This window comes from Gymnogyps californianus, chromosome 4, assembly GCF_018139145.2.
Source record: "Gymnogyps californianus isolate 813 chromosome 4, ASM1813914v2, whole genome shotgun sequence".
Taxonomy (NCBI): Eukaryota; Metazoa; Chordata; class Aves; order Accipitriformes; family Cathartidae; genus Gymnogyps; species Gymnogyps californianus.
This window is the reverse complement of record NC_059474.1, coordinates 55,728,894-55,833,390: the sequence shown is the minus strand read 5'-3', so window position 1 is coordinate 55,833,390 and position 104,497 is coordinate 55,728,894. Positions and strand designations below refer to the sequence as shown.

Here is a 104,497-nt window from a genome sequence, read left to right as displayed (position 1 = left end):
TTCTGTTCACTCAAGGACAGTGGGTGCTTCATATGGCTCTACCTGTCTAGGTGCTGAGGACCTAGCTTTCCAGCTTGTCATCTTGCTGTGCAGAAGCCAAGCACCAAGCAATCTTTGCCACCCTGTGGTCTGTAAAGGAAATGAATGAAACGTGATCACATCCATGATCTAAAAGAGCAGTGAAAGGACATTTCTGTACAAAGACATATAAGCTTTTCTCATCAAAAACGTGGTGAAAGGTGGTCTGTCCTGTTACTTTCAGAGGACTTGTATGTGTTACATTATTCCCCAAACTGCCAGTGGTTTTGCAGCCATAATCTAGTCTTTCATTCTTTCTGCATGCATTTCACCATATTCAAAAATTATTTACAACATAGAGCTATAAGGATCATAAATGTCTCTACCTCATAGCTGCAGAAACTCAATACTTCTAAATGCACTTGGATGTGAACAACGCTGTACAGTAGGCACTAAATGTTATTATAGTAGCATTTACTCAGCTAGGCTGGCCTGTTGAACAACGAGGGGCATGTTAAGAAATATATTGGTACTATGAGTTCCTTAGGAAAGGGAGTGGAAGGCAAGTCATGATGTGGCATGGTTTCCCAGGCTGTAGGGAGAAAAGCTGCATAAACTCCACGTGTTTGTGTGCCTGTCTGTGTGTGTCTGCATTGGCACTAAATTCAGGTTTTCCTATGAGGGAAGAGCACACGTGCAAGGGAGCAGGGTGTCGAGATACTAAAGCTAACACCAGATAAGCTAGCTGTGGAGTCAGAAGCGATACAGCCACCGCACCAAAGCACTGTGCTGGAGGTAACTGCCTCGGCTGAGATGTATGTGGTTGCAGTCTGCTATGGTCCTTGCCTCTGGGCTCTGTGCTGCTGTACAGCAAGGTTCTGAGGTGTAGGCATCTGTAAGGGTCGGGGGTGTCTCATCCCGCGCTGCCTTGCCCGGAGCGGGCATGTTCTGGGTGTCCTTGTGTACCTCTCGTTATGCACGCTGTTCCCGTGTCCAAAGCTGGAGCCTCTCAAATAGCTCCCTGAGAGCTGTACATGCACTCTGCGCTCCTGTACTGAGACAAGACAGCTGCAACTTGTCTCTCTTCCCCTTTGCCACCCATGGCAGCGAGGCATGGCTGGCAAGGGTTTAGCTCTCCTTAAAATTCCCAAATGTCTGCTGCCTTGAATGAACATGACCCATCTAGACCTCGATTAGATGTCTACCGCCCCCGATCCTCTTGTGCATGGCATTTCAATATGATTGACTTAAACTCTGAGGGCTTCGAACCTGCTCTTCCTGACATGGATTAGTGCTGCTAAAATATGGGCACAACAGATGTCTCTTCTGTCCCACAGGTGCCAATCTGCCCCTTAGGTGCCCCTAAGCGCATCTCCCTTGTTGCCATTTAGCAAGGGACTCTGCAAGGTCCCTGCAGACACTGGCCCCATCTCGGAGAACTGCTAAAACTCTGCGATTAAGTATTAGCTTGTTTAAAACATGGTTATAGCATGCAGTATTGCAAGAACTTGCCTGTAAAAGGCAAACAGCTAAACTGAACGTAAGGCGTAAGTTACAGCTGGGAGACAAGAAGGTGTTGGAGAAATCTGCAACAACCTGAATTTCTCTGGGAGTTCCCATGGGGCTATCAGACCGGTTTGAAAAAGTTCACATAGAGCAAGTTGCCATCCTCACTCAGCAAAAGCAAAAGGAGCCCGGCTTTGCCTCATTGTAGGCAAAAGTAGCCAAGCTTTTGGGCAGAGGTCACTTCTAATCCCTCAGTGGGAAAGGGTGCCTTCTGTCTCTTTGTACCATATGGAAAGTTTTAAAGCAACCAAGCAAAGGTCTCTAATTTAGGACCAGCACAGCAGAAGGATAGTGATCGGTTGACGAAGGCTACTGAAGCCTTGCTGGGACCTTCCAGTTAGAAATGTTTCATCTGCCCCTCCTCTGTGCCATTGCACAAGCAGACTACACGAAGGACCCAAGCAGAGCCTGGCCATGTTCAGGTGAGAGAACAAGACCAGCCACGCTCACAGTGTTCATCGAAATCCAGAACCACGGGTAATTGTGCTAATTGCCCCACTGCCAGGGTTGCATAGGCAACTCCCCTGCTCCTGTGCCTGCCCGTGTTCATATTGGAACAGGTCCTGCTACTGTTTATAGATGCAGATGGGTTTTTCTGGATGAAATTCTTGATCATGGAAATGTGCAGGAGGCTTCAGAATCTGAGAAAATTGTGTTTTGCCTGAACACGACATATGCTATTGTGGTCTGCTGTTCAAACCAGCAGAAAAGGCTTATTTTCTTCAAGTGGTTTAAACAAAACTGTGTTTCTTTTTTCTTACAGACTTAATTGAAAATTACAAAGGGAGGAACTGGGTCAGATAGATTAAAGCCAAATTTAAAATTAAATGTCCTCAGAGCTGCCTGTTCAATGCCTGCAGTCTAGCAGGACATGTGCCAGGTTTACTCGGATCACTTCACTTTCTCTCCTTGCCACCTCTGTTTCAGCCCCTCAAAACTTTTGCTGGAGTCTTCTGTGAGGTTTGGAGTCTGACTTTACAGCACCTAGCCCAGACTGAACAGAGCCTTCGGCAGGGACCATGGTATGGGCAAGGACAACTACAGCAGGGCACCTGTTCTGCTTAAAACAGCTAAGATGCTTGATTTTGGAGGTCTGCTAACTTGCCAATTGCTCATCTGATGTGCAGAGATACTACATGAGTTTGATGCGCTGCCATTCAGGTTAATAACCTGTAATAGGTGTGGACAAAAAGGAACAGAAAATCCTATGTAGTGTTTTGCAAAATGCCAAGTCTGCATTTCGGGCATCACAAAACTTGGAGCTATTTGGAGCCAGGATTTTAGTTGGGTGCCTTTAGTTTGGCAGTAAAATTCTTCTCAAATTCCACTCCTGACCTGGGTCCTAGGAGGTGTTTCAAATTAAATTTTGAAATTCTGAAATCAGGTATCTTGTTCTAGGCCGTCTTCAAGTGCAGGAGGTGAATTTTATCAGGATGCTGGTAAAGTTAGCTGCTTCTATCTCAGGGCTCTGTGCATGTCTAATGAAGGTCGCAATATTCTCCCTGATGGTTATCTGTGCTGCTCGTCGCATGTAATGAGAGATTAGCAAAAGCACAGGCTCTGTTCTGCTCCACATGCTAAACTGAGAGTAGGGAAGGTATTGTACCAGATATTTCCTCCCATCTGGCAGCTCTGAGAGCACGCTCTCTATGGAGAGCTCACTTTCCATATAGGAAGGTCACATGAACTTCACACTTGCTAGATTTTATTAGCCAATTTTTGACATCCTTCCTGATGGCTCTACCGCATGGCTAGCCTGAGCTCTTCATCCTTCATTAGCAGTGATAATGATGTTCATTTTCACTCTTTGCTCCCAGTTGCTACGAAAAAGCCTTGACCCTGTAGATGCCTGATGACTGCTCAGCCTGCGCTACTTAAGCTTTTGTGCAAACATGGTGCATGTACTTATCCTGCAGATTAAAGCACTCTGAAATAACTTACTGCTTAGACAGTTCACCCTGAAAATTAGGCAAGTGTCTTTAGCACCTGTAGGCACTAAACAGGACTGGGTAAAATAAACCCAACTTCAAAGATAAAACCAGTAATTATGCTTTTATACTGACTTAGCTGAAACTTGCCTTGGGAGTATTTTGCAGTCAGACCCTCACCAAATGTGCCTTATTTTGAAAGGGATACTTTGTTTTTGTACTTTGTACTTACTGTGCATTTTAGCAAAACCCCACAGCTGCATTGTAACTTTGCCGTGACAGCAGTAGAATCAGTGTTGTGTTTTGGTATATGGGTTATTTTTCAGTGTCAGCTTTTATTAAAAAATTACCTGTGACTTAATAGTAGAATTTGAGAGTGACCAATGGAGGGTCCAAACCAGTACATCTATCTACACTGTTTTAAAAAATCTGATGAATTTTGAATTTTAAATGTTTGGGATTGGCAATATGATTGACTTTTAATCTAGTGCCAAGAATTTAACATGTACCTTGTCTGAGGTGTTGCTGTGAATTATTGACAGCATCATAACCTTTGGCTTGCTTTTTCCACACTTCCACGTTTTAAATTTATGTTGATCAAAGACAGAAGCAGCCCGCAACAGTTGGCCTAGAACAGCAATTACCCTAACAACTGGTGGAACCTCTAGAAAACCTCAACAATTCAGGGCTTTTATTTTTGAGTTTCTGCATTATAGTTTTTTCTAACGCTCCGACTTCTCTAATGGAAATTTTTGCAAGTAACCATTGAAGTACATGGCTGTTCTGAAAACATCTGTTGATCTTTATACAGTGCCTCTATAAATAGCCAGTGCAGCTATTGCGTCCTCGTCTTAACACTTAAGTCAGCATTAATGTGACAAAAAAAAAAAAAAGTGTCTGTGGGATATACCAGGTTCTTAAGGCAAAAAATTTCGGATGTGTCACTTCGCCTTCCTGTCTTCTACTGAGACGTATTTTAGTCCTGTCCAGCTGACAAGGGATGATGGGGATTATTGCTATGGCACACTGCACTTAAAATTAGGCTGAGGAGAGCTGTTAAAATGCTGCCTGATCAATACAAATCCAGCGTGGTACATTGCCATGCTCTTTTGTTTAGAAACTTGAAATCCTCTTCTGTTTTAGGGAGGTCAGATAATGTCCAGCTGGGAGGAAATGTCCATCCTGTGCCTGGTGAAAATGCTGGAGCAGCGCTGCAGGTTGTTCAGCAGGTGGAGTGAGCCTTTGCTTCTGCTTTCATGCTGGTGTAAATCTGGAGATACGCTGTAAAGTCAACAGGCCAGCCACTCCTCTGGTCAAAATGGGAGAAGGTTCGCCTTGTACTGATGTCAGGGGCACCCGATCAATGGGAAATGCCCAGATATGACCTAGTTTTATTCCTCTAGTTTTGCAAATAAAAAATCAGACAAACTTTTTGTTAAAAGGACGTTGCCTTCTCTCTCTCTGTTTTACTTCTGTGTACGCAACCAATTGTATGTTATTTTAAACGTTATTTTTTATCAACAAGTCTGCTTTTTTGTTCTGCCTCGCTGACCATCCATTACAGCCATAAAGTACTGACAACCAATTTGCATTAAAGAAGATCAGATGATCCATATTCAGGTAGGTCAGCTGATCGGTCACGAAATGATAGCCTTATTCTCTCAGGGGTTATTGATATTCATATCCAGGGAAACACTCTGCACAGGAACAGCAGCAAGGTTATACAATTGCAGAAAACTTTGTAAAGCATTATCAGGAATATTAATAGCTCTGCTGACTTTTCTTATTGCTAATGGTGGGGGGCGTTTCTCCCTAAAACAAAGCCACGGTATTCGACTTAAGTCATATACTGTATCATCCTCTGATAAGCACAAAAGAAAAAGCTATTTCTTGAATTTTCAGTGTTTTCCTTTTTGAGATGCTCTTTTAACACAGGTGCATTTTTAATATGTTCTTAGTAAGTATTTGTTCACTCCTTCTAGTCCTTAAATTTATAAGCATGATATCTGAAAATAAAACCTGTGCAGAATATAGTAGAGGACAAACATGTCTTCATCTCTTGCAGCAGCGTACTGTGACAGTATTTAATTTTCAGCTACCCAATCATTTCCCGAGTAACAAAGCTTGGGAACCAAACTAATTTGTTAAAAAGGAGAATGTCATGAACTTCCTCCACACTCGTACCCAGAGACCTCTCTGCGAAAACCCGGTGTGACTTGTCTTCAGAGGGCATTAATGTACGCAGGGGTGAGAAAGCTTTTGTACGTGTATCTATGTCTTGTCTGTTTGGCTTTTGTGCCAACTTTAAAGCCATCTGCTCTGGGGTAGAAAAGCCTGCCTAACAGACGAAGGCAGCTGCCATGAAAGTTTTTGCATGCTGATCTCTCAGCTACTTCTCTTGTAACCTTGGATGACCATCTTTTCTAGGTAAAGAGAGAGAACATGAACCTCTGGGTTAGGATCTGATAAATCGTGCCTTTCACCTAAACATACATGATTAGTTATATCGCTTCTGGTAAGCAACAGACTAAATTGCGTAACTTGAGAGCCTGGCTGCGTACATTAGAGATTGGCATTGGTCTGCTCAGCTCTATCTATGGGCTATACTCTCTCCGTCGCTGCACAGCTCTTCTCCGGTTGCCATCATATCCCCGTAACTGCTTTTTGCTATATCTGATCACTAAAAACAACTGTGCAGCCCAAACAGGATGTTAACTAGGGTTTTATCGTCAAGTGGTGCTTGACTTTAGCCTGGATCACTTTAAGTGCCCACCCTCTTCAACATATTCACAGGAGGAGGTATGGAGGTTTCAGCTGAGAGCAGTGATTTGACCAAAAAGATCAGCGTGTGTTTCCTTTTATCAGCCAGTGATAGAAAATCATTACTCTGTGTTCTCTGCCTGCTTTATATTCACTTCATATGACTTACTGCATGGAAAGTCAACTGGCTTGGACTGCTAGTGTACCAGAATAAGACCTTCATCGACTCATCTTTTTCCAGCACGGAGGTGAACATGCATTAGTTGAATGCATTTGAACTAGGGCTCAGGAGTTCATTCAAGCTAAATGTATCATTGCAGTGCTGTTCGAGGTGTCAGGCACTAAGCTTATATATGACTACTTTTTTTCCATACAGCCCACTTGAATGGTTTGACACCATTCACAAAACTAGCCCAAAGCACAAACTGGTTTTCGTTTGCTTTCCCTTTAACTACATAGGCTGAGCGACACCACTGATCCCAGCTCAGATGGAGCTACCCATCTGGCAGATCTTTTTACTGAAACCCAGCAGTGGGTTTCTAGTACATCATGTACCTCTCTGAGTCCCTAAAAAAGACTCAGGGCAGCAGTCCCTCTGGAAACCCCATTTGCTTTTCCTTGTAAATGAGAAGCAAGGCAGTTATGGCTAGATGGGGAAGTTTGTGCTACATGCCTTTATGCACCCAAGTGACTCATCTGAAGTAAGAAGCTAATTACTGTAGGCTAATGACAGAGCAACTGGGACTTTAGGTGGGCTGAATTCCCCCTTTGCTGGCTATACAAGGAGCCTGCACTCCCAGTCTGAGCAGCTCGACCAAGTTCCTGGTGCAAAGTGGGATGAATTACGGATCGGTGAACCTCAACATTTGGCCAGAGAGGCATTAAAGTGAAGGAGTCTCCCTGGAGTCTTTTCAGCCTTAAAAATTAGCCTGGGAGATTTCTAAGGGCATGTTGCCTGTTTGTTTTGGATCAGATGATTTCGGGTTTAGGAGGTTGGAGAGGTTGCTGTTGTTTTTGGTTTTGTTTTCTGTTCTTTAAGGTTTGGGGAAGAGTCTTATTCTAGAAGCATTTTCCCCTATCTGTGCCTAGTCCTGGCAGTGTCAGGAAACAGGAATGAAAATATGTAAAGGAATTGTAAAGGCATAAAACTCAGTTAAAGTTTCAGTTTTCCAATCTTCTAAAGCATAGAGCAGCAGGTGAGAAACAGCTTTTATGAAAAAAATCTAGGCTCTTTTTTTTTTTTAATTTTTAATCTCTTTCACATTGCAAATGCTGAAACAAACAAATAAAATCTCTCTGATGAGGAGCACATTCTCAGGTTTGGCCCTTGAGGATCTTCACTGTTCCAGAGGGGACTGTGACGTGGTGATGAGACAAAAAGTGCTCACAGAAGGATGCCTAAAGGCGAGATATCCCAGCCCAACTTAACCTCTCTGCTTTTGCAGATGAACGAATGGCCAGCATCCCAGCTAGCCAATTTAAAGCTAGCTCAAGTATACCTGTGCTATGTGCTACCCTGCAGCCACAAGCTAATATAGTTGTTACTTGTGTCACTGCATAGCAATCTTTTGTGTCATTTAGGCTTGTAGTAACAGTATAGGAAAGAAAACAATTACTAGAGTGTGGCCAAATAAAACTCCCAGCTGGTCACTTATTTACTGAACACTTCAGACTTGTTTGTTAATTTGGGTTAAATTAAATAAAAAATTAATATTACTATTAAATATTAATGCTAATATAATATTAAATATTAATATTAAAGCAAATAGTTTAAGTTGGGCAAAGAGGACGAGGAAGAGTTGTTAGTGTTTAAATTTTCTGAAACAGAGGGGGGGTTTTGTTTCATTTTTTCAGTCTCGATTCACAGGGAGGCTTGGAAAGCATTCACAGACAGGAGGGCAAAGTCTTTCCCTCTGATTTCTCTCAACCTAGAGACTTACCCAAAGCAGAAGACGATCCACGCTTAGTTGCATGAGTCCCTGGCCATGGTGTGCTGGTGCGGGCAGAGGGATAGGAAGCCGCCTGGCAACTGCAAGAGCCTCTGAGCAGAAGAGGCTTGTTTGGAGGAAGACTGTTACCCTGTGGGGTCGGTTTGGCCCGGGGCTCTGAGGCTGAGGAAAGGGAAACACCCTGCGGCGTCCAGCTGGGCTGTTCGGGGAGCCCATCGCCCCAGCGGGTTTGCACGCCAGCCCTCTTTGCTGAGGAGCAATGTGCAAACATCCTCTGGTCAGAAAGTAGACAAATACATCAGCATTTTGGCAGAGTGGTCTCCACAGCAGCCGATACTTGCCCCAAATTCACCCTGCCTCATTGCCGGGATGAGCAATTTATTAATTGAGAACCTCCATGAAGACAACACTGGAGGACGAGGTTGGCGCATGCTGCGGAGGGGAGGATTCGCAGGAGGGTGTTGGTGGAGATGTGGTCACCGTCTGCCTGGCCTGGGGATCTGAATCGCATGGATTTCAGAGCTCATCGCTTCCTGGGAAGCACTCAACACCTTGCAGGCTCAGGCCTGCGTGCTCGGTGCAGAGCGCCCTACTAAACCCCATGCTCCCGGGTGCTGAACCACCACCTGCATTTTCAAAATACTGCGGTAAAGGGAAATAGTAGACCTAGTCAGAGAACCTTGGACTGCTTGGAGAAAAGCAAATAGACAATTTTTATGTTTAAAATATTCCTATTTTTCCTAAATCACTGTTGATTAAACGAACTGTGGGAAACACGGAACTATATAAGCAAAAACCTAGCACAGCTATAGATAGATATTATGCTATAGCATATCTATAGCTATGTTTTACATAGCTATAGATAGCTATTGTATGTTTTGAGGCTGAAGCTTGAAATTGCAGTTTAATGAAAATTACATTATGCTTCAGCATAACAAGAACTTCGCAGTTGATGAAGGATGTGTCCAGGGGCTTGCAGTCTTCTAGAGGGTGAATTAACTCATTGCACAAGGATTACGACAAAGTAAAAAAAAAAAAAAAAGACCAGGTGTTAACACTGCTTTTTGAAGAAACAGTATTAAGATGAGAGAGATTTTTACGTTGCAAATGAAAAAGTACTTTTGCTCTGGTTAGATACACAAGTGCCTATTCTTAGGGTGCACAGCTAAGGCTGTGCAGGCTATGCTTGTACGCATCTCTGTTAAAAGCGTACATTTGACTATAAGCTCTTCTGGACAGATTGTCCTCCTGTACTACAATAGAGAAATGCAGTTTCTCTAAGTTAAAACTGTGTTAAAGTTTGTGTAACAGCTCTTACTATTTCTGTTTCTGAGGCTAGCTATTAAGAATTGATGTTTTATATATTTTTTGCAAAGTATAGACATTAAAATTTGTATAATTTTCAATTATATACACTGCAGAAAAATATGTAAAACTTTTGGAAGATAAGATTACAGAATAATGTCTCACATAAATAACCTTTTCTTACCTCAGTTGTTCAGCTGAATGTAGGGGGCTACTTACACAAGTAAGGATTTCTCATCTCAGTGAGATTTGGCAGGATCAAGGACAAAATTCAAAATAAAAAAATAGTAGTCCAATTTAAATAAATCCCTTGCTCTAGTATTACTCAGCTTCAGCCAAGCTATCATTTTGCAGCCTCATAAAACTGTCATGTCATTAGCGTTTTGGGATGGTCTCCTTATAAACCTGACCTTTACAATGGATTTTACACCTGGGTTTAAAAATCTCATTCTTTCTTTCCCCCGCAGTTGCCTCGTGTACTGACTAAAGGGGTTTGTTGGATGGGAGCTAGTTGGATTTATAACTCCTCATTATGTAGTCAGCTTCTCACCTGTAATTCTTTAATTTGTAAGCTAAGCGAGCCAGTGGAGAAACATATACAAAAGTATGTATGTGACCTTAATTCCGGGCAGGCGGATCACATGCGGTTCATAATGGTGTTTATTGAGCTCCCCTATATATAGAAACTCCAGCCCAAGAGAAGCTTCGCTCTGAGGGCTGCTTGATCCTCCTTTTCATTGCCAGGAGGTGGGAGGCACTTTAGCTGGCTTTTACTGTAAGCCCGGTGAGAAATACTCCCAAGACGTTTGCTGCACGAACTTCAGCTCAGTGACCAAACATAGGCCCTGCGGCAGGGAGGTGTGCATGATGAACAGGGATCGCTTTTCACGTGGCCCTCCAAGCATTATTTATTGAACGCTGTGAGCAAATTAATCCCAATCCGATGCTGGCAGCTCTCCAAAGCATGGCAATTTCACGTTACAGTCTCACGATACCAGATTCGCAATTTACTGCTTGGGCGTGCATTCGCCTGTAGGAGCTCTTCTACATCAACAAATTGTTGCCAGAATTCAAAACCCCTCTGCGAAGCAGTTGATTGCATAAAGGGATGGTATTATCCAATACAAAATTCAGCCCAGCTGTTTGCGTTTCTAATTCTGAAGTAAGTGAAAAACAATGGTACTGCTTTATGTTTTCATGTGATGGCCCCTGGCCAGTTAAAAATAGATTAAAAAAAAAAAGATTAAAATAATAAAAATATATTTCATAAAATCTATTAATAAAAATAATAAACTAATAATCTAGGAGAAAAATAATAAAATTATTAAATATAAATAATAAAATATATTTTAAAATATAATACAAAACATAATGAAAATATAATAAAATATAATCCAGTTACATTCATGTTGGTTCAAGAAATCATTCCTTGTTTTCCCATGTCCAAACACTCTGAACTATGAAGAAGACAGATTTTGAGCCTGCACCTTTCAGCTCAAGTCTACCTCTATAATCAGTTTCGTGTAGTTTTAATGAATGGTCATAAATCAGCTTTCTTGACCCCCCACCAGCTTGGCTGATAACACCTCAAGGAAAGGTCACGGTTTCGGGTTTTGTGGCGATCGTCTCCACAGTTCCAATAATCAGATACATCTGCAGTTCTCAGGTTACCCGATAATACTGTACAAAGAATAGGGTCACTGTGGAAAGTTCATTTCCAAAGGCAGGCCTGTGATGGGAGACTTGAGTGGCCCCAGCGACCCAGGAGAGGTGGTCCTGTGGAAGAAGGACCTTGAGGGACCTGGGGGAAGGAGCTGCAAAGTTGAGATCAGTCAGTGTAACTTCAGTTCCTGGAGAAATACTGGCATAAACGTGCAATCTGTAGGCCTTTAAAAGATAACGAACAGATAAATAACAGCCAACATGAGTTTGACAGGGTTTGTTCTTGATGAATCCCTCTAACTTCCTTCTAAAATAGGGCAATGGCATTTGGCAGAAATGGCATTTGGCTTTGGTATGACATGATACTCTTCTTTTAGCCAGCTAGGGAAGCACTGTGCAGGTGAAATTATGAGGTGAGAAACGACTGCTTGGATCACACTCAAAGGTCAGTTACAAATACTGCATCATTTGTATTAGTAGTGAACTTACGGGGGGTCAACACGGTTGTGTTTGTTCAGTATTTTCATTAGTAACTGGAGGATGAATGGAAAACATGCTCACAGTAGGGCCTGAGCTGAAGGACACGGTCATGCCAACGTGAAAACGGCAGATGTTACTCAGGGGTGTATGAGCGGGACACAAAGTCATCCATCTCCTCTCCTCACCAGGGGTGAGGCTCCACCTTGCATCTTGTGGCCACTTCTTTGCACTGCACAGACAGATGTGCTAAAGAAAGTCCGAAGAGCAGTGACGGGAGATCTAGCAGGTATGTCCCACGGGTAAAGGTTAAGCGAATTAGGGCTGTTAGGCCTAGTAAAAAGATGGAAAGTGAAGGAAACACACTTGTCACCCTTAGATATGCAAAAAGCTGCAGCATAAAGAGTCGGAATCATCTCTTCTTCCATCCATGGCAGAAATAATGGCTTTACAGCAAGGAGGAGTCAGATAGACCTGAGGACCATCTTTCTGATGGTATATGGTTAATCAGGTACCAGGGGAGATGGTCTGGGGAAGCTGTGAAGTCTCTGCAAGCAGGAATTTGTCAGGACAGGCTGGACAGGCACCTGTCAGGATGTTCATGAAGGCAATAAAGTGTATATAAATAGTTTTATTAGACTATTATAGACATGTTCCCGCAGTTTGCATGTGCTATTTGCTGTCTACATGTAATAGCCACCAGAATATTCTCTTGTTTCAATGACATTGTAGATACTGTTTAACCTGACATATGCAAAATTCAGCAAGTATTTAATTTATTTCGTCCTAGTAGCAGACTCCCCATATAAATACATGAACTCATATTTAGGCTGTATTTGCAGCACGACTGAAAAGCACCGAAGAAATCTAAGCTCGTTCTGGGATTACATTCCTGCCTGTTTGTTTTGGCATGAGATTTTGGGGTCTGGAAGAGAAGGATGGGTACCGAGGGGGATGATCTGTTTTAAAAATATATGCATCTTCTGCAGACCTTGTAAGGCATCCAGCAGGAGCTGCTTATAGCAAGGGACGGAGAGAGCCACAGGGGCTTTTTGTTGTTGTTTAACAAGCACTTCAGCCACCGATTCTTGCAGGGGCTCAGTTACATGGGAGCGCACTGTGGAGTGTAAGGCAATGGCCAGAACACGATCCCGTCTCAACCTGGAAGGAAAAGTGGCCTCCCATTCAGAAGGCCACACCAAGGCTTTTGAATCCTGCAAGCTCAAGCACTCAGGTTAGGGTCTTGAAATCTACCCAGCTCCAGAGTTTCTTTCCTGTGAAAGGTCTGACTTTCACTAAAAGGGAGAGGTCTGCCAGGAAGGAGCCCACATATGGTTTACATTTGCAGACTGAGTGTTTAGAAGAGCCCTTCAATCTCTCCAACAGGCTCAGGATGGAAAAGGAAAGATCCCCTCAGCTGGCATAGTATTCTCTGTGCGGGAAGGGATTGACCCATCCAGGTGTTCGTTTTTACTTAGGACTCAGTACTTTGTCAGCCAGGCCCTTGCTAAATCCCAGAAGAGACACCATCTTAGTGCAGGCTACAAAAATCTCATTTTATTTCCACTTGGGTTTGTTAGAAAGTTTCCATACCAATGCGCATGTGTGGGTATTGTATTTCCTTTCAACATATCTGGTAGCACTTGGAGATTTATAATGTGTGCTGGGCTTCACTGTTTATTGCCAAACCACAAGTCCCCTTCTCCTTTCCCCAAGTGGCTTTTGCTCCCTCCTCGGGTACTAGTCCTGAGGGCAAATCAGGGTGCTGTTTTCATTTTTCCTTTCTCCTCAACACACACATCTAAACTCTAGCCAAACATTTGCTTTGATTTCAAGGACAATGTCTACCACAAAGCTCACTTTGACAATGCGCAATGTTATCAAAAAACTGCTGAGAGAAAAATTGAATCCAGCAGTATTCAAATGCTATTCAAAAGAGACTAATCAGCCAAAATTAAAGCTTCTTCCTACGACTGTATCATTCTTTATCTCTCTCTGAACCTATAGCGAAACGAAGTCTGTTGCTGTGTGCACAGAATGCAGCAGAATCCTTCTGCTGTTTCCTTATTTTCTGTGAAATCCATCATTTCTTTCCATGCAAGAAGCATAACCTCTCCTGCAGGCCATCTTCGCTACTGGAACCACATCTGCATTCTCTGTGCAAATAATATTTTGATCTTCCTTCTGTATCAGCCTGATTTTATTAGCTTCTTTGTGATTTTTATTCCTACTTCAGTTTTTAAAAACTGTGACTCGATGCTGTGAGAACTAAAATGTGTAACGCGGTATTAACGTTTCTTAATGTTAATTAACAAATTAATATTTTCCCTTTCCCTAGTCAGAGAAAGCTCAACTAAATCCTTCCCCTCCTGCTGGTCCTCCACCAGTTGCTCACTTTTCTGTCCATGTCTCAGTTAAAGGAAAACCCCTATGCCCTCTTCTGCATGGTCTCCTATGTAGAATATAGTTACAGTCTCCCTAACCTCATCCTTAATGTCTTTATTCTGCTTTTAAGTGCCTCTTCTCAAATCCCTTTTAAATCCCACTTCCCTGCTACTTCCATGAGTAGTGTACTTTAAGGTGCACAGATAATTCAGCCTATCTGAATTTTTCCCATCACCTTTACCTGTCTGATCTAACCTTATATTAGCAAAGGGCAGAATGTGGCTAAACAGTGTGTGTTGTTATTTTTAACAGTAAGAGCTTAAAATTAGAGTGCCTATTACGTTACGAAAGGCATTAAACATACAGATTTTGTGTGGTTATCAGGACAGCTTCAGTAACACTTCACAACAGATTTGGATGCAGAAATCTTAGATATTGGTAGCTTTAGTGAGCGAGAGAGATTTAAAGATGGAAAACACAAAAAGTAATTGGTGTTAATGAACGCCTCAACTGAGTATTGCTAGGATCACAAGGACGACGTGTTAGTTACTGATATCCAACATTGTTAGGTAAAATCACATTGATCTGATTATTAATCAATGGAGATGTCTCACTAGCGTAGCGCGAGAAATTGCTATTTGCAAGAAGGCATGATGGAGCCACAGTTTTCCTGCGTACTTTTGACTGGGAGCAAACAGGTCTATCACTTTACTTTTGCTTGCTGTAGGGTTTGTCTGGCAATGGTAATAGATATAGAAAAAGTTGGAAAAAAACCCCATCCACACCTTTGCAAAGCTGTTAAAGAACTTTGATCCTTTGTAAGGCAGCCCTAGAGGAGGAGCAGTCCTGGGGAGTCAGTCCCTGGCTTCAAGCCGTGCGCCCAAGCCTTGGATACGATGCATGGGGGTTATTAGGCACCTCCGAAACAGGCTCTACAAAAGCTGACACTAAGGTAGCTAAGAAGAAAGGCTGAGGAGAAGGAATTAAGCCTAAACCCCTGTGGAATTTTACACTTTGCTCAGGGCCAGACTCGCAGCAAATCATCTCTGAGGGGCTGGCACCGCATCAGTGCAGAAATTTCTGATACAAAAAAAAGAGGAGGAAATCCGTCTCATTTTTTCCTCCTCCTCTAACACGCATACAGTGATTAGAGCACTTAAGCTGGATGTTACAGATTCACTTTTTTCAAAGGGCATTAGGATTTGGGCGGCTCTGTACATCGTAGCAATCTCTCAGCGCCATGGGAAATACACTGATCTGACTGCCTAAGGCACGCAGGCCTCCGGCGCTAGCCATAACTGAAAGTGGAGAAGAACAGGTGTGGATTTTATGTATGTATTTTTGTCATCAAGGGCATAAATTCCCTGTGGTGGAGACACAGATATGTTATAAACATACATGTATGAGTGCTCCATTATGGCCTCAGCCTCAGTTGTGAGAGTAATCGCCTGGTTTTGTAAGATTGAGTAGATTCAGTTCAAGATACCACCAAAGGAAAACAGCAGAAAAAACATCTCTGGACCATGGCTGGAAACTAGACCGTGGAAATAGATAAAGAGTCAAGTTTCAATGCTCGTTTTGGTGGGGATCTTGTCTGGGGATCTTGGCAGGAGTATATGAACAACTGTTACAACTTAAAAAAAACCACCACCACTTTTAATTGTGCAGGTTTCGGGAGCAAAGATCTGATTTATTGGGTATTCTTAATGCAGGAAAACCAAATACTAGAGAGGAGAGTAAGGTGTGAGAGACTGACACCTGAGACCCTGGTTTGGGGGATCAGAACGTGGGGGCAGTGAGAATGTGGGGCAGAGACCTTGTTTGAGAGGACGCATCTGGTAGAAGAGAGGCAGAGCAGGAGGCAGGGATGCTACCACTGCCGGCACTCATCCAAGTACAATGAATGATCAGGGTTTAAAACCTAGTATCCCTCTGCATCCCAAGCGTTTGGAAAGGACTGTATTTGAGGATCTACTCTTGTCCCACTGCCAATTAAAACCAAGATGTCTCTTTAATCAGGTGCTAAAATATTGTCTTTCTCTAGTTATGTCATTTTTTTTGTTATGGCTGCTTGGGACAGAGGGGCAAGTCTAAAATGTGTGTGGAGGGGACACAAAACCTGGTGAAGTTGTGTTTAGGGAATGCTGATGCCATTGACTACAGCTCTGTGGAGGACTGCACAGTCGTTGTGTGTACAAGGGGAGTTGAAGCTACGTGAACCTGGGCTAAGGAAAGATTAAGGCTGGGTAAGCCTAATACGCCTGAGAGCTGGTGCCCAGCTTCTCATTAAAAGCACACTGGAGGCAGGACAGCCTCAGCAGGGATGGGAACCAGTTATCCCTGCTGCATGGGGAGAGCCTCACCACGCATGACCTGACTTGCTCCAAACCCTCTGAGTTTGGAGGATGTGTCTTTCTGTTAAAATATCACCTGGTGCTTCAGCAATAGTTTTCATGCTGTAGTCTGCAGCCTAAGAAACTACCATGTATCTATGTAGGGTAACAAGAGCTGGAGCCACCTCACTTGTTTTCCTCCAAGCAGCAGAGAGACCCTTATCCGAAACAGGGTATGAAATCTGCCATTGCTGTAGGGACCCTCACAAGCTGCCGCTTGGGTTCAGTAAAGGGAGAGAGGCCACTTTTCCTGGAGGCAGCAGGAACACTGCAACCCCACAGGGAGGACGGCAGCAGAGCAGCCTGGCTATGGGGTTGGGGTGAGGAGCTGGGAGCACTGGGAAACCCTTGTTCTAACGTGGACAGTGCTGGGGAGAGGTCTGGGATGGCATCTGCTTCGCCTCTTGGTCCCTGCATCCCTGCAGCATCCCTGGCAGAGCCACACACCATGCCCTTCATGCCAGTGCACGCAGCTGTACGGACACGGATCCTGGTACTTGCTTTGGGGGTTTCCACCACGCTCCTCTACCTAATGTTGGATGTTACCAGCCCAACACCAGCTTGCTCACCCAAGCGTGTGGGTGCTTATTTGTTTTTTAAGCTGTAAATTTAGGCTGTTATCTGCATTGTATACCTGAGGGCTGCTCCCAACATTGGTCGCTTTCCTCCATTTCTCCTCCTCAGTGTTTAACAGCTTGCCTTTTCCTTCCATGGCTCTGGAGTGATTTTGGTGTGTCATCTTGGGGACCGCTCAGTAAAGCCCTCAGCCACCAAAGGTCAGGCATGCCATAGAAATGCCTATTAATAGGTCTTAAGTGCTGGTTATGTCTAAACTGGCGTTTCCTGGAAAAAGGCAGCTTGGGTCCCTTGGCCGGTGGCTCTCTGGACCACGGACCCCTGCGAAGGCGCAGGGCCAGGCCGGCATCCATGGGGTGCTCCTCTGCAACATAACTCCTGCGAGTGGGGACACAGGGTGCAGGGGGGTAGTTTAAGGAAGAAAAAAGCTGTTTAGCCACTGCTGCGTGTGGGATGAGGGTGCATTTGGTGTAGGCAAGCCTGCATGCTCAGCCGGTGCCCTGGGAGCTGCCTCTTCCAGACCGGTGCCACCGGCTCCCCGGGTAGCTGGGCGGCAGCAGCAGCATCTCTGCAGGCAGGGGCGGCTCCCCCCTTCCAAGGGGTGTCCGGGCGCCTTTAGTCCGGCAAACACAGACGTTTAAAATAGGATTTTGTTCAACCGGCGTAAGTGACGCCGGCTCTATCTATAGTCCGCGCCTGGGACCGGCGAAGCGACGCCCATCCCGGAAAAACCCGGAGCGACCCGGGCCCGTCCCGCGATCCCCCGCAGGGCGTCCAGCCACCTCCCCCCGGTGACCAAGCGGGCCTCCGCTGTCCCGCGGCTGGCTGCGGTGCGGGGGGAGCCGGGCCCGGCCCGACCCCTCCGCCCCCCGGCGGTGATGCCCGCCCGGGCCGGGAGCCGGCGCGCCGGGCGGAGGAGGGGAGGGAAGGGAAGGGGAGGGCAGGGGGTGGGCGGCCCGCTGCCCCCCCCCGTCCCCGCAGCGCTGCCCGTCCCTGCCGGCACGTGCCTGCCCGCCCCCTCGGGCCACTGCCGCGCCCCGACGGCCCCGGCATGGACGCGCTCGGCCAGCCGCCCGCCGGCCCCGAGGGGGGCCCGAGCCCGGAGGCGGCCATCGAGGAGGAGGAGGAGGCGGCGGCGTACGTGGAGATCCGCGGCTCGCCGCGGGGGCCGGAGGAGAGCCGCCAGCCCCCCGAGTTGGCCCCGGCCGGCGGCGCGGAGCGAGCGGGCGGTGCCGCACCGGAAAGCGGAGCCGGCGGGACCGGGGATGTTGGCGGCTCGGCGAGCGGCGGGCCGCCGGGCGGGGCCGCGGGGCCAGCATCCTCGGACCGCGGGCGGGGTCGCCCGCCTTCCCCGGGCGCGGCGGCTCGGGCGGGATGCGGCGCTGACTCCGGCCCCGGTTCCGGGGGGGCGGCAGGGAGCGGCGGGCCGCCGGAGGCGGGGGGCTGCCCGGAGTCCTCTTCCTCCTCCTGCCCTTCGCCAGTAACCAAGGCGGGCGGCTTTCCCGCAATGGGCGACCCGGTGTCGACGGAAGGCAAAACCTCCTCGTCCTCCTTCGGCTACGAAAGCGAGGAGGACGAGGACGCGGGGCGCAAGGCGGCCCCCCCGGCGCCCCCCCGGGCATCCCCCCGGCGGCGGCCGCGACGAGGCGCACTACATCAGCACGCAGGAGATCCAGCTGAGCGAGGTGGACCACGACATGGACTTCGACGCGGGGCTGGCCGCCCGCTGGGACTTCGAGGACAACAACGTGATCTACTCCTTCGTGGACTACGCCTCCTTCGGGAGCGACGAGACCCCGGGGGACACGCCGACGGAGGAGGAGGAGAATAGCTGCTACCTCAGCACGACCACCAGCGACCCCAACAACCAGACAGACAGCATCGACAACACCAGCAGCACCGAGATCGTCAGCCTTACCTCTGAACACGACACCCCCGGCGGGGACAAGCGCGCCAGCTCGGGGGAAAGCCGGTCCAAGCAGCACGGCCGCCCCGCCGGCAGCCCGGCCGCCCAGCTTCTCCTATCAATCAAAGCCGCTTCCCGGGCTATAAATGAGTCTAGCAACGCGCGCGGAAAGCAAAACACTATTTACGCTGCCAAGCATGAAGGCGACATGAGCCTCCGCGTCCCCGCGGCTCCTGAACGCAATGCGGGTGTAAAACCGGACGCGGTCCGCGACCACGCGAAAAAATTCATCGCGGTCCCCGCGCGGCTGCAGACCCGGTGCGGGGCCGCCAGGGCGGGGGAGCACTCGAGCGGCGCCTCCAGCGCCGTCAGCGAGCTGGACGATGCCGACAAAGAAGTGCGAAACCTGACGGCCAGGGCTTTCCGCAGCCTGGCGTACCCCTACTTCGACACCCTGCGCCCCGGCTCCCGCGCCTCCTCCGCCTCCCTGCCCGACAATGCCCTGGGCATCAACCGCTGGTCCACCTACCTGGACCTCAAGTGCGGCAGCCTGGGGCCGAGAGCCGAGCCCAGCCTGCTGCGCTCCGGCCGGTCGCAGACCAAAGCCCTCGAGTTCGTGGTCAGCAAGCTCGACGGGGAGATCGCCCACGTCGAGGCACCGCGGCGGCTGGGAGCGGGCTCCCGGGTGGTGACCCTGCTGGACCTCGGCGATGCCCCCGAGGCCGGGCCGCCCCCCGAGCCGGGCGGCGGGGAGCCGCCGGCGGCGGAGGGCGCGGGGGGGCGTCCAGCAAGAAGTCCAAGTTCGCCTCCAGCCTCCTCAAAAACGTCATCTCCAAGAAGATGCAGCTGGAGCACGAGTTCAAGATGGAGCGGGGCGAGATCACCGACACCTCCTACACCGGGCTGACCGCCGGCCGGGAGCCGGAGCCCGCCGGCGGCGGCGGCCGGGAGCGGCAGCGGGAGGGCGGCGTGCAGCGGCAGAGCTCCCGGCACTCGGAGGGCGGCTCGGACTGCACCGCGGCGACGGCGGAGGAAGCGGGCGAGGGCGGCGGTGGCCGGTCGCCGGCCTCCAAGGCGTCGACGCCCCGCGAGGGGAGCCGCAGCCTGGACCGAGCGCTGTCGGAGGAGCTGTGCGAGGTGAAGCGCAGCGCCTCGGAGGCCATCAAGGCCACCTTCCTCCGCAGCCAAAACAGCGCCTTCAGGTCCTGGAAGGAGCGGGAGGCGGAAAGGAAGGAGGAGAGGGCGCCCGTCGGCAAGCTGAAGCTCTCCCCCAGGCACGACTGGCGGGCCGACCTGGGCGAGTTCTCCGCCGGCAAGTCCACCAAGATGTCCCGCCTGTTCGTCCCCGCCATCCAGCACACCCCCCGGGAGAAGGAGCCCGGCAAGCGGGCGACCAAGTGCTCCGCCGCCGCCGCCTCCTCGCCCCCCGCCGCCGCCAAGCCCAAAGCCCCCGAGATCAAGATCAGCCTGGGCAGCCTGCAGCAGCCCCGGGACGCCGCCTTCAGCATCGCCCAGCTGCTGACGCCGCAGATCGCGGGCCGGCCGCCGGAGGAGGGCAGGGGCCAGCAGCCCAAGCCGCCCAAGGCCGGCGACGGCCCCGACAAGGTGCCGCAGTTCCTGGTGCGCGACATGAGGGACGGCAAGCACAGAGCCCAGGGGCCCCTCCACCAGGTGCGGGACGTGCGGAAGCTCATCAAAAGCTCCTACAGCTGCGACTCGGGGGATAACAGCAGCGACAAGGGCAGCGTCGCCTCCGACCAGGGCGGCCCGGAGCAGAAGCCCCGGCAGCAGCTGGTCATCGCCGGCGTCCCCAGGTCCCTCTCCCCCGTGGTCATCACCTGCCAGGCGGTCGGCCACGCCAGCACCAAGCCCACCGAGGCGGGGGCCAAGGCGGCGGGCAGGGCGCCGGCCTGCCCCCCGGAGGGCACCGTCCTGGTGCACCGCACCTCGGGGAGGCTGCCGGTGGCCACCATCGCCCCCAACAAGAGCGACCCGCGCCAGCCGGCCGTGCTGAAGATCGTCTCCAAATCCGCCGCGCCCTGGCGGCACCAGCCCCCGCCGCCGCCCGCCGAGAGGGGCCGGGGGCCGGAGGAGGACCCGCGGGAGGAGGGCAAGGCGGCGCCGGTGCAAAACGCGCTGGAGAAGCTGACGGCGGCGGTGCGGAGCATGGAGGAGCTGTACAGCTTCAACAAGCGCGAGTGGAAGCGCAAGAGCGACCCGCTGCCCATCACCGACAGCCACGTTCTCTCCCTCATCGCCAGCCAGGAGCGGGGTGCCGGGCCCCGGCCGACCCCCCCCGCCGCCGCCGCCGCTCCTCCCCCGCCGCCGCCGGCGGATAAGGCGGAGGAGCCGTCGGGCAAGGGGCCGGGCAGCGAGCGGCTGCCCCGCCGCCCCTCCAACAACGCCGCCGACAAGGTCTCGGCCAAGGCGGCCGCTTTCGAGAGCCTGGCCCGGCAGCGGCAGCGCGGCGCGCCGCCCCCCCGCGCCGAGCCCCCCGCCGCCCCCCGCGCCCTCCTCACCTTCCGCGGAGCCGGAGGAGCCGGAGCCGGAGCCCCCGCGCCGGGCAAGCCCCCCTCCGAGGGCGGCCTGCGGGGCCAGGCGGCGCCGCGCTCCCCCCGGCTGCCGGCGGGCGGCGGCGATGCGGAACGGGGCCCGGACTGCGGGAACTACCTGGCCCTGCCGCTGAAGGCGGCAGCCGAACCCTGCTCCCCCCCCTCCCCGGTGCCGGTGTCGGGGGCGGGCGGCGGCGTCCGCCCCAGCCCGGTGTCGGCGGCGGCGGCGGCGGCGGCGCTGTGCAGCCTGCAGCCCTTCGGCACCGCCAAGCGCCCCGGCAGCCCCGGACCCCCGCCCGGACCCCCGCCCGCCGAGGAGCCCCCCGCCGCCGCCCCGCCGCCCGCCGAGGGTCCGCCCGCCGCCCTCTACCGCCCGGCGCTGCCCTTCGCCGCCCTGCCCGGCGCCGCGCCGCCGCCGCTGCTCTGCTTCTCGCCCTCCATGCCCGCCGCGGCGGCAGCGGCCGAGCCCTTCCCGCAGACGCAGCGCAAGGTGCTGCTGGACGTGAGCACCGGGCAGTACTACCTGGTGGACACGCCGGTGCAGCAGCCCCTCAAGCGGCGCCTCTTCGACCCCGAGACCGGGCAGTACGTGGAGGTGCCGGTGCCCCAGCAGCCGGCTGTCGCCCCCATCCCGCTGCCCCTCTCGCCCCTGGCCCTCAACGCCGGGGCCTATGGCACCACGTACATGCTCTACCCCGGCCTCCTGCCCGCTGCCACCATGCTGCCTGCGGGCGCCTTGCCGCGCCCGCTGTCCCACCCGGGCAGCGATGCCAGCGCCCCGGCCGAGCCCGGCAGCCCGGCGGCGGCAGAGGCGGCTTTCGCCGAGAGCCCCTACTACGTGGCTACCGGCAAGGGCCCGCCGCCGCCACGGCGTGGGGCAGCCGAGGCGAAGCCGGTCATCAGCATCACCGCGCCAGCCACCGGCCCACGGATCGTCGCGCCGCCCTCCTTTGACGGCACCACTATGCGCTTCGTGGTAGAGCACCGGTGAAGAGCGCAGGTGAGTGGATGCAGGCCGTTAGGCATGGCGGTCGCCAGTGATGGTTAAGGGCCGACTGGGTTACCTGCCAAATGAGAGCTGTGCCACAGCTTCTCCTCGAGGGGGGTAAGTAAGGGGCCCGGGGTCCACAGGCGGGCCCTCACCAGGACTTAAAATATAGGCGTAAGACAGAAACGCAAAGGTTACACGCTCCCATCAGTGCGGTTCAGTATTCCTTGGAGCAGGTAAATACCCCCTTTTTTTGGCCTGGAGGCAGTTTCAGTAGAAGCACACCATAGTTGCTTGTCACACAGCCTGTATTTGTGCAGCCCCATGGCTGGGGGTCCCTGTCTCAATGGGGTCCCCTTGCTCCCGGGGAGGGGAGTGTGGCTGGGCACCTCCTCTGGACCCACCTTGCAAGCCATGAAACGGCCCCGCCGCCTCGGCAGCACGTCTCCCCTTTCTCACCTCTCACCTCTTCCTCCCAAGGGGAGGCGAGCGCCCGTGTCTCTGCCCTGAGCCCCTGTTTCTCCTCATCCTCGGGAAAAGCGGGAGAGGGGTCTGATGGAGGCAAACCCTTATTTTGGGTCCTTCTTGTGAGCAGGATACGTGGTGTAGACCTTGGTGTCCTCCCACGGTGCCATGGGGCTGCCGGCAGGGGCAGGGGTGCCCGCAGCTGCCTGCGCTGCAGGAGGGCTCCAGCGGAGCCCACGGGCACCGCTGCAAATCACGATTTTGCACGGCTACTCCGAGCTTGGCCTGCCGCAGTCCCGCCAGTGTCCGGTTACCTAGGGCTGTAACTTGGGGCCAGCCTCTAAACTTGGGGATGCGCATGTGGGAGCATTGAGTGCCTGTTCTGGAGCAAGGACGAGGGCATGGGACTGGGCGTACAGCACGCATCAAAACCAGGGTGCAGGATGTCTTGCACAAAATAATCAAGGAACTATGACATTTCATTTTAAAATACCTGAAATATTAAGAAAGTGCCTTCAGGATGGGTGTCGCAGCTCCTTTTGCCTCTTACATTAGAACACACGGCTCATCTTTATCAAGTGCGGTGTTGGGCAGAGCTACCAAAGTCTTTCGTGGCTTACCGAAGACTCACGGAGTTTGTTCTTGGTGTTTATCAAAAGGCAAAGTGGAACAGCAGCAACAGTCAGAGGTTTGGATTTGTCACCAGTTTGCGCTGAGTTTTGTTCAGCCGCATGCTTGAGGGTAAATTTTTTCTTCCAGCATTTTGGGTTATCTTTTTTCGCTTCTGTAGTTCTTTTAGTTTGCATCATCTGCTACTGCATAGTAGATTATTTGTTATTATTATTTGAAACCTTACTGAAATGATTTATGCACTTACTTCTTCTCTGCTTGTAAAGATTTTATCTTGGAAGTGCCATTCTTTTATCCTGGATATAAATGAAATTGTTTTCATAGGCCCTTATGGGGTCACTCAGGACAGGCAAAGTACCAATTTAACTTGAGCTCTGCTGTGCTACTCGAGTTGATCTTGTCAGTAAAGTTTTGACCGAGTATCTAGATAAAATGGCAAAAGATATTTGATTTTTTCCATTTGGTCTGTAGGCTGAATTCGGACTGCTAGCACAAGGAATTTGTTAGATTTCAGTTTAGGGACTTGCTGTTTTTGAAAAGGTGTGGTATATAGTACATATATTTCTATCTTACAGCAGTTATTTAAATGAAAAGCTCTAGCTTTTCTTATATCACTCTTTAAAAGTGAAACCCATCGGATTTCCTGGTGTGATTTGCCCCTCGTTTCCCAGGGGGTTATCCTGCCACGTCATGCAGCTAGCTTGCCTGCAATGCCTGGTGTATCACTGAAGCGGTGATGCTCTCAGCAAATTGCTCTTTCTCACTGGTGCAGTTAATAACTGCATCGATGCTCTGCTTTTTTGTGTTATGTCGGAGCTCTACCGTTGTGAGACAGGTGGGCAAGCTGCCCCAAAAGACTGGTGGTGCAAAAACTTGCGTACTCATTACAGAAGGTCATTCAGCAGTTTGAAGACTTTCATCTTTTACCACTAATGATGCCAAGATGCATGTTGTCTAATACAGACAGGGATGCCCCCTCCCTGCCGTCTCAGACCTGCTGAGGTAGCTGTCCTGCTGGTGTATGATGGATACAGTGTGGGGTTTTTTTTCTCGACCTGTTCTGGAACTCAGTAAAACAAATGATTTTAATTGCATGCTGCAAGACGTGTTTAGCTTGTCATCAGACTTTGGTTATTCATAGAGCTCTCAGTGGAAAATAAGGTATATGCCAGAGGGGAATTGCATCTATAGCCTTCTTCCCGTTATTCTGTTCTGTCCTTGTATCTACTCAGCATTTTCATTCACCTGCATAGCTTTCATGTCCCTGTGGATAATTTTTTCTTTTCTTCTCTCTTTTATTATCTGCTTTTTTTGGTTTTCCCTTCTTTTCCTTTATCTCTTTTGTCTTTCTCTTCCTAATTAAACATGTGTGTTTGCTTGGCGTAGTGTTTTTCCCCTAACAAGAACAGGATTATAATTTCATATGAATCAGAGGGTGAACTGTTGATCATTTTTTCATTCCAATTGCTTTCACATCAGATCAGGGTTTTTTTGATTGCAGCAATGCTGTGCAGATCCTGAAATGGATTTTAAAACAGCCAAACTTCATTACATGAGCATGGAGTTTGAATAAAATACTGTCCTTTCAGGTCCCTTTTTTTAACTAGCCAAAAGCTGAATGAATGCTCTTTCTTTCCACTCCTGTATTTCTTTCTGCACTGCACATAATACCTTCCTCCCTTCTTTACTCTGTTTTTTTCACATCTTCATTCACAAACTGTGTCACCGTGTCAAGGACTGCTCCATCTTGGTCTCTGTCACCTCTTGGAGATCAGCATGATAGAGCTGACTTGAAGCTTTGGTGGTGGTGTGATGCCCGTGGCGCTGCTGGCACCAAATCCTCTGCACACCTGCTGCTCTTCCAGCACTTCTTTCTCTGGCTGGTGCTCTTTTCTGCATAATCAATGGGATAAAATGGATCCTATCAATTTGGATTCTGGCAAAATCTAAGATGCCATTTCTGAACAATTCTTAAATTTTTGATATACAGCAAATATTAGAGAATATGTACATGTTTCTGAGAGATACCAGGAGGTTGCTTGTCTCCCTCCGCTTCTTCCCTCACAGTAGTTGGTGAGCTTTTAGCAACATAGTTCTTGCCTGCTGCACTTCTTCCTTCTTACGGAAAAAAAATGATGCTAATTTCACTTCTAGTCAACTTGCCAATCTGCCTGCATCCAAACCTAGACAGCCCTGATCTGCAGTGAGCAGACTGCCTGAAGGGAGCTCATTCCCAGCCTGAAGGACTGAAAATGTGTTTTTAACTTTTGTATCTATTCCCACATTATATTCTGGGGAGTTTCTGCCTTGTGTTAGGTAAATAAATGAGAAAATAACATGTAGCAAAGTAGAAAGTAACTGTAGTAAATTGTACTGCCAATATTAGAAGGGTATTTTTCCTTGCTCTGTTCAAACATGTGCCTAAACTGAAGCCACCTTATAGTTACAGGAATACATGGGGCATTTATTTTTGTGGTGAAAGTAGGCTAAGTCAAATGTGAGCAGTTCTGTCACCGGAGTATGCAAATATACTTATTAGTTGTGTTTCTTCCTACCTGCCATCAGACAATCTATGTCTGCATTTAAAAATTAATTTTGTGTGGATAGCATAAAGAATGATTTTTCAAAGGCTCATAAATTGATATTTTTAAACTCTCTTTTAGTTGTGCCCTATTCAGCAGAACGTATGGTCTACATTAAGTCAAAAAGTCAACTTACAGTGAAATATGCAGTACGTAGGATTTACTTAAGCTGATGCCTTCGCTGAGAATTTAGTAAAGCATCCATCCAATTTTAGTGGGAAATACAAGAATATTCCAAGAACTAAAAGGGCTTCAGGATTTGATCTAGTAAATCAGTCTACGAATGGAAATAAGCGTGAGCTTGTGTTGAAAGCCATCGCTACTTAGGAAACGTTTAAATAGCACTTAACCTTGATACCAATAAAAGTTAACAGTGAGCTTAATGACTCTTCTTGCCTGGGATGCTTTCCTGAGCCAGTATTTAAGGCTTAGTTCCACAAATCTCGGAGCGCATGATTACGGGTTGTTTCACTTTTGTTTGCGTACGCCATGCTGGATGCTGTGTTGGTAAGTAAAGTGCTCAGGTCTTTAACTTAAGCAGATGGATCTCTTAAATCCCGAATGGATTGCTTTGCCCTCTTTCTACCTATATGCATGGGGTTCCCCAGGACCAGTCCGCGGGGAGCCGCGGGGTTGTAAGGCACTGCACGTTTCACACCTTGAGCAGCAAGGATTGCTTCTGCTCAAAAAATAAGGCTGCCCGACCACTGACTTGGTTTAAAAAGTCTGATTATTGGTAGTAGCTTAGGAAATTAGTAACAAGAATAGTGTGACAACGAAGGAGATACTATGCACTTCTCTGGAGCAGTAAAGATTGCTCAAATGGTTGTGGCAGCTCTCTAGCAATCTACTTTTTATTAATGATGCTTTTCTCTTTGTTTTCTTTTTTTACAGGGATAAGGAAGAAGAATCACGGTCCTTTAATCTGAAATACACTTGGTAACTAAACATTCGTCCTAAAAACTGCTTCTACAGTTTTCTCATTTTTTTGCTTCATCATACAAAACAAGTGTGTAAGTTTCTTGTTTTCTCCGAAATACCCCCCAGTTTTGGAGTACGCATACATTTAATTATGCGAGCAACACTAAATTACTGCATTATTTTCTGCAAAGTTGTTTTGATATTGAAGCCAGTCTGCAGGCTTTAGGCGTTGGCTCCGTGCTGGTGGCTAGCGGTAGTAGTGCCACTACAGCTGTTTGTAAAACGCAGGGTGTAAATGCAGCAGTGTTTCAGTGTGGATTGACACACAGCTTCGTCCAGGTCCCTGGAATGTGTTGTGATGATCCAGCGCAGCCCTGCAACTCTTTAAAAAAAATGAAGCCCTCAGCTCTCTCCCATTGCAGTAAATGAGGGTCTTCCCCATAGGTTTCACTGACAGTTTGCGATCAGATGTCTATTTTGTACTCTGTACTTCTGCACTTGGAATTGCAAACGGAGAGATCTGTAGTGTTAGGATTATCTTTAGTGTTTATTTTTTGGCATGGTTCAAACCAGATTGTGTCAATGTCAGAAAACACATTTGATTGATTGCTTTCGGTTTTTGTTTGTTCCTCTGTACTGTGTTGAACATCACAAGTTGCCTTAATTATGACAGTGTTTAAATACTGGAAAGCCAGAAATTGAATGTAATATTTTTAGATCCTGGTTCTAAAGGAGAGGACAGCATTTATTTTCCTTTAAGACTGCAGTCTATTCTTCCTTAAATTGCAACAATTCTGAAAACATAATCCTAATGATTCCCCTGTGAGAGGAGTTTTTTAATGTTACAGCCCCAATAATATGTAGTTGTTTCTTTAGCTGTTGTTTGGCAGGTTTATCTGAGGGCTATGTCCACGCTATCTGCATTTGCTAAGAAAATATTCCTCTTTTGAACAAGAAAATATAAAATAAGATTACTCAAAATGCGGTGATATATATGTCCATATGTTGAACTCTACTTAAACTGATTCTTTCGTTGCCAGCAACCAGTTTGTCTCAGCAAAAGAGAATTGTTATCATGACAGTAAAACTAAACTACAATAGTGTGTTCCCTGCCCAAAATTTCAGTTCAGTGAAGCACTTTGGGAAGCCAATAAATGTAAGATCAAGCCTAAATTATTTAGCATAAAGCTTTCTTGAGGTAACAGGTTGGAAATTTAAAATCTAAATGCAAAACCCAAAAGTCTGTACTTAAGCATTTGCCCGCAGGCAGGATTTTCCTGTACCTATTCTCAAGTTTTCCTGCTGCTAAGGAAGTTTCAGGGTTTTCCATTCTTAAAGAAAGTCCCAGGTTTACATTTTCCTGAGTAACTCACGAGATACAGAAAACTCAGCTACAACTGTCTTTAACCATACGTGTGAGATTGTATTTCAATGCAATTTATTTGTTTACAGGCACAAATTGAAAGTGCCCTCAGGATGAAATGCACTGCAAGTATACAGATAGTGAGTGATTTAACATATATCTTCTCATTTATCTTCATCGTTGTGGAAATCCAATGAAAAAATATTATTCTAACCCTTTTTAAAGAGCTTGGCATGCCCGGCTAGAGCATATAGCGTGTAAGCTTAATCCCTGTGCTCTTCAGTTGTACACTCTACTGTTACAAGCTTTAACTTCCTACTGGGATTTGGGCTGAATGCCTCTTAAAGAAAATGAATGCTTCTTCACTGTTTCATGACTGGTAAGTCCATAGATGTTACGACTAGAGTATCGGTGTTAAACGAAACAGTACTTCGGACTGCAGGACAGTGCAGGTACCAGAGTAGATCGTCCACTGCGACATACACGTGTATGGTATGTACATTATAATACTAGCATCCGTGTTTAAAAATGTTTCTGTCCTATCTTTTCCTATATCGGTGCTCTGAGCAAAGTTTCATGTTGCAGTTTACAAGATATAGGTTTGCACACACAAACTCAGGGTTTACAGTTTCACTCGGTGTACTTGAAAGGAAGAAAATGCGTAGAAAACAAGTGCCCAGGATTTCAACATGTATTTGTTGGAGGAAAATTTTGCAGGGTTTTTTTTAACTGCCTGTGGAGACGAAAGCAATGAAATGAGGCAATACCAACAGCTATTTATTTTCTCAGGGGAGATTTCTTCAGTGGAATGTGTCAATCCTAATGTCAAACAGTGTTTGCTTAATTTTGTCCATTACTAAAGAGACTCCATGTTTGCATCGAGGGGTCAGTTTTGCAAGGAGCTTCGCTTCACAGACCCAGTCCAGCAAAGCCTTCACATGCATCTCTAACTTCAAATATCTAAGCAGATTCCTGGGAACTTCAGTGGAAGCGCAATCATTGTTTTTTTCACCCATCAACGCAACTCTTTGCTGAACTTAGCCCAGAGCGCCAAGTGCCTTGCAGACCCGAGTCCCGGGTTCTTCACTTTATACGGATAAAACCAGAGCTCTAGGCTTGAGTCTAGCCGGACCCAGCAGATAACGCCACGAAACGTCGCCAGAAAAAAATCTGGTAATATGGTGCTCCTCCATGTATACCCAGTGGTGAATTTCTCCAGCCGATGGGGTGGTGTGTAACCATATATCTTGGATTAGAGTCAAGCCCTCCGTGTCAGGGTTCACAAGCTGCTAGTATTATATGTTTCATGGTGCAGTCATAGTATGTTACAGCTGAAATTCACCCCGTGTGCAAAGCAGGGCAAAATCCTGTGCACCACTCGAGTTCCCTCCCCGCCCTGCCGTCAGGGTTCGGGGTCTGCCACAGCCGGCCAGCCACTTCCACGCGTTTTAGGTCAGGATCCAATTAAAAGCTTGAGCAGGACTGGAGTGATGCGTGAATGATGTTCTGGTCTTTTGCAGCAGGGTTGGTTTCACTCAGTTAAATTTAATCCTCGGTGAATCACTTGGTGAATGATTTAAAATGTATTTATGGGTTGTGTGGTTTTTTTTCCCCCCCCTGTCTGCATTCAAAGCTAGCTTTACTCTCTAGTGTTGATGGCCAAAGTGTCATTCCTTATGCTTATAAATTACCATTAACTTGTGGCTACCTGAGAACACATACTTTAAAAATGCTTGTGTTTTTTTCCCCTTTTTCTGGTTTTTTTTCTTCATTTTTTTCTCTTTTCTTTTTCCTCCCTTTTTTAAGGGGGTGGGTTATCAGTGTGAAGATATTTAAAAGTGCAAATGTGAAGTAAGGATAATGATTGTTAAGAGGATGTGGGTGGTATGTCTGATGAGAGAGCGGTGGGCTATAAGGCAAAGGGGAAAATGCCGTGAACACATTGTGTTGATGATTGTTGCCTGTGGGGGGAAAAAATAAAAAAAGAAGATGTATAACTGGAGAAAAATGGACTCTTTGAGCTGCTCTCAATGTAGATGACACTGTGGCAAGTGCGTAGCCGAAGCCAAAGTGATCCCGCTGCAGGATGCCGTGAGCCTGGGATTGAAGGACAGCGGAGTCGCTCTGAGAATTGCACTAGCAGCGTGTTGCACGTCAGGAATGCTTCAGTATGTCACGACCACGCGAGAACAGACTGTCTGAAACCGCTGAGTACCAAAGTTTGTAACTGAATGAGTTAGCATTTGTATTATGTTGGGGTTTTTTTTGAATGTTATGATAAATAAAATGTATTTTTCAGTAAAAGACACATTCAAGTAAGCCTGCAGTTCCCTGCTTGGTCGTATGTTTGTGAAGTTACCTTTGCTGTTTTGCAGAACCAGTGATAACAGAGGCATTACTTGGTTCAACGTGTAAACAATAACAGAAGAAAAGATGTCACTGGAAAGCAGATCCAAAACCCTGCACTCAGAGTCTCCCCGAGTTTGTCCCAGTGTTGCAAGTCTCTTTCTGACCTGATCTCACTATTTATTCTTCCCTCTTAGGACAAAGGGGAAGCTGGGGGCATTGCTTCATTTGACTCTGTCTAATTATTTTTTTTTTCCCGCAGATATAACTTAGGTGAAAAAAGAACTCCCCAGTTTCAGTGGACTAACTTTGACTGGTATATGGGTTTGGGTTTCCAAAGAACTGCGTCTTTGTCTGTTGTAATGTGTTCAGAGAGAGCAATTGGTGGGGTGAATCAACTTTTTTCTGCTCATTCTCTATGCTATTTTCATTGTCTAATATTGTGATACGATCAAAAACAGGATCACTTTATTAGTGGATAGCAGTATTGCTTGAATTATTGCTAGGAAAAACCTTTTGCTGCTTTCATGTGCTCCTTCTACCCTAATGGAGATTGAGTAGCTTTCTGATGTTAAGTCAAGTCCAAATGTTTAAAAAAGCATGAGTCAAACACCGAAAAATCACAAAATGGACTTGAAAACTAAAAGATTAGTTTTGCAGTTTAAAAGAACACTTTAACTTCTCAGTTTTCAGTATGTAAGGGGCACATTATAATGATCTTTCGCTTAATCACGTGCCCTAGATGCTTAAAGGAAAAGAGATTCCCACCTCATTATTTATCTGTGAGTAATAAAATATGAAGACATCTACTGTGAATTTGCTGTATCATTCCAAGACATGGCTACACGGTCTTCCTACCTTGCTGGAAGCACAGGTTTACTGGTGAAACAGCAGTTTGGTGTTTGTGACATTCTCTCTCTCTCCGGATTTTTTGGAATTTGTTACCTTGGCATTGCATTTACGATAGATGTCATCAGTGACTTCACTGCCAGTTTATACTTAGTCATTCCTATACAGAGATACAAATGGATTAATTGGCAGACCCAAAAGACTTCAGAGAGGAATGAGAATAGATGTTGAAAAGAATTGGGAAAAGGGGGGAATGAACTGGGGAGAGCGCAGCCACACAGGCTTAGCTCAACAGGAGCAAGCTGGGTGACTCCAGGAGATCAAAGGATGACTAAAAGAGAACCAAATTAATAGTGGGTGTGTAGAGCAGAGAGAAAGGCCTTAGATCACTTTGTTCAAACTAGAGGAGTCTGAAATTGCAAAGGGACCTGGGGTTGCCAACAGGAAAGTTTGGGAACTGCTCCTTTACTTTTCTCCAAGAAGAGCTCCTGGAGCCTGATTTCAGTGGACCTGTGTAACGAGCTCTTCACAGCACTGCTGGGTTCTCATGATAGGTGGACGTTTTAAGCTGAAATCTCTACAAAAGAGAGGTCAAAAGCAAATACGCTGAAAGACATGAACTCTAACCTTTCCCTAAGGGGCCCAGTCTTGCAGCCAGTGTTTGTCCAACAGCAATGCGCCTCACGCTACAAGAATCCACTGAAATTAAAGTGAGAGGGTTTCTTATGATACCTTAAATTAAACTGCAAAGTCAGGTGAAATATGTCTGGGATTTTCAAAGATTGGTGGAGAAAATCTTATGAGTTTCTAAATAGCCTTTAAAACATCACTGGTAGGAATGACGAGACCAAAAGGTAGAAATGCAGCACTTCTTGTCAGAAGGAGTGGGAACAAAGCGAAATGAGAAGCAGATAATTCCCTGATGTCAGAGCTAAGCAAGTTATCCAGGATAAAACAAAGCACTTCAAAAAAAAAAAAAAAAGAAAAAGCACTTTTTTAGAATTGCTGTCATCTTGGATTGTCACTATCTATCCAGCTGTTTTATTTTTGAGGTACCTATCATCTAGTTACCAAATTTGAACCTGATGCTGCACAATAGTGCCTGCCAGCCCAGCTCTGCCACTGCCCTGCTTTCCATTGACCTCTGCTGGACAAGGCACACAGTTCAAGTTCAAAATGTGGTTAAAAACCTTGCTCAAACAGGACTTCTGCTTATTTTGCTATTTTTAACAAATCCTCCTGTGTTCTAAGATACAACTGCAGCATGCATTATATGGGCTTGTAACTCCTAAAATGTATCTGTACTTAAGGGCTGCAGTTCCTTTTACGCTGTGTAGCCAGACAAATTCTCTACCAGATGCTCTCAATAAGTCAGAGCTGACTTTATAAGCAACATGTATTCACTGGAAATCTGGGCTAAGTATTTTACAAGTTGTTGCATGTGTGTTAACCCTAGCACCTTTCACCAAGTAGCAATTAATTTTATTAAAAGTGAAATAATTAGAATTATGATCTTGTTCCCACTAACAAAGGGAAAGGAAGATGCTGTCAGCGTGATTGCAGGCTGTTCTGAGATCACGCTGATTTACACCCATGCAGCTCTGGTTAGTATCCATTATCGGTAGGAAAGAATGCATTTTACCAGCAGTAATTTATGGTCAAGTGTTACAAAAATAATGATGTTTAGTCGCGGTATCTGCTAACCTGTACTGCACTGATGGCTTAATTCATAGCCTCATGGGGAGGTCTGCCTTCCAAACCATTGATCTTTGTATTTCCCTGTGCTTTCTGCACCCAAATATGTTTAGGAGTGGAGTGAGAAACTGAATCCTGGAATTTGAATATTTTTTGAAGAGTATATGAAAAATACTCTTTAAAAATTAGCACTCCTTGAAAGTTTAGGGGGAAAGTTTCAAAATCTCTTTTGCAAGTGGGTTGCATTTTGGATTTAGCTGGATTCTCGTTGCATTGTTCTTTCTGTGGATTCCAATTAGAAAGGACTGAGCATTTGTTTGCTTCTCTAAACTTCATTTATGAATTATTGTTTAATTGCTACCATTGCTGATTAGTTCAAAGTACGCGTAATAGGCATTATTAAGGATGTATGTTGCATATTTGTGATTAATCCCCACTGATTTGATAAATGCTCATAGTGTTTGCTTTGGTTGTAACCCTAAGTGTGTTAGCACTTCAAATGCAGGCTTGAGCAATGTGTTAATTTCACCTTATTTTTAGAAGATTGTCAGTTTTGTTGTTTCTGTAGCTATGGAGCCCACGTAAGGAAGCCGTGGCCTTCCATTACCCAGCTGTTGGACTAAACCCCTTCTGGAATCCCCATTATGTCCAGCTGTTAGGCTCAGATAGCTTCAGAAGCAAGTGTATTGCTGCGATACCAGGGGTATCCACGAGGACACGTATCGCTTCTGAAAGAGCAACGTGGGCCTCAGAGGCTCTGATTTAGTTTCAAGGGATGTTGTCAAAGCTGTGGAAGCCCCAAAATTGCCCTTACAGGCTGGTTGTCCTGTTCTGGAAGACCGGTTTTCAATAGTGCAGGTGAGCACACGATTTTCCTCAACAAGCTGTACCAGGGCTCGATGAGTAAATAAAAAAGCAAAAGACACAGATCAGTGTTTCTGGGAGACTTGATGTATTTATGTTGAACAGACCTGTGCATTTCACTTGAAGGAGAAGCGCACCTGGTGTTGTTGGCCAGATACTTGGCAATAGCCGGATTATCTTTTGTAATCAGAAGAGATTTTATGTTATGCTTTTTTAAAAGTGAGCACCGATGTGACATTATTTTTATGTGCCAAAGGGCCCTGTTTTACCAGCACATATTCAGAAGGTTCTTAGATTTGATAAATTTGAGAGGGGGTAAGCCTTGCAGTGGGATTGCTGACATCAGACACAGATCATACAGATACAAATTGCATTATCTAGAACCTCTTTATTCCGATTTTGGGTTGTGAAGTCATGGGTGAGCCTGGCAGACTGTTGATGCAAATTAGGATGTGGAGTTGAGGTCATCATCTGTTGATATCTCAATTCTCTACAAGTGAAATAGTGATGATAGCTATTTCTTTGTGCCACTCTTTGTCCACCTTCTATATTTAGGGTGTCAGATCACTGCAGGAGGAGACTGCCTCTTTCTAGGTGCGTGAATACTTAGCTCTGATCTTATTTTTGTTTTGTATGACACAAATAGCAAGTAGTAATAACAAATGTAAAAGCTTGTCTTCACTTTCAGTTCCTAAAACAGTAGTGGAGGTATCAAACAGTGTCTACAAAATAGAGGGTGCAGACTTTGAGTGTGGATATTGAGGGGAAGAGACAGCTTTGTGGGAGCCTTGCTGAAAGAAAGACTGTGTTTGGGGAGAAGGAGCGGAGGTTTGGAAAGGAGGAAGGAGAAACTGCCCCTCTTTGAGGGAGGAGGCATGCCTGGGGATGGGGTGTTGTGTAAAATCTTCAGCAGAGGAGTGAAAGAGGGCATTGAAGGCTGAGGCTGAGGAGCAGGTTTGCTGGCAGTGCTGGCCATGTTGTTTTACAGGGTGGTGTCACTGCCAGCAGTGTTGGTATCGCTTTGGCCTTAACTCATTTCTGGTAAGTGTCGACACTGAAGAGGGGCGCCTAGGTCTTACCTCTCCTCTGGGCAGAGGATTTGGGCAGGCACCTCCAGCACATGGTGCATCCTGCTTGGGGTCTACACCACCCTCTGGAGATACCTCCGTCTCCTGACTAGAGCGGGAGCCCAGGACAAGTGGGTGCCCAACTCACGTTATTGGTTCCTATGTGGTGGTGAATTAAATGGTTCCTCTTGCCCCTATCAACACCATTCCTTCCCCAATGAGAGGCCTTCCCAACCCAGAAGGTAACGGAAAAAAACCAAGACTGAAAACAAAACCATTTTTTTACACTGTGTTTTTACCTGTTTTATTTATGCTTTGACTAGAAGTGTGTCAGCATTTTCAGGAAAGACAACAAGCAGACTGTTTCATCCCATTCATAGTTTGATTTTTGCAGATTTCTGCACTCATGGTTTTTTACAATACAAAAGAATTTGGATTTTTTTTTTTCATTCTTGCAATACATTTTTTTTCTATGACAATCTATGAGTTTTTCCTGCCTGGTTTTGTTTTTTTGAAAAACAATTGTTCCTGGCTTTTTATTTTACTTTTTTGTAACCAGCACTCACCCACCTTGTCCTATAAAAATTAAATCAGATGGATCATGTCAGAGATCAGCTGAGCTGGGATGAGGTATATTCTTTCTTAATCTGCAATGCTGTTGTAAATGTAAAACATATTTTTTTTTTACACAGTTCCTACGAAGACACTGCTTGAATGAGCAAAATGTATAAGTCATTTTAATCGGAGGATTTGTATGAGTAGTGATTACTTTTTTGCATTGAAATATGAGCCTAACTTACCTAGAAGAAAATGTTCTGGCTCTGCACAGGATTCACTAGACTGTGCATTCAAAATGGATTTCTTTCAGGACCTTTTCCTTCATCATAGTTCAGAATTGCCTTAGTGAATGCTCATTTTTTGAAATACACCCGCCTTGATTACACACAGGGACACAAATTTTCAGGAGGCAACCTTGAAGAGCAACCAGTGTTGGCTTAACTCTGCTCCTGGTGATAACTACAGAAATTATACCATTGATTTCAATGGGAACAGAATTAAGGCAACCGTAAGTACTTCTGGAAATATTACCTCACAGTTTTAATCAACTATAGCAGTTAACAAAAAACCCAAAAAGATAAATAATAATAATAATTGAGCTCTGACTGCTTAAAAAAAGGGAAAATCCTTTAAAATCATGTAAAATAAAACCTGCTTTTTTGTAGACAGGCAATACTGAGTAAGCAGGAATTCATGGTCTCATTTAGATGTGAATTGTACTTGAATATTTGAATGAGGATTGATCATAGGCCTAAAACACCTAAATACTTTAAAATATATTCATAAATAATCATTCTTTATACATCATAGTTGTTCTTACTGCATGTCAAAAACATGGACTTCTGTATTCCCCAAGAAAGAAAAATGAGGGATTATTTTTGCTTTTGGCACAAAAAAGTAAAAATAAAGAACTAGCACCACCCTTAAGGGAGTGCATGGAATACCACCAAATTGGTCTTTATCTGCCTTAGCTTTTTTTTTACAAAAGTCTTAAATATAGGTTAATATGTAAACACTGCGCACGCACTGAGAGTTTGATCCTGGCCTGTTGAAATCAATGGCAAATTTCCCATTAACTGCAGTAGTGCAAGATCAAGCTCCAAGTTAGTACGGTACGTACAAGCCTAAGTCATTGAGGGAGCCATGGATTCAGGAAAGCAAAAGCTCAGGTGCCCATTTCAAAACCAGCTGCTGGAGGAATCAGACTTTGCGCCGAAAACCTTCCTGCACATGTTGGAGTTTTCTTGATGGAGAGGGTATTCATTACCCGCCAACAGTTCTGCTTTCCCTCTCCTTGCAGTGTATCGTCTGCCAGATGGTAGACTTTCATACTTAGTCACGTAACGCCTGTAAAGACACAACATGGTGGTCTGGCATGAGCAAATTTATGCAAAATCTGTATCCTGTAGGTGAGGCTAGAGATAAACACTTTACATACAGACGACATTACACTTCCACAATGTGTAGGTATAATCAGAAGATGGTTTAGTATCTGCAGAATAACAGATACTGTTTTCTTAGGATTTCCTGGAGATCCTCGAGTTCTTTAATTCCTCTCAGGCTTGCCATCTTGTGGATCAGAAAAGCCTGAATGGAAATCTGGCACAGGCTCTGCAAATGTTATCGCCCTTAGGTCTTAGCAAATAGGGATTAGGAGGGCGTAGTAAACCCAGCTTCTCACATGGCAATGCAATCACTACTCTTTGGCTACTGGAAAGCATCTTTTTTACCTTATTGTGCGGTTGTTCAGCTTTCAGGAAAGTTGGTGCCTCAATATGATAGAATACAATGGTTGCAAGAGCTTAACACACCAGGTACTTTTGTTGACACTAGTAAATAGCAGATGATGAAGAAAACTTTCCACTTCAGCTAGTTTATGGCTATGCACTTCCTCTCTCAACAGTGTAATAGAGAACTACTGCTGACAAAGTTTTAGGTCACCATCAGAACTGATCGTACGCGAGGGGACCAGTGTCCTGCCACTTCAGTTACTTTACTTGCAAAACCAAATTAGAAAATTGGACTAAAGTGCACATTCAGAGGAAGCTGTGATCTTCAAAGATTCATCTCGGGGTGAGGGACAGAGAAGAATGGGTTAGCAGAGAGGTTGGTGTGTGTAACAGCCTACACTGCACCTGATTGTGTTAGGCTGAAATTTGGCCTCTGTTGTTAATCTCTCATGGTTGTGAACACCAAAAGTTCCAGATTCAGCAGCTGGCTGGAAGGATGCCTCAGAAATTGTGTGCTCTTAGTTCTTACCTGAACGGAGACTCGACTCTGTCCATCTGCATACAGACTAAAAATGGGTACTGTGAAAACTGCACCGTGGAGATGAAGTCTAATGCCGTTTCTACTTCCAAAGTGGTTTCCATACCAGTTTTTACAAAGAAGGAATCCACCTCAGTGTTACCAGCTATAAACATGGCTACCCTGCAAACAAATTCAGGCATTACAATTAATTCAAAACACATTAAGAAAGAGGAAATTAAATTGCAAACAGTCCTACCATCCATACATAAAAACTGCCCTCAAAGGAGCCTGTTCTTCAGGTAAAGGTATATAAATTCAGATGAGACCAGTGGGAACTGGTATTACCCAGGTGGAAAGGAAAAGAGAAGTACAAGTGTTCTCCCATGCACATAACTTATTTAATCTTAACTCATCTGCAAGGTCTTTTATATTTAAATTCTTCTCATTGGGACTACCGGGGCTCAGGAGCCTGAGCTCTCTACAGCTATAGCACATGCTGGGAGTATCTCACCGGTTCTTGACGTTGGTTTTGGATTCCCTGTACCACAGGCTGAACTCCATCCCTCCCGAGATGTCGATGGCCAGGCCGCCCAGGAACTCCGCGCTGGCCCTCGGCCCGGACTGCAGCTGAATCTCCTAGAGCCATCAGAAAGCACAGGTAACTCCCTTGTTACTGACTGCAGACCTCAGTAATTTCCTTACTCCCGTTTGTGCTACGATCTCACCACTTGTCATTTTGCAGGAACAAAAAGGAATAGAGGGCTTTTCTGAAAGGGTGGACAAAACACCCCTGATGTACCTCACTCCCTAGAAAACGGGATGAAGCTAAGGCAAGGTGCCTTGCATCCTTCCCCTCTTCCCTATGTGCCAGCTGGCATAATTTTTGCAAGGAGTATCACTGCAAGGAATATCATGGCCTCTGTCTCCAAGAGCTACCACGCAAGCCTCACGGAGGCTCTGCTGGCAGTCCAGCCAAGTCAGATTAAACCCCTCGCTGGAGCCCCAGCAATGGCGCAGTGCAGCGTGACTTTCGCAGCACACCTGATGGCAGCCTCGTACTGGCAATAGGATGCAAAGTGCTGCAAGCAGTCGTGCGGTGTGTAGTGGCTCTGAACCCACCGTATGGCAGGAATTACATCTTCAGTGGCTGGGTGGCCAAATCCATAAGATAATGCGCCTTAATTGCCACTGTGAATTTGCATTTAATGCATTTTCCATCAACCATCAAGTGTGCTCATGGCTGCTTGAAACCTGTACGGCTGGACTGGAAACACATCACATGGAGTCCGTTTCGGAAGTGGTAATATAGCTCAGGGTCATGGCAGCTCATTACTTTTAAGTTTTGACACACAGCCAAGATTTTAAGGTTCACTCAGCTTGGCAATCTAACTCACTTTATACAGTTGTCCTGCTTCCCTAAGAACTAGTGGATTAATTCACTGTTTTAAAAGAACCATTAATTTGGGAAAAGTTTATTTTGATCATGTCCCTCATGTACAGGACACTTCCTCCTCTCTCCCAGCTGGTTTTCTCCCTCCCCCCGGGTTTCTGTGCCTGGGGTATTCTCAGCACCTGTAATGCCACAGGCATTTGTAGGATGTGCAAATACCCAATTTCCTCCCCCTTTTTGATGTCCAGCCACCTTAAAAGTCTCTCTTCTCTTCTTAGCTATTCTGTAGCCCAGTAGTTCCAGCTAATACTGACCCAAGATTTAAGAAAGAAGCAAGCAGAGACAGTCTGGCTTCCTAATCCCTATAGCAAGGAGCAACATTTGGGAAAGTTTTTATTCAGAGCATTAAAGTTTTCCTGGTGTAATCAAGGACTTGGATAATTATAGTGGCTGTATATGGTTACTTCACCTTTTAGGGTAAATAAACAATCTCTGAAACAATCTCCTTGGCAGAACCAACTTGGCAGTCAGTTGCTGCTGAAGTGGGCTTGAGATTTAATGTAAGATTGCAGTGGGCTGGCTGTGGCTTATAAATCCAGCATGCCCCCAGCAAGTGTGGTCATACTGTGCTTTGATTTCTTATTTTCACCCAAGTAAAATTCATGGGTTGGAACTGTGGTCTTTCTGAAATCAAAGGGAGTTTTTCTACGGACTGCAATGGGGCAAGGAATACTTTCCTTGTCAGTCTGTTTAGGTGTGGAGATAAAGCTTGTTTTACTTTATTTTACCATGCTTTTAATTGGGACTGAATTGGTGGGTAGCTGTTAATGAGCAAGGAGGTAACAGTATACATTCTGGCAGAGACATGTACACACAACCAGAGGAGCAGTTATTTTTAGATGCATTGTCAAATTGCACCTAATAATATTAGAGTAGGCTTGGTTTGCAATGGCTGCACTGTTTAAGGCTTTAAAGGCTACCTAGAATTAAGTCAGGTTTGTTACTGAAACCAGCAGAGAAGCTAAGGAGCACTTGTCTTGTGTTTTACTAGCTCATCTATTTCCTTATTTAGAGCTTAGTCCTGTCCTTCACCTCATGTGCAAATCCAATCCAGGCTGATGGGAGGTGTAAATCACAGGGACCCAGCTTCCTCAGGAGCAGTATTTTCCTTTCCCTTCCTATTTTAAGCTTTGTGTGTCATTTGCAGTGGAAAATGTGATCCGAAAGATCAGAATCGGTAGTTTGTTACTGTTTAAAATGCTGAAATGTGCTATGTTTCAATTAAGAAAAGTTTCTTTATGTACTGCACTGACAGTGCTACTGTAATGCAATACAGAGACGGCTGAAACAGGCACTTCTTTGGGAACTGGCTATCTTCCACTGGGGTCTGGCTTTCAAATGGTTTCTCTGACCTATTAATACAGTATTTAATTTCTCTGTGCTTCTGGCAGGTGTGTTGCCTAGGAGAAATATTAACACTACTGAACTTTAATGCAGGTGACCTAGGAGTCTCAAAACAGTTTTATGAGAGCTGTTTATTTTATAGAAGGAATTATAACTTCTGGATGGTTATTCTTAGCCCTCAAACAACACTGTGAGAACTGGCAATGGCTGTAAAATACACTCTGATTTCAGTTTGTGGAGTTATGTGAGAAAAGATGTTACAGATGGTGGGTGGGAGTGTAAGCTTTAGAAGCAATATTATTAACTTGGAAATCACCTCTCCAAAATATGCCTGTTGTGATTACTGCAGTTGTAAAGTTAATGAAAGGAAGCTATTTTCCAGAGGTTTCCAGAGTTATTTAGTAGATTGACAGCACTTTGAGTACAACTCAGTTTTGGTCTTTCTGTGCAAAATGATCCTTATAAACAGCAATAGGGGAGCAGAACTTTTCTAATATTTAAAAATCACTTTTCTCAAAATCAGGCTGCACCAATGCAAAAATCGCAACCCAAATATTACATGAGTTCTTTTCTGACAATTCAATTGCCCCATTTTTAAGTTCCAGTCTTGGCTTCCAAGCCATCCTTTTGATGTTTGATCTCAACTGTGCTGTCTGTATTTCCAAACCAAATAGGCGTTTGGTTTTTGCCTGTTCTGAAATCACACTGCGGCCAGCTGTGGCACACTGAGTTTTGGTATCATAGAATGGGCACTGTTTCCCATGCCTGGTTTTCTTCTTTGAAAGAAGATAAATCCATGTTTGGCTTGGTTGTCTACAGTATGAATTTGTAAAGGGGCTTATGTTCTGGGCAAGGCCTGTCCATGCTGGCCAGGGAAAGTGGAGGTAGTACTCAACTATCAAGAAGCTAGATTAATTACAGCTCTCTTGCACTGTTTTTGATCAGTTCCAGTGTTACACCATTCACACTTCCATTCTGACAGTGTTTTCTGGTACAGTTGTAATCACAGTTCAAGAATTTGACAGGTGAAAGCATTTCTAATGAAGCTTAACTGGGTTATGTGGGAGTGCCCAAACCGTGTTGATGTTGCTGTTGACCTGGAACATAGCTGTAAAACCATTGTTAGAAAGATGTGCTGTGTTTAAAATGCAGCTCAGCCTGAAGCTGTGTTCAACAGTGCTTTAAACAATTTTTGCCTTTGTGGGATGTAGAGGTAAGAACAAGTGCCTTTTTGGTTGTGAACACCCACTTTTGGTTGTGTCCACTGCTTGAGTCCCAAAGAGCTTAGGCAGCAACTGTGCTAGTGGCAACCCAAGAGAGAAAGCAGGGTGGGATCCCATCGCATCACACTGCTGCCAAGGCTTCCAGAGAGTCAGTGACTGACTGAAAATGTTACACCCTGATATTGTTAAAAATGGCACGCAGTCCAGCCCTGGTGTGCCCCAGACTTTTGTGAGGTTCTCCAAAGACGAGGAGTAGAGAATCTGCTGGCTGGCAGAGCTCTTGGGATGCCCAGCCAGCTGATTCAGCCAGGGTATGTATGGAGCTTGGTGCATGCACAGCAGTTGGAAATACTTAGTTCTGTAAACAGCATGCTCGTACGCTCAGGACTGGACATGATTATCTTTCTCACCTCTGCAGTCTGTTTGTTAAATAGGTCATGGTAAAGTTTTTGCCCATAATCTGCATATGAATTGTAAAGCATTGTTGGAATGAGGTTTAGTTAGCCAATTTCTGCACTACGTGGGAAGCCCTCTAGACTTATAATACCGTTACAAAGGGGCTGAGCTGGGTTCAGGATGGGGACAGCTGTCATGTCCAGAGGCTGTTTCTGTGTAATTTTGATCAGAGTGGATTTTCTCATCATCTGCTTTTGGCATTTTCTTTTGCCAAGTATTAAAGGAGAAAAGTAAAAAGTAAAGTTCGAGCCTGCAGATGTTTCATGAGCTGAGTGCTGCTGTTAAATCCACAAGTTCTAAGGAGATCCCTGCTTGGGAAGAACAAAAATATCAAACCAAATGCTGGCCCTGCACTTTCAGAGAGACGTCTAGATTTTTAGTCCTCCAATAATACATTATCTAGCTGGTTATATTTGTATATGAAAAATATATGTATTTGTATATGTGTAATCCTCACTTTAATTCCTCGTTTTGCCTAGCAATAAGCATTTGAAATTTAGACCTCTTAGCATTGTTCTTTGAAGGTTAGTTATCTGGGAAAGTTTGAGTACCAGTGATTCATTCATTCAGTACCTGACAGTTATTGCCTAATTGGACGTAAGGTCTCTGGACAACTTGTGAAGAGGAAAACTTAGGTGGTCACATGGGACAATACTATATTACAAGAAACTGTGGGAGGGGAGGCCATAGCTGACAGCAATATGAGTTTTCTACAGGAAATCTAACTCAGTTGGATTTGCTTTTATTCAGTGTCACTTTGTTTTCTAGAATGATATGTGTTCTCACTTTTGTCCTAGATTACTTTTCATGTAATTTCATTCTGTTTTTTAATACCTGTGACTTTTCTATTGCTCCCATAGTAAGAGAAGCCTATATAACATTGATCAGGTTTATCAGCATTGAAAAGAAAGAAAATAAGATGTCCTACAGTAACAGTGTGGGGGAGGGAGCATCTGTGCTTAAGAGACAGAAAAAGAAGCAGTGTGCTATTAGTACCTGTGAGTAATCTGTCAGGAGGATAAGTCCTTTCACCACGTTAATGGGATCTCCAGTTGCTGAGAACATTTTAGACATTAAATCACCGTACCCTTGGAAAAATGTAACTGGCCTGAGTTGGACATCGAACAGAATGGCTGACATGCCAGCGAAGGAGTCCAGGTTTTCCTCGCCTTCATCAGGAGTTGCAGCTATTATGGACTCCAGACCTTGAGCTTCAAGTACCACCTAAGAAGCAACAGTGACACAGAATCAATGAAAAAACTCTGCCTGACCGAGGCTGTTAACAACCCTACACATTTTCTTAATGTCTAAGAGCCTAACTCTAATTTTTGTAGCTGTAGATGAAAAAGTATGAGGTTAAGACTTAAGGGAACTAGAAAAATGGAAAATAAAATAATCTCATGGCATGTTTTTTCCCTTTAGATGCAGGCAGAATTTGCCCACATGTAGATCACAATCCCGAGCCTACTTTCCTTTCAAACAAATTTTCCTTTATTCATATGACTATTTTCCACAGACAGTTGGGAGGAAAACCCAAAGATGTTCCACTGCACAATTTTTGTCCTGCAGAAATTTAGGAGGATTGTAATATTGAAGGTACTTGCCAACATTAAGAAAAGTCCAAAACAGAGGCATCTCATTTAAATCTATTTGATTCGTACATTTGATCCACTCCTTGTATTTCCATTCTATGTTATACCCAAAACACAGGACTTGATTTTACAAACTCACAAAGCTTTTACTGATTACATCAGATAAACAGTATAGGCTTTAATCAGAGACAGAACTTCATATATGATAGAGAACAAAACACTTGTCTTTTTGGTTAGGGCAAACATGTGCCTCACTGGCTGTTGTGAGTTTCTTTTTCCCCTGTTATTGGCTTGTGCTCTGCCCAGTGCAGCAAACCTTATGGTCTTAAGCATTAGCTGAATTGATTTAGAAGCTGTAAGAAGAGGACCACATACTGGCTTAGTTTTCATGTACAGTGTGGCAGTTACCTGGCTGGCATGAAGTTCAGCATTTCTATCGAAAATATGGATGTTCATGTTACTTCTCCTTAAAATGCCAGAGCCTGAATAGAGGATGTCAAGGCTGTATGTGGATGATACATCAGGACCACCTTAATTAAAAAAAGAAAGAAGGCACCTGTGACTAAACTCGTGGATTAATCAAATGTTTGGGAATACAAACAGGGTTAAAAGGCAATTTCATGGTTACATACGTGTAATATAGCCAGAGTAGGCAGAGGAAGAGCCCATCTTGGAGAAGCGATCATAGTTATGAGCACGCATGTCCTTCAGGACTTGCCGAACTGTTTTGCTGTGGTATTTCAAAACAAACAAACAAACAAAAACACAGAGACACAAAAATGTTATGTTACCAAATGTATTACTGTTCCGTAGAAATATCAAATTTGAGAGAGGGTGAATTTCCCAGTAGGAAAGAGGGTCTTCAAAACCCTCACATTTTCCCACTAAAAATCTGCCCTAACCCAGAGTCTCTTTTCCAATTTCAGCTACTCCTGCAGCCATAGCTAGAAAGGCAAGCAAAGGTTGTGCTTGAAAATTAATGGTGTTGACAAGAAGAGATATTTTGATTATTTTCATTCTAGTGCTGTGATGTTTAAAATTTTTCTGGTTCGCTGGTTCTTAAAATATAAAAGCAAGGGCCCCACTGAGAGAATTAAGACCAGCAGATGACATTTCTTACAGTAATGCAAGTTAGATGCCTCATTCTTATTTGTACCTCTGAAAATGTGAATAGCTATTAAATGAATGTCATTGAAATGCAGAGATTTATTCTGAAATATCAATACTTAAATGTGACACAAAAATCAGGCGTCCTTTTATACTATCCTTAAATTTTACAGTAGTAATTCATGAGAACCTGTGTGTTCTTTGGGTTTCTGCAAAGAAGTCAGGATGAGCTGTATTTATTTATACTGAACTTAACGTACCTTGAAGGCATTTCAAAGTGAAGTATATCTTGGATCATGGAGAGCATGTACTTGTTCATTTCCAGAGGCAGTTCACCAATGGAGAGCAGGATGTTTTTCACTTCCATGTAGGATGGGTTACTGTTTAAGATGATAGCAGCTGCAGTGGTTCGCACTGTCTTTTCATGGACTTTACGATTCTGGTGGTATATCCTGTTCATTGTTCCTTCACCTGGTCAGGAAACAGATTATTCAGTCAGTGCTCACACAGATGACTGGGCAAAGTACAGATTGGAATCTCGTTTATATCAGCTTAAGCTAGCTCCATAGCTAAGGCTAATACATAAGGATACATTTTCAGCACCCTGTTTTTCATGGTCCTTTTGGAATGTACGAGACACGTATAGCTCAGTGACCACATGGGCAAGTGGGGCATCTGTTATGTTCTCTCAGCCACAGTCCAAACACAGCCTTCCACACTGATTTGCACAGCGGGCTGTAAATAAGTAGGAGCGCTAAGATCAAAATACTGTGGCAGTGGTAAGATCAAGAGAGAGATTTCCTTCACTGTTAAGGGAATGCGTACTTTAAAAAAATCAAGAATCTTGCAATTTTAATTTTCTAGATAGTGCCTGTCCCTGAGAAGGTCGTGACACATCTTTGTTACAGATAAGTCCATGGAGAGCCATGTAGCCCCACTGACAGAATGGCCTCCGGCATGTTCATTGCAGAGCAGCACCCTGACAACCTCAGTCACAGCTGCCAGCAGTAGGTATGAAATGGGATGTAGGGTAATGCAGCAGAGGCAGGACCTCATGTTCCACTATTTTGTATGTCTTCTCTTACTCTTGGAGGCTGCAAGGTAAGATGCAGCTATTTTACCCTTCTCTTACTTCATGCATTCTCCCTGGCTATGTGAAAGCACAAGAAAGAACAGGGGTTACGCAGGTGCCCAAACGTTCCTAATGTCTCCTGTATATCACAGAGAAGGCAGGGCTCTTGCGAAGGGAGCCCAGTTTTTCCTGCAGACTGCTTGCCACCTTTGATGGTTGTGTGTGACTCTGGAACCAAAGGCTGACTAGCACCGGCAGTCTAGGAGCTGGGATTTGGCAAGCAGGAATGTATAGAGTTTTCTGGCTGGAACTGAAGTGTGTATAATAATTTCCTGGAGGTAAAAAAACCATACGTGAGGCATCTTTAAAAAGAGTGGGACTGACAAATGAACTCTGTTAACTTATACTTTATGGTTAATACAGTCTCTTGCACTTCTTTTCTTGGGCAGTATATTTTCTTACCTCTTTGGTGAGAAAAGAAGGATCATATCTCTGTAAGGCAGTGGCAGCAAGACTGCTGATGGGCCCTTCTTCTGACTCGGCATACTTGAGAAGCAGTGGAATTGCTTCGGGAAGGAGTGCGTTCTTCAGTGCCAGCAGGTACATCCTCACATTGTCATCTTTCTTAGCCTTCTCCAGTCTACTTAGAATCAGCCTTTTGGCTTCCACAACAGCCTAAAGAAAATCAACAGCATGTTTAAATGGTGATCATAAACCTACCTTTTTCCCTCACAGAAGTAGGAGGGATGGTTTCAAAGCATCATTGCACAGGGTTAGCAAAGGTGTCATTCATAAACTGTATGTCGACGGCTTCCTTCAAGCATAACCAAAGTGGCTATAGCCACAGTGACACCTGGTCCACAGATTTCTCATTTGCTTGCTGCTCCTGCCCTGATTCAGGGACTTCACAGGTCTTACATGTGGGGCCAACATGTCCCCACAAAAAAAGACAAGGGAAGTGTTCTTTAGTGCTTCATAACATAATGTTGTAAGAGTGCTTGGCAACTAACAGGGGAAGGAAAAAAGGATTCCTAAGGGCCATTCAGGTGCTCTGTGTCTTTTCAGCAGTGTGCTGCAATCCCGAACAGCACAGATCCAGCAGGCAGCAGTGCCTTGTCTGATCGTCCTCATCCTCTATCACCAGCATCTACTCAGTACATGGTCAAGATGATAGCCTTCCTCCTGGGTTGTTCTATGCATGTTTGGGGCAGAGTTGAGTACTTAAACCAATGAATTTTCTTCACAGAGCTGACATAACCTAAGGTGATTGCAAATATTAAATAGATCCTGAGTTTGCCAGTGTTTCTCTGAGGACATGCAAAGCTTTTGGACAAGGGAGTACAAGTACTGCTTCTGCTGACAGACAAGGCAGTGAGAAAAAGTTCTGTCTGGGAGAAATCCACAGAAATGGGAAGAGACCAGATTAAAGCCTAAAGCGGACAAAGTAGATGTCATTATTTAAAAAAAACAAACAACCCTCTGTCTACCTAACATAGGAGTTTATGGGCTTATTTTAAAACAGGGGGGAATATGCTTCCCGTGTCTTTCATGCTCTCCCAGTAACATCAGCAGGGATCATTCATGTGTGTTGCAGACTAGAATTTGGCCAGCAGTGAACAGCAGATACTCACTGGAAGCTTGCAGCCTTCTCTGTCACACAGCTTTCTGATGTGCGCTCCCATGACAATGACAAGGGTTTCTCTCATCTCTTCATTTGCGATATCACCCTTGAACTTAGCCTGTTATGCAAAAGCAATGCTGTTAGTCTCTCTGTCTAAATGTGATGAACCACAGTCTGTAGTGGGCTGAATACCCTCCCTCACTTCCTGTGAACATTAGTGCAATGCAAAGGCAGTGATGACCACAGTGGCCTGGGCTCAGGCTAAGCAGAGCCTATGCTCTATCATTATATATAATAACTGACTGCCATTTTCCCCTTGAGTTACATTCAGTGTCTCAAATAGTGGATTCATTTTGAAGCGATGTTTAAAAAAAAAAAAAGAATATTAAATGGTTACAGGACTTTGATAAGGCAACAATCCAACAATCCTCAAACTGTTTTGGTAACACTCAGAATTATGTTTGTTTTCCAAGTAGTAGATATTGATAACATTTTACAAAGTAAACAGACTTCAGTCTGGACCTATGAATTTTTGTTTTTTCCAGGCTATATGCTACCAGCACAATTAAAGGAAACCCTGGAAGGGATAAAGAAAGGAAAATTGGAAACAGCAACAGTCATTTCTTCTTTCCTTCCCCTTTGACAGGGATGAGGCTAAAGAGTATTAACTCAGTTGTATTTGTTTTGTCCTTCAACTTACAGTTAAAGATTTCAGGAGCATTTCACTGGGGTGAGAAGCAAATCCACAGGCATACAGGAATCGCTCCTGCAGGGCAGAAGTGCTTGCATCCTTAAAGTCAAGGAACTCCAGTATGGCCTCCAGAGATGCTGGGGTCTGAGCAGATGTTACAGCATCCACTACCTGCGGACTACAAAGAAGTGGAAATGAACATATCATCGTAATGAGCTAGAAAATACTGAAAAGACTGCTGCATATAGAAAGAAAGAAGCTAATGTCCTGAAAGATCTCTTCATTGCAGGTAAGAGACAGAATTTTTTACTCTTGTTGGAAAAAACTGTGTCCCTGAATTCTTCCACCTCAAAATGGTAGATGAACTCCAGAAATTATTCATGTCCATGGATAATAATATTTGAATTTATGCAAATATGGGACCAAAAAAGTATTAAAAAAACAGAACTATCCAGAGTGTCTTAAAGTTTACAGGACAAGCTTGTAAATGGAAAAAGGTGTTTTATTTCTACATACACAATGGCAACTAGAGAACAGGCTTCTACGCTACCTGAGTTACTCTCAGGTTTATCTCTATTGTTAACAACTGCTATAATTTGTTTGAAAGACCCTGACTGTATGGTGGGACTCAGGAATGCTTTCCAACTCCCAAGTCTAGGTGCGCATGCTGTTCACACCCAAGCTCTAATATTAGGACAATATCCAGCATGAGCCATCCCCTTCTTTGCTGTATTTCCATTCGAAGGAAACAAATGGGCAAGTCAAGAACAAGTTATAGAGTGTTTCAGAACAAGCAGTCGGGATGAGAACCTTTGGGTAAGCTACAAAGCATGTTTGCCTTGCATTGCAGATACAATCTTGGTGGCTGAAGGGTGTGCTGCAAATATATTATACTACAAGAACAAACACAGCTTTAAAAAAAAAATCCTTTTCCTGTAGACAGTACTGAATACTGTTTTTGCATTGCTAGGACATCACCAGTAGAACTGAATCTGTTTGCATGCAATTTGCCCTTCTGCAGTTTTAAGTAACTTAAACCTTTTGAAAGCTTGTTCATGATGACTTACAGAAGTTCTTTATTTTCACTTCTAATAATCTGCAGTATCTCCTCTTTTGTAGCTTTTCTGATGTTCTGAATGAAGGACAAAAAACTTCTTGCTGCTTCAGCTTTGGAAAGTTTTTCAGGATACATATGTTCTCTGATGCTCTGCCAGTGTTCAGAAAGCTGCAAAATATTTCACATTATGTCAAATCTCTCAGACTGTGGTTTCAGTTCTCAAAATCAGACTTACTAAATGCAGATATGTGGGCCAGCTATTGCTCAAATTAGCTGAAATCCAATAGATTGCTGATCCTTTAGCTAAGTATTATTTAATTTATGATATCCCAGCACAAATATCTTTGAAACCTTTGTATAGCTGTCTCTCTTCCAACACTTTAGTATTTTCCTGATAATGCACATTGCCTCAAACGCAATCTATTTTGGAACAAAACATGATTATTTATACTGTAACTGGAATAAGGTGAATTCTCTTCTTTTGCAAATTTACTGTGCTTTCTGGTGAATACAGTGTTTGCCTTCTGTTCCCATTTTCTCCTAAGTCAGTTTTTTTAAAGTGGGAGATGCACAATCCCCAATTCATAAATTAATCATATTTTCTTAGAAGATCGTAATTTTGTAAGTGGTTAGCGTGGAACAGGAGTAAATGTCCCATAATTAATTCCCATTTCTTATTCATAAACCTGCATAAGATGGGGAGGGATTTGTGGTTATTGTAGAAAATGATAGGTAACATGGTATTAGAACAGGTATCGGCTTCTTCATATGTTGTTGCTGTATTTATTCCACACACCACATTTTTGACCTGAATGAGCCAACATGGTACCAAAGCACCTATATCTGTCCTTCCAGATACACTCCCATAAGAAACTGGTGCAGGTATTTTGACCTTTCCTCTCTCACTTGCCTTTGCCTCTGTTATCTCAAATTATCGAGAACATTCCTTGGTGAAAACTCAGCTGTTCTTTGCAGCACTGTTTACTGCAGTTTTCCCAAGTGGGAAATAACACTAGCACCTATTTGACCTTCACTAAAATACTTCCCCTCTTCATGGGTTTTGTATTAGGCAATAACACTTGAACCTGCCGGCAAATAGAAGTATCATTCAGCAGTACAGAGTGCAACTTCCATCAACTGTAACAAACAATAATTAGGCAACAATGATTGAGACATACGATATTTCCTGAGGATTAATGACCAGCTGGGAGGAGCTTGTGTTCTGAGGCACATATGGGTCTGTTAACCTCAACTGGTGATTAGTGCTTGGCACCAAGGTCAGTGTGGCTATTATAAGCTGAAATTGGATAAACATATGGGGCACTTCCTATTCCCCTTGTTGAAGTTGCACCATAGCCTGGCAAAAAATCTCTAACCTCATTAATCCTGTATTTTCTCCTGTGCAAAGCCCAGCTGTGCAGGCTGCTCTTAGTCAGCTTAGCCCATACCCTAGAGACGAGCAAGGTGGGAGATGCGAGCTGGAGCCATCTCAAGCAAAAGAGAGTGGAGACCAAGTCTTCCTCTTTGGGAGGGTGCTCTAACCATTCAGCTGCTACAAGGAGCAGCTGCTGTCTCCTGCAGTGGCCATGACTTTAAAAAACAGCATTCACAATTGGCTTTTGCAAGGCGCCTCATTCTCCTGATGTGAATGTCAGGCAGTTTGGATTGAATACCCCAATGATTCAGGCACAGATGCACACACTTCCACATAGCAATGCAGCCGAGCTCGGACACAAATCTCTTGTCTCTCTGACAGAGAGATCAGATCAGAGGTCTTGTGGGCACCCTAGGAAAATTCAAGCCAAACCAAGAGGTCCTAAACTGAGCAGGAGATGGTTCTGAATGTCAGTGCCTGACAGCTGCTTTACCAACCTACAAAGGTTGGCTGCACAAGACAGAACAAACCCACCTCAGTTTCAAAAGGGGCAAGCATCCGTTCCTGTAGGAACCATGAGCATAAAAAAAATGTAAGAACCATGAGCTCTTCTGAAAAGAGCATGCTTTATGATGACTAAACACAGAAATCTAGGCCTAAATTTAAATGTAAATGTTGGCCATAACCTCACAGAAGCTACTGCTGCCATCTGTGAAGTGGGGATAGTAATGGTTATTTTACCAAATTCATAAAGATAGAGATAAGACCTGTTATGATTTAAAAAGGGTTTTGAAAATGTAAAACTGTAGGGCATACCATGTCAGCGTGGCATTAATGTATACTATGATATATAAGTACCAAATGTTATGTTGCTGCTTTGGATACAGTGTTCTGTTTATAGACCCCATCTTTTCATAGCAGTTACTGTAAAATACAGTGAGAAAGCAGGACTTCATTCTCATCGTGCCATTAGGTTTATAATGACATAGCTCAGTCCCCAGGCAGTGCTCTGGAATTATACCCAATGTTTGTTATCTTGGTCTGGAAATTATCTCTATAACTATTGTGACAAACTTGGTTCCAAGTGACAAATTGGTCAGCGCAAACCCCGATGAGCAGAGTCAGGGAAAAAGCACCTGTCCCTGCTCTGTTTAAGATCCCTTGATGTTCCCTGCTCAGAACTGCTCCAGCACGCATGCAGCATCATTTCTATTTCATTTCCCCCAACATATTTTTTTACTTTCTCTGCGGCTCAACAAGCATTAGACAAGATAAATTATTACAGTGCAATGCTACTTCCAAATAACTAGCACAAGTTCCAATATAGTAAGGTATTTGTGCTCATAAGGAGTATCTCTGGAGGTTTAAAATTATGTGTGCTGAATAGAAGCCTTATCTCGCTTATCAAAAACTGACAGAGAATAATAATCTTTAAATTAATGTTCCCATTCACTGCTAAATTAATTCCGCAATGGTAATAGCATTAAAACTGTTTGCTAACAATCACTGTAGCAATTTATATTAGTTTATGATGAATAGCGTCAGTAAAACAAAAGATGATGCATTTACAGTACCAAGCTCTTAGTAGTCTTTAGATGTCTTAAATATAAAAAAACAAGGTAATTTTTTTTTTTTCCAGGGGAAAAAGGAGAACAGTATTGGACGTGCCAAGAATACTAAAGCCCCATTTTTAACTTATAAAATACCTATAAAGTCTTTTAAATAAAAGACTTTCTTCAGGGTCAGGCAGTAAGAAGAAGCTAGATATATTACCAACAAATGTTTAGCCTGCCTAAGGAATGGCTAACTACGTTTAATTTCGAGGAGCAGTTCAGCTCCTCCATGACACAATTGTTTATAAACACTAGCCAACCATCTTAAAAATAATTTCCCACTCCACTACCCAGAGAAAATAAGCTCCTGCCAACTCAAGCTTGGCAAAGATGAGATAAAACAAAAGGGTGTTGTATTTTCTAGTGGTCTTGAGAAATACTGCACTCAGTCTTTGAAAGAGAGCAAAAAGGTTGGTACTTTTAGAGGTAGATCTTAAAACACCCTTGTGTGGTGGAGCACCATTGCATCACTACCATGCTCCCCACTCCGGGGCTTATTTTAAATTGCTACGTTAGACATCTCCTAGTGGGCTGCTTGGACAGAAATTTCTTTCACACTTGTTTTGCTCAGCTAACCGACCTGAAGTTCAACAAGCCTGTGTTTACTTACTGAAGGACACTTTCTGCATTCGGATTTGACTGGCTCTGCTACTAGTGGCACAGCAACGTAATGGGAGTCCAAGGTCTTGATAACACTAGCGACTTGCTTCCCAGCGATCAGTCCAGGGCCAGCTTGCACTGACTTCAGTTCCAGTCTCTGCCTGTGTATCCATACAGTGAAGACACCATTAGAGCTCAACTGTTAAGGCAGAAATGCAGAAATCACAGCAGGAGGAAACAAAAAACCCCTCCACAGACCAAAAATACAGAACACAGACTTACTGAAGTCTTATTTTGAAATGTTCAGAACGTGGCAAGTCTATGGCTTTTTTAAGGTAACAGAAGTATCTGGTACCAGCAGAATTACTGCTAGAGGTATGTGGCATAAAATACCTAAATAATAGACTTTCTAAAGTATGGATTTATAGCACCTGGTAAATAGACTTCAGTAACCATATACATTCTGAAATGTTTCATATATTTGTTCTAAGAAGATATGGAAAGTGAGGTTTTGAATGTACATTTTAAAATATCGTAATACTAAGGAGATGCCCAAATCATTTATCTTGTATGAGTACCTCCAAACTTTCAGTGTTTTGTAGTCTAACACAGATCTAGGTTGCACTGTTGTTTCCTTTCTATGCAGCAGATTTTGTTTTCTATACTTCTGAACTTTCACTTACTAGAAATGGAGATCCATTGGAAGTATTTCTTAAGAAATGAGAGGACACAGAAACTGAACACCTACAGAAGTAATGTGTTGTTTAAAATGTTTTGGCCAATTCCAGCTGTTTTAATTTCATTTCTTATGAATGCCATTATTTATTATTTGCAGTATGGTAGAGCCCTTCATCAAAGTTGGACTAGGTACCATATGGATACAAAAGAGACCTAAATCCTTACCTAGAGAGTTTACAGCCTTAGATCTTGATGCTGTAAGACATACACATATAACCTGACTTGAACCACTAGTCCTGCTACCATCAATGACAGTCAAATCGCCCAACTTACTTTGAAACTATTTTGGCACCTGTTTTTCGTCGGAAATTCAGAAGCAAAACATAATTTTCTTCTGCCTTAATGGATTTAATGAAACTGTCTTCCAGCACATAAATTGTGGCAGATGTGGCTTTTGTACTGACATCTAAAATCTGAAAATAATTAAAAAATAAACCAGAAAAAGGGCTGATCAATAAACAACAGAATAGGAAAAGAGCTCACAGTTCCAAATCAGGGCAAAATTCGTAATGTAATAGAGCCAAATGAGGAAGGTGCATGTGGGTTGACAACATCTCAAGCTAAGCCTATAAACCAGGTTCTCAAGAATTCCTTCTGCAACAAGAAGCCACTCACTTCTGCACCATGTGTTTCAAATTCAATACGTACCAGGGGAAAAAAAAGGGGGAGGAGGGGAGGAAGTTATGGAGCAGGCTGCAACTGAGAAAATGCCCAGTACTACATTTAGTTAAAAATACACTTTAAATAAGACGAGAAGCTTTTCCAGGGAAATGTCTTGTAAATAAGATTGTCATGTTCACACCTGGGAAGCAAAGCCAGCCACCTTGCTTGATCTGTTTGTAAACAAGACGAAGTCTTTGTGGCAAGTGTGAAAATCAGGAATTCAGTCACAGTGTTAAGGCGGTTTATTAACAGAGTGTGTGCTACCTTTGTACTTCTCTGAGCTGAGAAAGGTCAGTTTCTGATGCGGAGAATCCCAGTGTCTTCAGCATGTATCCAGCCTACACTCAGTAGTAACTGCTTAGAAAGGCATTTACTAGTAGAGGAGGACCGTTAACACCATAGTAGGGCTTCAGTTACCTCTGCGGCACATCTCCTACATTACACCTGTGCAGTAGGGACACCTTTGACCTTCCAGGCAAGCCTGACTGGGTTCCATTCAGGAGTCAGCGTCTTGCCTGGCCTTTATTGTATATACTAAACGCTGTGACTTAGCAGCTAGGAAAAAGGTTACTGTTGTCACTGTGACTGTGACTGTATCTAGTATTTTCCTCCAAAGAAAAAAGAAGCCTCGCATCGATTAAAACTTCAGTACAGCCAGGACAAAAGTGCTGTAAATCTGCATAAAAACTAAAATATGTTATCGATGAGATCAAAAAATTATGTGAATTGGTGTGCTGTACTCAATGTCAGCTGAGCCAAGGTGGTTTACACAAGAGGAGAATCCTTTCCCTGTTCTCCCCATGGGTACTACATATGACGTTTGTACAGTAATACTACAAAATGGACATGTAGAATTTGCTTTCTGTAATGCAAGAAAGGACTTTTGAGAAAATGAGTAATAGCTACTAAGAATATATTTTAAATAGGCAGAACAGATTTTATTTTGTTAAAGAAATCATACCTGGTTCTGGCTGGTAAATCCTTGGTTTTCTATTTCACAGGAGTCCAGGGCTTTTATTTTAGTCACTTGATCTTGCCGCACATGGTAAGTAGTATTGCATTTCCCAGATATGTCCACCTTGGAAAAAAGAGTTAGATTAGGACAATTTCTTGAATTTATCTTTGGGACCCCAGAACACCTTCCAAAGATGAACCATTTTCTCCGCTGTTGGAATCTTGTACCTGAGATGCTGCACTGTTTGGATTTATTTACCAGTTTTGAGTGTTTCTAACTAGCTGCTTTGGATAGGCAGGGGTACTTTTCATTAGACGGCTATGAAGGAAAGTAACAATGTTTGTTTAAACAAAAAATTTAGGAAACACCTGGCAGCTGGCACTATACTCACAAATTCGAGTTAAATTCCAGCTTTGCTCATGTGGACAAATGTAGAAATTTAATACTGTAATGCAGGTTAAATGGATGCGGCTAAACCATTGCTAACTTTGTGTGAATACTCTGTTTGATTTAAAATGGCCTAATCCATTGAATTGAGTTTAGCAATCAACTGACTTTAAACATCAGTATAATCTCTTTTATAGTGACCTGGTTTAAGTTGGTTTATTACCAAATTCTGCTAAATTGATAAAAGTATTTTAAATCAAATGGATTTCACCAATTCTTTACGTTAATTGCAGCAACTTGACTTGTGTCACCAAATACTCAGAAGACTGTCTTTACGTCCCCAACCTCAAATGCGATCAAAGGGCTGATTCCTGTCACAGTTCATTCTTTCTGAAGTCAGCAGGAGACACAGGTCTGCCTTTCAGAGCAGACCGGGCTCTGCCTGTTTCTCTGATGATGATTATCTTGCCAGATATAGCACCATACCTCACGGGCAGCACCAGAGTGCAGCTGTAGCTGGAAAAGGCTAGCCAGACCTCTCTTAATATTTTGAGTAAAACCAGGTTCATCTTGATACGAGTAGAAGTTTTTGACCTGTAGGAATAAAAAACAAGTATATAACAAATCTGATTAAATGAGAAAGGAATAGTAAGGATCCTCTCTAGAAAAACTCCCTTTACTTTTTTTCTGTTTGGGAAGCTGAATTTGGACCTGTTGCCTTTATTTAAGCAAACTCCAGGGGCTGCAGGGGCTGCTGATAACAGTACAAACATGTTTCGGGCTTCAGCTGTACCTAAGTACAGTTTCAGTGCAGTGAGCATCTTTCCTCCTGTTAATTAGAGAGAATTTAGAAGGGAAACAGGAAACTTCACATAATTTCACAAGTCACTCATTTTTCTGCATAATCCTCAGATAATCCCTCCCCACAGGGGCATAATATCTCTTGCACTTTGATCACAGGTTACAAAAAACCCAGAATGAATCACAGATAAATCACAGTTAGAATGACTTAAATGACACGTCAAACACATCACAACCTTTGCACTTCATGGGTCAACTGTTGTGCCTGAGCCTCTCCTCTGGTAACAAGACTTTGCACCTCCACTTTGCATTCAAGGTGCTTTAAAAGTGCACTTTTTTCAGGAACTGTAAATACAATCAGCGTGTTATCTTGGGGCAACCCTGGAAAGTGAAATCACTGTGCCAGGGATGAAAGTATCACACCACAGAGAAATCATAAAAGGAGTGTACAGACCCTATTACCTGAGTAAAAGCCCAAGTTTTTAATACGACATCTCAATCTTAGCATGTGAACTGCTTGATGTATTAGGAGCAGATGTATTTTGACTGTGTTCTTTTGATACCTCTGTTCTCATTTAGGGATGTGTACAGTTGGGAGCCAGTGCTGTCCTGTTTCTTTTTATATTGTGTAAAACTGATGACAAGGCTGAGTCTGAAAGTTACTTAGCAGGCCTGATAGCAGCTGCAATTCAGTAGGCTGAGCTGGCGGCTAGGGTATGTGCTCAATGCCTATTTACAGCAGGAGGTAAAGATCCTGCCGGGATAGGGTGTCACAGCCCTCACTCTGCTCTGCAGAAGAGAAAAGGGAGTGTGACCTTCAACCTTCCTCCTTTCTCACTGCCCCTCTGCCCACGTCCCACCTGCCGAGCATTGCACAGGCTGCAGAGTAGAGAGCGGGGCTGTTGGCCTAATGCAACAAGCAATGAGAGGGTGAAGGAGCGTGGAGAGGAGGCAGGAGCAGCCATGGCTTAAGCCTTTCCGCTCCCTGGCCAGACCAGTAGGCTGAGCGCAAGGGAAGAAGTGAGCAGCTCCGCAGGGAAAAAGAGGGGGAGAAGGATTTACTTGAATCCCCTTCTGAGCAAAACTAGGACTCTGAGAGCTACAATTGGACATGGGTGCTCCTGTGGTGGGACAGTGCTTTGGTGCTCTCTCAGGGCAGGCTATAAAACCCAGGCACACACTGAGACACACCCGCTCACTGTCCCTTCTCTTCTGATTTTTGGAGACAGTTTCCCAGTAGAGGAACAACATGAAAGGCTGTAGCTCTTTCAGCATCAAGCTCATTGACTTGGGACCGTTGAAACTGCAGGTGACACTGAAGTAAATAAGCAAGCCAGAGAGGCGGAAAAAGCAGTCATGCTAAAATATTTGATAAGGGTTTAAAGTGATTAACACTGTTCCTCATAGACTCTGTATAACCTCCCTCATGACAAACTGTATCTCCTTTTCTGCCTTCAGACCTTGGATAAAATCCTGGCCTCGCTGAAGTCAACAGCACAAATCTTACACAGCAATTGTGCATATACCTACATATGTACCTATATATTTGTGGCAAATCTGCTGTTTACTTCCACACTGTATGGTGTTCTCAACGCACAAGAGGCTTGGGATGGAAGGGCCCCTTGTACCGGTAAATTACAGTCTGTTCTAAACTATTGTATTTCGTATAGAAAGATAGGACATGATGGCATATTAAGAACACTGAGAGGATAGTGAATTGGTAAATTCTCCAAGCCTGTAAGAAAAGATTTGTCTCAGGTTTCCTCAGGGATTGAATTTTAAAAGACAAGGTCTTACTTTTCCACGGACTAGCTCAAGAACTATGGGCCTCTGTAAAGCTTCCAGATATTCTTTCCCGATGATCTTCTCTGTGCTTTTTCCTTTGAAGATGTTTTTAGCAGCTGGACGTTCATTCACATTTTCAACTTGAACATCTCTTAGCTAGCAAAGTAAAAGCAGAGAAAATTTGTGTAGAGAGCAGTTTAGCATTGGCCTGGGGTAGGATGAATAGACTAAATCACCTAATACATCTTTTTTGTTTCTTCATTTCTCATTCTGATCATTAATCTTCCATGATTACTATGTCTATGTTTTCAAAAGAAACCAGCACTCACCAATGGGGAAATAAGTGGCAGAAAAACTCATCATAAAGCTAAGTACCAAACCCAGTTTGTATTTAGCAAATGTCATGATTTGCAGCTAGAACCAAGGACTTCAGACAACCTATTGCCCCTCTGCTAGGTACCTGCACAGCAGTTGTTTGAAGCTATAGAAGCTGTATGAACCAATTTCAAAATATAGGAGATATTCTGAAGTTCTGGCTTATGATGTTAGATATATTCTTGTGAAGTCTTATTCTATAGCAATCAGCTTATCGAAGAAGCTGGTTTTAGTTGATGAGACTAGAGAAGAACAAAAGATTTAGCTCATCTTCTGAAAATGAGTTCTTCAAGATTAGATTAGCAGTTAGATAAATGCAGAAAAGATGAGGCATGTCTTAAGTTGTCTGATGGCATTAATTACCGTAATTTTGATCAGCTGGTCATCATCATTGTCAGAATTTCTCCATAAGAGGTTGACATCCACACCAGAAGAAATCCGGTATCCTGCACTTTTCTGCAGTGATGCTTTCACTCGATCAACATACACTTCAGCTGAGTAAGCAAACTTATAGAGCTTGTCATTATTTAAGCTTGGTCCAGTAGTGTGCCCTGTTTGGAAAGCAAAAACAAACAGTGTTTTAGAATTGACTAACTCACATAATCTGTCATTTTCTCTAAAAAACACCTTTAGAAAAATTAAAAATTTAATTGCCAACAAAAGATTTATGGGGCTGATCCTGCTACCCTTGATTACAGAGGCTGTCCCACTGGAGCAGCTGGGGGTTTTTTGTGATTAAGTTGACACTAATCTCTTATATTTAAGATAAGAATGTCCACAAAATCCTTTGTTCTAGCTCTACATTTAAATAAATAAGAGAGAGTCAAATTCTTTACTTTGGGTATGTTAACATTAGAAATTAATCCAAAATTATTTGCAACTCAAAATACTGTAATTAATCATACAATTTGTATGCTTAGCAATTTGAAATGCACTGATGTAATTTTTTGGAGCCAACAGAAATTGTTCTCTGCATGTCTTGCACATTTATTGGGAATCTTTCCATTGAGAGCCTTGCCCAGGGGTGACATGAATGTAATGAAGACATTGGGAAAATATTTTTAGATTAAATAATTAAGCCCTTGTTCTTTAAACTAAACAATTGTCCCCGTAGCTGTGCCTCTGCTGTTAATTGATATATGTTAAAGGATATAAAAGCCAAATTCTACCATAAATGCAACTTGCATACCAATTTATGGTGCCATTTCCATCTGCATTAACAACTCAGATAGACTGTTCCCTAGGGATTCAGTTGCACTCTTGTTAGTGTAAATGAAATCTGTAGTATACAAATAACTTTTATTTCTCCTTTATAAAACTTCTTACTACCACACCCTTTCCTATCTCCTCTTTCTTTTCTCTCATGCACAGCCATGTGGGGAATGTGTGACACCAGTGTCACAACTCTCTACCCAGCCTCAGGCACAGGAATTAAGACCGTGCCCCTAAAATCTGTGGCTAAGGAGAATCAATTTCTTCTTGAATACTCTTTAAATACTTTGTCACAAAGGGTACACATAACATTCCTTTTCACTGCTTTCAAGGGCTTCCCTCCTCTGGTGCGGATGGCTACAAAGGTCTCTTCCACACAAGAAAAACTGACGAAGTCAGTTAGTAGAGGGAAGACAAGGGAGGAGAAGCTGGCTGCACACAAAGTGCTCTTACATCCGCAAAGCAAATACACGTACGGTGACCTTAGGTGCTATCTGTAAGCAGCACGGCACTAGCCTCTCGGACCCGAATGCTGCACCACTGAATCCATTGGGAATTTCTTCACGGAGTTCAGGAGGTACAGAGCAGAAATGACAACTTCACAACAGAGCTGATCTAAGAAAAGCAAAGTGCTGTGCTCAGGGAGATGCATCTCAGTCTTATGACAAGTGCAGGGGAAAAAAAAAGAAAAAACTATCAAAACATCTCAGACAAATTCTTAAGCATGCTGTAATGTAATCAGTGTGCTCAAAGTCTATTGCAGAGAATCAACAGGCTATCTTGATTTATGTCATGTCCCTCAGTGTTTTATTTGACTCTGCTAAATAAATTTCAAATCACTGCATTGGTAAAAAGGAAAACCAAAGTCTTTTCTTATTTCACTCTCAGATTTTAAATCCAATTAGGTAGGTGCACAGTGTAGTTCCATCATGGCTGGACAGATACATTCTGCAGTGCTCAAAGAGTACAAAACCCCCTTTTTTTAAGGTTGTGCTCACTTCCTTCCCCTGTTCGCTCAGATGTCATAGCAGTAGATTAAGGTCAGCTTCAAAGAACCTTTCCCTGAGGAAAATGGTGACCCCACCAAGTCTGGTCTGCAAGTTGCGTAAATTGGCAAAGCTATGCAGAACTAAACTGACTTATGCCTTACGCCAGCTGGAGATGTGGCGCAGCAAGTTTGGTAATGCCAGGGGGAGCAGCCTGTTTGCATGTGAGAGCTCAAAGCTGTAACTATTGATTTTTTTGCAGGGAGGCTGAAGCATTAATGTCGGCATGACATGGCTCTTCTGGTTTTGCATGTCTTGTGTGTCTGCTTCAAAACAAAGTCACCAAGAGGTGTACAACCCTTCCTTCAGGTTTACTGTGAATTTCCTAGCCACTTCCCCAATTCCGCTCACTCCTATCAGCTTTGAAGCTACGTTGCCCTTGAGAGCAGAGGGTGCTCAGTGCCTGCCCAGAGATGGCTGCCACTTTCAGAGACACCCCTGGTTCCTTGCAGTACCTCAGAGCTGGTTGCTTCCTGGTTCAAAATGTCCTTCATTTGCAGCAGAAACAGCAGTGCTAATGATTTAGTATTGGCTGAGATTTTACGAATGCCACCCACTAGGTGCTTTCTAAACACAGAGGGTGACACAGTCCCAACTAAAGATAAAAGGTGGGGGAAAAGCACGCCCAAGAAAAATGATCTGGGTGCTGAGAGACGTGTCTTATTAGTTAAGGTGGATGTTTGTGGTTTTGCTCCCTCTCTCTTTTCGGTTAAAAGCACCTTTCACCTCTCCTCTTCCTTTTCCCACAGCTCAAACCATAGATCTTTTTTTTCTTTTGCAAGAGTTCCTTCCCTCTTCCTCCTTTTTAGCATTTGCTTGTCCCCACGTACAAAAGAGCTGTTCCCTCCTGAAGGAAACAGATGAGCAAATGATGCAGCAGCTTCTTGCAAGTGTCATGGAAGAGATGAACAATTGCAAAGTATTTCTGGGAGCTAGAAGAATATTAGGTTCTGAAAGCTTTCACCATTTCATATGTGGAAAACACTGTAGGAGCCAGGGCAGAAGACACCTTTAGTTGTAAGACTGGTGTCACTGATGGAAAAGGATGAGCCAGCAGTGGATCATGGTAAGAGAAGCAGCAGGGATGAGGCAGTATTGAAGGCAGTCCCAAGGAGTTAGCACTTACCCTGGTGGAAATGGGGAAGCCAAGAAAGACAATTGGATAGCGTGGTCAGTTTGAGAGGCAAGGGGGATATAGGTGGTTGAGGGACAGAGACACAGTGTCACTGCCCAGAACCAGTATTCAAAACAGCATAACTAAATTTTCATGCCATCTTTCATGAAGAAAACACCGGTACTATTTAAGAAGGAATATTCCTACACCTTTCTGACAGAAGCTTTTCTTAAAAAAACCCCTTGCCTTTAGAAGCTCTTTCCTTTGTATTCAGCACAGCACTGGGATCCTTGCCGCCTGTATAGCCATTGCCATTTCAGCCGATGGCAAATGTCCCACTGACTGAGAAGGGAGGAGAGATGGACATAAAGACTGCAATCGGCCATGCTCTCTTGGGGTCAGAAGTGCCTGCTTTTAAGGTGGAGTGCATAACACATAGTTTGACTAGTAATGTTAAGTGTCTGTCATTAAGGGTAACATGCCAAGTCTATAATTAAATCATGATACTGTATAATACAGAAGGTTACACTGCATGAGTAGAGACAGCTGTCAAGTCCTGTGCCTTTTATTAATACATATGGCATGCACAGCATGTGCGTCTCTAACTACTTGCTGGCTCTACCTTCATAAATTATATTTGCCACTGTTTCTGATACCGGATAGCTTTAAAAACCAAAACCCATCCGCTTCTTTGAAAACATTTTGAAGTGGAACTGCAATAGGAAAGTTTCATCTGTGCTGATCTAGATGACTTAAAAGAAAAGAATATTCCTTCAATATTTCCAAAAGGCAGCATGGCCTGGTGGAAAGGTAGAACACTCATCCTAATCCCGGCTCTGTCACTGAGGTACTAAGTGGCCTTTGGGCCAGAAATTTAGCTCTCAATCTCTCTGCACAAGAGAGAGATGAGACCTGGCAGAGCTGAAGGGAGGACTAATTAATGAGAAAATGCTTGCTCAGTACCCTGGGGATGTAAAGTGACAAGCAAATATTACTTCATATCAAGAAGGAGATTTGCTTAATTGATATTAAGGAGAAGCTGGGAAGAGCAGACACCAGAAATGTGGCACATCGGTATCTAGCCATAAACGTTACTTGGCAGTCTCGTGAAATACACTCACAGGTAGAGGAACTGGCTGCAAACTTCTCTGCTTTATAACTCCTGTTGTAAGGGGGTACGGAGGTAGGGAGGAAGGTTGCTGCTCTGTGCTTACACAGATACAGTGTCCTGGATCTCCTGCAGGGAGCAGGAGGAGGCACCCATGAGAGCACCTCTACAGCGTTTTTAACAGTTTAACCCAGGATGGCGTGCCCCCCCTGCTCCTCATCATGATGAGGACATCCTCATTAAACTAAAAACTAGGTGTCGACTCATTTTTTAAGGTTGCTGCTCCTCTAAATTTAATGTCAGGTTATACACAAAGGTTATACACAAAAGGGCCACTACCAAAGACACCTTTCTTTGCTTCATACACTGGCATTGCTGAAGCGGGCAGTCTCCATACCCTTGACCTTTGTCAGGACACCTGAGTAAAGCCCTGCTCCCAGGGCTTGTGCAGACATCCAGTTTTTCATGACTTCTTGCAGAGCAAGCTCCCCATGAAATTAATGGGATGCTTGTTACTGACTTCAGTGGTAGCTGAGTCAACTGCTCAGAAGCTGAAACCTGGAGAGCCCTGAGCACTTCCTGGCTCTGCTCCACCAGAGCACTTCTGTGTGTTCAACTTCTGAGCATGTGAAAGTGAGTCCCTTTCAAGTCGGTGCCCCCATAGCGTGTCCTGACTAAGCAAGGTCAAGATCCCCAGTCTCCTGGCTCACACCGCTGGCCCTGTGCACCTGAAAACATTGTCTCCTCCATCGCCTCTGCTGACATGAATGCCGCAAGCGCTTAAACCTTTGTAATTACTAAATGCATTTTGTATTACTTAAGGACGGACGAGTAAAGATGATAATTTTTGATGCAAAACAGATCTGCATACACACACTGGTTATGCCTTCACTGAGCCAAAAGCTGAACCAAGCCTGGTACAGACCTACCTTTAACAGAGGCTGATAGGTGGAAATGATGCAAATGAACAGCACGGTAAGAAGAATCATGCTGGACTCCCCCGAGCTCCTGACTGCAGCATGAAGTGTGAGAGCCTCCAAGAAGTGAGCTGCTGAGAGTGGAAGGGCACTTGCAGAGAGAGCCGCCGGGTCGGCCACACTGTTTATCTAGATGTAGTAAAGGTCAGATTCCAAATTCCACACTCAGGTACTAAGTTCATCAAAGGACTTCCAGTTAATTATTAAGAACTAAGGTAACTGGTGGTTTCTACCCCATTTTATCGATCATCTCAGCTTTCATTTTTTAATACTGAGCCCACACAGCCACATTTCTGAGCAGGGGAGCCTCCTGGCAGGACCAGGAGATCCTGCCACTCCTCCTCTGTCTGAACGAAAGAGCGATGGGGTCTGTTGCTGCCAGGGGCCAGATGCTGACCACTGTCTCCACTGTCTTGTATCAACTCTGTGAGCAACCCCAGAGGCAGACGCTTTTTAAGGGTCTTCCTGGAAGCAGAAGTATGTGGGATTTATCAGTGCCATCCCAAAAAGTGATGCTACTTTTTTATGGAGACTCAGATGGGATGTCAGTTCCTGCTATATTGTATCATACCAAATAAATTCTCTTTCTTTCAGCAGCCCTAGCCGCCATCTTACATCATTGCAGTGGCAGAGGTTAGAGACTGAAAAGATGAGATAAACCAGCCATTCTGTCCCACCTCAGTGAAGAGTACCTGCTTGGCTGGGTCTGGGAGCAGGGCAAACCAAGTCCTCCTTTTCACTCCTATTTTCCCCTTTTCTCACGCTCGCTTCACCACCTCTCCTGATAAGCCCCCAGCTGACTAACCCACACGCCTCCCCGTTTCCTCTGAGAGTAAATTCCAGGCCATCTCACAATAAGCTTCATGGACACAGGGCTCGTTAAAGGACCTCCTTGTCCCTCAGGTGATGGTGGGGCAGTAGGTCACCCCCCCATGTGCCTTGGCACACCCTGGGTGTCACAGCCTGCGAGGGGCACCCTCTTCCCCAGCACACAAAGCCTTCATGGCTCTGCGAGGAGGGAGGATCTGGTCCTGCTTGTAGAGGAGGCACACCAGTGAGCCATCACCATGCTTTTTTGCTCCACTTCCAGAGGTTGCTTTAACAAGACTGTGAGCTACAAACACTCCGACTGAACCAGTGCCGCCTCAGGCTGCGTTTAGCTGCTCCCAACAGGCCATTTCTGCCACCAGCTCCTCTGTATGAGTAAGGGATCATAAGGTGAGAACGGCCTTTGCCTTGAGCGGTATGAATGCCTCCTTTGTTGCCTTGTGGTAAAAGAGAAGCCGAGCACTGTGGACGTCAATCATCACCCAGCAGTGGGAAACAACAGGTCCACGCCAATGCTCCTCGCTCACGCTCATCTCTCTGCACCTTGTGGAAGTCACCCCGGGAGCTCTTCGTGTGTTGTGTGTGCGTGTGCGTGCACGTGGGAGGGAGGAGATTAGTAGGAAACCCTGGGGACTGCTACTGCTTCTCCCCAGTTTGTGGCTATTTATGCTGCTTCCCCAGCACAGGTTGTGACATGCTCCTGAATTCAAGGGACTGAGGCAGAGGACTCCAGCTGATCTTTTTGCTGCGTTTGGTAAACAAGGAGCTTGCCAGGCTTTCTGTGCTTTTTTGAAAAAAATAAGGACACTATCTGTGTGCAAAACCAACTCTGGCTAGAGAAAGACCAGCAGTATGGATCCTGCTTTGGAAATGCAATGTTCACACTTCACTCACAAGGAGGAGTTGATGTTGGTCTGAAATCTGGAGAAGAGCAATTGTCCTCTTCTTATGCTCTTGGGACACAGGAAATGCATTTCTTCCTTGAAATAAAGATATTAAAAAAAAGGGCCTCTCTTAGAGACTAGAATATCAGAGGTCAGATCCTCTGCTAGGGTAAATCAGTGTATCTCTTTGGACATCACTGTAGTAGTGCCAATTACAGAACTAAGGATGTAACCATCATGTAGAGAAACAGTGTACATACATTTCCACATGCATATACATATATACACCTATATACCTACCCATGATGCATACTTGGTATTTTCTTCAAATGTCTTACAAACAGGAGGCCTGAGCTTCACCTCAGTTATGGCCAGAGTAAATCAGCAGTGACTTCCTTGAAGTCCAATTACACCAAAGAAAGAAGTGTTGCGCCCACCAAAGTCCATTACACGCAGAGGTTGCAGGATCAACCCCTAATGTACGCTTCACGCCATGCTGGCATATGTACTGGGGTCAAAGTATTACTGTTGCTGCACATTTTCCAGAGTCCAAACTATAAGGCTCGTATCTTTATATGACCTAATAAAACTAATGAGATTTCCTCACATCTTCTGAGGTCAACAAAATGTTTTTGTCTTCTCTTCACAAGCGACAGTGTGAAGATCTCGGTTTTCAACTCAAACTTTCAGCTATGTGCACCAAAGTATCCCAGTCCATCTTTGCCCTTCAGCTGGTGCCTGTGTGCCCCAGCTCCCACTGTGAATAAGACACCCCCCATCTCTGGCACGAGGGACAGGGGGAGGGAGATGCCCAGCCAAGCCACTGGCTAAAGGCGCGTTGTGCGTGTCACTTGCATCCTAAGCCTTGCCTCAAGAGTGCTGCAATCAGACCTGGCCCACAGAGAGTGATGTCTGTGTCCACACCTGAGCCTTCACTGAGTTATCTTTTTTCCTCTCTCCATACTCTGCCTCTTGACCTGCAATGCTGTTTGTACAAAACGTTTCAATATGCAGTTTTGAACTATGGAGTGTTGCATTTGTTCTGTTGCCGGGGGGAACTCACCATTTGAATGAGCATCTTAAAAAGTCATGTTATGGCTCTATCGAAATAATGAAATTCAGTTAGACAGCTCTTTCTCAATATTTGCAACTGCTCAGGTCTTCATTTTGCTTTGTCACCACTTGGCACTTGGCAGACTTCAGAAAACATTGCATTACACTGTATCAGTGTCTGAGGACATAGGGGTCTGGATTAGCAATACTGCCGCTTTGGAAAGTGCAATATGAGAAAAACAGATTTATAAATCAAAATGCTTAAGCAGTTTCTTCATTCTAAGAAAAAAGCACATCTGAATATTATGTGAATGTTAGATGCCTTTTTGCTTTTTTAAAAAAGCAAGCAAGGAAATGGGCTTCTATTGGTAACTGATCTGCAGCCTTTTTTAATGACCAAAAGAAAATGAAGGATTCTTCATTGGGACAGTGGCTGTTAATAGTAACATGAGTGAGGTTTTAAATAGACACTAGCAAAAGCAAACGCAAATCTAGCTATTTTTAAAGTAATGCAGGGAATAGGAATCACAAATCAAATATTACAGCAAATATTAAATACCAACAGCAGTTAAAGGCCAGTGTCTTACTATAATGACACCATACAGTTTTGTGACTTTAACATAGCCGTAGTAAACCTGAAACCAGCACTAAAACTGAAAGAGTGTGTATATCTGGAACCAATGAAACTTGAGATAAACATTGATGCAGATGAAAAGGGTATTATGGTAGCACGCACTTGTATGTTTGCTAACTTTGTGTGTCTCATTAACCAGGGGCAAACAGATATCTACATATTTAGGCTGCCCAAAATATATTTTTCTCATATAATATAATCCTGGTCTCCAGAACTGACTCCTGTACCAGGGCAGCATTCTTTCATGAAGTTATCTGAAGGCAAAAGAATGTCGCCCTTCATTGAGTATTGACACTAGAATTTAAAAAGCTAATTGGTGGTGACCTTTAAAAATACGAACCGTGAAGGCGCGTACCCCTTTTTAGGGGGCAGAGGGAACACGGCATTGCTGGGGGACCTTTGGAGCTAGACATCTGCTCTGAGGAATGTCACCACTTAAAAATACTTTGCTGACCCCTGCGTGAACTCAGTAGTGTCATCAAAACCATCAGATAAAAATAAGGTTTTCTTACTTTTCGCTCCTCTTAATCCCATGGAGCCACCAGAGCCATAAGGAGGGAGAAGCACAGCTTTCCTCATGATTCTCAGCAGGGGCATTAGCACACCCGTTGAGCCTGCCAGCACGTACTCTGGTTGATTTCAAAGCGATCGTCTCATCCGTGTACCTGCCTGCAAGGGCAGGCCCTGAAGATCCCTAAAGCCTGGCCACAGCACCCACGTCCACCCTCACTCGCTCTGCCGCCATGGCAGGGCCAGCAGCAGCAGCCACCACTGACAGCCAACCTTGGCTTGTCAGCGTCTGTTATAAGCAATGACGCAAAAATGAGAAACCCACCCAAACCATGACTGATCTTCAAGTGCACTTGTTACAGTTGTAGCTTTTTCCTTTTTTACTTGACTGGAAGCTGCTCCCAGTGAAACCAGAGCTGACTCAGAACACAACAATCAATGTAAAACCCCGGTGCCTAGCGGGACCGGGGCGAGAGCAGCTCCCCGCCTGCCTGCACAACCGGCACGGACGGCTCCCGCCACGGCTACCAGCCGCTCCTCGGGCAGGGGCGGGTGACCTCGCCGTAACGTGGCCACTCAACATCTGCGTGCCCTAGCGCTTTCCCTCAGCGCCGGGGCGGTGTCCGCTAGCGCCACGTGACCGTTAGCGCCGTTGCTCGCCGGGATTTGAAGTCGTGGCGGGCGGGGAGGCGCGCGCGTGCGCGAAGGGAAGGGAGGGGAGCGGTTGTTCCTCCTCCTCCTCCTCCTCCTCCTCCTCCTCCTCCTCCTCCTCCTCCTCCTCCCATCACCCGCCCCCTCCCTACGTCTGGCCCTGCGCGTGGGGCGGCTCGCGGGTACGTTGCAGGCCCCCACTCGCTCGCCGCATCCGTTACCCCTTGGTGTATGGGGAGGGGGGCGGGGAGCTGGGGTTCGGGCTCGGCTTTCCTCAGAGGGAAGGAGGGGAAAATGGCGGCCTCCCAACGGCCTGGGGAGCGTGACCCCCTCCCCACGGCCGGCTGCCGCCTGTGGAGGGGTCACGGCCCCCCCGGGCCCTTGTGGGCGGGGGCAGCCGTTCCTGTTGAGTTATGAGGTACTTAGGCGCGTGAGCAAAAATAACGCCGGTGTTTCTATATATATAATGTGTGTATACATAGATACGCGTATATATATAGATGTGTATGTATATGCATGTGTATATATATCCACAGATGTATGTATAGAACTTGGTATCTGCGGGGTGTGCGCACTGTGGTGGTTGCAGACGCACCTGTGCCACGCAAGGCCATGCCGTTTGGCACCCACAACCATCTCGACTCCCTGGGCCTTATGGCTTAACAGCCCCAGATAGGGAAATCGGGTGTGTAAAACACTTCTGGTTTTCTGGTATTTTGTATGTTTTCTGGCTCTTCTGTTACTGAAGAAGCCAGGGGATTGTTTTTTTCTGCATGTTGGCTCTGTAGATGCAGTGTTCTCCAGTGAAGTAGTTATCTTTGGAAAACTATGTGGCTGTTAAACACAGAGGAGCTACTAGTATGAAAAAATAATACTTGCCATTGAAAAGGAGAGGGTATAAGTGTAATTTATTTGAATGCAGAACGTTTTGCTGAGTAACAGTTTAGTCTGTTCATCCCCTTACTTGCTGTGTTTTGTCCACTGACAGTGGCCAGTGTGAGTGGTTGGCCAGTGTCTTTGGTTCTCAGAAGAAATAAAAAATAATTTTGAAGGGGTACAGCTTGTTCACGCTTCCCCCCCCCCCCCAGTGGCTTTAGTCTCTTTAAAATTATATTTCTCTAACATGCTGCCATAGTTATATCGCAAGATACCTCTAATTTTTTTATTTGTGTATTTGAGAATGGTTTGTGTACACATAGTAGTACTGCTAATGTTTTTACTTTTACGTTTAATCCAGTATGATTCCCTACTTTTATGCAGTTGTGTTTTCACAAAGTTTAATTGGAAACTGTTGCATAGCTGCAGGTGTAGCAGGCAGGGTTTTAGACGTGATCTGAATACAGGTTATAATCTCTCTACTATTTTATATGGTACTGTTTGCAGAGGCACTAACCTAGCTTTAAACAAAAAAAGGCCATCTCTTATTTATTATTTTTTCTTTATTCAGGTTTATGGTAGGTGTAGAGTGATAGTTGTACTAATTGAACTTCTTGTTAATAACATTCGTACTATTGTTTTATTTCTTACAGAATTGGTGAGGGAAAAGCTTGCTTTTAATGAAATATTTATCACGTGTTGAGAAACAAGTCAGTAAACCTGGCCAAAGGCTAATGTCGTCAGAAACGCCAACAGAAAGTCCAGAGGTGCCAACGGAAAATACCATGTCCCCTGAAGTTCCTGATGTGGAAGGAAAGGTGAAGTCAAGTGACAATCCAGTAGAGAGATGGGAGGCAGGCTCAGACAAGGAAGAATGCCTTGAGCCCATGTCAAAGAGGCAAAGGAAGAAGCTATTGAAGCAGAAACAGTGGGAAGAACAGAAAGATCTGCGGAGGTATGGTTTGCAAAATAGCTTTCTTAGGATCATGTGTAGTATTTAGTGCTAATAATAATGATGTGTCAGCAGAATTTGCATGTAGATTGCTTTAGCAAATCAAGGCAGTTGAACTAGTTTTCTTCCATGCCAGGTTTAAGGCAGTAGTCACAGGCTACTCCATCTGCATATGAAGGAGCTATAAAGGTAAGCATCCTCTCTTCATACTAGAAGTGTTCCTCAACTTGAAGAGGATATCAGGAGGGATTCAAACTTGCATGGTTTTGGTTTGTCAGAAGGGAGAAATAACGTGTGGCCTTGTTCCTTTCTGAATGGGCTGTGCCCTCTTTCCCTCATGCTATCAGACTTGATGAATCTTACAAAGACAGGGAATAAAAAAAATTCCTTTTGACACATGAAATGCTGTGCTATAAGTTATGTTGACTTATAATCTGTTAAAATAGTTTTGGAATATGACGAGCTTCTGTTTTATTCTGTTGAGAGAAAGCGTATCTGCAAATGGGCTGACTGTGGTTTATCCTTGTCCTGCTGAATGCGAAGTGTTCCTTTCCGAGACACTGGCTGTTAAAGTTGCTGTCTCTGAAATTTGATCTCCCCACTGCCTGCCCCCATCGGGGAATAGGGGGAAGAAACAATTGCTTCAGAAGCCTTTTGAAAAACTGTTCAGTAAAACAGGAGGTAAATTGCCTTCCACATTCTGATTCTGATACTGCAATTTTGGCAATCTTTTTGGTTGTTTCTGTTATGAGGCCTGACTCAGAGCACCCTTAAATCCACAAGACTCCCACTATTGACTTCACTGAATTTGTGTCAGATGTTTGTCTTTGTAGGTATATACAGACCTCCACAAAGATGGAGTATGTGTTTCATGCTGGTATCAGCCTAGCACAAATGCAAGCAACAGGATAAGTTTAAACTACCACAGGCATGGGACAACCACTTTCATCGTAGAAGTATGCATTTATGTGCATAACATGTACCTCAGCAGTTGGCAGTGCTTTTTGAAGATTGATTTATTTGTTTGTATATTTAGGCAGAAACGAAAAGAAAAACGCCAGAAGAGAAAACTAGAACGTCAGTCAAAATTGGACTCCAGTAATGAAGGGAATGACAGAAAGCGTATGCGAAGGGAAGTTGTTCCTAGTACGCTTCGCCTCGTTGTGGATTGCAGCTTTGATGACCTGATGGTGCTAAAGGTAAAAGAAACTTACCTGTCACATACAAATGTTGAAAGGTTCTCCAGTGACAGTGTTGATGGAGTGTCAGAGCACAAAAACTGTAGAGCAGCTTGCAGAGGACAGTTAGCATGTTTCAGATTGTGATGACTCCCAGACCTGCTTACGCCAGTTGCTGAATTTTTTAGGGTTTGAAATGTACCTTTATATAAGCTTGCCAAAGATTTTGTTTGCCTTCATGGAGAAGCGGTAAGTTGATTCCGAAACCAGGAATATAGAAACAGTTTGTGCCACGTGTTCACCATGAAGTTAGATGCAGTTCTGCCTCAAAATGGTTTTGCTGGAGGGGCTGCAATTGCCACATCCAGTTACTTTCTCTTTCAAATTGGACCTCAGGCTCCCAACCATGTTAGTATCTGTGGAAATGAAAATTTTGAGCATTATGAGGATACTGAGCTTTTTCTCTCAGTCACACGAGAGGCAGTTGGGATAGGACACTATTCAGCCCGTCTCTAAAATTTTAGAATGGATGAAAGAACGGGTGAGATGATTGCAGGATAGGTGAATGTGAGAAAGATCAGCATGATACCCAGCCACTGGTCAAGATGCTTGGTGTGGTCTTTTGAGATCAAAACGGCTTTAACTCTACTAGGAAAGTACGTTAATCTGCAGCCTCCTGTAAGAGTGCAGCCTTTGGTTTCTGAGGCAGACCTCTCCCCTCCCTGTTACCCTGAGCCCTGCTGCTGCTGCCAGGGACTTCACTGCCCTGTAAGACTGCTTGAATTCAAGCTTTTGCAAAGCCCATCTGGCTACTTGTTGAGTGTAATGCAGAGCGTGTATAGCACTAATGGAGGCTAGTGTTGCTCACCACAAAATTTTGAGGAAGCTTCAGTTGGCATTTTGGAACTTGGTTCCCTGAGGAGCCCTTCGGCAGCGCCCCAGAAGAGACCAGAGGACCCCCTTGATAGTTTCGGAGATGCTCACTGGGTGTTTCCTGCTGAGCTTTGTCCTTCGTAAAACACGTTTCCTTCCTTGGCCGGGCAGAGCCCCTGTTAAGTCTGATATAAAAACTGGCACTTCTGCAGGTGTTTAGGAAGGGTGAAGTGTTGTAAGTGAAGATGGTTGTGGCCTTTTAGCAATGGGGTTCATTAGATGCTTTCTCTAGTGTCTGTAAAAACTTGCATTGCAATATTGTGGGGATAAAGTCTAGTTTACTTGAAATCCTTTGGAGATATCAAAATATTCTCAAAGCACTACATGAATCAAAGCAATATAATGATGTTTCATTTTAAAATGGAAATCAGTTATATTTACAAAACTCTGCTTTTGGGGCACTGAGAATAAAACTATGTAAAGTACCTTACAAAAAACATAATTGACTAAAAATAAAGTCTGCTGCATTTTAAGTAGTACTAGTTAACTGTTGTCCAAATTGTCAGGTCAAAATGCTGGAGCCAGCCACTAAATTATTTGCATTGTTCTGGGGTTCTTCAGGTTAGTTATGCATATTTAATTTTCTTAAATATAAACTATATTCTCAGGGTTTTCCCATGGGTGAAAGACTGAGTATTGTCACAGTGATAAATCTGCTTGATTCCTCAGATTAATTTTGAGTATGTTATTACATATAATTAAATCCCAGTGATTTTTGTTTGTTTGTTTCCTAGAATAATGCAAATCAAGCACATGCATAGAGGTGTCTAAATACACTTTTGTGGAAGATGTGTGTGTTTCCTTGTCAGCATAATCCCTTCACAACGGCTGTTTTTTCTCTCAGGGTCTGATGTCCACACTCTCTCAGTAGTCACTTTTGCCAGTTAAAAGCTTCCTTTTTCTCTCTTTAGCTTCTGACTGGCTCATGGTAAAGCATTTTGTGGTGGTGTGTCTGAAGGACTATGTAAAAACAAATTGTGTTGTATACAGGATGTTAAGAAGCTTCACAAGCAAATTCAGAGATGTTATGCAGAAAACCGCAAAGCATTTCATCCTGTGCAGGTATGTTTAAACAAACTGAGCACTGACTGTATTGCCATGTGCAAAGCATATGAGAAAGGCAGTGGTGAGAACTGTAGTAGAAAAAAAAATAGGCTGCCTTTTTTTAATAAGAAAATTGCTTCTATTGTAATAGACTAATTCTCAACCCACATGTTATAAAAATCCCCATATATATGAAAAAGTATGTGCAGGCAGATGAAGAGTGCGAGATACAGGTGTGCCACAAAGATACTGTTGATACTCAGTGTTGTCTGTGACAGATTTAAAAAAAAAAAAAAAAGGAAAAAAAGTGACTGTAAGTGCATGTTTGTCTTTTAAATGTGTCACTAACTGTATGAGTATGGTCTTGGTACCACTTTTAGTTAAAAAATAATTAAGGGTTTTAGCTAATAGTTAAGGGTAGAAAAAGTCTTGTACAGAGAGGGAACAGATTGGCGTATTAACATTTCAGTATTTTGTACCTCTTGTTTGTTCTTTTTGAAGTTTTACTTGACCAGCCATGGGGGACAGTTGAAGAGTAACATGAATGAAAATGACAAAGGATGGGTGAACTGGAAGGTGAATAATTGACTATTTCTGTAAAAAGAGAAAAAGAAGTCTTGATTATAGTTGCGAGCTAGGTTGTTAGCTGTGAAGGACCTGTGCTTTTTCCACGTGGGTTTTTCTAAGACATCAGAGCAATGGCGTATTAAAAATAGTGTGGCTCTTTGGGCTTTTAATTAATTTAACTTAAATAAGCCAAAGACTACTTGTCTTGAATCTAGATTTGATTTTTGCTTGAAAAACTCCACAGATGTCCATTTTCACCTATTTTTATTGAACAGATTCCATTCTCTGATAGACTAAGCAAGACTACTTGATTTAGGCGGTTCTGACAGTCGTTTGTCTTGACAGTGCTCTTTCTTGGCAAAAAATAAGACTTTGCAGTCATTATGTGATTCTCTTCTGTGCACCTTCACTTCCATTATGTTGCCTCTCAACACTGAAGTGTTCTTTAGAGAAGTAGCTTGTCTTATGGTCAAACTCATGTTGGCTTTCCTTGCGACTCCCTGTTAAACCAGTATTCCAGCAACTTCAAATGAAGAGCACTTTGCGTAAATAAAAACAGTTCTACTTTCAGCATGTCTTGTGCCATAGCTGCTTTGCAAAAGCATAGCATAAACCTCTCTTATCAAACAAGTAATGTTAACTAAGCGTTTACTTCTGGTTTCACTTTTTTAAAAAGGTGGATTGAAAATTATTTGGTTCCCTAGGAGAAACATGGTAACATTTGAAGGGAATCACAAGACCTTAAGGATTTGTGAAGGTTTTTGGGGGTTTCAGAAAATTTCCTGATGATTTTTACAAGTCAGTGCTGTAGAGACTGTGGATTATTTTTGCAGAAATCAATCTGCATTGTGCTATGTACTTAAACATGAATGAAGGATGTGGAATGACTGCATACTATTGGATTTATTTTTGCTGGTTCCATCTTGGGTCTGTAAAGCTTGCCCAGCAATTCATCAGTTGAATGTAACTTCTTTTAACTACCTTTTTTTGAGGATATCCAAATTAGAACAGAGCACTATAGTGAGCTAATAAAGAAAGAAGACCTAGTATATCTTACCTCAGATTCCCCGGACGTTCTCAGTGAGATTGATGAGAAGAAAGCCTATGTGATTGGAGGACTGGTGGATCACAATCACCACAAGGTAAACCGTGGGTCTGTTTCTTTACAGCTCTTTTTTTTTTTTTTTTTTTTTATTTGGCACCTTATTTGACATTAACGCTGTTCATGTGTAAACTAACAAAAATAAATAATAAGAAAACTTCTTCAAAAAAGACTTACTTCAAAAAAATTTTGAAGAAATGGGAAAAAAAACTTGTGGTGGTAGCAGTGGCTTGTGTTCCAGAGTGCAGACATGCTGAGCTTTTTACGATTTTATCTTTTCATTTTAAATATAGGAATGGAATTAATAACACTGCTCAGCTTACTGGGGGCTGTATTTTCAGACAGAAGGGTTTGGTTTCTGTTCATGCACTTGTGTGTGTGTGCGCGCTTGTATGTGCACGTGCCCAAATATAGATGAAGAACAGCGCTTGAATCTTGGATGTCCTTTTTTAATACATTTGCTTGTCAGGCGAACTTGGCGAAGTAACACAGATGCCTCAGGGATCTGGTTCCATACCTGTATGTGTGGTCATGCTGTGGACCTGGAATGTCATAGAGAATGCAGCTGGGAAATTAAAGCACTGTTACTGCTTTTCTTCAAAGACACTCCTGTGTAATGTCTGGTGACATGTTTAATATTTCAATGTGATGCTAAAAAAAGGGGTGGATCTTAAGCCTTACCAAATGATACTTCAGCAGTTAGTCCACAGTTAAAGGCTTGGAGGGAGCTAAAGCAGATCCTGTATATGGTCATTATGGTATAAAGTGTTTACACAATTTTAAAGGGTTTTTTTTGCCCGCTTTGGGCACAGGAGTTGCCAGGTTTAAAAAAGCAAATAAAATTTCTTTATCCTTTACTCTTCCTCTGAAAAAATACCCAGTTGCTGCAATCTCAGTAACTTTGTACTTAAGGATAAACTCGCCTTTAAAACAGGCTATGGCTGACACATTCTAGAGCTACACCTGCATGAATGAGTTTTATTTACGATCCTTTTGACCATACATCACAGTGTGACATATATTCAAAGCAGTAAGTTTTCCAAAGGTAGCCCTTGAAGCAGATACTGTCTAACCAGGGTAAGTTTCTTTTTGTAAATATCTTCTAAAGCGAGATCATGGTAGCACTGGTAAAACTCTTGCCAGAAAATGATACTTCTAGTAATCTGTATGGGCTGATCTGAAATGGTGATTCTCAGTCCAGTTGTTTTGGTGTCTTTCCCACAGGGAATTACTTACAAAAAAGCTGTAGAGCAGGGAATTGGTCATGCACAGCTCCCGCTTGGAAACTTTGTCAAGATGAACAGTCGGAAAGTGTTAGCCGTCAATCATGGTAAGTTTTAAATCACAAAATAATGACATTATTATAGAATATACCTGTGATATTCAGAATTTGAACCCTCAAAATGTGCACTGTAGTGCAGATACCTGAATCTTATTTTGTTATGTTGATATTTCTTGAATCTAGTTGCCTTTGGGATACAGTGATTGCCCTGACTCTTAAATATTTCAGATATGGTAAAATGTAAAGGATGGTGTCTTAGCCACTTAGAAGCGCACATCCTATTCTGTTGACTTGTCGCATGAGTGATTCTGGTGTTCTTACAATCCTGGTCTTATTTCCAGGCTTAATGTGTGAGTAAAATGTTGGAAACTATCCCATGTATTTTATCCCAGGGGAGGATAAATGTTTGTGATGTTTTCATCTCTTTGGACAGCTTTGTTCAGCAGCAACTGCTTAGGTACCTGTAGACTCGCCTCATTTGGTATCAGCAGTGCTCCATCTGCTGAGCTTTCATTACTGTATTTTTACTTGGCTTCCTGGTTCTGATTGAAGTATACAATTGCTTAACCAAGTCTTGAATCCCACTCCTTTTAAACTTTCATTTTTATTATTAGATTATCTTTCAGTGTCATTAAACAAAAATACATGCAAAATGGAGCCTACTCAGACCTTTATGGAAATTTTTGGCATGGTGTCCAGGTCTTTATTTTGCCCCACTTCAGGTTCTTTTACTTTACCTCACCTTGCTTTATTTCAAGTTTATTTTATTATGTAACACATTGCTCTATGATAACTTTATTTTCTTAAAATGCCATTGATTGATGAGGTATGTATTTGCATGATAATAAAGATTATTTAAATGTGGAGCAGAGTATAGTATATCACTGGAATTAAAAATTATCAAACCCCATGTATTTGTAAGATTTGACATGTTTCTAAAACTTGATCTTTAAATGTTGCTTTATATAGACAAGAATAGGACTTCATGTGTTATTCATCAAAAGTTATGATAGCTGTAGCTTTCTGCTGGAGCCTTTCTGCAATAATCTTATGCTGACCTCTAGTGTCAACATTTCTGGAGGCTGTCTTCTACATGTTTGAACACTGGGTATAAATTGGATCACTTACATTGAGGCTTTCATTTATCTGCTTTATGATCTTGGGCATGTTTCTTGTGCCAGACTTTTAGGCACCTGATTTCACTGCAGTTTAGTTGGTGAGATACATTTTGCGTGAGCTTGTCTTCCCTTGCCCTTCTAAAACATTTTTAAATTGCAGCTGAAAGGCTTTTAACGCACAGACCCTTTTTAAGGTAAAGATTATACTATAGCAGTATTTTGCTTAAGGTTTTGGGGCAGCAAAATAGACACAACTCCACTACCACCACAAGTAGAGGTACCTTTAACAGTTGTAATTAAGGCTCTGGGGTATATTGTAACCCTAATAGCTTACAACCTAAATCGAAAAAGACAGCTTTCAAGGGAGTAAGGCATGAGTAAGGTGGACAGAATCAAGCTGCCTCTCAGATCTCATATAGATTTTGTGTAGGTGAGAACGATATTTGCACTGAGGCTTTTGTATTTTGCTGTGAGTACATCCACCTCACTACTTTGTGTAACTGTGTAATTGCTCACCCTTTCTCTTTTGATTTGGTTATTCTGGCCTCTGGATTCCTGCCCTCGGTGCATAGGCTGAAGCTAGCAGAGTACAGTATGGGGCTCTCCAGATGAGACTGTGAGACCTGCCTGGTCCTTGTGGAACTACTTTTGATAGGTGTGAATTTGGAAAGTCCTGTAGAAGAAGGAACACTTTCTCAACTGCCTTGTCAGTCTTTGAAGCCCTTTAATTAAATGGGCCCTCTGATGGTGGGAGATCGATGGCGTCGTTAACAGGGGAATTTGCTTGTTGCTTTTTACTTATTTATAATCCTTCTCTCTTGAGATCGAGTCTCCATATATTTCCACAGGCAATTCAGTGCCTGCATTGCCATGTTAAAATGGCATGAGGAACACACATATGTGTGAAATATTTGGTGCTAGAAAACTGACATGGTGTAAGATGAGACTTTTTTTTTTAACTCAATCTGGAATTATAAAACTTGGAAGATTTGAGATCCATGTAAAACACTGTATTGCAAAACACAACTGCAAGTGTAGGTGGGAGAGTTTGTTTCCTTCTGTTCAGGTTTGTATCCCAAGGCTAATACTTTATAATGTGTGTTACAGGACCATATTGCTTCATTTCAGTCTGCTATGATGTCTACCAACTGTTCCCACTGCCTTTTTCTGTCCTTGCATAATATTTTTGTTGCTATTGCAGCCCATCATAGAAGCCTCTGTTCTCCTGTGGAAGCCACTGTCTTCCCATCAGTTCTGTTTTTACTATGCAGATAAAGGAAGTTCCAAAGCAAGGGAGAAGAAACATGCTCCTTATACTCTTGTCTCTTAAGCCAGAATTTTTGCCACAGGTGCTTTCTGCAGTAACTTACAGTGATATTAGTATAGTCCTTTGAGAGTTCATACCTTCACAGTATGTTTCAGGTGAATAACCTGCATAGTAAAATGGCCAACTCTTCAATATCAGTGTCACAGAGAGCAGCTGGCTGTCCAGTAAACCTGGATCCAGGAAACCTCTAGTAAATGTGACACTTTCTGTAACTTGACTCTCAGTGAGTAAGAGATCCATGCTGCTCCTCCCTTTCTGAACACCTGCCTAACTCTCTGTAAGGTTTTTTCTCCCCTTCACAGATCCTTTGATCTTTTCTCGTATGCTGTCGCTTGGCATCGAGAACGCTTGTGCTGGGTGCATTCTTTGAAGTCAGCATTCTCTGGTGGTGTTAGTATTATTCCTGTAGCCCCAGGCTTGAAGAGCCACCCCTCTGTCCCAGATTTGTCATCCAAGTCTGGCTTACTCACCAGCCATAGGGCCTCTTCCTGCCTTTCCTGCTGCTGCTGGGCCACAATCTGTGTTGAGAGGTTTTTTGGATAGCCTGGGATTTTTCTAAGTAAGAATTTGCTGATGAATTTTGTATATAATGGAATTTGGAGCTATTGTCAATCAGGGAAAGTTTTGGAGGCTGAAACAGGAGGAGCAGGAGGGTGACTGTATGGTTAGCATAATAGAAACAACAAGAAAGGGTCACAGAATTGGAGACTAGTAAGGCTTTTGCCATAAGCTCAGATGGAAATGAAAGAGAAAGCTAATTGTAGCAGGTTTTAGGACGACTTCGGGCTGTCCATATGTTAAGGAGGGGACAAAGTCATTGTTAAAGCGCATCCACAACAGTATTCCTGTCAAACATGGGAAAGCATTAGTGCCTGTATAGGAGGCACTGGTGAGACCTGAAGTACTGGGGGGACATTTCTCTCTGTCCCTGAAATTAATTCAGACTGGAGCCGCTGCAGAAAAGCAGTGCTGTAGTAACTGTATTACAACTGGAGACTCAACGTGTGCTTGGCTTTAGACTGCAGCAGTAGCAGAATTGCCTTGTCTGCTTCTGCCTGTACTTCATCAGCTTTACTCTGAAGATGGTACAACCGAATGCATGTAAACCTCTGTAAAGATGGATTTGGGGTTGTTTTCCTATCAGCAGTTCACTTACCTCCCTGTAAAAGAGCTGATGGTCTTTCTTGATGTTGCAGTGTTTGAGATCATCCTTGCATACCTGGAGAAGAGAGACTGGAAGGAGGCCTTTTTCAGTGTCTTGCCACAGCGGAAAGGGGCTGTTCCTTTGGGAGAAGCCAATGATTCGTCCAGACATGCTCTGTCTGGAAAAGAAGATGAAGACAATGACTCGGACAGCAACTAGGCTTCAGAATGAGACGATGGGAAAGATGAGACTTACAGTTCATGGGATAAAACTGGGATGTGAAGTAGTTACGCTCCAAAGACCATCTGCTGCCCTTGTGATACTGAATTGTCTCAATGCTTGGTAGTTCCATAGTTGGCCCAGAGGTGTTTCTGGACATGAAGGGTAAAGATAAATGCAGTTTTTTACCCTGAAACTTCCATATTAATAGCTTTTTAAAGAAAATAAATTAATGGCAAATGCAGAATTTATTTTGTTTCCCAAGGAAGCTATTTAATTTTATTTTTTTAATATTATTTTTTTATACATACCAAGTTGGGTGTATTACCCAAGAGCATTAGTAGTTACTATTTAAATGTATGCATTCTTCTCCATTTCTGCTGTAAGTTTTCTTAAAAGCAGTGAATGACAAGTGTTCCTGTGACCTCAAAACCTGTACCACTAGTGCCTGTTGCAAAGTGTGCATGAACACTCAAAACAAACAAACAAAAATTCTAATTTTCCTGAGCATCTCAACAGACAATCACAAGCAACTCAGCTGCCTTTATCAGCTGAGCCACACTGATTTATGTACTGTGTTTAGTTAGCTGGGGTCGGTAGATGAAATACGAGTGTGGGGTTAAGCCAATGCTTTATCAGCTTGAGTGGGATGGATGTCGGCACAAACGCAAATCATGTGCCTTGGTTGGCACGTGGTGCACGTTGAGGTGACAGTCACTTTTGATTACTTCTTGATCCTCTTAGCAAAATTTATCACACAGCCTCAGAACAATACAGGAACTTTCTTACAAGTCACTTACTCAGTTTCAGTATACCTGTTTTATCACATGATCCTGTATGTATTGTATCATCTGTCAAATATTTTTCCTTTGGAAAAAAAAGTCATAGTCTCAGTCTTGGCTGGATGTTCTGATTCAACTTATTTCTAACTGAATTAAGTGCTTTTGCAACGTACTGAAATGGACACCTTGGAAGTGTGACTTCACCCCTGTGAGCCTGCCCCATCCCTTTCTTCTGTAGGGACTAGCCAGGTAGCTGCAGTTTCTGAACAAGTACAGCTTTCACATAGGTACGCTGAAGAGCTTAAGAACATGTCATCGTAACTGTTCATCTCTGCTGAGCTGGAATCAGAGTGCTGATCCAAGTATGACTTGGCTTGTATCCATTTTTATTCCTCCTCCTGTTGTTACTGCTTTCAAATGGAGACTAGAAGTGGGATTCCTACAGGTCCCTATGGTCTGTAAAGGGTTGGCAGCCAACTGGTTGTGACTTTATACACTCAATGCACTTCTCTCTATACTTTTTAAATAACCATAGAAAAGTTTCTTCTGTTAAAAGTATGGATTGTGGTTTGTTGCTCAAGTAATGTGGGTTTTTTTGTTAGGCTTAACAAAAATGTGATTGCTTTTGTTATAGAAACTAGATCAGCTTTTTCATAAAAGCATTGCTGTTTTTATTTCTGTAACAAAAAGTGCAGCATAAGTATACCCACTGTGTATTACACTGATTCTCTGATGTAAATGTGTAAAGCAGTGAAATTACAAGGAGTTACGTCTTTATGGCTGAGGTTCTATGTTAATGCACATAGCACCTGTTAAACCTGATCTAAGATTCTTCAGTCTCTCTAAAGTTTTCCTAAGACCATTTCATACATGTGCCTCATTTACTCAGGCTTTAGAGTGCAAGAGCAGATTGCATAGACAAACTGGGGACTTTGGAGATGTTCTGAAAGGGTGCAAAAGCATCTTATGGAATTGTTTTATGGCTTAAAACACAGCCTGTCTTACGTCTTTACTGGTGAAATTAGATAAATACACACACCCATGCGCATGCACATGTTTTTAAATCAAGCTGTTGCAAATCTGAAGCCTACCTGTCTATGGAGAAACAGACAGAAGAAAAAGATGGTCCGGTATGTTGCTCTTGGAAGGCTCCTAGTGCTAACTCCACAATGTCACTACAGCTTGGTGACTAGCTGTTTCCTGTTCATACGCATTGCTTGTCTCAATCACCTGGTCTTCCTGTCTTCACTGGTGCCTTAGCCAGTAGTTGGCATTGCTGCTGTTTACCTTTTCTCTGTGCTAACCTAATCAGGTCATCCTGCACTGAAGTTCATGCCTGTTGTCATGAGCTGTCTCTACAGGATGCTGTCCTCAGGATGTGTTAACTGGTGAGATGGAACAGTAAGCAAGAGTAGATTGGGGTTTCAGTAGGCACAGCCCTCTGACTACTGTTGCTGTAGTCAGCCTTTCAGTATCCTACAGTTCTGCAGCTAGAAAAGGCTGTTCTTGGCGGACCTGGACTCGCACCAGTGAGATTTCTAACCCTTTTCTAAATGCTTTGGATGCTTGGCTGTTCATTGGTGGAATCACCAGCACTAGACACGATCATACTGGAGTAAAGCGGTGATTCGCTTTTAGGTAGCAGGCTGCAGCTATGCAGAAGTCCTCAGGGAGAAGTGGTGGTTCAAGAAGCCCTGAAGGGCCATTCTTGCAATGAGTTCAATGTAAAGTTATTGATGAAAACAGTTGAATTGGTTGGAGCACGTGAAAATCACCCCAGCATCAGATCTAGTGTGAGAAACTGAAACTTGTTTGTGAGAGAGTCTGAGAGAGTAGCTTGTGAAAGCAAGAGGGCTTGTGCTATTTGTGATACCTCCAGTCCCTGCCATGATGCCTCAACTCCTCATGACAGACCAGGAAGGTAGTCCTCCTGTCTTTCCAGTGTCTTTTTGCAGTGTGAAAGTGGAGGCTGGTAGGATGGCCATTTGCTGACATCCCTGGGAAAAGCATCCTGAGCAGTCTTGGTCTTGTGCTGTATTTCACTCTGATCCTGAAATACATACTCTGATGTAGATCACATGCTGTGTCTTTTTTTTTTAACCCCTGAGTGTCCCTGGCTGCCTCTGTGAAGAAGGGCATGGACTTCCCAAGTAGTACCTCCTACTTCTGCAGCAACGGGCAACTGTTTGAAAACAGTCAAGTGACCAGAAATCTGGATGGTGAGATTTGTGAGAAATCATGGGAGTCTGAGTGTGGCTTTCAAGTTTGTTTAGTTGTAGTGGGGGACCTGTAGGCATCCTGCATCTGGCATTCGGCTTTTCAGTATTTTTAATCTCTTCTTATCTTGATGCGGGGAATATCAGTTTTATGTTTTTTTCCTGTCGTTTAATATAAAACTGGTGGAGGGCGGGTTGGGGAAGAAGTTCACCCTGATTAAATTGTGCAGTCCCGGTATGTGACATGATTTATTTTCTTTGGAGCACGCTGTTAGTGTGTTTCTCCTGCCTTCCTGCTGTTGTCAGATAGAACTAAAGCGTTACTTTACTTACCTACAGTGAATAAGTTATAGAGTAGAGTTGATAAGTCAGTGTTATTCTAATGCATTTTATTCTTAACTGCTTAATGAAATTGTTTTAAATGGTGGCACAGCTACCTGAGCTCAGCTCTTTTTTTTTTCTGAAAGCTCTGAAAACTTCCCCATATTTAGTTATCATGGTAAAGTGTATAACTCATACTTATTTCTGTGTTTACTGCACAATGCAAAGATTTTACATTTTTATTGAACGGGCCAGATCTGCAGTGACAGGATAACCTCTCTGAAGAAGGATAGAAATAAATACTTGCAGAGGAATATTGGTGTGCAACCTGAGGACTTCACGAAGCATTTAGAAATACTTGACATGGATGCATGGCCATTTAAATTGGTGTACTATCCGAATCTTCTCAGTAACAGCAGACAGATCCTAAAGACAGCAGACTCCCAGCTGTTGGGGGTAGGGACAAGTGATAGTTCAGAAGACAGGGCATCTAATTTTATTAGAGGACATAGAAATGCAGCTGCCTCGCCAGAGTAGTCTTAAGAGTTTCTCCATCCCTGCTGCACCCTGACGTGATTGTAAGAATCTGCTTCAGCTTCTCCTGCTAGAGAATCCAGGTCACTGATAAAGCAGGCAGGTGGGATCAAGGAGGGTGTCGGAGGACACATGCACAGCTTAAGCTTAGGATGAAAACTTGACTGGGCAGCATTTGTATTGGGGAATGGCAAAGTTCAGGCTGGATCGACAGGTTACAACGTACCTGAGACACTTCCCAACATAAACGACTAATTCTGATCTTGAGATTCACTCATTGAACATAACCTTGTTCTTCCTTTACTGCTAGGATGGGTGAAGTGCCCTTGAGGGAGCTTTATTTTCAGACATCTAGCAAATACAGTAACAGATGCTTTGGGAAGAGAAATGACTGAGAAGATGCAATTGATTGTAACTATCCTTGCAAACTATCGCCCTTCTGGCTCTAACATCTTTGCTCAGTAACCTGTCAGCTTCATGGAGGAAATGTTATCGTGCTGTTGAAAGACTATGTTAACTTGGTTGCTTTCATTTTGATTCTGTTCAGTAGTGAGCCTCTGAGGCCTCTGAGACATAATTAAGTTTTTCAGGCTCAGGTAATGCAGCATGATGCTGAGAGACAGCTGATAAGAAACTCTCAGGACAGAGACTTATATGGAGTTAAGGCAATCTGAGTATGTCCCAAAAGCATTTGGTCAAGTATCTGGCCCATTCAATAAGTCATTACCACATGTCAGTCAGTGTGTGGTCACTCAACCCTGCTGTTTGGTTTCCAGTTCGTTTGGTTTCCAGCTGACTTTGTAGTGTTTACACCTAAGACACAAGGGAAGTTTCAAAGCACTGCCAGCTCCTCTCCTGCTCGAAGCTCCATTCCCATTTACTGTGGCCTGCAGGCTCGTACTCTTGCACAGCTGTATAGAAATTGCATATCTGGGAAGTTGATACCCATTTAAATAATTTTGTACAAATGAGTTTCTGCATCTGTGGTCTGAGTTGGCAAGTGGACCTGAGTAATGACCGCTCTGGATGACCAGCCTTCTGCCGGCCATTCACAAATACTCTGTTCATTGATCTGCGGCTACAGGTTACTTCGCACCCACCAGCCTGCTTCATCCGGCGCTCTAGCATGGCTGAGCATGTGCAGCAGTGAGTGAGCACCAAGAGAAAGCAGAGCTGAGATTGTCCCCCGGGTCTTAGCATACTCCTCTCCTGCAGCGGGAAATGGGAATGGAGGTGGTAGTTGTTACTACAGTAGACATGATTTGAAGTGAAGGCAGGGGCTCTTGGAAAGAGTACGCTGAGCTCTGCTCTGAGCTAAGCTCCTCTTTCCTTAATGCTGTGCTAACAGAATTTCTCTGCTTCGCCCTCAAACAGCCAAATGTTTTGAATGAGCCTGTCTGCACTCAATAATCTTGCTCTGGAAAATAAACGGAAGTAGGGTTGATTTATCAGCTTGCTTTGGTTTTGTGAGAATAAATTGACAGAGGTATGTTTAAAACAGATAAACCCCAATTCTTCTGCTTTCACAGTTCGCTCACAAGGCCTGAAAAAGGGCCAGATACATTACTGTCATTGTTGGCCTCTATTTCAATAGCTTGAGGTTTGCATGGTGATTTTAATGTTTGTTTGTTGTCGTCCCATCCCGTCAGTGTCCTGCCCCCCCCCCCCCGCACCCCCCCTCCCGTTGCATACTACAATTTGTGATGCTTCTCTGCTAATAATGAGAGGTATGGAAGCAAATTCTAGCTTGCTGTGAGGCAGACATCTGCAGCCACTCTGCAGGCCAGATTTTGAAAATCCAGGGTCTTTTTTTTTTCCCAATGCCTAGGGCTTGACGTGCATCTCTGCAGATAATGTGTGTGTGTGCCCCTCTTCTTACCCCGGTATGTCTGTGACTGTAGAGTCAAGTCTGCACACGAGAGCTCTTTGTGCAGGCCTGGCTGAGTCACGCGAAAAGATGACTCTGATGCCAAAAAGTGTTGCCTCTGTCCTTTTTTTCATTTAGCTCACTGCTCATGTACCTATGCAGCATGGTTTGGTTGAATCACTTGAGGACTAAATATAACGAACATAAAAGTATTTTAATAGGGAGTCTGAACAGATATCCTTATAATATAAGTGCTAAGATTACATATTCTGTATGTGAAGGTGACTGGGAGATGCTTCAGTGGCTCTGAATAGGGGGCCTCCACTGGGAAGGGGGTATCTGTTGTTTGGGGGTGGCTGTGGCACAGGTGAGACTTCTGATAGGGTGTGAAGGCAGGACGGTCTCTTGTTTCCATAGCACTTTCTCAGTTGCTGTTCTTCCTTGGGAACAGTGTGTCTGCTTGTGCTGGACCTCTGTTTCTCAGCCTTGAGAGCAAAAGACGTTCTTTCTCCCTTTCTGGAAAACATTTTGAAAAAGAAAGCTGTATGTTATCAGGCTAGGCTTAGGATTATGTTCGACTGGTTTGGTTGTGTTCCATACACAGCTGAGAGTATAGAAGCACATCCACTCTTTAGCAAAGCCTCCCTGGTGTGAGGGACTGAAAGAGTTAATGTCTGTCAAGGTCTCAAACATTGTAGCAACCAAGATATGTCTGCTTAACAAAGAGGGCCGTTAGCAAGAAGTTGGCTGGCATGGAGACGGGGGTGGTGGGGGGGGGTGGGGGGGGGCTGTGCCGGAGGGTGTGCAGTCCTGTGTTCTGGCAGAACCAGCCTGGTAACCCACCGCATCTGGCCAGAGGCCACACAAAGCTTATTTGAGGAGGGGGCTTGTAGCTCCTTGGAAAGTCCCTAAGACCACCACCCCAATAAGCCGCACATGCTCAGTAGATAAAGAACCCTCTGGAACGCTCCGATGTATGTTGAGAACTGTCTGGAATGAACCCATATAAGTCTTCAAGAGGCGTGACTGTGGACGGAGATTTAGACTAGAAAAGACACAACTGCAAAGAGCCACGTTGTGCGCGTCCGTCACCGGAGGATTGCCACGCTCGTCGCCGACATCGCGGGATCCAAGGGTGGTGACTCTCTCTGTTCTTTTCGCCCTCTCTCTTTTTTTTTCCTTATTCCTCTCTTCTCTTTCTTCCTGTGAACGTTTTGCTGCAACCCACGCTGCCCACCGTTAGGCCTCCCGCAGTTTGGATTGTTCAAATAAAGCGTTCAAAGTGATCCTTTGGTGTCGTTTCACCTCAATTTAGCCCGGGGGGATCCCAGAACCTCACTCTTAGCCCGGGGGATCCCAGAACCTCTACGACCCTCTGGTCTGTCGGGTCTGGGTCGTAACACCTGGACACCACTTTGAAAAGCAGAGATTGTTGCTTTGGAGGCTGCTTCTTTTTCCTTCTTGTTCTTATGTAAGATTACTCTTCACCCACTCCTCCAGTAGAGTTACAAACAATAGTAAATGCTGGTTGCATTAGAGCTGGCATGACTGGCTTTGTTAAAATGCTGACATAGTCTGGGACTGACTTTTGTTGCCTCTGTGTGCTTCAGAAGGGACACAAAGAGGTGATAGTGGTTTTTCTTGGGAGTGCCAGTATTGTTGCCTTGCCCTGACTGTGTAGAGGATGCAAAAGCGGGCTTTGGGAGCTGAAAAAGTCTGAGAAAGCCTGATTTAGCCTGCAAAGAGTGAGGGAGATATGTTAGAGGAGGGCGAATCCCAAAATTCATTGGCAGAGGGAGTTTCAGCTTGTGTATAACTTAGAGGAGCAGATTTTAGTGAAGAGATGAAATCAGTACCTCTTGCTGCTATGTTCTTTCTAGCCAGAGGCAGATGCAGTTGTACACATGTCCCTCACCTTGCTGTATTTCTGAGTTGCACCAGTTAGGAGAAGATTTGCATGAATGTCATATCAGAGAAACCAACTGAGTGGCTGCCGGAAGAGAGGGTCTTGGGTATCTAGCTCTTAGGGAACTTAAATTCAGGCTTTAAATGTCATTTCTCATATTGTCACTGAATTCTAGGATTCTAACTTGGGTCCTGCTGTGAAGACAAAAGTTGGAGCTTCTGAACATTCACAGGCCCTGTGCTGTTTGGTGACTAGTATCCTAGACACATGGTGTCTTAACACTTGTAATTTTCATTACTTACCCTGTTTCATGTTTCGGCTTGCCACTGATTCTTTAGCTGAAGACCTGAGTGAAAAAGAAAGAATGTCTAACTTTACAACTGGTGTAAACTGTGCACTGCGATATACAGGAGGTTTTTCTCAAAGGGGTTTCAAGTGCTCCGAAAACTTTGTGAAGTTCCTGTAATACCTAAATTTGTATCAAAGAGCGTGGGGTTGTTTGTAGTTAGGAGCATTTTTGATTCAGGTTGTGCATGATAAACTTCAATCACAAAGTTGCATTTTTCATGGGAGGAGAAAACAAAAATTTCTGGTTAGGAGGTTTAACTTATCCCTAATCCTGGCAACCTCACTGCAGATTTTACCTGGACTGATTCATTTCCCCTTCTGGACCTCTCTGAAGATGAGGGAGAGGCTTTAGCAGACTCAGGCTATGCATGTTCTCCGCTGTACCTTTCTTAGAATTCAGCACACCTTTATCAGTCGGTTCTGAATAAATCAGACTGGACACGTAGTCTTTCTCTGAAATGTGAAGGTAGCAGAAATTGTATTGAAGTTCCCGCTTGCTGATCTGGATGTTTAGGGGTGAATTCAGGAGTTCCCTTACCTCATTTTTAAAGGGCTTAAGGACATAAGAGCCACATTTCGTTTGCTTTCTGCCTTCCCCCAGCCCACAGCAGCCCAGAGCCCCACTGGGAGAGCACGTTTTTCCAGCCTGCACCAAACCTGAGTGCACCGAGGTCTGAGCGACGAGTTTCTGTGCACTGTCACCTTACTGCTCGGCACAGCCACAGCAGGGCCAAGCACACTTCACTGGGTCCTATTCCTTCCAGCTCAGCACCCCCACTCAGTTCAGGGCTATGAGAATTTCAGGGGTTTATGCGAATGTACAAGAGCGCATGCTTTTCAGAAAGGGATTGTCCTGGTTTCGGCTGGGACAGAGTTAACTTTCTTTTTAGTAGCTGGTACAGTGCTGTGTTTTGGATTTAGTGTGAGAATGATGTTGATAACACTCTGATGTTTTAGCTGTTGCTAAGTAGCGCTTATCTTAAGCCAAGGACTTTTCAGTTTCTCATGCTCTGCCAGCAAGCAGGTGGGCAAGGAGCTGGGAGGGAGCAGAGCCGGGGCAGCTGACCTGAACTAGCCAAAGAGGTATTCCATACCATGGAACGTCATGCCCAGTATATAAACAGGGGGGAGCTGGCCGGGAGGCGCGGATCGCGGTTCGGGAACTAACTGAGCATCGGTCAGCGGGTGGTGAGCAATTGCATTGTGCATCACTGGTTTTTTTCTTCCCCCCCCCTTCTTTTGTTGCATTCCTTTTCATTACTATTATTATTATATTTCATTATTACTATTGTTAGTATTATATTTTACTTTAGTTATTAAACTGTTCTTATCTCAACCCACGAGTTTTACTTTTTTTTTCCTTTGCTTTCCTCCTCCTCACCCACTGGGAGGGGGAGGGGGAAGCGGCTGCGTGGTGCTTAGTTGCTGACTGGGGTTAAACCACGACAGCCTTTTTGGCGCCCAACGTGGGGCACGAAGGGTTGAGATAACGACAGATCTGATCAGAGTGTGTTAAAACAAACTTGTTATAAGTATTCATTATATTGGTTTGATAGTTACTGGTTACAATGTGGGTTCGTTTGCTCTCAAAGTTGGTGTTGTGGTTCTTGAAATTGCGTTATGTAATGCCCTACTTGCAGTATATGCTCCCTGTTGTGCTGTTTATCATCGGTGGGAACCGGGCTAGAGTTATCACGTTGTTGTTGTTTGTAACACTGGTTTATGATATGATAGAAGTGCAAGCCGTGAAACTAATCGGGTGTTTGTACTCGGCATTGTTGTCACCTCTGTACTTCGGGAGCTGCCTATGGGAGACTATTAATAATTGTACCTTTTACCTTTTCTCCTCTGGGAACCAATCTGTGGAGGAGAGATCTCCGTACTTCGGGTGCTATCTCCTAGAGAATATTAATAACTGCACTTTCTACCTTTTCTCCTCGGGGAGCCAACCTATTGGGGAGACATCTTCCCACATCTTCCTTTTCTTTACCAGGTTAATTGCAATAGCATTGAAGGAGTTTGTAAATTTTGAATATCCTTGGGATGTTGAACTTAGTATGGTCGTACTGCTAGGAATCAGCCTGTTCCTGAATGTGATTCAGATCTTGCCTAGGGTTAAACAACTATTTAAAAATACCACCCAGAGATCAGCTCCCATGACTGCAGCTACTTCAACTCTGGTGACAGGCACTATGGCTACTCAAACTCTGGTGACAGGCACTAACGGCTACTCAAACTCTGGCGACAGCTACTGCAGCTACTCTTTATCACTTGCTACTCTAATTCCCTATGACAAGCGCTGTGGCTATCTCAAACCCCAGCAACAGGCACTGTGGCAACTCAAACCTTGGCGATGGATGATGCAGCTGAACTAGAGGATCAACCGGTGCCAATATCAATCGCCCCTATACAGAAGAGGAAATATACAAAAAAATCAGCTCGCTTAGCGAAGGATGAAGGTGAAGCAGGGCCATCACGAGAACAGGAGGAAGAGGCAGAACCGGAGATAATCACCCGGTCACTATCCCCGAGTGAGCTGCGAGATATGCGAAAAGACTTCAGCCGTCATCCAGGCGAGCACATTATCACCTGGCTGCTCCGATGCTGGGATAATGGGGCAAGTAGCTTGGAATTAGAGGGTAAGGAAGCCAAGCAATTGGGATCCCTTTCTAGGGAAGGGGGCATTGACAAGGCGATTGGGAAAAAGCCACAAGCCCTCAGCCTCTGGAGGCGACTTCTATCGGGCGTGAGGGAAAGGTATCCCTTCAAAGAAGATGTTGTATGTCAGCCAGGCAAGTGGACCACCATGGAGAAAGGTATCCAGTACCTGAGGGAATTAGCCGTGCGGGAGATGGTTTATTATGACCCAGACGATGGGCAGTTACCCCCAGATCCAGATGAAGTCCAATGTTCACGACCCATGTGGCGGAAGTTTGTACGAAGTACACCATCATCGTATGCCAGTGCATTGGCAGTAGTGGACTGGAAAGATGAGGAGGGACTAACAATAGATGAATTGGCTCGCCGACTTCGGCAATACGAAGAAAGTCTCTCTTCCTCCCTCGTCGCGGCTGTGGAGAAACTGCCAGACACGCTAGCCGAGAAATGGTCCCAAGAGTTCCAGCGATTTGAGGATAAGTTCTGCCTTCCACCTGTACGGACCAATACCTCAGCTATTAGGAGAAGGTATTCTTCTGGGCAAGAGAGAAGAGAGAGAAGGTATATACCACGGGTACCCTGTGGTTTTACCTGCTTGACCACGGAGAGGATATGAGAAAGTGGGATGGAAAACCTACCTCAGTCCTAGATGCACGGGTACGGGAATTGCGAGGAAAAACAACTACAAATGAGGGTTCTTCCAGGAAAATGGTTGCTTCAGCCTCCAGTGAGCACTGCGAGCGGTGTGGCCGACAAAGTGGAAGGGCTGATCTTACTCCTGATTCTATGAAAAGGAATTCTAATCCATTTTTACAAGTGAGTGGAGAATCCTATGACCAGTACTAGAGGGGCCCTGCCTCCAGCCAGGCAGAGGAGAGGGACAACCGGGTTTACTGGACTGTGTGGATTCGATGGCCTGGCACATCAGATCCACAGGAGTATAAAGCTCTAGTAGACACCGGTGCACAGTGTACTTTAATGCCATCAAGCTATAAAGGGGTAGAAGCTATTTGTATTTCTGGGGTGACAGGGGGATCTCAACAGTTAACTGTATTGGAGGCTGAAATAAGCCTAACTGGGAATGAGTGGCAAAAACACCCCCTTGTGACTGGTCCGGAGGCTCCATGTATTCTTGGCATAGATTATCTCAGGAGGGGGTATTTCAAGGACCCGAAAGGGTACCGGTGGGCCTTTGGTATAGCTGCCTTGGAGACAGAGGGAATTGAACCGTTGTCCACCTTACCTGGTCTCTCTGAGGACCCTTCGGTTGTGGGGTTGCTGAGGGTCGAAGAACAACAGGTGCCAATCGCTACCACAAGGGTGCACCGGCGGCAATATCGCACCAACCGAGACTCCCTGATTCCCATCCATACGCTGATTCGTCAACTGGAGAGCCAAGGAGTAATCAGCAGGACTCGCTCACCCTTTAACAGCCCCATTTGGCCAGTGCGAAAGTCTAATGGAGAATGGAGACTAACAGTGGACTATCGTGGCCTGAATGAAGTCACACCACCGCTAAGTGCTGCTGTGCCAGACATGCTAGAACTTCAATATGAACTGGAGTCAAAAGCAGCCAAGTGGTACGCCACAATTGATATTGCCAATGCATTTTTCTCAATCCCTTTGGCAGCAGAGTGCCGGCCACAGTTTGCTTTCACTTGGAGGGGCGTCCAGTACACCTGGAATCGACTGCCCCAGGGGTGGAAACACAGCCCCACCATTTGCCATGGACTAATCCAAAATGCACTGGAAAAAGGTGGAGCTCCAGAACACCTGCAGTACGTTGATGACATCATCGTATGGGGCAACACAGCAGAAGAAGTTTTTGAGAACGGGGAGAAAATAATCCAAATTCTTCTGAAAGCCGGTTTTGCCATAAAACAGAGTAAGGTAAAGGGACCAGCACAGGAGATTCAGTTTTTAGGAATAAAATGGCAAGACGGACGTCGTCATATCCCAATGGATGTGATCAACAAAATAGCAGCTATGTCTCCACCAACTAGTAAACAGGAAACACAAGCTTTCTTAGGTGTTGTAGGTTTTTGGAGAATGCATATTCCAAATTATAGTATGATTGTAAGCCCTCTCTATCAAGTGACCCGGAAGAAGAACGATTTTAAATGGGGCCCTGAGCAACAACAAGCCTTTGAACAGATTAAACGGGAGATAGTTCATGCAGTAGCCCTTGGGCCGGTCCGGGCAGGACCAGATGTTAAAAATGTGCTCTACACCGCAGCCGGGGAGAATGGCCCTACCTGGAGTCTCTGGCAGAGAGCACCTGGGGAGACCCGAGGTCGACCTCTAGGGTTTTGGAGTCGGGGATATCGAGGATCTGAGGCCCGCTATACTCCAACTGAAAAGGAGATATTAGCAGCATATGAAGGAGTTCGAGCTGCTTCAGAAGTGGTTGGTACTGAAACACAGCTCCTCTTAGCACCCCGACTGCCAGTGCTAGGCTGGATGTTCAAAGGGAAGGTCCCTTCTACACATCATGCAACTGATGCTACATGGAGTAAGTGGATTGCACTGATCACACAACGAAGTCGAGTAGGAAACCCCAGTCGCCCAGGAATTCTGGAAGTGATCACAGACTGGCCAGAAGGCAAAGATTTTGGAATATCACCAGAGGAGGAGGTAACGCGTGCTGAAGAGGCCCCACTGTATAATAAACTGCCAGAAAATGAGAGGCAATATGCCCTGTTCACTGATGGGTCCTGTCGCATTGTAGGAAAGCATCGGAGGTGGAAGGCGGCTGTATGGAGTCCTATACGACAAGTTGCAGAAACTGCAGAAGGAAAAGGTGAATCAAGTCAGTTTGCAGAGGTGAAAGCCATCCAGCTGGCTTTAGACATTGCTGAACGAGAAAAATGGCCAATACTTTATCTCTCTACTGACTCATGGATGGTGGCAAATGCTCTGTGGGGGTGGTTGCAGCAATGGAAGCGGAGTAATTGGCAACGCAGAGGTAAACCCATCTGGGCTGCTGCATTGTGGCAAGATATTGCTGCCCGGCTAGAGAATCTGGTTGTGAAAGTACGTCACGTAGATGCTCATGTACCTAAGAGCCGGGCCACTGAGGAACATCAAAACAATCAACAGGTAGACAAGGCTGCTAGGATTGAAGTAGCTCAGGTAGATCTGGATTGGCAGCATAAGGGTGAATTATTCATGGCTCGGTGGGCCCACGACACCTCAGGCCATCAGGGAAGAGATGCAACATATAGATGGGCTCGCGATCGAGGGGTGGACCTGACCACGGACACTATTGCACAGGTCATCCATGAATGTGAAACATGCGCTGCAAGCAAGCAAGCCAAGCGGTTAAAGCCTCTTTGGTATGGAGGACGATGGCTGAAATACAAATATGGAGAGGCCTGGCAGATTGACTATATCACACTCCCACAAACCCGTCAAGGCAAGCGTTATGTGCTTACGATGGTGGAAGCAACCACTGGCTGGCTGGAAACATATCCCGTGCCCCATGCCACCGCCCGGAACACTATCTTGGGCCTCGAGAAGCAAATCTTATGGTGACACGGTACCCCAGAAAGAATTGAGTCAGACAACGGGACTCATTTCCAGAACAATCTCATAGACACATGGGCCAAAGAGCACGGCATTGAGTGGGTGTATCACATCCCCTATCATGCACCAGCCTCTGGGAAAATTGAGCGATACAATGGACTGTTAAAGACTACATTGAGAGCAATGGGTGGTGGAACTTTCAAACATTGGGATACACATCTAGCAAAGGCCACCTGGTTAGTCAACACTAGAGGATCTGCCAATCGAGCTGGCCCTGCCCAATCAGAACTTTTACGTACTGTAGAAGGGGATAAGGTCCCTGTAGTGCACATAAAAAATATGCTAGGAAAAACAGTTTGGGTTACTCCTGCCTCAGGCAAAGGCAAACCCATTCGTGGGATTGCTTTTGCTCAAGGGCCTGGGTGCACTTGGTGGGTGATGCGGAAGGACGGGGAAGTCCGATGTGTGCCTCAAGGGGATTTGATTTTAGGTGAGAACAGCCAATAGATTGAATTGTATGCTATTAATTGCTATATAATCCTGCCACTGTATGTCATCATTATTATAATTATTATGTGCTATATTAATGGTATTATAGTAAGAATTACTTAGATTAATGAAGAATGAACTTTGACAAAGCTGAGTGAAGTGCAGCAGGGATGGAACCAGGACTGACTGCAGCATGCAACAATCCGACAACACACACCATCCTCCTGCTGCGCCCAATATCACCTGCCTGCCACATCACACCGAAGCCCAATCCTGTTCTACCAACTGAGCGGACTTTGCATCATCCCTCCTGCCCAGACAGACTGTTACGATAGATGGAGCTCAAAGTCATGGACTGAATGAACTCAACAGACATTTGATAGAGATGGCCCATAGATCGCGGGAATGATATCTATACGTATATATTAAAGACAGGAAAGGTGATGGTGATTAATTGGAAATGTATTGGAAAGTGTGGGATCTGGGCATAACGTAAATGGTATAGAATAAGGGGTGGATATTGTCCTGGTTTCGGCTGGGACAGAGTTAACTTTCTTTTTAGTAGCTGGTACAGTGCTGTGTTTTGGATTTAGTGTGAGAATGATGTTGATAACACTCTGATGTTTTAGCTGTTGCTAAGTAGCGCTTATCTTAAGCCAAGGACTTTTCAGTTTCTCATGCTCTGCCAGCAAGCAGGTGGGCAAGGAGCTGGGAGGGAGCAGAGCCGGGGCAGCTGACCTGAACTAGCCAAAGAGGTATTCCATACCATGGAACGTCATGCCCAGTATATAAACAGGGGGGAGCTGGCCGGGAGGCGCGGATCGCGGTTCGGGAACTAACTGAGCATCGGTCAGCGGGTGGTGAGCAATTGCATTGTGCATCACTGGTTTTTTTCTTCCCCCCCCCTTCTTTTGTTGCATTCCTTTTCATTACTATTATTATTATATTTCATTATTACTATTGTTAGTATTATATTTTACTTTAGTTATTAAACTGTTCTTATCTCAACCCACGAGTTTTACTTTTTTTTTCCTTTGCTTTCCTCCTCCTCACCCCACTGGGAGGGGGAGGGGGAAGCGGCTGCGTGGTGCTTAGTTGCTGACTGGGGTTAAACCACGACAGGGATGCAGATGCCTATGTTTGTTACCTTTTTTACTTGCCCTTGCGAACCATTTTTGGATCTCGGAAAGTGAATCTGTCTGCAAAATTTTGCCGAGTTTTTGCAGCACCTGGAAGATGTACAGGATAGTTACCATGAAGGAAGAGAAGCTGATTCGCGACAGTTTTTGCGTGTGTTTTAGTTTAGCTCTAGCTGTGGGAGTGTGCAGTTTTACAGCTGTGCAAATTGCCTAGCCTAAGATGTCCCATCAGTTTTGCCACAGTGTGAGCCAAGGACACCAGTATGCAAAAGGTGATGTTGAGCGAGTGCCATGTACACAGCAGTTCAGAGACGCAGGAAGGAAGTCCTAAGCACTGTTTGCTACGTATAAAGCCCCTTGCGTGTGATGTAATGTTTGCAGGCTGTTTTTTAGAGAACAAGTTTCAGCCCCTGTGCCAGCTGCATTGCTCCCCCAGTGACTGCCGATAGCAACTTCAGTTAGGTGAAAGCAACTCAAGAGTAAATGCTAAACACCAAAGTCAGTAGACTCCACACTGGGGTGGTGGGAGAAGGGCAATCTGACCAATAAAGTCCCACACCATCCTCAAGAGAAATAAAAATGTTTAACATCATAGGAAGCCATAGACTGTAGCACTCATGCCTTACCTTTATTTCCTGATCCAGGTAGCTCACGTCAGAATTCCCATTCTCCCGGATGCGAGGACCGTAATGCAAGTTGACGAATGGAGAGGAAGCCTGGGTGAGAGGCGTGACGTGGATTCCCTGTCTATTTGCAGGTTGTGCAGAGGCTTGGCATCGTTTTTTCAAAAGCTTTTCCAAAATAGAACACAATGTGTAAAGGAATAGCTTGACTCCATTTAAGCAGCAATTAAAGGCAATGCGAAGTATATGGCTAACACTAGTCCCCAGCAAGGGTGTGCAGCAGAAAACACGTCTAAAACTGTTACTCGGTTGAATATGACCACCTATAGGTTAATTGCATAGGTTACTTGTTACAGCTTCTAATATACAGTCACCGAGAATAATAATAGATATCCATGGCATAATGCGTAACATTGGATGAGAATGAAAGTGGTGCCGGGTAACGACTGATGGAAGTCAGATGAGGAAGGGATTAAATCTGGACCTCCGTGGTCTGTTTGCTGTTCCATCGTGGGTTTGTAGTGTACTGCTGAGCCACTACTCTTCTCTGTGTGCAGGCTTCACCAGTCTATTAAAGGCCCAGGAATCAAAATGTGACTGGCAGAAGGTTCTGTTTGTAAGTGCAGAGGAAAAGCAAAAGGCAGCTAACAGCTCTTAAGAAACAGTAGTTTACTGAGTGTGGCTGTATGGCAGTATCTGTCCATGATGTAGTTATTTTGCGGCCAAACCACAGTAAATACAATTTGAAGAACCGTGTTCTGCCTGTATAAGTGAACAGTAAAAATAAAGCATGGTCTTTGCTATACCCAGCTCAGGAACCAAAGAGCAACATTTAGACAGACCCCCACCCCCCAGTTAAAACAGAAAAGTTAGGAGAAAAGTGAGTCCTTCTTTTTAGCATCTTTACTGCAAAACGTCTTCGTAGTGCCCTCTGCTGTCCAGTACCAGTGCAGCAACACTTGCATTCCCTTTTTCTCAAGCGTGTGCAGTCCTCCTTGTGATACCGTTTGTAATGGAATACTAGCTTATTCCATGGAATACTAGCTTATTCTCGTACAGTCGCGATAGAGGAGACGCGTAATCAGATAGCCTGCCGCTTGAGAATAAAGAGTTATTGCAGAAAGAATCTTTTACTGGAATTTATGAACACGGCTGCAAAGTTGCCTCTAAACCCCAGCGTGCTGCTTCTACAAAAGTGTCAGCAAAAGTAAAACTGTTGGCAGTAAGTAATCTAAAGAATCTCTGTGTTGTGAGGGGAGGAGGCTTTTTCCTGTGCCTGTTTGTTCTATAGTGTCACCTTTTTTCCCCAGCAGTTTGAAACAAAGTGAATTTTATTCCCATCTTCATTGGGTTTGACCATTTTTCTTGCTAGCAAGGCACAGTGACATGACAGAGCTGAAAGTGATACACTTATAGCTTAGTTATCACCCTACTGGACACCATCTCCCTTCCAAGCTCTCATGTTCTACACATGGGATCCTCACATCCCTCTTTTTGGTTCTGCGCTGTCCTCCTTAGCAGTCTGAGACTGTCAGTTCGGGTTACAGTGTTGAGAAGTGAGAGAGAGAGCGCCGAAATAAAGAGCTGTGTCTTTTTTTCCCTTACCTTTTCAGATGAAGTAAGGTGATTTTGAATCCTTTCAGGAATACCTGCACGTCCTTCTGGAAATCAACAGGCAGAGTGTTTTCTCAAGGTGAAAAATAAAGGCCGTAAGATACACCTTATGTTATATCGGGGTGGGGGGCATTTTTAATTACAAAAATGCACAAGCTGTATTTTAGATATCTCTAAGGGGGTGTATTTCTTTCCTTTTTTGTTTGCTTTTGCTACCTCACATAGTACATTAATGCAATTATTTGCTGAGATGCCTAAGAAATCTGAAGAAAATCCTGGAAAGTGTATTTCATAGATGCATGCTTATAGTGCTGTGTAAGCACTACTGCAGAATAATTGCTGATAATTGTGACATGATTAGATGTCTAGTAAGCATATAATCCCTAAAAGCTATAAAGCTGCAAGGGTAATTAGCGAGGAGAAATCTTTTAAGATGTGGTGACTAACACACACAGAAGGGAAGAAATACTTGCCTTTTAAATGTGCATTCATTGCCCGCGACAGGCGCTGCGGCTACTCCGACCCCCGCGACAGGCGCTGCGGCTGAACCAGAGAACCAACCTGTGCCAGTATCAGTCGCCCCTATACAGAAGAAGAAATATACAAAAAAATCAGTTCGTTTAACGAAGGACGAAGATGAACCAGGGTCATCACGAGAACAGGAGGAAGAGGCAGAACCAGAAGTAATCACCCGATCTCTATCCCTGAGTGAGCTGCGGGATATGCGAAAAGATTTCAGCCGTCGTCCAGGTGAGCACATTATCACCTGGCTGCTCCGATGCTGGGACAGTGGGGCTAGTAGCCTGGAATTAGAGGGTAGGGAAGCCAAGCAGCTGGGAACGCTTGCTAGGGAAGGTGGCATTGATAAGGCGATTGGAAAAGGGACACAAGCCCTCAGCCTCTGGAGGCGACTCCTGTCAAGTGTGAAGGAAAGGTATCCCTTCAAGGAAGATGTTATATGTCAAGCAGGCAAGTGGACTACCATGGAAGGAGGTATTCAGTACCTGAGGGAATTAGCCGTGCTAGAGGTGATTTATTATGACCCGGACAGTTTACAATTACCCAGAGATCCAGATGAAGTTCAGTGCACACGACCCATGTGGCGGAAGTTTGTACGGAGCGCACCATCATCGTATGCCAACCCATTGGCAGTACTAACTTGGAAAGACGAAGAGGCACCGACAGTGGATGAAATGGCTCGCCAACTCCGGCAATATGAAGAAAATCTCTCTTCATCCCTACGAGCCTGTGTCTCGGCTGTGGAAAAACTGTCCGAAAAGTCTGAAAATGATCGAACTGATCGAAAAGTCCTACTCCCCACCTGTACCGACCAATATCTCAGCTATTAGGAGTGAGCATTCCTCTGATCAAGAGAGAGAATATAGAAGGTACACACCACGGGGTACCCTGTGGTTTTACCTGCGTGACCACGGAGAGGACATGAGGAAGTGGGATAGAAAACCTACCTCGGTCCTAGATGCACGGGTACGTGAACTGAAAGGAAAAACAACCAGAAAAGGGGATTCTTCCAGGAAAGATGCCGCTCCGGTTTCCAGACAAAGTAGAAGGGCTTCTGACCCTCTTGAAGGGACCTCTAAGTCATTTTTACAGGAAGTGAGTAACAAATACTCTGACCAGGATTAGAGGGGCCCTGCCTCCAGCCAGGTGGAGGAAAGGGACAACAGGGTTTATTGGACTGTGTGGATTCGATGGCCTGGCACATCACACCCACAGGAGTATAAGGCTCTAGTGGATACCGGTGCACAGTGTACTCGAATGCCATCAAGTGATAAAGCGGCAGAACCCATCTGTATCTCTGGTGTGACAGGGGGATCTCAACAGCTAACTGTATTGGAGGCTGAAATAAGCCTAACTGGGAATGAGTGGCAGAAACACCCCTTGTGACTGGCCCAGAGGCCCCATGCATCCTTGGCATAGACTATCTCAGGAGAGGGTATTTTAAAGACCCAAAGGGGTATCGGTGGGCCTTTGGTATAGCTGCCTTGGAGACAGAGGGAATTGAACCGTTGTCCACCTTACCTGGTCTCTCTGAGGACCCTTCGGTTGTGGGGTTGCTGAGGGTCGAAGAGCAACAGGTGCCGATCGCTACCACAAGGGTGCACCGGCGGCAATATCGCACCAACCGAGACTCCCTGATTCCCATCCATACGCTGATTCGTCGACTGGAGAGCCAAGGAGTGATCAGCAGGACTCGCTCACCCTTTAACAGCCCCATGTGGCCAGTGCGAAAGTCTAATGGAGAATGGAGACTAACAGTAGACTATCGTGGCCTGAATGAAGTCACGCCACCGCCGAGTGCTGCTGTGCCAGACATGCTAGAACTTCAATATGAACTGGAGTCAAAGGCAGCCAAGTGGTACGCCACAACTGATATCGCTAATGCATTTTTCTCAATCCCTTTGGCAGCAGAGTGCCGGCCACAGTTTGCTTTCACTTGGAGGGGCGTCCAGTACACCTGGAATCGTCTGCCCCAGGGGTGGAAACACAGCCCCACCATTTGCCATGGACTAATCCAAAATGCACTGGAAAAAGGTGGAGCTCCAGAACACCTGCAGTACGTTGATGACATCATCGTATGGGGCAACACAGCAGCAGAAGTTTTTGAGAACGGGGAGAAAATAATCCAAATCCTTCTGAAAGCCGGTTTTGCCATAAAACAGAGTAAGGTGAAGGGACCCGCACAGGAGATTCAGTTTTTAGGAATAAAATGGCAAGACGGACGTCGTCATATCCCAGTGGATGTGATCAACAAAATAGCAGCTATGTCTCCACCGACTAGTAAACAGGAAACGCAAGCTTTCTTAGGTGTTGTAAGTTTTTGGAGAATGCATATTCCAAATTAAGGTCTGATTGTAAGCCCTCTCTATCAAGTGACCTGGAAGAAGAACGATTTTAAATGGGGCCCTGAGCAACAACAAGCCTTTGAACAGGTTAAACGGGAGATAGTTCATGCAGTAGCCCTTGGGCCAGTCTGGGCAGGACCAGATGTTAAAAATGTGCTCTACACCGCAGCCGGGGAGAATGGCCCTACGTGGAGTCTCTGGCAGAAAGCATCCGGGGAGACCCGAGGTCGCCCCCGAGGGTTTTGGAGTCTGAAAAGGAGATATTAGCAGCATATGAAGGAGTTTGAGCTGCTTCAGAAGTGGTTGGAACTGAAACACAGCTCCTGTTAGCACCCCGACTGCCGGTGCTGGGGTGGATGTTCAAAGGGAAGGTCCCTTCTACACATCATGCAGCTGATGCTACGTGGAGTGCTAAGTGGGTTGCACTGATCACACAACGAAGTCGAGTAGGAAATCCCAGTCGCCCAGGAGTTTTGGAGGTGATCACGGACTGGCCAGAAGGCAAAGATGTTGGAATATCGCCAGAGGAGGAGGTAATGCGCGCTGAAGAGGCGCCGTTGTATAATAAACTGCCAGAAAATGAGAGGCAATATGCCCTGTTCACTGATGGGTCCTGTCGCCTTGTAGGAAAGCGTCGGAGGTGGAAGGCGGCTGTATGGAGTCCTATGCGAGAAGAAGCTGCAGAAGGAGAGGGTGAATCGAGTCAGTTTGCAGAGGTGAAAGCCATCCAGCTGGCTTTAGACATTGCTGAAGGAGAAAAATGGCCAATACTTTATCTCTCTACTGACTCGTGGATGGTGGCAAATGCTCTGGGGGGGTGGTTGCAGCAGTGGAAGCGGAGTAACTGGCAACGCAGAGGTAAACCCATCTGGGCTGCCGCATTGTGGCAAGATATTGCTGGCCCGGCTAGAGAACCTGGTTGTGAAAGTACGTCATGTAGATGCCCACGTAGCTAAGAGTCGGGCCACTGAAGAACATCAAAACAATCAACAGGTAGACCAGGCTGCTAGGACTGAAGTAGCTCAGGTAGATCTGGATTGGCAGCATAAGGGTGAATTATTTCTGGCTCGGTGGGCCCATGACACCTCAGGCCATCAGGGAAGAGATGCAACGTATAGATGGGCTCGCGATCGAGGGGTGGACCTGACCACGGACACTATCGCACAGGTCATCCATGAATGTGAAACATGCGCTGCAAGCAAGCAAGCCAAGCGGTTAAAGCCTCTTTGGTATGGAGGACGATGGCTGAAATACAAATATGGAGAGGCCTGGCAGATTGACTATATCACACTCCCACAAACCCGTCAAGGTAAGCGCCATGTGCTTACAATGGTGGAAGCAACCACCGGCTGGCTGGAAACATCTCCCGTGTCCCATGCCACTGCCCGGACCACTATCCTGGGCCTTGAGAAGCCAATCTTATGGCGACACGGTACCCCAGAAAGAATTGAGTCAGACAACGGGACTCATTTCCGGAACAACCTCATAGACACCTGGGCCAAAGAGCACGGCATTGAGTGGGTGTATCACATCCCCTGTCATGCACCAGCCTCCGGAAAAATCGAGCGATACGATGGACTGTTAAAGACTACATTGAGAGCAATGGGTGGTGGGACTTTCAAACATTGGGATACACATCTAGCAAAGGCCACCTGGTTAGTCAACACTAGAGGATCTGTCAATCGAGCTGGCCCTGCCCAATCAGAACTTTTACGCACTGTAGAAGGGGATAAAGTCCCTGTAGTGCACATAAAAAATACGCTAGGAAAAACAGTTTGGGTTACTCCTGCCGCAGGCAAAGGCAAACCCATTCGTGGGATTGCTTTTGCTCAAGGACCTGGGTGCGCTTGGTGGGTGACGCGGAAGGATGGGGAAGTCCGATGTGTGCCTCAAGGGGATTTGATTTTAGGTGAGAACAGCCAATAAATTGAATTGTATGCTATTAATTGCTATATAATCCTGCCACATCACACCGAAGCCCAATCCTGTTGTGCCGACTGAGCGGACTTTGCATCATCCCTCCTGCCCAGACAGACTGTTACGATAAATGGAGCTCCAAGTCATGGACTGAATGAACTCAACAGACATTTGATAGAGATGGCCCATAGACCGTGGGAATGATATCTATATGTATATATTAACAGACAGGAAAGGTGATGGTGATTAATTGGAAATGTATCGGAAAGTGTGGGGATCTGGGCATAACGTCAATGGTATAGAATAAGGGTGGATATTGTCCTACAATTTGTGATGCTTCTCTGCTAATAATGAGAGGTATGGAAGCAAATTCTAGCTTGCTGTGAGGCAGACATCTGCAGCCACTCTGCAGGCCAGATTTTGAAAATCCAGGGTCTTTTTTTTTTCCCAATGCCTAGGGCTTGACGTGCATCTCTGCAGATAATGTGTGTGTGTGCCCCTCTTCTTACCCCGGTATGTCTGTGACTGTAGAGTCAAGTCTGCACACGAGAGCTCTTTGTGCAGGCCTGGCTGAGTCACGCAAAAAGATGACTCTGATGCCAAAAAGTGTTGCCTCTGTCCTTTTTTTCATTTAGCTCACTGCTCATGTACCTATGCAGCATGGTTTGGTTGAATCACTTGAGGACTAAATATAACGAACATAAAAGTATTTTAATAGGGAGTCTGAACAGATATCCTTATAATATAAGTGCTAAGATTACATATTTCTGTATGTGAAGGTGACTGGGAGATGCTTCAGTGGCTCTGAATAGGGGGGCCTCCACTGGGAAGGGGGTATCTGTTGTTTGGGGTGGCTGTGGCACAGGTGAGACTTCTGATAGGGTGTGAAGGCAGGACGGTCTCTTGTTTCCATAGCACTTTCTCAGTTGCTGTTCTTCCTTGGGAACAGTGTGTCTGCTTGTGCTGGACCTCTGT

The 104,497-nt window shown here is 44.7% G+C and overlaps 3 protein-coding genes across 3 annotated transcripts; 2 read left to right on the top strand and 1 right to left on the bottom strand.

Annotated features, from left to right (window-relative positions):
* Nucleotides 1-18,070: 18,070 nt before the first annotated feature.
* On the top strand, nucleotides 18,071-22,468 carry C4H4orf54 (chromosome 4 C4orf54 homolog). Its single transcript, XM_050896404.1, is given in 3 exon segments — nucleotides 18,071-18,248; nucleotides 18,586-19,626; nucleotides 19,629-22,468. Coding segments are annotated over 3 exon segments (4,059 nt in total).
* A 14,515-nt stretch (nucleotides 22,469-36,983) lies between these two features.
* On the bottom strand, nucleotides 36,984-64,429 carry MTTP (microsomal triglyceride transfer protein). The gene is made up of 18 exons (XM_050896397.1): nucleotides 64,366-64,429; nucleotides 59,324-59,511; nucleotides 58,598-58,741; nucleotides 56,486-56,593; nucleotides 55,619-55,735; nucleotides 54,268-54,407; nucleotides 53,267-53,417; nucleotides 49,679-49,836; nucleotides 48,621-48,789; nucleotides 47,931-48,038; nucleotides 46,754-46,974; nucleotides 45,488-45,691; nucleotides 44,753-44,850; nucleotides 44,529-44,650; nucleotides 43,525-43,752; nucleotides 38,567-38,691; nucleotides 38,065-38,235; nucleotides 36,984-37,152 (listed from the first exon to the last, which is right to left on the bottom strand). Exons 1-18 carry the CDS (start codon nucleotides 64,427-64,429, stop codon nucleotides 36,984-36,986), a joined length of 2,685 nt encoding a protein of 894 aa, XP_050752354.1.
* Nucleotides 64,430-69,124: 4,695 nt separating this feature from the next.
* On the top strand, nucleotides 69,125-82,294 carry TRMT10A (tRNA methyltransferase 10A). Its single transcript, XM_050895766.1, has 8 exons — nucleotides 69,125-69,159; nucleotides 70,507-70,808; nucleotides 71,842-72,004; nucleotides 73,907-73,978; nucleotides 74,462-74,536; nucleotides 75,520-75,669; nucleotides 76,854-76,959; nucleotides 80,553-82,294. Exons 2-8 carry the CDS (start codon nucleotides 70,534-70,536, stop codon nucleotides 80,717-80,719), a joined length of 1,008 nt encoding a protein of 335 aa, XP_050751723.1. The 5' UTR covers nucleotides 69,125-69,159; nucleotides 70,507-70,533; the 3' UTR covers nucleotides 80,720-82,294.
* The last annotated feature ends 22,203 nt before the right edge of the window (nucleotides 82,295-104,497 follow it).

Excerpts from the sequence above, each read along its gene's own strand:
- MTTP (XM_050896397.1), bottom strand. The coding sequence starts at position 64,429 with ATGATTCTTCTTACCGTGCTGTTCATTTGCATCATTTCCACCTATCAG. Across the intron at positions 46,975-47,930 it reads GAGAAGGCTGCAAGCTTCCA|GCTGTTGTGGAAGCCAAAAG; the intron begins GTGAGTATCTGC and ends GATTTTCTTTAG. Across the intron at positions 45,692-46,753 it reads CTCACCAAAGAGGTAAGAAA|AACAATGAACAGGATATACC; the intron begins ATATACTGCCCA and ends ACCAGGTGAAGG.
- TRMT10A (XM_050895766.1), top strand. The coding sequence starts at position 70,534 with ATGAAATATTTATCACGTGTTGAGAAACAAGTCAGTAAACCTGGCCAA. Across the intron at positions 74,537-75,519 it reads AAGGATGGGTGAACTGGAAG|GATATCCAAATTAGAACAGA; the intron begins GTGAATAATTGA and ends CCTTTTTTTGAG. Across the intron at positions 75,670-76,853 it reads TGGATCACAATCACCACAAG|GGAATTACTTACAAAAAAGC; the intron begins GTAAACCGTGGG and ends TCTTTCCCACAG.